Genomic DNA, 144179 nt, shown 5'->3' with positions numbered 1-144179 from the left:
GAGTGTCTCTCTTGGCAGTGGCGCTGGCCTCCTGAAATCATCACTCTTTTAGAAGAGTTTGCAGCCTTTGGGGCGTGTCTTGTCCCACAACGATATTCGTCATCTGTCTTAACCGCATTTCCTTTCTTTAACGCTGCGAGACCGGTACTTCCAAGTCACGAACGGCATGCGCGCTATAGGCGTGACATACAATTATCGGCAGGAAAGTAGCGATCGCAGCGCTTTCGAGAAAGGAAACGCAAGCAAGGCAGATGACGATTATTGTTGTGGGACAAATATACGCCTCAAAGGGTGCAACTGTTTTAAGAGTGATCGGTTCGCCGCACTAAAATATTGCTATCTCGGCTATTAACGAACCGATTTGAAAACATTCTTGCGGCAGAACGCCCCCTCGAGGGCACGTAAAAAACTTCCAACGTACAACCGAAATTTGCTATGTGGCCTGGTGAGGGGCTCTTTAAGATGGAGAGCTGTCATAGTTTTCCGAGGAATACGTCCGCTCTGCTTGTGCCCGATAAGAGCGAACGTAACTACAGTGGGCGGGGGTTGTGGTAGAGAAACCTCAATAATGGAGCTAAATATGGGAGAACACTTACGCGGTATAAAGTAATTGTCAACACACCCTTTGTTCTTGGAGCGAGACAAGCAGCTCAAGGAGCGCGCGATAAGCTTACGCGGCGAGCTCGTCCCTCACGGTCGCGTTTGGACGGGTCACCGCTGTGTGCAGCAGAAAGAAAGACTGCGCGCGCCACTTGAGCGAGTTGCGATTGCGATGGGAAACATGTACACACATGCGGAAGGGGGAAGGCGCCTTGCGGCGGAGTGGCCGCCTATCTTTCCATTTTTATCGACTCCCGGATGCTGGAAATCGCCACAACGTAAAGAGAGGTCCGTATGCGTTTGTAGTGATTTCCAGACACCGAGCGCTATCTTCATGAAGGACGCCAGTGGCAGGATTCGATCAGACTCGCGCTCGATGCTCGGGATCGCACAGGGGTTCGACGGCACGAAGTGGTTTCAGAAGGAGCTCCACTAGCTCGGGAAGCTGCACTCACCCGTCGATAGGAAGTCTTGGCCCCGGCCCTTCCGGCACTACGAACGACCATGCACTACAGGCAGTATGTAAGACCATTGGGGGGAGGGGGGGGGATGAATTTAGAAATGCAGTGTGATTTTGACAGGGCAAATTCAACACTGCAGCCGCATGCTTCAGTAGAACTTCATTATGATAGCCGCAGCGGAGGAGCCTGGACCAGGATCCAGAAGGCTGTTCGCGCGTTGCTGCCATAGTAGAATCAGAGCGCGAGGTGGATTTTTACCCAAGCAAGAGAGAGAGAGAGAGAGAGAAAAAAATGTAAAAGTTATAGCAGGCCCCGTCTACTGAATTTGCGGGACTGCAGAATTAAAGCTCCATTTAACGCAGCTATCTCTAGTTTCGAAATATTCCGTCTCCACAATGTACTACGAAATGCATTGGCGTTCGACTTAATTTCCCGAAAACGCCCTCGTAAAGCTTTGCGGGACAAAACCCGTTTATATGTGGGACAGTTTTACATTTCGTAGCACATTTCGAGGAAGGACATCCCAAAATGCATGCAAGTGTCAGGACCTCTGCTGCGGGGTTATATGACTTAATTACTGCCCCGTTTCACTACCACATCTACAACATATGCGCGCTAGAGTAATTATTTAAACGTTGATGAGCGAAGCTTCTTCGATTAGGCAAGTGAAGATTGCGATTTGTCGTTCATGTGGTGTCAAGTAATCCATCTTAAGAGATGAAATTAGAACGACTTATCGTTTATATAGAATAACAAAAGCTTCCGAGGCCATTTGGAAAGCTAATCAATAAAATTGTAAAGTTTTCTGAGGCCAGTTGAACAGTTAAGACGGGTTTAGCTCCTCTTGGCAGGTGCCCAGAAAACGCCCAAACGCGGTAACGTGTTTTTTTCCAAATGGGTGTTGTTTTTTACGACGTTAGTAGACACAAGGAGGCACAGTACACTGGCAGTCTTCGACTTGTTATCATCTTCCTGTAAATCAATCAATCAATCAATCACTCAATCAATCAATCAATCAACTAAACACGGCGGTTAAGACTCAATTTGAAATTGAAAGTACTATGCGGAATTTGTATTTCGCCAGATGACAACCCCTTTGTTGAACGACAATGGCGACGCATATATAGACTAAAGGTCTCCAGAAAAAAAGGAAGCATGCGGTAAAAAACTAATTGTAAAAAAAAGAAAAAAAAGTCTACATATGTTAGACCGAAAGTTACACATGCCGTACACGATTTTTTTGCGATGACGGCATCATTGGCTTTTGATAAACGAAGCCACTTTGAAGTCTAAAGAAGAAAGAGAGAGAGAAAGAAAATTCGTTGACATTAGAGTAATTGTACGCGGCAATGCACGTTTCGTTATGGCTTTCTTTTTTTTACACAAGAATGTGTTTCACAGTGGCTGAGGACCTTCCAACAAAATATAAGCTTGAGGGCAACAATGACACCCTCGGTTGTCTCTCCGTGCAGGATTTACCCAGCGCGTATGCGTATATACAGGGTGTTCAAAATTAAGTTTTATGGTTTTCTTAAAATTAGGCACTTGGATGCACGCGAAGACCACCTGTGCAAATACTTTATGTGGCCAGGGGGTCACGAAGTGGGATAATAATTATCGCTGTCAGCAGCCCAATTAACTAAAATTGAATAGTTAACATTTTGTTGACTGCAGCGAGCGAGTACGTTTGTATTGAAAAGTTAGCGGCAGTCATGTTTTCACACAGTATCATTTGGAAGAATTCTTCAAGCGCATGCAAGAGATTGAGGATCGGCGCGAAGCTCCTCCCTGATGTGACACGGTTGTTGCTTGCGGCGTTTCGTCTGACAACGGAGAGGAGGTATTGACAGAGATGATAACTGTCCCCCTTACCCTCTCGGCTGGCGAAATATAAAATCGAAGAACCCGGAACCGCTGTCGTAACACGCGACCGCGCAGCCTGTAATGATGGCGGCAGCTGCCGTGCCGAGATAATGGCCCGAGCGGAGAAGCCGAAGGGCAGTGCGCCTGCGTAATGATGACTAGACGAGCGGGCATGGTCCTTGCCTGGACTACGCAAATAAAGTGATTGCTGATTTCCAAGTACTGTAACTTCTATAGAAATCAAGGGCAACAGCTGCCCGGCACACCGCGCTGTCATACCTTGATTTCTACCAGCCGGGAGGGGAAGGGGAACAGTTATCATCTTTGCCTATGCCTCCGCCCCGTTGTCAACTAAGCACGGCATGCAACAGCCGCGTCACATCAGGGAGAAGCTTTGCGCCGATCCTCAATCTCTTGCATGCGTAATCGTGCGAACGACAAATAAAATTCGGAGAGGGATATCTCGGAGCACAGGCACGCTTGAAGAATTCTTCCAACTGATACTGTGCAGAAACACGACTGCCTCTACCTTTTCAATACAACTACATTCGCTCACTGCAGTCAACAAAACGTTAATTATTCAATTTTGGGTAATTGGGCTGCTGACAGCGATGATTATTATCACTTTTTGTGTCCCCCCTCCCCCCCCCGGCCACATAATTTGTTTGCACAGGTGGTCTTCGCGTGCCTCCAAGTGCCTAATTTTAAGAAAACCATAACGCTGAATTTTGAACACCCGGTATATACATATGCGTATGCGCGCCTGCGTATACAAATGCCCGGTTTCTTCCAGTCGAGCTGGACGCGTGAGAGTCCTGGCTCACGCCTGCTTCTCTTATCGTAGCTTGTAATCTCGCTTCGGATGTTTTCAACGGGCACGGACACAACCTGAGAGGGAAACACGAACCGAGGAGATATGAAGAGCCTAGTACCGGAAGGACGCGTTTCAGTGGCTGTAATGAACATGTATATTTATAGCCCTACGTAAATAATTTCTGAGATTCGATTACCGAATGACGTGCACGCGATACTAAGCTGGGTAACGATGGGTTCTATTTTGTTCAGCAAAGTGAGTTGAAGGCGTGGCTTGGATATACTTTGAAATGGTCGCATAATCGATTATGGTGTGCGCGTACATTTCAAGCAGACGCCGTAATCGACAGTGCTACCAAAGGGGATCAGTCCTGTGTTCAGTATTCAGAATATAATGGTAAAACTACTTATTACAGGAGCTCTACATGTGGTGTATAATGTGCAAAATAAATACAAATACTACTTTTTACATCATAACGGGCAAAAAAGTAGTATTTGTGCGATAGCACGTGAGAGTTGCTCGACAAAATGGCGCTTTGAGCCTTCAAGTCGCTTGTAGAGTACAACGCACTGGCAACCTGACGCTTCACGTTGGCGCATGTCTTACGTGTTCGCTCGTTAGGCCGTTTGAGCCATGCTGTGCTAAGTGAGCATGCACATCAAACAGCCGCATAAAACGGCTTCTTGACCGCGAATCACAACGAATGCGGCCGCGGTCGAACATGTTCAAACACGCTGCTTCCGATAATATTAAGCATAGTGATTTCGTTGAAGTTATGTCAGAGAAAAGTAAGTCCGAACTATAGAACTTTCAAATTCTTTAATGCTGTGTGTTTCGATTGTCAGTGTTGTTATTCTTGTGTCTTTATTTATTCGCTCTGAATGCAGGGTTTAGATTAACTGCAGCAGCGGTAACGATGATGATTAAGAAACTTTTTGGCATCCTCATGGTGAAAAAAAAAGAACATTAGACGCCACCAGTGTATACGCCATAGGTTCGACATTAGTTAGTTGGCATTCAAATTATGAAAAAAAAAACTATACACTTTCTCGTTTGGCCTCTTTTGGTGAAAATTGAATGCGGCTTGCAAGAGCAACTAAACAATGTTAGATACTTGGCAATTGCGCATGACGGCTACGTACGAGGTTGTGGCTGTAGTGCGTGAGCAAAGAATCCCCGAATTCGACTTCGGCGCGTATACGCGCTTAGGCATGTGCAAACCCGCACGAGGCCTACGAACTACATGCAGCACTCTAGCGGATTGTACGCAGAGAACAGGTGCCCCAGTATAATCAAGATGCCACGTTATGTTCCATTAGAGCCGCTTGCTTGGTAAATGAAATAGACAAAGTTTCATCCACTTCGAGAGAAGTGCGAAGCTACAAAGAAAACCTATACGAGTTTTACTCTCAGATGGATGCCAGTTTTTTTTTTTTTTCTGTCGCGAAATTTTCTCCACCTTGCTAGTTTCCACAGAACCGACTTGCTCGGCAAATCTGCCGAGTTTCCCCGCGCCCGCGTTCAGCTTGAGGTAGCGGAAGGCCTCTCTGCCGCGCGACCTTGCCATCCCGGTGTCGGTACGCCAGACGACTCCGCAGGCGGAAATGTTGGGCCTCCGCTCAGACTTCCGGATCGCCGCTCCTCTCTTGTTGCTCTTCGGCTGTGCCTGAGCGAGCTGGGAACGTTGTCTTTTTGTGCGCCAATTAAGAGGTGATTACTACAGTTGGACCCATTGTGCGCGCGTTCCACTTCTCTTTACCCGAAACGCTTCCATAAAGAAACACATTTAGATAAATAGACAAAGGGTGTAAGAAAGCCTGCTCCAGCCAAACTGTGACAGGCTAGGCCAATTCTGCTTCTGCCGTGTGTCTCGCGTGCTTTGTTGCTACCGCAGCGAAGGTGCAGGATGCGAGGTGCGCCTCCTCGAGATTCTTTGTCCGCCGAGCCATTGTGCCGGCACGGCGGCCATCGCTGTGAACGCGAAGCAGATTAGAGTCGCCGCGGCAGTGCGGTGAAAAGTGAGCAAGAACACAAGTGACGCGTCCTGCAAAACTCGCCCTCAAATGTTAATAAAGCTGGCGAGCAATGTCCCTCCAATGGTTAGGCGTTGCCTTTATTAGTGAAAGTCTGCGCGCTATAGGACCTAACCTTTTCTTCGAGGCTTTTCTTATTGATTGCAACTTGAGCAACATTTCAGGAACGTCCACGGGGGCGGAAAACGCTTCGGAAGTTCTCCGAAAAGGGTTCAGCACCAATCTTGTAGGCATTTTCCGCTAAGCTCTATACGCTCGCTACTCTGTTCCGTAAGGATTAGGTGAGGCCCGAGTACGCAACGATAATTGAAGGAAGAAACGAGAAAAGACTGGCGTCAAACGCGCTAAGTCAGCGCTCAAAGGCGTTCCGCTCTGTAGCCACGCAGGCGGGGCACCGAGCGGGCCGGTGGCGTTCATTGAATGAGGGAAACACGGTGCTGAGCGCCGAAGCGCCAAGTGGACGCCGAGGAGGAAGGGGTGCCCGCAAAATGAACAGGACAGCAGCAAATCCATATATCGGCCCTCGACCCAGCAGCGCTCGGCAGGCGTTCCATCTTGCGCGATATATATACGTGGAATGGAGGCGAGGCCAGTGCCGCCCCTGCAAATATATTGCACGGTGCATCGTCGACAGACCGAGCGGGGCCCCCCGACTCGAAGGAACTCGACGAGCGCGCGTGTGCGTGTGTGCGGAAATGCACTTAGCGCACGCGTAAAGTTTATGGGCGAGGCGTTTCTCCCTCCGACTCCAGGTCGGCTTTAGCCCCCCCCCCCCCCCCCCCCCCCGCACACACACACACTCTTGTTGGGATAATGGCATGCCCTTCGCCTGCTTCGCGGGGAGCGAAAAAGGGTCGGCGTTTTATGGCATCCGCGAAGCCTCCGCGACGAATGGTGAACGCACGCGGACCTAGCGACCCGCGCAGTAGCCTTCCACGCAGTCCGGCTCGTGTAATGACGGATGTTACGCGCACAACGAGCGTCGATTCGGCCCTTTTAACCGGCGCCCCCTGCGTCGTTCATTTGTCCCCCTGGCTTCGCGTGCGCTCGGCGGGGTTGGTTTCGAAACTTCGGCGGTGTGTCCAGAGGATAGCGGTGGTGCTCGACCGCTTAGTAGAAACGGGGAGGGTACCCACCGACCAACAGCCCGAGCAATTCTGACGTGGCACACGGCCTGTGCGGTCGCGCGGCCACTTACTCGAGCTGCTGCGAGCGGTCGCGTGGTCGGTTTTTGTTCGAGGTGACTAGACTAAATCACGTACCGTTTTTTTTTAATTTATCCATTGTCAGCTTGCACCTAATTGCCATAGATTGGCATTGCTCACCTTTCGCCGCACGGCCGCCACTACCGGTGAAGCAATCTGACATGTGCTTGCATGTTTCTGTGGTAGTTTCTCTATACAACAGGGACTACACAAACACCATAGACACCAACAGCGAGGCAGTTTCTATGTACTCCATGCAGCTGAGAGTTGTTAAATGATACGACGTTTGACCCCTGACCGAATCAGCCAAACATATATCTGCCTGACATGCTTTGGTTCGGCATCGCGATCAATATTTCAGTTTTGCCTGTAAATTTAGGTCAAATAAATTAGTGGCGAGAGAGAGAGAGAGAGCAAAAGAAAATAAAGAACTGCAACCAAGCTCTGCATGCCTCAGACGTGTCCGCGTCTCAGAGGCCGTTCGCATGTTTCTTTCTAAGCGTACACTCCCAGTGGCGGTAATAATCGGTAGCCGTGTCCTTCAGCAAACGTTTAATGTACGCTCTCTCGGCCAGCAGTGTCGGGGGCGTTACGCGTTAATGCGTCATATCTGCGTAACGTGCGCACGCAGTGGAAGAACTTTTATTGCGACGTCTTGGCTTGAGCAATGTTCGCTGCGGCGCGCGTTGGCCAATTTCTCTCCGGTGGTCTCGAGGGGAACGCAGGAAGAAAAGCCAATCTGTATGCGTGTACGCACCTGCTAATCGAATTCCAGTTCGTTGCGTAGGTAATTATGCCTGACCCACGAAGGGTCAATAGGCTTACGACTGACCAGTGGCTCCTTACCGGCTGCAATGGAATGTGTCGGACTGGCGCCGACGGCCGTGTCCCCAAATACAAGAAGTGTATGCAGTCAGGGGTGTGCGAATAATTGGAAACTTTCGAATAACAAATAGAATATTGTCCTCATCGATTCGATCTTCAAAGCAAATAGTCACTATTCGATTGTGTCCTCGAATGGAATAGTCACTATTAAAAAATTGAAGCAAATTTTTCGAATAGTTTTCGAATATTTTACGTCGTCGACTGCGCATGATTTAACATGAAATTGAAGAAAAACGTGCGATAGCTTGTATCCCAATCACAGTGGGCGTAAGAGTAGAGAGCACGCTGCGTTGCTCAGAAAGTCAGACTTTTCTGACTGTCTGAACACAATCGCTAGCAATGAAATGGTCTTTATACACGAAATTCTGCGGTATTTATAGTATGGTAGTATTTATAGATGTAGAGCCTGTGTCCTGTCGTCGGAATAAATATGAATTCTTTTCAATGCAACATACTTTTTTTGTTTTTTTGTTTGTTTTTTTTTTACAATAGTGGTACCATCTTCCGTGACCGTTCGAAATAGAAAAAGAAATGCGACTTTTTTTTCTCGCTATGCCATCACCGCAGGCGGCACGCATTTTTGAAACGTTCGCGAAGGTATGCACAGATATTGATTGGCCCTCAAGGCTGCCTTTCTAAACTCTATGTGATAATTAATGCGTGACGGTGCATTAATTGCCTGAGTTTGCAAATAAGTTAACTGTTCCTAAACCTGCATTGGTGCTTTTAATAAAGCTTGTTTTGTCATGTGCAGTACAATGACAGAAGCTTTCGAATGTTGTAAATACTAGAATATGAAAATGACTCGATATTAACGGTGAGAAGGATGTATATTATTCGCAAACTATTCGAAAAATATTTGATAGGTGATTCGATTCGCTTCTGACACTATTAGATTCGTATTCGATTCGATTCGCTTCTGGCGTCAGTGGGTTCGTATTGCGGTTCGGCCTCAGAAACTGCTATTCGCAAACCCCTATTGTATGCAGCATTAGTCAAAAGTGTGCAGAGTGCGCCAGGGGTTGACACCACGCGTGTATGCGTCCCGTAGAGAGTGGGGATCTATATACAGTGTATTCAGCCCGTCAAGGTTGTGGAAAGTTCGTTCCGGTGTTTGTACCGCGCACGAGACTCTACGAGCGCATCCTCCTGCGGTGCCAGTTCTTGTTTGCCTTCAGCGGTGTGAGCTTTGCCGCCGACTCCGAGACCGCGCTACTCTTGGCTGAAAACACGGTACGGGCTCGCGAAAAATCCCACGCTTCCCTGGTGACATTTCTAGAGACTGGGTGCAAAAATGGGCGCTGAACGCAGGTTGTGCAGCCAGCGGCGCAACATGTGGTCTGCGCCAATTTTGTTCGTTTGTCTGCTTTTGTATGTATGTATGTATGTATGTATGTATGTATGTATGTATGTATGTATGTATGTATGTATGTATGTATGTATGTATGTATGTATGTATGTATGTATGTATGTATGTATGTATGTATGTATGTATGTATGTATGTATGTATGTATGTATGTATGTATGTATGTATGTATGTATGTATGTATGTATGTATGTATGTATGTATGTATGTATGTATGTATGCGTATGTATGTATGTATGTATGTATGTACGTCTGTATGTATGTATGTATGTATGTATGTACGTACGTATGTACGTACGTACGTACGTCACTTCCTTATTAGTCTATAACCTTTGGGTTTATCCTTTAGTGCCGCAGTCCTTCATACAAACAACAACGTCAGGCGCTGTTTGCCCCTACGAAAGCGTCAAAAGTCAAAAGTGGTGTGCGTGAAGACGTGCGAAGCCGGAGCTGACGATAGCCTTCTTCGGTCTGCATAACCGGCGTGGCGGTAGACATGGTGCCTTCAGTTCAGCTTACACATACGAGTATATAGACACGATTTACCGCGCGTTCACTTAAAGCGCTTCGAAACAGCGAGAGGAGATCAGCTCGGGGGCTCCTAAGTACATAGGAGAGGAGAAATCTTTTTCTTCGGCAACCACCGCACTAAATTTCATGAATAGGTTTGTTGCATTTAAAAGAAAAACTTAAAATCTAGTGACTGTCGGTAGCGAATTTTTTATTTATGTCGTCAGTCTTCTAGTAATAATTGTTGAAAATCGCAAATTTTCAGAAAACGAAACTATCCAGTTTACAACTCTGTAACTAAGCAATCAAAAAATTATATCCCAATTGTATAAATTGCATCTAATAGTACATCTAAAGCAGTGAAAATGGGTAAATTATACACGGCTGTTAAGTGCACCACTATTATGTGAGTAGGACGTTCGCAAAATCCTTGTAATCATTGTAACATATTCCCGTAAGATAAGATATTCCCCGTAAGAGATAATATATTCACGTAAGATTAAGATATCATGTTTGTCTGCTTTGAATGTTCTAGCGGTTGCAGTTAACAAAACTTCGATGTCTGCTTTTGATGCAGAGAGACAAATTGGTAAACTTCAGGCTTCCCATTTTTTTTAACTTACATATGTTTTAAATCCTTGCAAAGAAATTCATGCCTTAAATGAAAATTTCGCTTTCAACATTCACTACAACTTATCTTTCTCTCTAAACTGCAACGAACATCATTAAAATTGGACCAGAGGTTATCTCAGCAAAGCATTTCTGCGTTTTAGATGTATTTGAAAAGGCGGCATCGGAGGTGGGCCCGAACTAAAGCTTCCTCCTAATGTTCAGGTTGTCGCACTCATGAAAAATGCTCCGGGAATGTTATGAAGGCTTCGCCACCTGATCCAGCAGCGGCTTTGGTTATGTGCGCTGTAGCCTGTATAAATATACACAGATGCAACGCCCATGTTGGAATCTATATGAAGCGAAGCTTAAGTAAAGCGGTTAGGCAAATATTTTACAGCTAACGGCAACGTGTACAATTTTGTTAAATGGCGCCGGACCCTACGAGCGCTCGTTGTAAAACCGCGAGTCAGCTGTCGGGTATGCCTAAAGTCCTTCGTTATACAGGAAAATTCGTTGGAGTTGCCTTAATTCGCTACACAGACCTTCACAATACACGTTAAAGATAGGAATTCGGCCGGGACAAAGGGAATCATTCGTTATACGGGCAATGTTGGTGTAGTGACGTTCGGTGTAGAGGCTTTCGACTGTGTGCACACTAACGATGTGGGAATATTAACGCTTTCCGGCAATTTCACTTCTTCAGTACACGCTTTAAGTCATTAGCAGCGCTAGCTCAGCTGGGTTTAGGAATTTTCGACCATCTGGCTCGGGCATAAGCGTCCTCGCGCGCAAAACTTTCTCTAAGGCGCCCCTGATGTCCGGCCTCTGTGCGGCGTGTCGAAAGTTTTCTATACATCACTTTTCCCGGCTGTCTGACTCGGCGCCCTCAGGTGCCGTCAACTCTGTCGGGGTCCGAGAGGGCCGGACCACTTCCGCATCGTTCGCTGGCCCGCGCGGCGACTTTCAGCCGAGCGCGCTGAATACGCTTCCGGGCCGATTCCGCCCACGCTCGAGCATTTTCTGAAAAGTCTGCCTACCCCCCCTTTCATGCGGCGCGCTCGAGAGGGCAAAGTGAAAAGCGCCGGCACGCTGCTCGCGAGATGAGGAAAAACGGGACGTGACTGAAAGGAGACCGAGAGGAACGAAGAGCGGCGCCTATTAGGCCGCACACTTTTGTGTGTCGCGTTTTTGTTTTCCCTCTTTCGGCCGGGGCATAACGCGGTCGTCACGGTGTGGCGGCGGGACGCGCGACAAGAGACGCGGCCTTTCATCAGGCGCCTGTCAACTCCAAGTGCTCGGTGGGCCGGCCACCCCAGCGCCAAAGGCGCCGGATCGCGCGGGCGCGCGCGTTCAGAACTGGGGCGCCGTCGGAGGCCAAGTCGCTGTCGCGCACGCAATAAACGCGCGCCGCGGGCTTCTCGCGAGACGCCTCCCTTCACCGGCGGGACGGGCCGTGTGGCAACGCGGGAGGTCGGCGCATTTGCATGCAGATCGAGCGAAATATATATGAATAGACACGTGTCCTCCCGCGTGGGAAGCCGCGGATGTCTTGCGCACCGCCATCGGAGGTGCGTGCGGGCGAGGGGAGGCAGAGGAACCGGCGGGAGGCCGCGCAATTACTGCCGCGATGGTCCCGGGGCTCAAGTGCGGGGGTGGAGGCGCGGTATGCAGCCCCCGGAGGGACGCCTGATCGATGGCGTCGGACAGGGGCGACGCGCGCGCAGGGTTGGGGCGGCGAGGGACCGCTTGACCCGCAGCCCCCTTCGCATCCCCCTCGACCGCCTCCCTTTCCCCGTTGGCGCGATCAATCACGAAGAATTGCTTCTGGTAAGTGGAGAGCCCCAGTTTTTAATGTCAAGGTCTTATTTATTTGGTGCGCCAACTTGCTCCGCCGCTTTTTGACGGCAGCAGTGACACGTCGTAGCGCGCCACCAAAGCGGCGGTCTTCCCGTCTCGATGCGGCCATCTGCGCCGCTGAACGGAAGAAAACGAGGAGATAAAGAGAGAAAATGTAATGAGAATAATCAGCTCGGAAGGAGAGGGGGGGGGGGGGGGGGAGGTTGACGAAAGGTCTGATGTGCTGCCGCTCCCGGTGGGGCACACGGCGTCATCGCGCCGTCGCCTTGGCCTTTGTCAGCGGGCTCCTCTTCGCTCTATATAGCCTTTCATTAACGTTGGCCCACGCCTGTTCCGGCTGTCGATAGTGTGCAGCGATGATTTCATTAACATCTCCGCCCTGCAGGCCAGTGAAAATGGAAGGCTGCCGCGCGACCAATGTCCTTCCCCCCCCCCCTTTTTTTTTGTTATTCACGGACACCTGTGCGCATATTCGACGCTCGCAGAAATTCGCGTTTCGTGGTTAACCGCGAGATTCCTCATTTTTGGCCAGAAAAACAGTATATATGCGGGATACCTTTAACTGTATCCTTGCACGCGTTCAGACAAACGGCAGAATTATAGTATACCGCTACCTGTGGATTCGTATAAAGATGATGACTGAAGAGCCTCTACCACTGAACCACATGTGAGAGCCGAGTTCGTTTGGGCAGCAGTGATGCCCTACAGGAAGGAAAATTAAAATGAAATAAGTTTTGGAGTTTTACGTGCCGCTTCGTCTTGCCGCAGTCAAGCAACCTGGAGCTGCTCTTATCCCTGAAGACCATCCAGATTTTCTTGGAGAAAATAAAAACTTGAATTTGAACTTGAAACTACGATCTGATTGTGAGGAACGCCGCAGTAAGTGGAAGGGTGGGGGTGGGGGGGTAATTTTGAACTCCTGGTGTTCTTTAACGCGCACCTAAATATATAAGTACACGACCGTTTTTGCATTTTGCCCCCATTGAAATGCGGCCGCTAGCCTATACGAATTGAGAAAATCGAGTTTGAGTCCGTAATGTAACGCTTATTTAGATCGTTCTCGTGGACAGGCTAAAATAGATGCAGCGATAAGGTCTGTTATAAAGACATTATAATAACAGGAGATGAAATCTATAAAATCGCGAGGTCGTGAGATAATGGGCATATTCCCAATTAATTGCTAAAAATTGGAGTCCCTAACGTGAGGCGTTCTTCTAACGCTCGGAGTGCAAAGTTTGATCGTTCTCATGGACAGGCTGTGAAAAGGCACGGAGAGATTTGGTGTGTAGAGAGTCACAGTGCTCACGACGAAATATATGCCCAATTTATCGTGCCATCACCGTCGCCGACGTGTTGTCTTCATTGTACAGTGCGGTAACTGTTTAAGGGAACACTGTAATGTGTGGCTCTCACTCTGTTGGTGCTACAATGCATGTGCATGCTGAAGCTACGTCGATGCACTGCACCAATGCGTAGAAAGGTGTCAGCGCCACCAAGCAGAAGTCATCTGCTGCAAAGCGGGGGGATTCTACACTCGCAAGAGGGGGAAAATTCATACGTGATTGACTTTCCCCTTTAATAGTGGACCGCACTTTACACAAGGGAGCTTTTATACGGGGACTGCGGTAGTCTTGGACATAGTTGTAGACGCTGGGGGTGTGGAGTAGGGGGAGTAAATGCTGCCACAGCCAATACTTTCTGAGCCGGAGATATCGCTGGAGTCTGCAGACTTTTATCCCTGAGAGAGAGAGAACAAAAGACAGAAATATCAGGTTTTTTTTTTTTTTTTGAGATTATCGGTCAATTATAAATGCGTCGAAACATTGCAACAACTGCACCGCACTTTACAGAGGTCGCGCCTGCCCGGGAAAATTATACCTAATGGACGCTGTACAAAGTAATGTGGTAGGGAAAAAATAACGAATAAGTGAAAATGGACTGTTAGAAAGCAGTGTTTAGAAGAACGGAACTATAGACACTTTTGCCTGGTTGTTAATATCTTCTGGTCCCAATAAGAAAAGTAAGAGAACATTTTCATGATAAATAAAAGCCCTCGAGATAAGCATCATCTGTTTATGCACGTAGGTCAGCCACACCAATAAATGAAAGGCCCTAAAACAAAAATGCAGCATTCCGATAAAGGTTCCCTGATATACGTATTTTCAGTGATATAAAATGAAAATAACAGGAAACCACGGTGAAGTAAGCGTGAATTTAATGATGCGTCGGTATCTGCATGCCGTTTAGTCTGCTTTTAGTGTGTGTATGTGTGTGCGTTTGTGTATGTGTGTGTTTTTTTCTTTCATTCTTTGGAATACAACCAACAATAAGGAGTAACAATAAGCTAGAAATGTAATAATATTTTATCTTTCTGTTCTTGCTGTTGCATATTTCTGTAAATAAATCTAGAAAACTCGAAAGGTAGGTCACGTTAACCTCGGTATTTCCGAGTTTACCGTTAATATGCAGCAACACTGCAGTAAAAAGAAAAAGAAAGGCCAAATGAAGGTAAAAGAGAGAGACAAACAAGATGAAAATAAAAAGGATAAGGCCGTTATACATTTAAATAAGTGTAGGAAGCACTCAAATGGAATATGATCAGTCGCCGCACGCACTAACGTCGGAAGTATGAGGTCCAGTATTTGGAAACCACCACTGCAAGAAAACACTCGGAGGAAGCCGAACAAACATTTCCCTGTTAACGACCAAACTCTGCACCGACTTACGCGTAGAAACCGAACACTAAAAAAAAAACACATACACAAAGATCTGTCACCGTTGTTAAAAATAACTCTATAATCCCACCTGAAAGAGGCACGCAAAGAGAAAAAAAAAAGAGCTTCTTTTAGGGCCACTTGCAATTTGCGGCAATTATTAAAGAACAGCGATTTAGATAGACACAACTAACTGAAAACAACCGCAACGCGTAGCTTGCACTCTCGCAGAAAAAAAGAAGCGAAAAAGAAATGCTCGACCTTTGCGGCAAACACGCGAAAGCAAAACGCTTCGCCCTCGGCACCGTCGCATGCCGGTGAGAGCGCTCCAAACGAGGGTCGCGCTGAGACGCAGCGCCGCGAACGACAGCGCCGGCGTGCGCCGTCTAACCTGAGGATACGCTTCAGCGAGGCAGAGCAGAGCTCGTGTTTTTCCGTCGCCTTGACTCTTGTTTATAGCAACAAACGAGACTGACCAACGCCCACCCGTGCTTGTTTGCAACCCCATCGCAGCGGGGATTCGGGTGCGGCCGTCGCGCCACTGAGCGCAGCAGCCTTGGTTGAAAGTGCGAAGCGAGAGTACGGGTCTCTGTGTCCCCCCCGCCCCGCACGCGTGAGATCGCATCTGGGCCGGCCGCTGCGAAGAAAACGTTGCAACGTTCCTCGTCTTCGTTTCTTTGTTAACGTAGGTAATGTTACAGAGAAGCTGTTCGTGCGGACCCCGTGCTGTCGTTGTCGGACTTCGCTAAAAAGGGGTTACGTGACCTAGCGGGAGAGGAAGCGCTCAACAGGGGGAAAAGGGCTGGAGTGACCCCTTTCCCCCTGTGAGAATGCTCTCTTATACGCAAATCTGATACGGTTGTCGCACGGCGCATTTTCGGGGATCGAGTCAGATAGGCATCGAATTTATGGACGATTGGTTCCACCCTGCCGCGAAAGAAACAAATGCTGTGCTGGCGGTTTGCGGCCAACGAACAGTGTCGAGCGATTGAAACGCGATACTAGGAGCGCGTGGCTGCCGGCACTTCTTGCGCCAGCAAGAAGTGCCGGCAGCCGCGTCAATCGTCGAACCATTACAACCAATCGTCGGAACGATTGGTGCGCCTTCCGACCAGTATACGGAGCTTTGGATTAGTGGTTCCGCACACTCCATCCCAGCTACAACTGTTGGAAGACCCCGAGTAGTGCGTACTCCTGAGGAAGAAGCTGCCTACCGCGAGCGTTAGCGAGAGTTGGCTCGTGAACGGGCTTCTCACTGTAGGGCCGACCCCGAGCTGCGCGCCAGGTATGCCGAGTTTAAACGGCAGCGCCGGGAGGCCGATCCCGAAGTGCGCGCCCGAGAGGCGGAAACCGACTTAGTCTCGGTTGTAACATTGTGTGTAACTAACACAGCTTCGCTGTTCGACCGTCTTCACGGACTCGAAGGGGCGGTGATTTTTTTTAACGAGTATTTTTAACAAGAAAGCTGCCGCGGTGGAGCAGTGGCTATGACATTCTACTGCTCTGAAAAAGGTCACGGGTTCGATTTCCGGTCGCGACGGCTTCACTGTGAGGGGCGTATTGAATATATATATATATATATATATATATATATATATATATATATATATATATATATATATATATATATATATATATATATATATATATATATATATATATATATATGTGTGTGTGTGTGTGTGTTTGTGTGTGTGTGTATGTGTTCGTGTATCGAGCTTCTAGTGCACGTCAAAGAAACCCATGTTATAATTATGCCTGAGCCACTGTGTTGCCATGGGACGCTAAGTTAAATAATTAGACCAAGCAATCCACGAAAAAAATTAAATTCTGGAATTTTAAGTGTCAAAACCACGATCTGATTTTGAGATGCGCCGTAGTGAGGTTCTCCGGATTCATTTTTGACCACTTGGGGATCTTTAACATGCCCCCACTGTATACGGGACAAGGGCGTTTTCGCGCTTTCGCGCCCATGTCAATCGATGAAAGAACAAGAAAAGCGGCCGCATCGCCTGTGCAGAAGATCATGTATTTAAGGACATTCTTGTATCGTTGTGACTCTGCGTGCCATCGACAGTATCTAGAGAATTCACGAACTTATCTCGAAAACAAACGTACGCGCAATAGTTAATGCAACTATCTATCGAGCGATCATTATTCAACTCATTTCAGCTCACTCAATATAGGTTAAAAAATATTTCATAAAGAGAAGAGAAGCCTGTACGTCTATATATGAATCGAAAAATTATAACGATTTTTTCAGAACCTTATTACGAGAAGTGTTACGGCTGGCTGTAGAATAAACTAGAACTTAAGTGATGTTCGTTTGGCCGGGGCAACAGAAAGCGATAGGGAGCGGTGATATGGAGATAGTATGGGACGAATGCAGCGATTACCGCCAAGTTCTCATGGTGGACCCGGGTCATGAGAAAGAAATCGGGGCTCAGGGGAATAAGAACCACTTTAAGAGCTTTTGTCAGAGGGAAATGATTAGCAGCTTTCCGATATCCCCCTGAAAGAAAGTACACATTATCGAGTAATACCTGTTGGGGGGCTGGTTGGTGCATGTTTCCAGAAGAGGGTTGTAGCGCCGAAAAAGACAACACATAGCAAGCGAGACGTCCCGTCTCGCTTGCTATGTGTTGTGTTTTTCGGCGCTACAACCCTCTTCTGTATACACATGATCGCTGTATTCTGTTCGTGTTCACCTATGAAATTCTGAAATGGAGCCAACGACTATAAAAGCAGCGATGGAATAAAAAGAACTTCATAGGACGTTATTAAGAATGACATCTTTCAAAAGGATAGACCGAATGCGAGTTGGTAATATTATGTGTGGAATCGTTAGGAAGAAACGAATTTGTACAGGTTATGTTGCATAGGGCAGGTAAGGAGGTAGCCCATAACCGTTGCATAATGTCTATTTTGTAACGATTACGGCATTTGAAGCTGACTACCCTTACGTGACAGCGGGACATTTGCTGTTACGTATCTTTCCAAATTGACCTGCTCATTTCACAGATGGCTGTGGCTCGTGCTACACTAAAGAAAAGCGGATACCTTAACTATTACCCTCAATGGCGAACTGAGAGCTGATAGGGGAAGCTTATAATATTAAAGCATGCTGCGATTGTAATACGGAAATTTAAAAAGAATAGGCCGTGCGAAGGCCACAACATACATATGAAGCATGCCAAAGTTAAATTGTTTGAGCCGGTGCGGTGGCTGCAGCGTTGGAAGTTACGAGCAAGCCCCCCACTTCCCACCCGCTGAGAGCAGAAAATTGCTCCCCCTGAAAACATCGAGCGGTTAAAGTTGCAGGCTTACGCGCTCAATGAGTCGGTGCTTTTCAGCGAAGTAGTAAACAGCAAACTTGCTACTGCAGAGCACGGGAGTTGCACCAGACAGAACGCAAGAAAGTTACGACACGCTTCGGCCGAACAGCCACATTGAAAGTGTACCGGGAAACCAGTAATAACGTCGTTCGCCAGTCAAGGACGCATTCCGGGACAAAGTCTAACCTTGAGTTTCTTATTTCTTTCTTTTATTTTTTTCTTCTCGAGAACCAGCTGGAACACGTCGTCGTGGCAGCTTTTAATTTCTTCGGTAACACGTACGTTACTTCGCTGTCGTATAGCGAAGCTTTTGAGCAAAGCGAATGGAGAGCTCGCAGCAGTGCATTTTTCTTTGGTAACACAACCCGTTCGTTTATTTTTTTTTTCCGAACACTACGCATTACCGAAGAACGGGGGTAGGCGGGTGGGGGGTCACCCTGTCAAATTTATAAGCCTTATCACAGCGCACGTCCGATTTGTGAGGCAGAAACAAAACGAGGCTCAGCGATCGCGTTGTACAACTCGCACCTTACGCTCAGCGGAGCAGCAGTGCCACGAACTTCTGTATATATAGATATATATTTAGGCATATCCCAATGGCCAGCGCTTTTCGGGTCACGCGCTGGCACCTGGAAAGAGTTGAGCCACGAGGCACCCGCATGTGCTGCCTCATTCGGAAACCGGAACTTCCTCGTCTTTGGTTTTGTGCTGTGAAAATACCTGATGGCGAACTAAGCCTGACTAATTTGATTGCTTTTCTTAGTATGCAAGAATGCGTTAATATTGATGGCCTTTTTCACAGACATACGCTTGTCTATACGACGAACGTATGAACGAAATCGCTGTGACGCAACTGGTATGCGCGTGCAGCTGCTGCATGCGTATACGTAGCAAGGGCCGAGCCTTCCGCTTGGAACTGTTTTTCGGGCTTGTTCCGCCGACTTTTTTATGAGTTTCTTGCCGAAATAATGTTCTCGGAAATTATGGATTTCTCATTACGATAAGAACACCTATCCCGCTCTGTTTCTCGCGCCTTTGATGCACATGCAGTATGGTATTGCGGGGAAAGACCGCGGGAATAACCACGCGCCATTCAATAGCCATTCTCTCCATAATTTTGTCCCCTTTCTGTGGCCGCTGAACAGTTCCATTGGAACAGTGCCGATACCCGTGTTCTTTACTCCTCTATTACCTTATTTATTTATTTTAAAGTAGGAGCTGCCGGCCAGCTTAACGCGTGTGGCCTCCGCGTTTATCGCAGCGCCTATAACGTAGCTTATAGAAGGTGCCGGTAAGCGTTGTCAACACCGTTAGCGCTTCTGCATCTTTGTGATGTCATTCGTCGAAGAGGCCTCTATGTAGCCCCAGAATACCCAGCAGTGGGAACGAATTACTGTGGAGTAGAAAAGGAAGTGAAACCAATCAAAGAGTTGCGCTCATATTTGTTGAGAATGTTGCGCGAGCCAACATGAATCTAGCATGAAACGGTAAATTGGCTTAGCTGCTGCAAAAGCTCTGCTGCGAAGCTAGTTTATAGTGTTGAGTAGCAATCGAGCAAGCGGCATGGCTCGTCTGGCAGGCGTTAAATCTGCTTCCTAATCATGTTCCTAATCTCGTGCTCCATAGGTTGTGTATACTATATATAGCTGGCTCGTGGTTTCGCAGAGTAGGCGCATCCTTGAGTATTCTTTTTGTGTTTTATGCAGACGTGATATTGAAGGAGGGATCGGCCCCTTTGGCTTGTGCATCGGCGACTCCTCACCGCATGGCAAACAAAATTAAATCTCAAAATGCACCGAAAAACACTGAGTGCATTCAGAGAGCATGGATACATGCGAAGATACAAAGTTCTGCACACGTATCTGGGAAGCCAGAAAAGGTAGCGCATGCATTCTCACAAGCATTTATAAACTCGTACAGAGAGAGAGAGAGAGAGAGAGAGAGAGAGAGAGAGAGAGAGCGCTAGGAAAGGCAGGGAGGCTAACCTGACTGAGTCCAGTTTGCGACCCTACACGTGGGGAGGGGAAAATCGTACAATTCCATAATTAAGTAAAATCACTCTGAAATTCTCCGAGAACAGGCACAGAAGTTCAGATTTACAGACGTGAACGAACGTAAGTGCGCATAATTATACTGTCACGCAGTAGTGACGGTGAAGAAAGCAGCAAAAGTTAGAATGACGAAACTAGCATGTTATTGGGTGAACTTGTGCCCTCAAAAACAGGCTACACTCAAACAACGGCGACAGCGGCGAACACAGACGGCGATCGTCGAAAAATCTGATCAGCCGATCAAGCGCGTCAGCTTTTATACATGAGCCATCGAAGGTTCCAGAGTAATCGCTGGTACCCGCGTGTCTTCTAGAAAGTTCTACACAATTCGCGTCGCACATGCAGTTAGATTACATAACCTTGGGAGACAACAGACAGCAGAAAGAACAATCGATAATATTCGAGAAACTTTCAATACATGCGGGCGGTTCCCGCGCTGAGCGATAAAATTTGTTGGACGGGGAGAAGCGGTCACCCGAAAAACATATACAAGTACACGTGTGAATATAACATGCCATGCAAGTACACAACAAAATAACTATAAGGTTCAGCATTTTAGGTTTTTTTATTTTCCCAAATTTTGGCGTAGCTTTTAGTTTTTATTACCCAACATTTCTTTCAGTGAATATATTTTACGAACATTCACTTATCTTTATTCGGTTGATAATTTTACGGGTCGAGCTTACCATATTCTCTTTTCTTTCTATTTCTTTTTGTGAACATCTAGATGAAGTTGACATGCTGAAGGAGGGGGGGGGGGGAGGGGATCTATGTTATTCTTGACAACTGTACGTTTTCTTTCATGTCGTCTAGAGAAAATTCTAATCCAACGTACTGTATGTAGACTTCAGATGATGTTCTTCAACAAAGTGGATGCATGCAATACACAGAAGGACAAAGTTTTGAGTGAAGCAGACCAGGAAAGGCACAACGTCATACGGCGATGAGACAGTACAGAAATTATAGTAAGGGCATTAGATATTGGGGCCCAAATAAAATGAGATTTGATTTCTAACAGTACGTAGGCACAGAGCTCCAATAACTAACGCAGAACAAATGACTTCCTTGACGACTCCGCGAGAAATGACGAAAAATTACGAGCCCGCCTTAGCTTTATGCGAACTTCCTCAGTTCAACAACCACAGCGACCGCAGGGCGAAGCCTGCAAGGGCGCGAGCTAGGGTTTCTTGAACCCTTCGGCGTATACTACACTACGCCTCCCCCCTCCCCCAAGAGCTCCCCGCTTCTAGTTTTCGTCGCAGTGAAGATTGCTTCGGAGGTAGCATGACGCCTGACTGTGACCTAGCAAAGTTCCTTGCATCGGAACTGTGCCTATCGCCGTATTAGCTCTCTGCTAGACTTGCTTTCATTGGCCATTTTCGGTTAAATACGAACAGCGAAAAAAAAAAAATCGTAGTACTTTTCTCAATTCTGTCTAACGGGAAACGCTAAACCCTACTACATATGAAGACTATGTACTACATATGTACATATGTACTACATATGAAGAATGTAGGCTTACTTGAAACCTCTATCATCAGTACCGTTATGACTTTTGTATTAGAGGTCACGAATATGCAATCTAAACCGAGGATGTTGGTATTTCATAGGGACATTTTTAAAGACGAGCACTTCTGTCTGCAACGCCGCTATCGACACTGTGCCAAGTATTTTTTTTTTCACGGTGGATGGTCGACGATTTAAAGGTATTAAATCTTCTCTCAGTGTTCGCCTTGTAGTTTCTTGCTTTGGGCGCTAGAGAAGAAAGTGGTGCGCATCTTCGTCTGTGTGGCGAAGGCATCGCGGACAAGCAACGAGTTTTATCCTACGCAAGAAGGGCCGCTTGTATTTTGTGCCATGTGATGTAGACGGTGCAGTAAAGTGCTAAATTTTTTGTTATTGCAATGATTTGGTAGAATCGGCAATTTTAATACATGGGTAAATGAAAAATAATCCGGAGCGCCTAGACTGCTGATCAAATTAGGTGCTTTTGCTGAGATGACAGTATACATCTGTCTCAACCGCAGGGGGATTTCACTGTATACGTAAAGGGGAAGTCATAAATGCCAACGCGTATGAGCTCGTGCTGTTTAGTTTCACTTTTTTTTTTTCATCGAAGCGATTATATACTGCAGTCGAAGTTGCCATCCTTTCGATGGCAAATCACATGTTTCATCACAGGTGTCTAGGTCGTCTTTCAGCATGACGCTCATTAAACAGTGATGCGTAAGTTGATAGAGCAATCATATATAATCCTTCCATCGTTTGTTAGGGCTTTAAAGGACAAAACAGCATTACAAATGGGGAGGGGGGCATGCGTTTCCAAAATCTAGTAATACAAACTTCGACCAAGACGAAGAGGCGAAAATTGCACAGAAAAGAAAACTATTCACGTAACTCTTAGGGGCAAAACATTCATTGCGCAAGCATGTATTGTTCAACAGCACTACCAAAGCTAGCGTGATCAAAGGTAGCGACAACTCTGTCAGGCAGCTGGTTCTATAGCCGTATGAACGTCAAAAGGGGCGACTTCGTATACAACACCGAGCACGCTGCGGGAAGAAAAAGTGTGCAGATTCCACGAAGTGCGGGAATCGACCTTATGCGAATCATTTTGCAGGCAGCTGGCCATGCAGCGTTGTTTGGGGTTCCACAAATCGTTACCAGATTCGCTGGTGTGTTCGTGTAAATATAGTATTTGTGTGTGTGACGCTGTGACGCGAGTGCAATGAACTATAATTAACACGAGCGTGCGCGTGTGTGACGACAGCAGCAAGACGACGACAACGACGGTAACGACAATCGCATTGTTTCTACGAACGATCACATTCATGTGAAAGAGCGCCATGGACGTGCGGAATGGGCAAGAAACGCGGAAAGTGAATGCTCGCTGACGGCAGCACATGGTATCACTTGGAGGACACAAACGGATGACTTGACGGTGAAACTGCACCAAAACCTGAAGCCCGTGTCCTTTTATAGCCATTCGGACAAGTGGCGTACTACTTTGCTCGCCTTGGACCAGCCGTGATGACGCTGCCACAGTGGAATTCGGTGCGCCAGGAAACAGCAGGCCTCGATGTTTGGTTAAGCGGCCTGGTAACGACGAGAAGGGCCGCGAAACTCAGGTACGAAGTTCAGGAGGAACGAGGAGGCGGCGCGTTGGGGCCCGGAAATCGGCGTGCGTGGGAAACTTGCTTCTCCATCGCTATTTGAACGGGTGCAACCACCACCCATTGCTGTGCTGCCGAAATGGCGGGATCTTCTTACGCGTGCCGTCTTGCTCGAGCGCCACTCGCACGTGAGAATCAGAGGCGAGAGTCGGCTTACGAAGCGGGAATGACGAAGCAACGACCACCGCGGCATCCCGAACACGAGCATGTAGGCATCGGGCCAAGTTAGTTGACAACTTGGTTCACTAGGCCGGCATAAGTTATTGTCATGGTAACAATCTCATGAAATGCATGTGAAGAATTTATCATTTTTTGTCATGAATGTCATGGCATTCATGGGAATCATGTGATAACATGACATACATACATGCATTCATGACATTTATGCTAATCAGGTCATGTTATGTCATTTATGTCACACATCCATGTTGTGAGACGCCTTCCCAGAATATATCCAGTTAAAGAAATGGATATCATGTCAATAATTCCATTGTCACGTCATCTCATTTATGACATTTATGCTATGCACTTGACATACAGCCTGTTAATGAAACTATCACGAAGTCATCACCGCAAGTCACTTAGGTCATTCATGAAACACGACATGGCATGCATGTCATTTATGTGCTCATTCATGCCGTGTCAGATATGTACATTTTTAACAAGTTATGTATCAGGATATCCATGACATGAATGAAATGACATGCATCACATGAATGACATAAATGACATGCGGTTATGACGTCGTGGTCGTTGCTTTAACTGGATAGATATCAAGATATGTGGGATGAGACATGCGTGCATGAGATGTTCATGCATGTTTTGTCCTTATTCATGTCGGCACGTGCATGACATGCCATGCAATTCATGGCACTAATGTCATGTCAGTCACATCCATATATATGAATATGACACAAGTGTCATCACATTAATGACATGCGTGTCATGACATGAGTGCCACGATTTGCATGACATGTCATGTACGTCACGACATGACAATAACGAGAACACATGCTCGAGCATGTCAAGCCATGTCATCTACTTGGAACGAATTATAAGTGCTGCACCAGTTTCGAGATATTAATTTGACTGAGTGCATTGGCTTTCCAGTTACTTTTGTGCTTCAGTGCATAAGACAACCTTTTCATGAAAAGGTAAGTGGAACAACAGTGCATTTTTAAAGCAAGTTTGATGGCGCATACCTCGAAACCGGTGCCATCCTACGGTATTTAGTCAGACCAGGCACGACCAAGCATCGTAGGTTTTATAATTGTATCTTGCACCATGTTTTTTTTTAACCTTCTTTAATCTCTGTCTCTTTTTTTTATACAGCTTGGCTAAAATTAACGGCGCACCCTATATACCCAGTTGAAGAAACGACCACGATGGCATCACGACGTAGGAAGCGAGATAGATAAAGAGATACACTTAAAGCGCCTGAATTTCGCAACGAATGCTTCGCATTAAACATTTGGCTTCCAAACACCCAAACGTAAGCGTTCCGTTTCCAATAAATGCAACAATAGCTGCCTTTCGTTGCCATCACCAGTGTATAGAGATACGTGTGACTGGTCCCCTGTACAAATATTTATTTATTTATTTATTTACTTATTTATTCACTTATGTATTTATTAAGTGACACGCCAAACGAGGAGAAATCGGAGATCCATGTAGCTTATACTTACCGCGATATGCAAATGAATTCTAAATATTGACAATCGCCAGCGATGGGGTGATTGTCAGTGCGACTTCACTCGCCCATTGAAACCACATCTTTATATCAGAGAGAGAGAGAGAGAGAGAGAGAAAGATAGATAGATAGATAGATAGATAGATAGATAGATAGATAGATAGATAGATAGATAGATAGATAGATAGATAGATAGATAGATAGATAGATAGATAGATAGATAGATAGATAGATAGATAGATAGATAGATAGATAGATAGATAGATAGATAGATAGATAGATAGATAGATAGATAGATAGATAGATAGATAGATAGATAGATAGATAGATAGATAGATAGATAGATAGATAGAGAAAGAGAGAGAGTGCGTTCATTGGGTGCTCGCTCCCTTTTGAGTTAGGAAAAAAAGGTCTTACGAACGCTCCTGCACACGACGTCGAGAGTAGATCCAATGATTATTCCTTACTTCTCCTCTTACGTTTCATTCAATTTATCCCCACCTCCCAGAACGGGGTAGCCAAGCGGAACGTCAATATTTTGGTTAAACTTCGCCTGTCTTTCCCTTTGTTCTGTTTCTCTCCCACAAGAAGAGTGGGCTAATGTAATGAGAATCGCTGAGAAGTCAAACGGATGAGCCCTGTTTAGGCAGGGTGATATTAAAAGTAGGCAAGACTAAACTCCGCAAAAGAAAAAAGAAATATCTGAAATCATAACGCTTCGCTGGGTGCATTCATCAGGTTTCGTTGATTACTGCTGCTCATAAGGACGACAGAGAGGTCGAAAGACAGGCAAGAACAAACGCTCGCCGAAATTGCGATCGCCCTGGGGCGACTCTTTCTTTTTTCGAAACGTTACTCGCGCGACACCCATGATGTAGCAGAATGTGTTGCGAAAGCTTGCGTTTGTATGTTTTCCGTTTCTGAAAGTCCCCTCGTGGCGATGCTCTCTCACGGGCTTCTCAGTTACCGTTCCCGAGCGTCCGCTTGTCGTTCGCTTCTTCGTTTTCTTCGCGTCAGCGGCCGAGGAAGCAGGTGGGTCTGCCGGGCTGAAATGCGAGCCCCCTTATCGGAGCCCGGCTCTGGTGGCTACCGAGCGCGCAAGGAGGGCAAACGCTGGATGGGAAAAAAGCAAGCTCCGAGGTTGAGCGCGCGGGAGGACGCGTTTCAGCCCGTCGACGGCCGCGAGAAACGTGATCGATGGAGAAAATCACACGCGCTCGGGCCAGCCACCGCTGTACGCGGCAGCCACGTGGGAACCGGATCGGCATTGTTTCTCTGTGGTCGCTAGGTGAGAGTTGCGCAGCGCATTCCTCGCGTGCGTCGCAGCGCACCGTGATACGAGGAAGGGGGGGGGGGGGGGGGAGGTCTCTGTTTTTTCTTTCTTTTCACTCTCGCATCTGCAATAGAACGGCCGTGCTGGAACGAGTCGGCGCGAAAGATGCGGAGTGTGGTATACTAGCGGGGCTTCTGTGCAGCCTTACCGGCCATTTGTTTTGATTATTTTGCGCTAGATTCAGCGACTGTCGCCCTTCGGTATGCACCATTGGTGTCCTTCAGTAACGTTTTGCGAGGGCGTTTCTCAATGCGTTTTGAAATCGCGGCCAGCCCGCGATTTTATACCGCCGCAGGTCCCGGACGGCGCACCGGGTGTGGCAGTCGCATAGCGATTAGAAACCAGCTGGAGCAGGCAGGTCCTCCTCTCTCTTTCGTTTGTGTCAGTTTCGTTTCGCGAGCCGGCTTGCTGCCGAAAAAAAAAGAAACGATATTTCAGTATTGCGTATTGCCGCCGTCTCGTGCGCATTTAATTAAGCAAGCAGTTGCTTTCGAGGACAAGCGAGGCGTGCATGTGTTAGTTTGCGTCTTCGTATGCCAGATGACATCTTACGCGGTGTTGTTTTGTCGCACACGCCCGCGTCCAATGTGCGATTCCAGTTTCACCACTGAGCTTGACTCGCGTTTACTTGTCCCCGTACGATGGCAGACTGGGCATACCGGAGACGCAACAAGCAGCCATCTCAATTTCGAGAGCTATAACTATGCCTTTTCTTTTCCTTTGTTCTCTCGTACGCCAATTCCCAGCCGCCGGCGCCTCGCGGCCTTCCCAGCTGCAAGCGACACAATACCGCCCCGTCGACGCGCAGCCGAACGCGCCAGGAATGAAGAGCGCGCGCGGGGTCGCAGCGGCGGGGGCTTCGAAGACAATCACGCGAGCGGCGGATCCAGAAATGGTGCTGCGAGGAAATAAGCGCAACGCGTAGAAAAAAGAACCGAAAAAATCGGGACTCGCTGGAACGAGACGAGTTGACAGCGGTGCGCCTGCGCCCCCTGCGCCGACAGAGTCAGCCAGGCCGCGCACTTCAGGGGTTGCAGCAGCAGCAGCAGCAGCCGGGGCGCCGCAGAGCGCCCGCGCGCGCACCGACGATGGAAGCTGTCCTGATTAGTTCTTTAATATCCGCGTGGACAGAGCGTCGCTCTCTATACCTGGCATAAGCCTGTCCCGGGCGCCCCTTTGTCGCGCGTTTAGCAAGGCGGGAAGCGCGCGGCTCTCAAACGGGGAAATGGAAGGGGGGGAGAGGACGTTATCTGCGACGCGGCGCCGTGGCAAGTGGCCACGAAAACGGCCCTCACGGCGGGCTTGATGAGCATCACGCCTCGTTCCGTTGTTTACCGCCGGCACGGCCGCTTCGCGCCCAGACGAGACCGACGGCCAAAGGGGGCGGCGTCGAGCCTCCTGTCAGTGGAGACCGACCGCGCGCGACGTGGCATTCGCCCAACCGTCGGGAAGACGTCGCGGTTTTCCACTGCGAGGAAATAACAGCGCTAAGTGGCGCGACCTTTCGCTTTTTTTCTTCACGGTCGCCGCAGCCGTGCGCTGTTCCGAAGGTTAGCCTGGGACGCGCCGCTGTTGGGGTCGTCGGGCGGCGATAATGACTGCTGCTGATGCGTATTTGCCTGTGCACCCGGGCTGTAATGAACCCCTGCGCTCGCTACAACTCCACCACGGCGCCGAGGAAGAATAGAAACGTGACCGCGGCTGGACAGCGTTGCCTAGCGATCAACGGCGCGCGCGAAACGCGTTTCTTGATTGGCCAACTGGGCAACCCAGTGGGCCCATCCAGCAACGCGATACGCAGCTCAGTCCGCCGTCGCCCTTGAGGGGACGCCTTCCGCCCTACGCAGGTCCAGACTACATGTGCGAAAATACAGACCCGTCGTTCTGCGCCGAGATCTTGACCATATTGTGCAGCTAGAAATGCTTCTGCTTTCGTGCAATCTATTCAGACGCCGACGCTCGAGACGCTCAGACGCTCGAGCAAACGTATGTTCATCAAAGACGACAAACTTTGCAACAGCTGGTTCTCAGCAGCGCAGCACTGGACATTCTCCCAGTTCTCTCCCATAATACATAAGCTTAGTTACTAAACTGTTCAGTCTGGTTGTGCCGACAAGGCGTGCGTTAGCCATAATCATGGCATCAAGCCCTACACACTTAATCTTTTATCGATCATTGCCGACGCGTTTCTTTAGCATAATGTATGACGAATTTATGCCGAGCCTCGGAAAAAATTTGTTGCGTCCAAATATGGCTTGGAAAGGAAGGAGGCCCGGGTGGGTGTCGTTAGATAAAACTGCTTCTTGTACTAAGCGGTACTACTTCGTGGTACTAAAAAAGATCACAGAAGCGTGTCACCTATGCTGGGTTCTTTTCAGCATTAATTCAACGATAGTGATCGACGGGCAACGGAATAAAACGGCACTCTGGAGCTCGGTCCCAAAATTAAGCTTTTCTGAAAAAAAGAATTAACATTTGCGTATCCAACTGATACAGCTTTTTTGTGTTATTTAATTCGTTGTTGTAATTGTCGTCGTCGTTGTTTTTCCATCGACATAGAAATTTCTTGACACTTATGCCACCCCATACGCGCGACCCGACTGGAGTATCCACAAACGCGCATCCCTCCATTCCGCCTTTCTGGAATGGTGTTGAAACTTTTTGAAAGTGGCACTATAGGGGCTGAGTTATGAAACGATAAGAATAGCGGAAACCGAATCGCCCCATTTAAAAACAAATTACAATACCGCATGAAGCCAACAGACATTGTCTTCTACGAAAGTGAGCAGGAGTCAGCAGGAGTGCTAATGTCTAAACTTGATTTTCGTGTCGCATCACGAGAATACGAGCTACTACTTTGCCGACTAACATCAGCGCTAGGTAGCAACACGAAAATTAACATCACTTCGTAGTACCACAAAAGATAGCAGAAGCATGTCACCTGTACTGGTTGGCGCTTAGTTTCTGCAGTGAGTTTCTGAAGTTAAAGCATATACCTAAAGTGTGCTCTTAATAGTAACGCTTGCGTAACTCCGGCCATTCCATCTATCCTAAGCCCTGTAAGGGCCTCACAAAGGCGGAGGAGCGCATTCTCTTTCGCCTTTACACCAAAACTATATACTGTGCTCGGCAGTCTTAAAATATTTTGACCCCGCTTGCACGGGGAAGTGCCCGCACTGTGAAGAAAAGTCATCAGAAACTTTCCACGGTGTGGGCATTTCAAAAACCCCCAAATCCAACTTCCCCATCCAACCCTTTCCGGGAGGGAGGCAGCCCTGCTCGGTTGCTCTGACCTGACGGCCCAGCGGGCCTTGGTCGAGTGGGCCCGGGCGGCGGCCGACGCAAATGGGCTCCCGTAAGGGGGAGCCCACCTAGTGCTTGTAAGGGGCAGCCCCGCACCCTTCCTGTACAAAACTTCTGTAAATAAATGTTTTTCAGACAGACAGAGAGCAACTTTATGATTAGGAGTAGTGTGATGTTTTTGAAGTTCATGCAGGCCAATTTCATCGAAGCAGCTCTTCGACCATGGCCACGGGGCCATTGACTAAACGCAGCGTCCCTCGAATGTACTCTTCCCTCAAAAAAGAGATAACAGCAAGCGCCTCAACGTACGGCTCTGAGCTCCACCGACACAGTTTCTCATGTAAACGTTTAATGTTTTGTGGTAGTTAACAATTAACACAGATTGATTGATTGATTGATTGATTGATTGATTGATTGATTGATTGATTGATTGATTGATTGATTGATTGATTGATTGATTGATTGATTGATTGATTGATTGATGAAGCTGAACATCTGCACCATGCGACAAAGCACGAACATTTGCAGATACTAACACTTTTCACGCAACCTCACCTCTTCACCTTCTACGAAACCTCATCCCAGAGTGTCCGTCGCCCTGAATTCACTATGGCGGATGCCCCAATACTAAAATATTCTATAGAAGTGCCCTCCTTCTCCATGATCTTCTCCCCACCAACACCCGTCTCACATTTCCATCCAATGCCGGGTGGCTGACCACGGTTTCATAACGTCAAGACCAGCAATAACCGAAGATTTCTATCGAAGCAGCTTTTCTAAATAGACCATAGGGCCATTGATTGAAGGCAGCTTCCTCCAGCATGTAGTCATCCCTCCAAAGACGGATAATTACAAAGCTCTTAACGTATGGCCCTGAGCGCAACCGACATGCGCCTTTTAGGTCACAAAAATAAAATGTTTTACTCTCTGTTTACGTGTTTCTCACTCAAGTGTAATTACCATTGCGGTAAATAAACAATGATTGATTACATGATTATTTAATTGTTTAACTTTCATTCCTAGCACTCCAAGGAACCAGAGAAAAAGATTTGCCGTCACCTCGGCAAAAACAAAAACAGAACAGAAATATTCGACTAGTTTTGTTAAAGAACGCTGCAGAAGGCGTTTGAAAATTTGCCTCTGCATCCCTTGTACCCTGACGATCTAAACCAGGATAACCATCGGAACTATCGATTTTACAATCATGGGAGCTACTGCAGTGACGCCTCCGTTCGATCTGCTGCAGCGCAGCGTGCGTGGCAAAAACCAAAAGATAAGGCTACATCTATTTTTTTTGTTGTTGTTTACCTGGATCATTGACCTTCTGCTTTGCCGCGAACTCGGGAGCGTCGGCTGTTAAGGTGCGGTGGCGAGTCATCGGAAATCATGCGCGGCGAGCCTTGGAAGGTGAGTGACTCGGTGTCGCACCGCGAGTGCGCGAGCAACTGGGCTGCGTTCTAACAGCAACGCGTGTTTACGGCAAGTCATTTAGCACATACGCATATGGTCCAATCATCGCGCTGATTGAAATGCATTTGAGTTGCCGACTCATACCGCTTGCGGCGCCCGATTTACACGTAGAAAAATTAAACGATGCGAAGAAGTCCGGGGGAGTTTAACGGCGGAGTCCGCGCCATCGCCTTGCTTGACCAAGCGTGGCGTATGCGGCGGGTCCTCGCAGGACACCATGGAGGTACACGCTTTGAGGCAAGGAAGTTTTTTTTGTTTGCCGACCGTCGGGGCGGGGACAGATACAACGCTATCGGCTACAGGTCAAGTGCCGTTGTCGCGCCGTCATTTCCACTGGAGCCCCGCGCGGACAGATCTATTGTTTTTAATTGCACAGCGTCGTTTATCGGCGCGCCCGGGAAGAGCCCGATAAGCGCCGATCGGTCCGCGCCCCGTGTGCGAGCGGGCATATCGGCTACAAAGAACGTGCGGCTCGCACTCATGTTGCAGCACGAAAGGACTCGAGGCTCAAGAGACAACCTCTCGTTCGGATATGCTAAGCGTGTTGTGTGATGCCAGTGACAAAGGCTGCGCGCTTTCGACCTCGGCTCCTCGCGTGGCCTCTCGGTGCAACCTGCAACGCGACGCCGACGATGAAGACGACTCGCCGGCAGCAAGAACACCGGCCGGTGCGGTCGTGACTCGGCGCCCGCGCTTCAGCGCAAGGTACTGCAGGTAATATGATAATTCCTAACGATAATAATTTGTAATACGATAATACGGTAATAATTCGCAAGGCCTGCTGATGTACACTTCGCATGGCGCAAGCAACTCCGTGAATTCCCCGGCATCGGGCTTACGATGGCTCAATGCCGGGACACGCACGGGAGCGCGTCGGCATAAAGTAAGTGCTGTCGAGGGGGGGTGCTTTCTATACTTCGGATAGCTTGGCACAGCATCATGGAAGGAAGCGAAGGTCGCGATATTGCGGCACAAGAGTTGTTGCGAGGACTACGTTATCACGACTATAGATAGAGCCGCAAGCATAGACCTAAATCGAGCGCTTGCAGACGCTCGCGTACGAGGAAACCAATTGTGGCGCGAAATATTGTAGCCTTTGGAAACGTTACATATATATAGATATATGTAGCGAACGTTTGATTTCGACATTTCGGCCTTCATCAAGACTGCGATTGGAAGCACTCAGAGCTGTTGTTATTGGTATTCATGACCCGGTATTGTACGCGTGTTTGTATTATGCTACACTTTATTTTCCCTTTCTCTTTTTTTCTCTACTTGAGTGAATGCGCGCGTGTTGCTTTTCATGACGCTATACGGTTTTTTTTTCGTTTTTTTCTTTAAATTTCTTTCACTCTTGCACAGATAATGTGTAAGTTGAACTCTGGGCTCTTGCAATTGCCTACTCTTGATGAAGGCCGTACACTGGCGGAAACGTCGAAATCAAAGTTTTGTTTTTGCTTTTCTACCTGCGCCTGCACTTTCAATTAATCAAGCACCGAATCCGAGGAACTACTTTCTTGACATATATACCACGAGATTTTTTTTTTTTAGGAGGTCCAAAATATTTTTCAAGATTGCCTGTCACAGATAGCAAAATTCGAACCCTTGATCTATATAACTCCATGAGGCGGCCACTACTTCAACGCGAATTCGAAATGCCTGATTAAATAATTAGCCTAATTACCACAAATAACTCTTTATTTAATGATTTTACGGCGCGTATTTGAATCTACGAATTATAGCCGGTAATTTTGCAAGGCGTATCCACTTGGAATGCATTGTCTTTGGCTGCACCAGTTTCGAGATATTAATTTTCAATGTGTCCGACCATTGGTGTTCCGGTTAGGCTTGTGCTTCAATGCATAAAACAGCGTTTCCTTAAAAGAAACAAGCGGAACGCCTATACATTTCGTCGGTAACCTTGAAGATTAATATCTTGAAACTGGTGCAGTCCAAGAGAATTCGTTCCAAGTGGATGCGGTTTGCATAGTCACTGGCTATAATTCGTGGATTTAAACACGTGCCGTAATATCATTAAGTAAAAAGTTAGTTGGTTCGCGTACCGCGCATTAGGTGCACATTAAAGAACTCCTGGTGGTCAAAATTAATGCGAAGTCCTCCGCTACGGCGTGCCTCATTATCAAACCGTGGTTTTTTTTGGAACCTAAAACGCCAGAATTTAACTTCTTCTTAGGAAGCCTCGTGCTTGTACGCACATAAAACGTGCACCGCCTCGTGTGTACGTATGTGTCGCGTTGCAACAACTTTTCCCCGACTGTTCCACAATAAACGTTTCCCCGCTTTTCTGGTATACATTCTGAGCAGAACACGTGTTGAATTTGTGCTTCATTGCTTGCGCTGATTGCTGCTGAGAACAAGCAGATGTAGTCACGGCTGCTGGATCACCAGCTCTTGTCGATTTGATGGCAAAGCGAGTCGAATATTGCCGATAATTCTCCGGCCAACGGCCCTGTCATGCAGAATGCGCAGTTTGTCGCGAGGGTACTGAGGGTGCGAGCAGCATTGCGCGTGTCCAATACACAAAGGAAGGCCACCCGAAAAACTCCGAGTGACCCTTAATACTGCTGCAGAACATTTCAGGCGCCCATCCTGAGCGATGCACGTACACTATGTAGTTGCTGTGTGCGCAAGCAGGACATGTGCCCCTTTCACCAACACTGACCAGCATGTCTATTGGTCGCGTGCGAATCCCAATTTGGGATCAGATAAATGCATATACATCTGGACACAGTCGTGGACGAGCCAGTTCAAATTCCTTCTCTACTTAAACACCGCAGTAGTCCCGTGGCTATATATGCTGTTGCGCTGCCGAGGTCGCGGATTCGATTCAGGCCGCAACGGTCGCATTTCGATTGGGGGGCGACGTGCGAAAAACGCATTTAGGCGCACGTTAGAGAACCCTAGGTGATGAAAATAAAACCGGAGTGCCCCACGAAGCCATGCCTCATTATCGTATCGTGGGTTCTGGCACGTAAAACCCCGTAATTAATTTTATCTTCGTCTCTGCTTAGGCCTGCAACGCTTAAAAGAAAGAGCGCGTGGAATGAAAGCGCGGAGATAAAAAAAGATTTGCTGAAGTTGCGCGGAACGCACATGCGTGGCCTATACAGCTCCGAGCTCTCGTGCACTTGGCAGCGAATGATGGTCGGTCGGCCTAGTCAGCAGTGTAGGGCAACATGCGCACGCGCCGCTATCGGTGCCCCATATTGTTTCCTTTCTTGCACACCGTAGCACTTTGATCAAACTGACGTGATGGGACCGCGGGGACGGCGCTCGCCGAGGGAACGGGAGCCCAAGAGCTGAGCTCCAAAATCGGACCCCTCGGTTTCCCTACTCTCGCGTTTATGCATATGTTGACTGTTCTTGATTTCCCGGTGTTGCTGTGGATGTATATAAAAAACAAAACTTGAAGGCAAGCGTATTCGAAGTCTTCTCCAATTTGTTTTATAATTCTGAAGCGATTGTGTTTCGAGATATTCAGTCAAATTTGGCCCTCATTACACTGTTTTCGCATTCCGAGGCGGAAGTCTTTGCACAAGGGGCAAACTCTCATATGTGGTATCTGGGTGCGGGGGGCACGGAGTATGCATGCCAGTCTCCTTTTAGTAAGAAGGAGCGCAGCTGTTATCAGCTCCACCCGTCATAATAGACTGGCGTGCTAAAGGGAATCGGCGACCTCACATGGCAGGGGGGAGAATATATATATATATATATATATATATATATATATATATATATATATATATATATATATAAGTTGTCGATCTGTTCACTATGTCGCGAAAACGCCAAACCACACAAAACGCCCCTGTAAGCAGCATTTGGGGAGCTGGCTGTACATTTTTATTAACATTCTTGAGAGGCATACAACTTTGAAGGCCCGGTATATGCCTTGTTTTTTTCTACCGAATAAACTGTCCCGCTTTGTGTGAACTCACAGGCTCTGATTTGGCACAGTCTCGATAACATACTGCAGTGGCTACTTTTCAAGCTCAACTCGTGGAAGTTCTGGAGCATCAACTTCATGCTGTGAGAAAAATGCACTATTTTTCTGACAGTGCATCATCATTGCACAAGAACAATAAAAATTGCCGAATTTATGACACCATGAAAGTTTACTTTCATGGTGTCATAAATTTGAAAGTTTACTTGCCACGAAAGTTTACCATGATAGTTTACTTGTCATGAAAGTTTTACTTGCCGAAAGTTTACTTGCCGAATGGAACTTTTTTGCAAGGTCTCATGGGAAGAGCGCTTGCACCGTGACGTGGTCGGCAGCCAGGCCCTGTCTTCAAACACCTCATACCAAGGACACATATTTACACCCCCATCAGCTTTCTACGTGGGCGGAAAGGAAGAGCAAAGTTATATACGTGCTACGAGAGCCCCCGTCCCTAGAAAGAAAGGCTGAAAAAGAAAAAAGAACTATCAGCAAGGTTCGAGTCTGAAACGTAGGCGCACCTTTGACCATTTCGTAACATCATCGCTGACGACCGACAACGCTGGGATCACCTTCTCCTGAGCCTCACGGACATTTCAAATGGCGAAGCCCGTACGTCGGCGCCGGCAGTGAAAACGGAAACCTCCCGAAAGCGCCAAAACTGGACACACAACCTGTAAGCTCTGAAGTAGCAGCTCCTAGTATCAATCGGCTGCCGATGATGCCCTTCCGATATGTGGTGCCAGCTAGCCACACTGTCTTAAAGCTGCCCACAATGCAAGAGCACAAAGCAGCATGTGGTCTGTTGCCCTGGAGAAGCGCCTTTTGCAGTGAAGCGGCCTTACGACCTGGCGCCTTAGGACGCGGCGGACTCTCAATATAAAGATTTTTTTTTCTCTCGCCTAAAACAAAAATTGCTCCGATTAAACTTTCAGAAATAAATTTCTGAAAATTTGATGAAAATTTAATCTTTACTTGGGCCTCATCGACAAGCTACATGCGCCTAAACAGGAGGCATTTCGCGCATTTTTCGATGTTAAGGCCTCTTCCGCTTCGAAAATGCTCGCCCATCCACTTCAATACTTTTTTACTCATTTATCGCTAGCTATACAACTAAATGACACAGTTGTATCGGTTTTGTAAAGGGTGCAAGAATTTTTTAAAATTCAATATTGGCCCAGAATCGCCGTATTTCAGCACCACAACGCACATTGGGAGACAATGTAGCGGTCTCAACTGGAATAAGAAAGTGTGATCGCTTTTCTAGCAACTATAGCAGATTTTCATGCGCTCCACTAGTATTTTAATTTTGCTGACATTTCCTTTCAACACAAGTTTTCGTCACTGTTGCAATATTCAAATCGCTGTAAGAGACAGAAAATTATTTCTTGCATAAATAACCTAGGAGGACAAATAGTGAAGTGAAGTAATTGACTAGGATTTTTTAGAACGTAATATAGAGGGTCGAGTGCAGTGTCTAGGACGTTTGGCGTAGAATGACCCTCATGACGTGCCATGAACAAAAAAGCGTTTCATGGTGAAGGTAAATTCAGGCGTCTAACTGAATATTTTCAACTTGACCACGAAACGCTTTGTTTTTTCTTTAATATAATTGATTATGGATACCAAAAAAAAACATACGTGCATGAAGTGTATACGCACGTAGCGGACAATCGAAACAGCGATGACCACGTCTGCAAGCAGAATACAAAATGCCACACATCGCGAACAATTAATAACGCAAACAGCAGTTCTCTAAAACTGAGGCAACAAATACACTTCTTGAAAAGAGGATACCAGTCCGGTGGAAAGTCATTTTGATCACATCCACCGTGGTAGCTTAGTGGCTATGACGTTGCACCGCTGAGCTCAGAAGTCACCGGCTCGATCTTGGTCGCGGCGGCCCTATTTTGATAAAGACGAAATGCAAAAAACACTCGTGCACTTAGATTGAGGTGCATGTTGAAGAACCCCATGTGTCTCAAATTAATCCTGAGTCCCCCCCCCCCCCCCCGACTAAGGCGTGCCTCATGAGATCATCGTTTCGGCTACGTTAAACCCCAGAATTTAATTTTAACTTTGGCTATAAAGGTCTTTCAATTGCAATATTATCTGAATGAAATGGGCGAAGAAGCCATTCGTACATCAGACCCGAATGCGGAACCAATTGCTTGACCACGAAGCGCGCGCGTATTTCGATGACCAAACTTCTCACCTGTCTCAACAGCGTTGCACGCTAAGTATGAAACGGAGTATACAGTTGGCACTGGCACGTGATAAGCAGGCATGCGCGCGATTCCGGCCTTGTGGTTAGAGCGCCGATCGAGCTGTTGTGCCGGGAGACCGAGGTTCGATCCCACCGTCGTATTCGTAATTATTTTAAAACGAAGCTTTCTTAGCCTTCTTCGCATCACTTTGCTGAGCGTGGTTGCCGCTGTCTTGCCGAGTAACACCGACACAGAAAAATTATGGCAGAACCCATCTCAAGATGAATGTCGACGGCAATGCGATTAGCATTCAAGGTAAGCAGCTACACACCCTGATGCTCAAGCAATGTTTCTTTAAAATATGTACAGGTCCTTTTGAGACTTCCTTCGCTCCGGCTACATGCGACATACACTGTCTCCGGCATCGGACCACTTCGCTGTGACATTCGCTTGCCAAGGCCGCCCATGAGCATGACAGAATCACGAGGATTGTATGAAGATGTCGCAGTGACGACGATGGAGTGTCAATAAAGAAATGACGTTGATGGAACGACAAAGCCGGCACGACGACGATGGCACGTGGACAATGGGATGACGACGTATTTTTGACGGAGATGACGTGTCGGCGACGTTATGACTACAACCGGATGATGAAACTGGAATGACAACAACACGAAAATGACGATGACATCACAACGGCGGCATAATCACTATTGAATGACGACAGCGTGATTACGATAGAATGACGAAGAAGGATAGACGTCGATGCAACGACAAAGCCGATATGACCGGTATGACGACGACAAATAATGGGAAGACGCTGCTGAAGTGATCAGGATGTTAGAACGACAGCGTGATACGAGCGGCATGACAGCAATCGTATTACAACGGCCGTGTGAGAATGATGGCATGGTGAGAGCTTGATGACGAAGTGAGAATGACGACGAGGGACCGACTGCGGTGGCCTAATGACGACAGTGTGACAACGAATGCCTGACGACGACGCAATGACGACGATGACATGAAAAAGACATGATGATGATTTATGGATTTTATTGGCGCAAGGGCCGGTTATGACTAAAGAGCACCAACGGTATTATGTCAATGAGATGACGACGATGGCGTGATGACGGCGGGATGACGTAATCGGAATGACGACGCTGGAACGCCCACGATGGTGTAGTGACCACGAGCACATATATACCTACGTATACTAGTCCAAGCTGGTAAAGAACTTAGCCCATTGGGTCGGGTGTAGAAGGCGTGAGGACTATGGCATTACGAGAGTCAGATGACGAAGCTGGAATGACTGCAATAGAACACCCACGACGGCAGTACGACCACAAGCACATGCCTAGTGGCCCAAGCTGGTAGACAACTTGGGCCGCTGGGTCGGCATAAGATTAGATAGATAGATAGATAGATAGATAGATAGATAGATAGATAGATAGATAGATAGATAGATAGATAGATAGATAGATAGATAGATAGATAGATAGATAGATAGATAGATAGATAGATAGATAGATAGATAGATAGATAGATAGATAGATAGATAGATAGATAGATAGATAGATAGATAGATAGATAGATAGATAGATAGATAGATAGATAGATAGATAGATAGATAGATAGATAGATAGATAGATAGATAGATAGATAGATAGATAGATAGATAGATAGATAGATAGATAGATAGATAGATAGATAGATAGATAGATAGATAGATAGATAGATAGATAGATAGATAGATAGATATGCTCAAAACGCCTGAAGAAAGCAAAGAATGCTAATTGCATGAAACAATTATGCAGATGCAAAGCGCACTTACGAATCTATACAAAAGCTTTCGTGAAGTGGCTTAATAATTGCTGTAAAAATGCAGATCAACGAGCTATTAGAATAATTGTGGAGCGGTTAATGAAATGCTATGCAACTGATCATCTGCCCACGTTTCTCAACATAGCAATTATGTTTCTGCTTCGCAAGATGCAGAGAGCCACACCCAGCGACCCACGCCCCTTCGCGTACTGTCTCCAGGATCGGCCCCAACTTTACTTGGCCAGAAACCGACCGAACAGCCACGTCACACGTACCATGGGAGAGGAGGCATAAAGCGTTGCCGGAAACTGTAGGGGTAGGACAGATGGTGCTTACGCATAAGCCTATGTGTTATGCGAGTGCTGTTCTGTGTATGAGCGATTCAGCAGCACAAGCATCAGCCATGCTCACCAAAGTCCGGGAAGGTTCACGAGGGAAGCTTCGCATTAAAACTGTTCATCTTCTGCACCGATGCGTGGACCATAATCGAACAAAGCTATTTCAAGCGAGTCCTGCTAACCAAGCTACGCGCACCAACATTAATTATTTTCATGCCCTTCTCATTAGGACCATCAGTTTTAATTCAAGGTAGAAAAATAGATTGCTCATAAAACAAAGGACTCGTCAATAAAGCAGAATTGCTAAATTTCCTTGCGTTTGGTTCCGCTCCTGCCTGTGCCTCCACGTAAAAGGTCGGCTTGGCTTTTTGTTGCCGTTTTTTCTAACAGGTATTTTATAATTTTTTCAACCCAAATGTAGGCGACTGTCTTGATATACAACTTATCAAATACCGAAGAACTCCGTTCACGTCCATCACGGTTCGCTTTCGCGCTTCTTCCATAATCTTCCTTCTTAAGTTGCGAACATTTCGTGAAAAATCCTCGCCAGAAGACACCATGTTTATTTTAGTTTGTATCTTCTTTTCAAACTAACCGTTCTGTTTCTTGCGTCCAAAAGCTTCAGCATCACCGGTCAGGCTATATTACTTACCGGCCTGTCTAGCCTGTGAATGCGCTCAGCGGCGACGTGGTCAGGTTTTAAAATGCCTTGAAAAATATCCTTGCTTACACTCTTTCCAGTGAATCACTGATTTCCACTTCAAGTTCCGGAAGCCCCGTAACTTATCAAATTCCACCGTGATATATGGTTTTCTAGTTCATCGGCTCTTCTCTCAGGCGTTTGGAGCATATCACCAATCAGGATAATCTGTTCTTGATGCGGCGTTAGCCTGTTTTCTAGTTAGACAGTGTCCAATTTTTTTCCCATGTGAGTTAACCGGGTTTCTTTAATATCTGTAACATCAGCTGCATTATCCTTGAGCTGCTTCAAAATTTGTGTCGTTTAGGGACACGAATTCAGTTCAATGCCCCCTGCCAGTAAGAACATGTTGAAGACAATATGGACCGAGATGCCGAACGTATTGCAGTCTAAATTTATTGCTGCAGAGCCCATCTAGCGATGATTGTCGATGTTAATTAGACTGACATTCAAGCAATTTAGTGACGCACCATATGGCTCAAGAAAACTTCATTTAGGCTGTGTAGCGGTCATTCTGGGAATGTTTCGGTTATAGGCGACATACACAGCCTCCGGGATCGGACCAATTTGCTATAATGCTCGCCCGCCAGGGTCGGTCATGACCATGACGGCATGACGACAATTGTATGACAATGACGCAGTGATGACAATGGAATCATGGGCGTCGATGGAACGACGAAGCTGGTGGGATGACGACGGCACAACGATAATAGGATAATGATTCTGAATTGATGACGGTGGTATAACGACGCCAGCGTGAAGACACCATAAGTACAATGGGATGCAGACGAGTGCATGACGACGATGGTAATGGTGGTATAATCCCGATTGAATGACGACAGCTTTATGACGACGGATTGACGAAGAAGTAATTTCGTCAATGGAACAACAAAGGCGGTATGACGACGACCATATGACGACGACAACATGACGAGAGGCGGATGACGAAGCTGGAATGATAACGATACAACGACTACGAAGGAATCATGACGGTGGTATGACAGCGAATGCATGACGGCGACTGTATGATGACTACGCAGTGAAGACGATGGCATGACACTGGCGACATAATCACGATTGTATGACACCATGATTACGATAAAATGACCAAGAAACAATGACGTCAATGGGATGACGTAGTTCGTTATGATGACGACGGCGCGACGACCATTGGATGGCGCTTCTCAAATGATGACGATCGATGGTGTGCTGACAGCGTGACGACGATGTCGTGATGACACTGGTATGAAGACGAGTGTATGGCAACGATGGCGTGACGACTGCTGCATGACGAGAGTCGGATGAGGAAGCTAGAGTGATGACGATGGAACAACCACGACGTCACCACAACCCCGACCTGATACTCATCAGCCCAAGTTCGTAGAAAACTTGGGTCGCTGGGTCGGCACTAGAGTCAAAATAGATAGATAGGCTCAAAGTACCTGAAGTAGGCATAGAACGCTAACCGCATTAATACCACCATTAAGTGCACTCCACCACTTCAGATCAAACAGTTATGCAACGCGGCAGCTGATAATGCAACTGCAGCCAAGAGAGGGATCATTCACTTGGTCCCGGGTCACGATGGTATCCGCGCAAACGAGAAGGCCCATGAGGCTACGCGAGCTCTACTTTTCTACCGCTTCGTCTTACAGTCGCCTGCACGTTCTGCATCCCTGCCGTCCAACTCGACCTGATTTTGAAGAGCCTGGTTAAGTACAGCGCACCCTTAAGAAGCAATGACAGAGGTACGTACGAGTAGTTGTACCTCCGAACTGCAACCCACTGCCTCCTAAACTTCCCCGCACTCAGAACATCCGATGCGTCGGATGTATTGGTGGCAGTCGCGTCTTATGTTATTCTCGAGCCAAGGAGGATGTATTGGCTGTCGCAGTCTCCTTTCAAAACCAGAACACAGACGACGCGAAACTGTGCACGGAAGCCTGCAAAAATCTTCACAACTTTCTTCGGCCTCCAAAAAACTTGTGGCAACATACGAAGTTCCGCAGATAGAGCCATGTTTCTTCACTCCTAGGGAACTGAATGTGCGCCTCCGAGTAACCTCGCTGCCGGAAACATGAACGTAAGACCTGCACAGTATACCTTCGCTGAAAGCTTCTGTCACAATTGTTGATCACCTCACAGTCAGTGCCTGTTATTTCGAAGCACAGGTCATCAAAATAGGCGACAGTTATTTCCAAAGATGTATCTATGATATGAATTCCTCAGTGCATTAAAAAAAACATGTGCGTGTTATCTCATCAACACCAAAGATACTCCCCCCTCTTGGATGTCATGTGCGTTTTTGATCAGTTATACAAGATTACTAACATGACGTTTCTGAAGGGATGGTTAAGTACAAGTTAAAAGAAAGGAAGACGACAGCACTGGCACAAAGAAAAAATTACTTTCTCAACGGAAAAGATAAAAATTTATGTTTTTGTGGCCACAACAGCGAAAACAACATAACTTTCGCTCATTTCCGCTTTGAAAGTTCGATGCTTGCATTTCACTGCGTTCATTTTATGTTGCGTTAGTCTTGCTGGGTATAGGTCACGTATTCTCTAACATAAGTCGGAATGGTGTATGCTGTGCGCATCGCATATATTCTAATAGTTGATTGAAATAAATATTTTCTTTCACTTTGTAATCATTTTATTTTTACACGAACGGCTTTATACAGTCCAAATATAGGTAAGGCTGCCACATGTGCAATGAACCGTTCAAAAATTAAGCGAGATAAGTGCCTCATTCTTGGCCGATCCCACGTAGTGGGCGTGAACCATTTTGGAGACAACAAGAACTGTGGAGCAGTTCCTAGTGGCTCGTCCAGCTGAAAAATCAGTACTAGACGAAGAATGCCCGAACGCCTAGAATCAACGGTAGGCATTCGGCAGACATCTGCCTGGTTGGTGACAACCACCTGGTAGTCAAAAGCCCGCGTTTCTGACAAAAAAGGCACAAGGCATTGTGTACAAGATTACATGCACCGAATTCCCTGCGTCGTATATTGGCGAGATTAAAAACTTCCATGAAAGAATTCAACAGAAGAATTACCTTCGCTATCCTAAACAGAGAACGCAGTACTGTGACAGAACACTACGGGTTTTTTGATCACCAGGTTAGCCATGACGGCACTGTCCTCTAGGACAGAGAAAACTACCGGCGGCGGCTCCTTTTGGAATCCTGGCACATCCAGAAGACACCGGGTAACATCAATCATTCGTCAGCAACACTTGCCGCCGTTAATTCTCAAGCTCTACAAAAAAGTGTCTCCGCGCCTGTCAAAGCTGCAAACGCATACAAGAACTGCTACGCCTTACGTCATCTCACCCCTGCAGGAGGCGCCGGTCGGGCTCCTAAACTTTGTTTTTTTTTTAAATCAATTTCAGTGGCAGCTTTCCTTCCCATTAATACCGAATGTGTATTGACGTTGCAGTGCGACTTTTCGTGTCAGAGAACTACCGGGACACTTTTAGCGCAGAACCTAGAACATAAAACACGCCTTATATTTACAATGATTTCGGCTAAAGCGCCAATGTGCATATCGCATGTCGGGCGCGCGAAGGTAGGCGTAATGGTCGGTTGGCGGGCCGTGACGTGGCCGACGTCATGTCACGTGACGCGCAGGCCTAAAAATGGCTTGAAGGAGGTGTTGCTATTGCACCGGTTGTAACAGCAACACCTGCTCCTCGCAGCGCACTTATCACTCCCTACACATCTCACATTAGATAAAAGAGGCATCTCATAGAAAATATAAATACATTTAATGTCCGGTGCTACCAGACGTCTGCGACAGTGTCGCCTTCTGTTCAGTGGGCCAGGGCCCAGTAATCTTTCCTCCTCCGGCGGCCCTGGTCTTGCCGCCGCTGCCGGAAGCCTGGTTCATCGGCGAAATCATAGCAGGCACCTCGTTTCTCTTCGTCAGCTCCAAAGGCTGCCCTGAGCGAGGATAGAATGAGTAGTTGTTTTTCCTGAGCGCGGCGGCCCTGGGTGGGCGGCTGCGCTTGCCAGGAAAGGTGGCAAGTGCACGTGGCTTGCAGGCATCTTGTTCTTTCGCGGAATCCTCGGATTCTGAACCCTGGGCCGGTATGGTCCTAAACCACCTCTGGTGACGCCCACGGCGGCGACAGTGAACTGCTTACTGCTTCCGGGCCCGGATCCTGGCCTGCCCCGCGGGAGTGGGGCCGGCGTCCATGGTGGTGCGGGAGCCCTCCGAGGGAAAGCTTGCTGACGATTTTCTCGGTGGCTCTGGGAGCGCGAGGACCTTCGATGCCACTCGAATGGTTTGGGCCGGCCAAACGGTGGCGGTGGAATGGGTGGCTCACCGGAAGTAGCCACGCGCCATGTGGAAGCTGCAGCAACGGCAGCGGCAGCTCCCTTGGTCACGGCAGGTATGTACCGGTCGAATGTGCACCCATTCCACTCGAACTGCAATGGCTTGTCCATTTTTGCCTGCGCGTTGGGCCCACCGCATGCTCCCGATGCCTCGAATGGCCCTCCTCTCTGGAAAGGCACGAAGTAGAGTGAACCCAGAGGGCGGTACCGCGGAGGCCACAGCGTACGCCTGAGGGTGGGCCGGGTGGCCCAGAGCGGCAGGATTCGTCCTCGTACCATCACGCGGCGTCGTTTGAGTGGTCCGCTGTACCTCATCCAGGCACCGGGGCAGTGACGGAGTGACACTCGGTGCGAAGGGCTCGGTTGTGTGGGCACAGCACCGTCTCCGGGTCGCTGTCGGTGTCTGAAATGGAACCTGGAGCTCAGCGTCGGCCACCCCATTTCGAACGGCTGGCTCGAGCGTGGGGATGCCATGCACGAGGTCCCGTGACCGATCCCCACGAGAGCGTTCTTCGTCTTCTTCCGTCTCCACCCGCGATGTCGCTTCGGACTCTCGTCTAGAGCAGCTCACGGAAGCAGTTCGCGCACTATGAAGTCGCACAGTTTTTAGAGCTGTATGCCGACCTCATAGTACCTGTTTTGGTAAATTACTTTTTACTTGCTTTGCAATGCAGTACACCGCTGCCCATATCATTATCGCCAAGCAAGAACCGAGTAGTCTGCGTCATTTGCGACAGCGCAATAGTGTCGTTACGTTTTGCCGCCGCTGAAAGCATAAGATTAGACAAACTAATGTTATTCACTGAATAGCACATTACCTCACGTAATGTTGCAGTTTAGAAATGCCGCTAAGATGCAGTATTTGTTTTCGAACGGAGTGGAACAACGGCGATTAATGCGAGACCGCAACGATATAGCACGACGTTTAATGATATCCATAATCGGTGTGCGTTGACAGGCTATTCAAATTTAGATCACTTTTGTTGATGAAATTCTAAAGAAATGTGTTCTTGTGGTAGGGTTTTCACTAGCTTTAATTATGACATGCATATATGCCTAATAATAACGCACCTTTCGTCGGTGCTCAGAAGAAAATGCGCATAAAACAGTAATAGGTGTCTCACAGTATGCAAGTTCTCAAAAATGACTTTACGGATACTGTGCATCGTTTTCATTTTTTCATCTACAGCGATAGCAATTATATAGACATTCGAGGCGCATCCGTGCCGCCGCCGCCGTGCTGTCACGATATCGACCGCGCATGTGCGGCCCACACGTGGAGGGTTAGTGCGAGAGATGCGCAGTGCGTTTGGCTGCAAAAACGATGGAGCTACAGTGGTCGCACCCTGCCGGGGCAGCGTTCTCGCTGACAATCCGCGCGTTTGCCAAATGTGTAAGCCATGCTTGGCGTGATCTAAGTGACGCCAAGCGTGAACGTGCCCGAGGCGCTCATTGCGTTTGCTTCGGCGCGTTCGCGACAAGCGTCATTTAGATCAAGTTAAGCATAAGCTTCAAGTTTAGGCGCATTTCTGAATACGGGGGTAAGATACAAACGCCGACGGTTTTCTTTTGCTCTGATCTCGTGCACCACCGAGGCACTGCATTCTGGGGTTCTAAGTGCCAAAACCACGATTTTATTGCAAGGCACGCCGTATAGCGGGGGACTCCTGGTTAATTTTGACCACCAGGGTATCCTTAACGTGCCCTCATTGCACGGTACACGGGCGACCGTTGAGGTACCTTAATCGAGGTGCGACGGCCGCAAGGCCGGTGGCGGCGCTTCTATCGACGACGCCTAATATTGACGACGTCTAATGTTAAGACGCCTAATATAGCGGCGCTGTTTATGCGCTGCTGCAGCAGCTGCTTTGCGTGCTGTGTAGCGCCAACCTGTCGCCTCCGCGTGCTAATTCTTAGAACACCGCCTGATGAGCTTAAGCGCAACGCGAAACATCGCTATTGATGTCGTTGTTTCGCACTTCGAGCAAAACTGCCTTGATCTTTTTCTCTTGTTTTTTTATGCACACAATGGCTTACGCAACAATACGCTAATAGCTGTTCAATTTATGTTTACATGTAAAAGGGGGCAATAATAAATTCCAAGCTCTGTGAGAGCATCTTTAAATGAAATGTATATCTGTGTACTTTAGTATTAGCCCAGAATAGCGTAGCCAAGCCACCCGCATATTTTACAAATTATTGTTCGGGTTAGCTTCTCAGACAACAGACAGTTCAGAAACTCTTCAGGACCACTCATGATGTACCGAGAACTGAGTTAACTGGCCCGACAATGATGACGTAGGTGCCAAGTGGGCAAGGAGGGGGGGGGGGTCATTGAATTGAATTTGTGTCTTAGTTTGTTCGATATCTGATTTCTATTTATTGTTGCCCTTCGTCGTACACATTGGGAATTAATATGGCGAAACTGGTGTGTCACAAAAATCTTACACTTCGCTCGCCGATCCCGGCTGCCAGGCGCAAGCCGACGGAGCACAGGGGGTCCGCTTTACGCTTCGCCCCGGCCTACAAGCGAGAGGTCTTTATACAACATTTATTTATTCAGGGTTGGTCAGCCCGAGCAAGACGCCCGTGTATCGGTGCGTCGGCAATCACGAAGCAACTCGTTGAAGGGGGATTAACAAGCATTTAATCATACACAAAACTGATCACGGACAATAAGGGAACAAAGAACTCAAACTAGGTACGAAAAGAATTGGCGAGAAGCACACAAAATTGGAAACACGACCAGAACACACAATAATCAGGCAGGGTTACAACAACAGTAAACAAATGAGTTTAGAGGCAAACGAGTCATTTATAGTTAACAGAAAAGAAGAAGAGGACAAGCCGGCGGACAGACCATATCGTAGCGCAGCGAAGAACGGGGACGGCTCGTGTGGCAGTCGTTGCGGCGATGCATCGAAGGCGGCGGGCCCGGTGCGATGAAACGCGCGCCTCGCCGTCAGGAATTCGGCCCCGCCCGCCGCAAGGACTCACACAACCTTCTTCACTGCCTGTCTCCAACCGACTGTGCTCCTTCCCACCGAACTGCTAACGAGCTGGCGGCGGGAAGGCGCTGGTGAAAAGAAGTTCTGTGCCCAGCGGTTATTTACAGGCGTTTTTTCTCTCGGCGCCACCGAAGACAGCATGCGCACTGTCGATTTATGGCCCGGCCGTCTCCGCGATCCCGACCAGCGGAAGCAACCGAACAGTGGACACAGGGCGCACAACCTTCTTCACCGTGCGCTCTGCCTGCTCCTCTCTGGTAATAGTACACCGCGGCCAAGCCCCGACTCCGTCGAAGGGGACAACGAAGCCGCCGCCGAAGAGCAGCCGCTTGCGCCGCTCACAAAGGCGACCGTCTCCAGATGCCCCTCGACCCTGGGCAGTCCTCTCCGCCCTCTCTCGCGGCCTCTTCCCGTAGACTCGGAACGGGATGCCCGAAAAACACACTCTAAAGAAATATATATATAACATGGTTGGCGCCGGTCTGTGACACTGCTCCCCGCTCAAGAATATTACAGCGTAATATTTTACTAGCCACAGGCCAGCGACAAATCACACACAATAACAACAGGAAACCTGTGAGCGTCGAACGTCAGAGCAAGAATGTACTCTCAAAACTAGTGTAGAATCTACGGACGCACAGGCGGATATGCACACTTCACATTTGCGTAGTCCAAAAAAGATAGTCCAATCCCAATGGCATGAGGATCTGGACCTGCAGTCTCATGGGCACTGTCAGTTCTCTGGCACTGTCTGCTGACGCGCACCCACTGCACTCGCGAAGTCCACAGTATTGTCCATACTAAGAAGCACATGATAACGCACGGCACAAAGACAGCAACCACATCGTATTATATCATAGCTACACAAAGCCAAACCTAATGGCTCCATACAGAACACACGGACGAACATAATAAAAAATACTGCATGAGATCCTCAGTGGCATGAATACATAGAAGCACTGACGTTGAGAAAAACAAACATCATTATACAGTGATAACAACACGCCTCCGCGAATTAGTCTATCCGACTCCTATAGTCTGCTCCTTGATTAGGTCTTCCCGGCTTACGTTGTCTGAATTCTCCGACACCCGAAATCTCCTTAACGGTCTTTTCTCACGAGCTTGCGATCTCGTCACTACGGCGTATGCCTGGTCACCATACGGGTCTGCGACAGCCGAGCGCCCGTTTCCAGCAGTTTCGCACCCCTGCTCAGCGCTAATACCCCTTGAGGGTTGTACTTCTTTCGAGGAGGGCACAGTCGCGGCCATCGTCTCCAATCTCCAGTCGAGATCCGGATCGGCGGCATTTCTAACTCCTTCAACGTTGCCGAGTACCAGGTCATAAAGGGGATCCTTCATACACTTCGCCCGAAGGCGGCCCTTGAAATAAGGTGTGTCCACGCTGATCCAAGCCTCTGGAAGCAGGAGAACCGACCGATCGAGAAGGTACACAGGAGAGTTGGATCCTGTAAGATCACCATCTTTGACCAGACTCCTCCTTACTATCACTGTGTTGCACCCTGTGTCTCTAAGCACCCGAACCCTTTGGTTACCAACCACCCCGGTGACTACTGGAAGTTTCTCATTGACATTTACGGGCTCATCTGTCAGGCCCGCGCCAACGACCGGGACCTTTTCCCCATTCTTCAGCTCAACGTATCCATTCTCAATGCACAACGACGCTGATTCTTCTGCCATGCCTTTTGGCTTGTTTGGACCCTTCTGCCAACACTTCCAACTAGTGTGGCCGCTTTTGCCACAATTGAAACATTTCAGAGGTTGGTTGTTGCCCTCCGCTCTGCCCACGCTACAGTTTTCGGCTCGATGTCCGGTACGAGAGCAAAGGAAGCATTTCTGCACTTCCTGATCCCTCGCCTTGACAGCTGACTGGCCCCTGTCTTTCCTTTCAGCTCTTTGTTCCGCATCTATTGTAGCTGACGGCTCTATCTTCGCAGCTGGACGTCTTGCGAAATTCGCCCATCCATGCGCGTCTACGTAATGCTCCGCTCTTTCTATCATTTCGTGAAGAGTAGCATCCCTTTTCTCTTTTAGGAAGAGTTCTAGTGGTGCCGCGCAGCTTGAAAGAAACTGGTCCTTCACCATCAGCTCGAACAGATCATTGTATTCCTTCTTGGTGTTGGACAGCTCGACCCACCACCCAAGGAAATTCGTGAGCCGAGTAACAAACTGGGAGCACGTTTCCCCGTTCATAGGGGATGCACCCTTAAACTTTTCTCTAAACCCTTCCTCGGTCATTCTAAAACGTAGCATCAATGCTTGCTTTAACTTTTCATAATCCGTGCAATCTGGCGCGGACATCCTACTGAAAACACTCAGTGCCTCACCGCTCAAACACAGGCTCAATGCAGTGGACCACTGGTCTCGTGGCCAACCTTGACCTCGAGCCACGCGCTCAAAACGCATCAAATACGCGTCGAGGTCATCACGTTGCTCATTGAACACAGGCATAACTTTGTGCGGGTTCACTTTGTTTCTCGGCATAGCCCCCCTCTCTTCCGACCCGGACCTAGAGTCCGTTTCCGAGGAACTGCCGAGTTGCTGCCTCAGCAACAACACCTCCTTTTCTTTTTCAAGCAGAGCCATTCTCAAGGTGGACTCTTCTCTTTCCCTCTCGAGCTTTGATTTGGACTCCTCCTCTCTCATAGTCTTTTCGCGTTCAGCTTCTTCCCTCCGCCAAGTGCGTTCTGCATTGCGCTCTTCTCGACGTCTAGCTCTCTCTTGCTCTATCCAAGAAAACAATTCTTTACCTTCGAAGCCGAAGCTCCGTCCCTGATCAACGAGTTTATCAAACTCTGCCTCTGCCATCGTGCTCAACGAAACAGTGGGCTTCTTGCCACTAGCACGACCCCTCAAAAGAGTTCCTTCGGATCCTCAGCACCGACACGCGGCTGACCAAGTCCTGTCGCGGACGCCAATTATTGTCACAAAAATCTTACACTTCGCTCGCCGATCCCGGCTGCCAGGCGCAAGCCGACGGAGCACAGGGGGTCCGCTTTACGCTTCGCCCCGGCCTACAAGCGAGAGGTCTTTATACAACATTTATTTATTCAGGGTTGGTCAGCCCGAGCAAGACGCCCGTGTATCGGTGCGTCGGCAATCACGAAGCAACTCGTTGAAGGGGGATTAACAAGCATTTAATCATACACAAAACTGATCACGGACAATAAGGGAACAAAGAACTCAAACTAGGTACCAACAGAATTGGCGAGAAGCACACAAAATTGGAAACACGACCAGAACACACAATAATCAGGCAGGGTTACAACAACAGTAAACAAATGAGTTTAGAGGCAAACGAGTCATTTATAGTTAACAGAAAAGAAGAAGAGGACAAGCCGGCGGACAGACCATATCGTAGCGCAGCGAAGAACGGGGACGGCTCGTGTGGCAGTCGTTGCGGCGATGGCTCGAAGGCGGCGGGCCCGGTGCGATGAAACGCGCGCCTCGCCGTCAGGAATTCGGCCCCGCACGCCGCAAGGACTCACACAACCTTCTTCACTGCCTGTCTCCAACCGACTGTGCTCCTTCCCACCGAACTGCTAACGAGCTGGCGAAGGGAAGACGCTGGTGAAAGGCAGTGCTGTGCCCATCGGTTATTTACGGGCGTTTTTTCTCGGCGCCACCGAAGACAGCATGCGCACTGTCGATTTATGGCCCCGGCCGTCTCCGCGATCCCGACCAGCGGAAGCGACCAAACAGTGGACACAGGGCGCACAACTCTCTTCACCGTGCGCTCTGCCTGCTCCACTCTGGTAATAGTACACCGCGGCCAAGCCCCGACTCCGTCGAAGGGGACAGCGAAGCCGCCTCCGAAGAACAGCCGCTTGCGCGGCTCACAAAGCCGACCGTCTCCAGATGCCCCTCGACCCCGGGCAGTCCTCTCCGCCCTCTCTCGCGGCCTCCTCCCGTAGCCTCTGAACGGGATGCCCGAAAAACACACTCTAAAGAAATATATATATAACATGGTTGGCGCCGGTCTGTGACATGGTGTCATCCGTAAAATTTGTTCCAAGTGGATACGTCTTACGACTCACCGCCTACAATTCGCAAATTGCAATACGTGCCATAATATAATTAATTAGAACTTAACTAACCTTTTTAGTTAATTATACACACTTCCAGCGTCTTCGCGCCGAAATTTTGCCAATCAACACATTCTATGCTGACCGCATTACCTCCTTTCACCAAGAGTCAGTGACAACAGCTTTGTCGAGGTAGATTGAATGATTGAAGCTGTTTGGATTAAAATTAAAATGTCAAATGGTATATTACCGATTTCGCCTTACATCTTCTCATTCCGTGGCTGCATTGTTCCAAAATTTAACCCGTTAGTATTTCAAAAATATCCTACAAAACTGCAGCCAAAGAGACTGATTCAAGACACTTCGTAGAAAAAGCGATAAATGTGATTCTTCACGGGGAAGTGAAATATAACTCCGCCGCATACGTCTTGTACCCCATGGCAAATGCGCTGTAAATGAATGAACCCGACTGTTTTCATGCCCGGCGTCTTCATCGAGTGGCAATGCAGCAATAAAAAAAATGCTGATGTCAGGCGGTTGGGTAGCTCGTCGGTGTCGCTGTTTCGAATTGCTATGAAAGGAAACTTGTAGCGCAAACAGACAGAGAGACAAAAATGACTCTGTTGGAAGTCAGCAAGCGGCTTGCCTGTGTACGTACCTTCTACTTTTTATTTATTTATTTATTTATTCCTCAAATGCCCCTGGAGAGGGGTTTTACGTGAGGGGTGGCTGCTTCAAAGGAAAATGCGTTCGATGGCAGTCCTGAATGCAGTCACACTGGAGTGGTCCGCTGCTTCTTCAGGCAGATCATTCCAGTCTCTCGCTGTACGTGGAAAAAACGAATGAAGATGGGATGATGTGCGCGCATGCGGGGGGTACACTGACTTTGAATGATTAGTCCGGGATGAATGGCGGTGAGCTGGCGATATGACGCTGTTACCAATCGGGGCATGATAAAACTTGTGGTATAGAATGAGCCTGGACATTTGACGTCTCGCTTGTAGTCTAGGAAGATTCGCATTCGATTTTAGTGCTGTGACACTTGTATATGAAGAATAGTCATGGAAGATGAATCGGGCTGCGCGGTTTTGGACAGATTCAAGCATGTTAGAAAGATTAGCATGATGAGGGTCCCAAATTGAGCATGCGTATTCAAGTTTGGGCCTTACCACAGATTTGTAGGCAAGAGTTTTTACTGGAGGAGGGGCGAATTTCAGATGTCGCCGGAGGAAGCCTAAGGTGCAGTTAGCCTCGTTAGTTATTTTAGCAATGTGAGAGGACCATGAAAGATCTTGAGTTAAGATAAGCCCCAAGTATTTATAATAGGTCACAGATGATATTATTGAATTACCTAAGAGATATGAGGGTGCTACATAAGAGTGCCGACGAACGAAAGAGATTAATGACGTTTTATTTACATTTAATGACATTAACCATGTCTTACACCATTTTTCAACCGTTTGTAAGTCACGCTGCAGGGCAGGGATATCTGAGCTATTGTTAATGGGTCGGTAAATAACACAGTCGTCCGCAAATAGGCGTATGTTAGAAGATATGTCATTAGGAAGGTCATTAATGTAGATTAAGAAGAGGAGGGGGCCAAGAACAGAACCTTGAGGAACCCCAGAAAGTACAGGAGACAGAGAGGATGAAAAGTTATTTGCAAAAACGAACTGTTGTCGGCCGGTCAGAAAGCTGCGCAACCAATTATAAATTAAGGGATTGAGATTCAGGACTCAAAGTTTCAAGAAAAGACGGTTGTGGGGTACCTTATCAAAAGCTTTCTCGAAGTCTAAGAACAATGAGTCTACGGGTACATTAAGGTCTAATTGGAAACTGATGTCATTTATAGAGAGCGCAAGTTGAGTATCGCAAGATAAATTCTTAAGAAATCCGTGCTGACTATGATGAAAAATGTTGTTAGAAATTAGAAATCTCATGATGTGGGAAAAGATTACATGCTCCATCAGTTTGGAACAAACGCTGGTAATGGGAATAGGCCGGTAGTCAAAACATGACGTTGAAGAAGCTTTTTTGGGGACTGGAATGATCTTACCAGTCCTGCGGCACAACTCCAGACGAGAGTGACTGTTGAAAAATGTGTGATAAGATGACACTAGTGACATCTTTTGTATTCTTAAGCACTTTCGCGTTAATTCCGTCAATGCCAGCCGATGAAGTTAGCTTCAAAGATTCTATTAGTATGACTTATTAGACTTATTATTATTAGACTTAGACTTACGATTATGATTAGACTTACGCTGCGCAGTGAGTTCTATCGTGAACCACCAATAAAAAAAAAGGAAGCGTTGCTTTTCCTTTTCCCCGTCGTTAAAGTGTCCCTGTACCTGTTAATAACATAGTAGTTACGAATGTTACCATCCTTACTTTGCGGTTAGCTGCAGCTTCCGATCCCAATAAAGGGGGAAAAAAGAAGCTACAGGTCCCGACCAGACTATGGACGCAAATTCGCAGCGCTTTTGGGGGCAGCCATCTTTTGCCGGGGACTGCAGTACAGTGTCCCTTATATTCTAGTACACTGTATAGCTGCGGGCACTGCCAGAAATAACGAAGGAACGAGAGCAATAACGCCCAGCCTGTTCGTATCGCATGCTTGTTACTTGCAGCGCTCGCTCTTCAGGGCTTTGTCGTCAGCTGCCACGTTGTCAAAGCTGGCCACGCGCGCGCCGCGCAGACAGCTGCTGACTGAGGTCGAGAATGAGAGAGAGAGAGAGAGAAAAAACTTTTATTTTACGCCAGCATCCGGCGCTCAACCCTGGTCGGTCAGCTACCAGTCCTCACCCAACATGTCTCTGACGTGCTGGATAAGCACCGGCAGGAGAATGTTAGTTGCATGGGGTGGTGGAGTGAGCCAGTCCGTCCATGACCGTGGCTTGATGTTAGTGGGAATGTTGGAGAGGGCTGACTGCAGTTTGGGTTGACTGTGAGGGCAATGCCATAGACAATGCTCTAGGGACGGATATTCCATGCAGTTCGGGCATTTCGGGGGCCCAGGTAGGCCTTGAATATAGTGACGGAAAAGTGGAGTCACTATTGAGTTTGAAGTCTTCGGAGAATAGAGCTGTCTTCTCGCGAGAGGTTAGCAGGGGGAGTAATAAAGGCGACGGCATTGGCGCGAAGTTGCTTTAAAAGTGATGTGCGATCCTTGTGCAAAGTCTTTCTGTGTTCCCTTGGGTTAAATTCAGATGGCCATAGGCACGGGGGACCCGGAAAACTAACTACGCGGGTGAGCTCATGAGCTTGGGAGTTCCCTCCCCCTCATGCTTTGGTGCCCAGGTATCCACTGCAAGGTAACACAGAGCAAAGGGTGTGCATCCAAGTGACATTGAAGTAGGCTGTGTATATACTCAGGTAGCAAGTTGTCGCGAAACATGCGGCATGCATCTTGGCTATGTTGTGGTATGGGTAGGACCATGAATCTGGGTAGTGAGTCCTATGGTGGTGAATACAATGGTGGAAAAGGGGGTAGGGCACCTGTCTGGTATCCTTGATGTTCGAGCAGTTTGCGCCCTTGTGGGGATGTTTGAAGCTTTTAAATTTGCGCTTGTCTGCAAATTGTAATGCGTTCATCAAGCGTGTTGAAAAGCCCACGGGCGGCCACAAGGTCGTTTGCGGCAAATCGGGGTACTGCTAAAGCTAATCTCGTATATTTGCGGAGCACCGTTTCTAATTTGGAGTGCTGGGTTTTGGTGAGAGATTGATATGGAAGTTGGTAGAGCACACGGGAGTAGACAAGCGCTTCAATAATCCTGCGAAGTTCTTGCTCCTTTAGTCCTCTGTGTTTACGTGTTACTCTAGATAGCATGTGGTATATCTGGTTTAGTTGTCGGATTGTTTTTTCCAACCATACTTCAGCTCTACCGTCATCCTGAAGGATGAAGCCCAGTATTTTGATGCTAGATCGGCGCGGTATTTGAGTGTGTTGGAGACTGATCCTTTGGCGTTGCTCTTCCGCGCGGAGGCCTATTTGATTAGTTACTACTACGTACTCAGATTTTGTTGGAGAACACTTAAGCCCAATACCTTTAACGTATTCGTGAATGGTATCTACGCCTGACTGGATGGTGTGCTCCTGTTCTCCTAGGGACCCCTTGGAACACCATATAGTAATATCGTTTGCATAAATATTGTGTTTGAGTAGTGCGATGGAAGAGAGCCGGGCAGGCAGATCGAGCAAAGCAATATTAAAGAGAGTGGGTGATAGGATTGAGCCTTGAGGGACTCCTATACTAAGAGGGTATGGCGCTGAAAGCTCTCCATTGATTTGAGTTTGTATAGAGCGACCGGTAAGAAAATCTTCAATATAATTGTAGAGGCGGGCGCCGGTTCGTAAGGTCAAGAGGTTCTTGAGGATAGCGGAGTGTTTCACGTGGTCGAATGCCTTGTGTATATCTACACCTGCGATTACTCTGGTTTGTACGAGACTGTGATTTTGATACACATCTTCTGAGATACGAAGCATGGTATCCTGAGTGCTAACATGTGATCTAAAGCCTGTCATTGTGTAAGGAAAAGCGCTGCTGTTTTCTAAGTGCCAGTTGAGACGGTTTGCCGGGTTTCGAGATTGGTATTATTATTGCCGTTTTCCATTCCTCTGGAAGGATTCCGGATTCGCAAATATTGTTGATGTGTTCTAAAAGTTGCTCTAACTGAGAAGAGGGTAAGTTACGAAGTGTACTATATGTAATTCCATCTTTGCCAGGCGTTGTGTTTCGTTTCAGTGAAGAGAGAGCCGTATGTAGCTCAGCTAATGTAAACAGGCTGTTTATGCCTGTTGTACTCCCTTCGAGTGATTCAGTTGGGTAATCCGGAAGTTGTCCTGCATTTTGGTCCAAGGGATAGAACGTCTGACGAATTTCATCAGATGTTCTGAGAGTAGAATAGGAATAAACCGGCAGCAACATTTCTTTTTTTTTTTGCGGCCACGCGGTCGCATTCCGATGGGAGCGAAAATGCAAGAACGCTCGTGTGTACGTTATGCTTAGGTGCGCGTTAAAGAAACACAGGCGGTTAAAATTAATCAGGGGGCCCCCCAGTACGGCGTTTCTAATAACTCACTGTGCAGTTTTTAATGCATTTAGTGAAACGTCGCAATTTATTTATTTTTTATTATTGTCTATTTGTGAGTTTAGTACGTTCTCAGGAACGCAGTCACTCGGTGCAGTCTTTGGGTGGCTCACGTACCGTGCTTAGCTAAGTACGGGAAGGGTGTTTGGCAGGCCGGACTGGCCGCGTTGCCACGCGTCAATGCCGGAAAAAAAAAAGTTGGGGTGACGCTTTCGCGGGTAATAACCTTAGTTGAACGTTTATTGACATGTTAAGGCAAAGCGAGAGCCAGACAAGTAATAGCGAGAGACCCATCAAGCAAGCAGAATTCCACTCATATAAGGTGACACGAGCGATTTTCTCTCGCCGTCTCTTCTCCTTCTCCCCCGCGGCCACGTCGTCTCGTGAGCTGCATTCTCTTCTTTCCCGATGGAGCCGTCGTCACCTGACCTGTTCGGCGAATCACGAGTTTGATACAGGCGCCACCCTCTCCCTGAGAGCGGCCTGGTGCAAAACGATGCACCACGCAAGCTTTCGCACGGCGCGCTGTTCTTTGTTTACCCATCTCTCCTCCTGTGTCGACGGTTTCTCCCACGGCGGTGACGGCTCCCAGCGTCGCCCTGGCCGTGGAATTTGGGAGAGTGTAAGATGTCGGCACCTCTTCCGACACACAATGGTCCTTGTCGTATACGGCGACGCCAGGATGTCCTCCTTCCAATATAGACAAACAAGGGAACTCCGTCACGAGGGCCCCTGTTCCACACGCATCACATGGTCTGCGCAACTGGGGCGTAGCGCGCACATCACTCCAGTGTCTGTCGCTTTCACCAGTGGGTTGATTGTGGCCAAATATTTCGAAGGATTATTACGAGAGAAATAAGTAATGTGTAGTCGGAAATAAGGCGCTTGACAATCAATCAACCAATCAATCAATCAATCAACCAATCAATTAATTAACCAATTAATTAATCAATCAATCAATCAATAAAATTAATTAGCATTCATTGCAGCATCTGCACATAACGAACGCGAGGACAAGAACAAAAAGCGCCTAAGTAGCAACTATCGGCTGCCGTTATTCCTTCAGGATATCATTGAAATATGCTCGGAAATGTGGAGAAGAGGAGTTTGGTGGACGAACCAATGCACACACAACGGCGAACCTGCGGCGGTTCCTTACAAGCTCGATCGCTCCCGCACGTTGCGATATTCTTAAACGCGCGCATGGCGAGCACGGGTTTTTCACGTGGAAATTGTCCTACAGAGGTGGCTGGACATGACAGGCGCTCTATAGGTCTCGTTGACGCCGAATTAACGCGCCGAACGGAGGCCGCGTCATTCGGTGATTGCGCGCGTCTCCGGTGGCTGCCGTGATTGATGAAGCGGAGCAACCACCGGCCGCCGCGGTGGCAGCTGCGGCGCAGTTCAGTATCGGCGCCTATAATGAAACGACCGGAATGGGACACCGCGGCCCTGGTGAAAGAAGAGCGCCACGCGACCGCGCGTTCCATTATCGGCTCGCACAGGCTTTTGCGATGGCCGACGGGGAGAGAAGAAACGCGGGCCCCGCCGACAGCTACTTCGCAGCGCGACAATCCCGAACCTGCGCGCGAGCAGCGGTCCGAGACAGACCCACCACGACGCTCGCCGGCGGCGGAATCGTTAGCGAGCGCGCGAGCGACAGAGGGATGACGGGGGGAGGACGGCACTGATTTGACAAATTTGAATGGCAAATTAGAGCGGTGTCGCCTGTGAGCTCTGCCGCCGCCGTCGTTAAGGTCTCCCTCGCATGCACACACTCGACGTCTGCGGCCACGCGGTCGTATATGCACTCCTTGGTCCGCTCAGTTGGAGCCACATTTCATCGCGGCGCATGACGGCCGCAGCGATTATTGCTGCGTTTCGCGCTTCTCTATATACGGTCGTTTTGCGTGATTGAGTTTGTGAGAGCGTTAGCTCAAAGTGAATCTGGCTTTAATGAGACAGCGCGAGACAGACACGCGATTTTTCCGCATGCAGGGTGGCGTCGGCGCTATAACGCTATAACGCTGCGGCTAACTGACAACTGATGTTTCTTGGTGTGTACAAGTTCTTCACCGCATCCAGTAGCAGCTGCGCAGCATGATGTGCAGCGGTGGCAACGCCGAGCTGTTTCGAGATAATAAATTGGTCGATAGCGCTTTTCCTTACTTATGGGGCTGTCGTCGGCTTTTTGCCGCGGAAGCGGTCTTTGGATAGGTCTCCCCCAGTCTTCCGTTCCAACAAAATTACACTTCATCGCCCGGCATGGCTGCGCCGAGCCTACTCGCTTGAAGCCGTAAACGGGTAGCTCCGAAGGGGGGCAGATGGGGCCAGTTGGTATTCCGTTATGCAGCGTGGGTGTCTATGCAACACATGGTGCTGACAACACGACGACGAGAGACAGGGACGAGCGCTAACTTCCAACTAAGGTTCATTGTGAAAATGGAGTGTTTTGCACAGGTTACCAGAAAGTACACTGTAAAATAATTTACACCCTTAGAAGTGAATAAGGGTGTAAATCTGTCTATATATAACTCACACTCTTGCACCGAGAGAGGGTACAAGGGTACAAGTCAGGCACCATTTACACCGTTCTTTACACTCCTAAAAACGTTTCCACCCTTTGGGGCGTATCTAGCTTGTCCAACAACAATCGTCATCTGTCTTGCACGCATTTCCTTTCTTTACCGCTGGGAGCCCGGTACTTCCAGGTCAGGAACGGCACGCGCGTTATCAGCATGACGTAGCATTCCCGACAGGAAAGTAGCGGGCGCGGCGTTTTCAAGAAAAGAAACGCAAGCAACGCAGATGACGATTATCGTTGTGGGACAAGTATACACGTCAAAGGACGCAACTGTTTAAACAGTGCACTTTTAATGGCGTAAATTATGTTACACTGAGTACAGCAAGAAGGCCAGAGAAGAAAAATAGCACTTAAGGCAACAAAATCTAAATAAAATCGTGTGATAGAGCTATATATATATATATATATATATATATATATATATATATATATATATATATATATATATATATATATATATATATATATATATATATATATATATATATATATCGCTATCGTGAAACGCGCATACTAGAACCTTCTGAGAAACTCGGTTCCTTTTCCCATAGGGACACGGACGGCTTACTTACGCAGACACACTCGGGCCCGTTTCATTTGTACCGCCTCAATCATAATGCGAGTGTGGTCGTCCTTGTGGTTAAGGCTATAAATTACAATGACATAAAGAGAGAGCAAGACAGAGAGCACAGATACAATACCAGCCGGTCGCTATATCACCACAAGCGCAGGATCACGTGCACAAACACCAATTCAGGCTAGAGCCGTTTAGGCATGCAGGCCTGTTGTCATAAAAATAATCTGTAGCAGTGCCTTCGTCGCCCTCAGCTGCGAGTGCGTATGATTAAAAATGAAAAACAATTCTGGGGTCTTACGCACCAAAACAACGATCTGACTATGAGGCACGCCGTAGTGGGGGACTCGGCTTTAATTTTGATGACCTGTGGTTCATTACCGTTCACCCAACGCATGGTATATATACGCGCGTTTTTGCAGTTCGCAAATACTAGTCAGAAGCTGGGTAACTCATTGGGGATACAATGGCAACAGTAACATAAACATCATAAACAACGTTCTACAATAATATGCGTTCTGAATACAAAGAAAGTGCTGCATCAGCTGCAGCAGAGAAGAATCATGCTAAGAGACAGCGGCGCACAGACAAGTAGTAGCCAGTAATGTCATGATACTACTAAGCTCATCTAGTATGACCTTTTATTAAAGAATTAAGACACCTAGGAAATTATCGTATACGGGGATATACTGGTGAAAGTTCTGGCTCAGTTGGGAAATGACGTTTCGCACACATGCTATGAATAGGAGGTACATTAAATTTGTAGTGGGTAATGTTTTTTTTTTTTTGTCATAACGGGATGAACAAGGATGTGACTTGTTTACGTGAAAAGGGTTAGTAAATATTATTTACCGACTAACAGTTATAGCAGTTTTTTAACAACTTCAAACGCAAGAGATTGAAGAGTAATATTTGCATGCTGTAAAACAATGGTCTACTCAGCTGACGCATGGAATGCGTTGTTATTTTTATGCCTGTTTTGTAATATACGAATGCAAGCAATACGATTGATCCAATGAAATAAATAGGATCGATTTTATCAGTGGGCTTGGATACCACTAACTGCATGCTGAAACTTTTGCGCACTTTTCTTTTAATGTAAATGTTAAGAAAAGAAAATCAAATTATTACACCTAAATTTAAATATACTTCGTTTTCATATTTTGTTCCCTAGGTTTGAGTTAAAGTTTCCTTTCTTGTTGTTGTTGCGTTTGTTCAGTTCACTAAATTCAGCTCCTCCTATTCTTTGAATTCTATAGCGCATACCTTGTATTGCAATATTCTCAGGGTCCAGTGGCCGTCAAAGGCAGGTTGAGTATTTCGACATGCAGAATATATGATCGGATATGTAACAATAGCATTGTAACATTTAAATGCTGAACTCGGGCCGTCTTGAAAGATAATGGGTGTTGGGGGAGCTGGTAGCGCTTTGCGCTGGTTTAGGCGCACAAGAATAGAATAAGAATGCGTCTCTGCAACAGACGGTATCGGAAGTCTTCATGCGGGCTATCGAGACATGCTGGCTCGTATAATGGCTTTGAAAGAGACCCAGATTATTGAAATCAAGATTTGATTTTATAATCATAGAGGCTAGTTGCGCAGGAACGGATGATGCGATAATAGGCTTCAAATAGATTTAGTGGGGCCGCTTCATATGAGATGTCCAAGACGTCATTTTCACGACGGAAATTCGGTATGAATAGTATTTTATAAGCGCAGTATTTCATATCCACTGCATTATAAATGAAGTGCATTAAAAAGAAGCCGACACGCTTTGAAGCAGATGTCCTATTGCCAAGTTCGCAGCACAACACTATTGCGCATGCGCCAGTAAATGTGATTCCCCCGAATTGCGAAATTCTTACCCTGGGTTACGTGACAAAGCGAACTTCCGTTAATATCATACCCGATATCTACGAATCGGTTATGTGTAAGGAAAACTGTAGTTGTATTCAGAACCACATCGTCGGCGAGTGCAAGATTCAACGTAAACAAACCTCGCGCATAAGTTTCGACGTTCGCTCGTGACGCTTCAACACAAGCCGCGGGTTTTGCAGCACTTGCCACGAGCTCCTTTCGCGAGCTACAGTGCAATGACCCCTCGCAAACACGCGCCCGCGGTCCGACTCGGCAGCCCGGGGCCAAACGCCAGCTGCCTTCTTGGAAGCGAACGCAGTGAGCCGGCTGCCAAAGCTTTAGTCCAGACCCTCCCTATTCAATTCATGCGGAGCAGTTATTGAGCGCACTAAGCATTAGATTAGCTGACTAGCTTTGCGTATTGCTGAGTGTGGCCAACGTGTCCAGGTTTTAATAAAGAGAGTCTCTGCTTTTCTCTGTCACTACAGGCAACCGCGTAAATAATTCGAATTAAATTTGTGACTTTAAAAAAAAGTCAAATTCAACTGACTATTTCAGGTAGGTTCGTGCTTCATAGAGCCTTTCATTTTCAAAACTAAGGTTGCTTAAGCAAAGCGAATAAGCGTGATGATTTATAATCTATTGGAAAATGTTACTTCTGTTACATAAGCTATGCGAAAATACAAGCGATTTTTGCATGTGCGTAGCAAAAAGGACAACAGACTTCAGCGATTCATATTGGTTTTCCACTTATTTACTGAGCAAGCAGCATTCTCCCAGAACCGCTATCTTATTTTCGCTTGCTTGTTTTTCCTCGAATAATTGCATTCGGTCACTACGTCTAACTGAACGTGAGAACTGGGCATGAACCCAGTGGTTATAGGGTGGTTTGTTAAGGGGCGACGGATGCAGTCGTATAAAAATTTGGTAATTTAAGTCAAGATTTTGAAAATAAATATACATTTATTATGAAATTTAAAAGGTAATTACAATTTTGTGTTAGTACAGAAAGATTAGTGTGAACTTGATAGAAAGTTCTGACATTTTCTTCTTTGTGACATACGTAACGGCCTTACTGTACGACATAGTAATGCATGTTGTGGAATTATAACTACACACATGAACATACTGTAGCACTCTGATTCCCCCTGTTTAAGCAGGCTGGATTGATTTTGTTAAAATGCAGAATTTTATGAAACTGCTTATTCGCAGCTGTTTCGAAAAAGGCTTACACTAATCCTTTTTTTTTTCTTTTTAGGCGTTTCAGCATTTTATTATTTGACTATATTTGATCCAAATAATCTTGGTGCATCATGTTTATTTTCGTTTCTTTTGTGTGCTATCAAAGTCAGTTGAGTTAGCGTTGTCTCTGAGTGACAAGTTTGGAGAGCTCGTGTAAAGTTGAGTAGAACTTGTTGCTGGGTGAGTTGGTTGGGATCTAGTGAATACATTGTTGCGCCAAAAAAAGGAAAAATAAAGAATTGGGAGGGAGAGTGCGAAACGACAATTTTTGACAATTTTTCTTCAGCGCTCAATCTGTCGTTTCGTACTCTCCCTCCCAAGTCTTTATTTTTCCTTTTTTGGAGCAACAATGTATTAATTAGCTCGTGTAAAACAGCCAAATTTTATTCATCCATCGTTCGGTAGGACAACGTCCAAGTACCTACCTTCCCGTCGTCGCTGAAGCGTGGCACTTGAGATGACCTTCAAATTTTAAATCGTGTTATACCATTTTTAAAATTCAATTGTTGCGTAAATCAATGTTTAGGCCGCCAATCAGGATCGGGGCAGTTGCTGTGATAAAGGCGTCTTGCTTTTCAGGCTCGATGAGCGGTCTTGAAGGACCCCCCCCCCCCCCCCTCCTTGAGAATTAATCAACTCTGAGGCCCGAAACTTCTACTACACTTCTACCAAACTTCTACTTCTTCTAAACTTCTTCTAAACTTCTTCTAAACTTCTACTAACTGATGTCACGAGCGGAATGCCGCCGTATCATGTCATTATACTTGTACATTTGCAGTGCCGCTATACAGGGTGTCCCACATAACTTAAGCCAAGAATTTAAAAATGGAAGGTGCGTCGGAAGCGAATTGAACTGAACACATACTGTTCGCAGTAGCCAATAGTAATTCAGACAATTTTCCTTTTTCCCCGTAACTCACTAATTATTTAAGCTTAATTACCCAACTTTTTTAATTATTGGCTGAGGACCCCACGTATGATACGCTGATTTGTAGAGCACCTTCAGAAACCACCGATCAAGTTGTTCCCTGTACGATACGTCTCTGCGTAACATACTTGGGGTCCTCAGCGAATAATTAAAAAGTTGGGTAATTAAACTTAATTAATTCGTGAGTTATGGGGGAAACAAAAAAATGCCCGAGTTACTATATAGGCTATTGCGAATAGTATGCGTTCGGTTCAATTCGCTTCCGACGTGCCTTTCATTTTTAAATTCTTGGCTCAAGCTATGTGGGACACCCTGTATATAGGGTACTTGGCGGTTGGGAATCCTGCGGGTGAGCTTGTGTGTCAGCTACGTCGCTTGTCGCCATAAAACCGTGTGGATGATTTCGACGTAGTTTTCAACAAACAATCTCATTTTTGACGCATCCTCGATTGCGGGTATGTGCCACGTTCGAGGCTTATCACCATCATTGTCATGTAGCCTCCGTTGCGTCATCGACGATGTTTTAATGAGTACATGACAAGGAATTATTGCATGTACACACACCGCCATCTTATCGAGAACGATTCGTATGCGATGTATACATGTTACCATCCTCGTGCACAATAGTTTGACTCGCCCTGGCCTCCGAAATACATGCGCAGACGCCACTGTTCTCAGAGTCTGTGCATGTGGAGCAGAAGGCCTTGTTTGAACTAAATTCCCAGCACTGTTGTTGCGCTATAGCTTAGTGGTTAGCGCGTTCGGTTCCCAAAAATGCGCGAAGTTTTCTTTTCTCTTCACACTCCTGCGATGGCGAAGCTTGGGATGACGAGGTGGCCTAACGACGACAAAAAATCGTCGTTGTGTCGTCGATGACGACGATGGTCATCGTCAGCGTAACGGTATAGACGGACGGACGAGGAAACCCCAATTTCGAGCGCTTAACTGCTGTCGCAGTAATACTGCTATGTCATGCAGCACGTCTGCCATTGTGGCAGTGGGTCATCACGTGCTTGAGACAACATTGCTGCAGTGTTCCTGTATACACGGGGATCATTTTTAAGTTTTATGAAATAAAATAAAAGATAGCCTGTTGCAAATAGAATAATTCTCGTCCTTGAGCTGGAGTGTTCGAAGAGGTGGACATTACTAGCATGAGAAACAGAAACACTTCGTGAACTAATTAAAAATACTAATTGTCTTCTAAATAATTAACTTAAGGTACATATTGCAATTTACAAATTGTAGCCGGTGAGTTCGCGAGGCCTATCCACTTGAAGTGAATTTCCAGGATCACACCAGTTTCGAGATATTATTTCACAAAGTGTGGAACGAAATACATGGGCGCTCCAGTTACTTTTGTGCTTCAATGCACAAAAGTGCGTTTTGTTAAACAAGTGGAACTACAGTGCATTCCTACAGCGAGTTTGGCGAGAACTGGCGTCATTCTGGAAATTCATTCTATGTGGAAACTCACTGGAAACTCACTGGTTGCAATTCGTAAATTGCAATACGTGCCATAAAGTAATTATTTCGAAATATAGTTAGTGGAATTTTCGTTAATCAGTTGAATATGTGTTTCGATTTCTCGTGCAAGTAATGTTCGCCTCCCGGAATAATCCAGCTCAAAAAGGACTGGGATTACGGCATGTGCAACAGGCTTGTTTAACAAATTCCACGAAAGTTTAAAAAAAAACAATTACCGCCCGTATATAGTGTGCTCCTGCAACGAGGGCATTCTAGAATGCAGGAACGCTGTGGCCGGCCACCCTGTGTCGCGCTCCACCTTCAACGGAAACGCCCGTCGTCGCACCGCGCTGCTTGTCTTCGCTGCTGCTGCGCACCTCGCGATACGCTGATACTCTTTCTCCTCGCGCCCGAGCGCATCTCCGCTCCACGTGGTCGAGTCGCGCTGCGCCTTCTGTTTTCCTATTCGCCGTTGTAGAGTTGCTGACACATACACCCACGCGCTTCCGCTGAGCGACCGCTGCCTACGTGACCGGAACCGCGTCTGTCTCCTTAGAAAGTGCTCGTGGTGGTGCGATTCGCAGCTCGCCGAGACGCTGGACATTAGCAGAACCCGTGCCTGCTTAGAATAAAACCGGGAATAGGATCCGCAAGCATTTTCACTATAACGTTCTACGGGCGATTGATTTTATTATTATCATCATCGTCATGGTCATTATCATTATTGTTGTTGTTGTTGTTGTTGTTCGTAGTAGCAGTAGTAGTGCGCCAGCACCAAGACCCTCGAGGTTGTTCCTGGGTACATTAATACACAATTTAATTGATTGATTGATTGATTGATTGATTGATTGATTGATTGATTGATTGATTGATTGATTGATTGATTGATTGATTGATTGATTGATTGATTGATTGATTGATTTCTCGTTCAGCCACAAGGTATGGTGCGGCCAGACGCTGTGCATATGTGCTGGACATCTTTACCAAATTACCAGATGAAATATTTAACGCGACTTTGAAAAGCACCCTGAAAGATTTATTAAAGAACCGATGGTGAAATTAACTTCCAGAACATTCTTGCATCGTAATATTTACTTCTTCAATTTCCCTTGTTTTAAGTAGAATAACCACATGCTTTCTTGTTCTTTTCCATTTTTTGCCATTCATTTTTTTTCTTTGTTCTACATGTCTCATCAATTTATGTACTTTTTTCACCATGTGTATCATACTAATAGGCTCGGTCCTACAAGCCAACTGATGCTTAGACCGGTCTGTTTGTGTTGTTTTGCATTTTTGGTGGCAATAAACATTATTATTATTATTATTATTATTATTATTATTATTATTATTATTATTATTATTATTATTATTATTATTATTATTATTATTATCGTCATTTCAAACGAACGTTAGATTAAAGGGTCATGCCTTCAATCTCTTATGTATAAGTCGATGCTCAATGCACCGACAAATTTCATTTATTTGACAGACGCTCTAGTTGACAAGCGGGTGTGTCACAGGAAACACTCGATGCGTTTCTGAAGCAGTGCACTTCTGGGCCCGTATTCAGAAAAAGCTCTTGCGCTGAAACCGTTCGCAAGATCAAGTCCCAGCCAATCATCATGCTGGAGATATCATTAGAGGACGCGATCGGCCAATAGCAAGCAGTACTTACGAACGAAAAGCTTTGCGTATGGGGCCTGTGAAGTTTAAACCTGAAAAAGAAATTGACAACAAACGCTAATGTAGCGATGGAAGAAGAGCACAGCAAACCCCTAAACAATACCGATGCAGTAGTCGCGATGAATGCACTGAATTGAATAGCAGTCAACCATTATGACGTTCTTGCAGAGCACAAAGTCGTTCGTTCGGAACTTGCTGCAGCGGCTTCGTTCGGCAGCACGGGAGCGAAGCGAAAACAAATTATGCGGATTCCACGCACTGTGGGAGTTGGCGGACGTTAGTTAATCCGCTGGTTTAATGTAGATGCAATTAATCGCTAAATATGTTGACGTATTGTGATGTTTCATTCGAGGAGAAGCGGTGCCAAAAAAAAAAGCTCACCGGCAATTACGATACTCACTCACTAATGCGAATTTCGAGCGTAGCTGTTTAGGTGTTTTGAATTCGCGATATTAGGTACGGTAAAAATTTATTCTGGTCCTTCGGAACGCTCGTCAGCACGTCGCAGGCCTCTCCCACGCTGAACGACAGGGTGCTCTCGACGGCGGCGCTGAGTCTCTGCTCGGGCGGCTGGTTTAGCAGCTGCGGCAGACGAAGCACTGCCATCGGTTGCGTCGCTCATTGTTCGGAAACAACTGGCTGACCCTAACGACAGAAAGCTGAGCTAGTTGGTAAGGATTCATTATGCAAAAAAGAAGTGAGGCGTGAAGACAGGACACAAGAGTAGGGAAGTGGACAACACGAACGCCGACTATCAACTGAAGGGAGCACTGAGGCGAAAAAAGAAAGAAGACACAAAACTCATCTGCGCAAGCTCAGGAATGGTAACACCACGTGTCAGTCGGGTACACGTGCCGGTCTACGTGAGAGATAACTGTTAAGGCACTTAATCTCTTCCTTAGGTAAAGTAATCGAAGGCTGACTCACGCACGCACTTCCACCGTTATTCATATGCCATGCCTCGACCATAAGACGCGTATCTTCATTCTTATGCCTGTACAATATCGCGCATTCATCTAACTCTGGCGTGCAGTTACAATCTCGGCAATGTAGCGAAAGATTAAAAGGCGATCCACCGGTTAAAGACCTTTTATATTCCATTATAGCCTCTGATTGATACACCGTCCCGTTTGCCCTACGTAGAACTGGCCACAGCTAAGGGGAATTTTATAAACCACATCCATACGACAGTCAGTAAAACTTGTTCTTATTGTGCTTCACTGGACAAATATCTGTTCGTTTTTTGCCTTTTACCCGCTCCTTTTTATTCTGTACGGCAGCGCATATCTTACTTAGCTTATTGGGAGCAGTGAAAGCAACATTAACATCATATCTACTTGCAACTGTTTTAAGCCTGTGCGACACTAAATGAATATACGGAATGGCCACTACTCTTTTTTTGCTATTACTGCTTTCTGTAATCACGTCCGTCCCTCTCGAAACCGACTTCTTAAGGCGCTCAACCACAGTGGCCACCGTTACACTAGGATAACCTGCTTCTAATAGGCGCAGGACCTGCGCTCTAAAACTGGCGCTCATTTTGTGCATGCAGGATCTGGTGAGGGAAGACTTAAGGCCCGACATGGCAATTCCGTTTTTTTACTAATTTAGAATGCTTGGATTGAAAGTTTAGCAACGGCTTCGAAGATCTTGGGGAGTACTGCCAACAAACATGATTTTGTTCGAAGATCAAGGAAATGTCAAGAAACTGAATTACACGTCGCTGAGGAAAATCCTTGGTAAACTTTAATCCTCCCCCATAAAGTTTAAATTGCTCACTTACTGAGGTAGCAGCGGAATCAAATTCTTCCCTATTTCAGAAAATCAGGTAATGATCAACGTAACGAAATATCTTGATAACGCTATCACCTAATGCTTTCTTTAAGCAGTTGTCAACCTTACCCAGGTAAATGTTGCTAAAATAGGGGCAACCTTTGAGCCTACCGCAAAACCGCAAAACGTCACCTTCAAAAGCAAGTTCCTTGACTTTCAAAAGGTGATCCCTTCTTAGGGATACAGACGAAGGTGGTGTCATGTATTTCTCTCGACTAATGCCCGGTATGGGAATGATATATGCTATAAAAGAATTTCAAGCGCAGGTTTCTTCTGCGAGTCTTTAGGTTCGACCATTGAAAAGCATGCTTAGCCTCTGTCATGCTGAATTTTCTGTCATAGTTTCCAAGGAAAAGTCTGGCAGCCCTGTTTTGTATTTCTTTCAAGTTTGTTAATTCCGAGGTGTAAGGGTCCCAACATACACCTGCATATTCGAGCGTTGATCGTACATGTGTGAAATACAATTGTTGTTTCAGACCTCTGGGTAGGGGACTGAAATTCCGCCTAAAAAAACTGAGCACCGACGTCGCTTTATTCATTAAATAATTTATGTGCCTAGTCCATCGCAAGTCCGAGGTGAAAAAAAAATACACTTAAGTAACTAAACTAGCCTCATGGATTCGATATGTGTGCGCTTGGTAGGAGCGCTTCCTTGTAAAGGTGACGTGCATACATTTGCTCACATTTAGCGACATTTTTCAACGTGCACACCATGTTGCCACAATGTCTAAATCATTCTACAAAGCTACGTAGACGCTATGATCGTTAATGACTCTGTATAAGATACAGCCATCAGCAAACATTCGAAACGATGATGTGATGTTATCCGTAATGTCATTAATGTACAGTAGGAATAGGAGTGGCCCCAGTACTGAACCCTGGGATATCCCGGAAGTGACTGGGGCGTTTACTGAAGAAAAACCGTTCAGAACAACAGACTGCTGCCGGAAAGAGAGGTATTCAGCAATCTGTTTGAGCACATTTTCATCCAGATTGTAAGCTCTAAGTTTTGATATAAGTAACCCGTGCGCAACAACATCAAACGCCTTGAGAAAATCAAAGAAAACACAGTGAACGACAAGCAGCCTGTCATTAGCAAGGGCCAAATCATGTGTGAATTCTACCAGCTGTGTAGCACATAAAAATCCGCGACGAAATCCTTGCTGTCTGTCATTTAGAAGATTATGCTTTTCAAGATGCGACATTAGAGAAGAATCAATTACATGCGCCATTTTATTGCACGGGATACTTGTTAGCGGCACCGGTCTGTAGTTCTAAACGTCGTTGCGTGGCTCACACTTATGTACAGGCACTGCATGTGCCAACTTCCAGTCATGGGGTAAAGCAGCATGGTTTGAAGAATGTTGAAATAACTGCGAGAAAGCTACAAACTGAATACCCCTGAACAGTGCTTGAGAATTGCAGCCGGAATATCATCAGAACCGCTGGGTTGGCTCTCTTCTATATCATTTAGCAATCGATACACCCGTTATCGAAAAGGACACCGCCGGCATGCGATCTACTTGAATCGGATGCAAAACTTCAATATCTTGTGTATTTGTAGGGGAAAACACAGACGAAAAGTAATGAGCAAAACAATCTATACTTTGGATTCATCTAGGTCAATAATGCTTCCATTGTATAGTAAGGCAGGGATGGTGCCATCATCTCTGCCATTTCGGCGGACATACTTCTAGCACTAACTATAACTAAATCGCTAACTATAACATAATTTAATGTGAGATTAAAAAAAGTGCGCCATTTTTTTAGGGGGGGGGGGGTAGGCTAGATTACCATTAATCTATGTACGTCACATAAATTGGCGGGTTGGAGGCTTCACATGCCACTGGCGCGTAAGCCGCTGCAGTAGGTCGAAGATGCATTGCGTGGGCCTTGTCGAAAGGTTTAGACAAGGCGGTAATAGGGGAGAGAAGGTGAGAAGGACAAAGGGCGCTGCGCGTTCTGATAGAAGCGACAACATGGAACCAAGCCCGTTATCCTTTATTTAATGGGAAAAAGCGCAGAATGAAAAAGGGCTTATTCAACGTGCGTCCAGCTTTCGGCGAGACACGGTCGTTGTGTGGCTCACGACCAACGAACTGCAGGTTGAACGGCGCGTGCGTCAGCGGTTTGCGACCACCACCTCCGCTTTTCGTGACGTGCTGATATGCCTTGTAAACAAAACTTGCACCAAGTAGCCGCGCTATAGTTGGGCCGTATATCGAAATGGCCACCTCAAAAGAGGGTTTAGCTGGCGATTTCGCGCGCATTCAAGGATATCTGCCACAACACTCCACTGTGTACTATGGACATCTGCCACAATACTATGTAACGCTTTTCTGGTGTCATGCACATGACGACATTGCTTGTGTCGAAGCAATAGAGAATGAATTCAGTTGACTTATTGATTCCTTGAACGAAGTGAATGATCGTCACTTCCTCACATTCGACGATCGTTTGCACTTCCCAATCGAAACGCTGGTAAATGTGCTTTAGTATTGCGCTGAACTATGCGCACACCGTTTGTAACGTATAAACCAGCACCGCTACGCAAGTGCTTCCTCTACAAGTCCCTCCACACTAACGTGGTCGCTGTTCTTCGTGCTTTCCCTGTCCGACTCCTCAGCTGTTTGAGAGATCGAGCCTTCGTGACGTCTACTCGGCGAGACACCGACGCAAAACCCGGAGGAAGAAGCAAAGGAGCTCGGGTCACATGTCTGCACCTGAGCTGCAGTAAAATCCATTAGCATTACCACGATCGGTCCGTCAACCCACGTGTTTGATTGCACTGCCTCCAGGATCGGCCGGCGTTACAAACCACAGTTAAACCCTTACAGAGCCCGCATATCTTGCACTTGGTGCCAGGATCGACCCATCAAGTCAGCGCCTTCGATAACGCAGCCTCCCTGATCGGCCCAATTTTTATTGAACCCCAGCCGGGATCGGACCAATTTACTCGGCGAGAAACCAGGCAGTCAGTAAGGGCGTGCCTAATCCCGAGGGAATTTAGGGCTTAGATAATTTCGGTTGAAAAACGCCTTTGTGCTGAGGTCCCGGTGCACGTTATCGAAGAGCCTCAGGGGATAAAGACTTTTGGAGCTCATTTTACGGAGTGGCCGCAAAAGAAAAGAAAGATTAAACCCATTAGATACGTTTGCAAGTAGAGGGTAAGGAAACGGAACGTCATCAATAATTTGCGCGCCCTTGCTGATACCGCTCTGGCCAAAGCCGACATATATGCATCCGTCAAAGAGAAACAAGAAGTAGAACACATCGGTGTGGCCTGGCGCACACCATACGAAAGAAGAAGGAAATTAATACCAAGAGGAAGTATTCGGCTATAGCGAAACGTGGGAAGGAAAGGAGCGAAACGAGGCGAAGGGGAACGTGCGCCGTATAAGCGGATTGGCTCGTCCAACAGGAGCGACGGATGCTCAGGCAGCGTCCGGTCGTGACCGCTTCGGCGTCGGTATGGGCTAGCGTTTCGCGTGGTCAGGATGTCTGCTCTCTGACGCCTACGCCTTGAGAGAAATGCAGATGCTCATATGGCGACTGACGTTTGCTTGCTGTCCACGTGATGATCGACATTCGTTGAACGTGCGGCGAAGAATGGTCCCGCGCGGGGCATCGATTACGTAGCGAAGAAAGGGCCGACTGTGTTGGGTAATCGTACAATATATTGTTGCAGAAGAAATCACCCAAAATTACTAAACTACTGCTTCGTAATCAACCTGAAGACGATCATGAAGCCAAGCATTAGACGGCTGTTGTCCCAATACTCACGATCTGAATCGCCGCCGCTCAAGTCTGAGTCATCTGTTATGCTGCAGGCCGTGTGTTGTCCAAGCAGCTGGAGAAAAGAATCTGAAGGAAAGATGAAATACGTGCATGAAACGTCCACTATACACTTTTTAATTGAAGTGAAGGCCGAGTATAGAAGTTCCGGCCAACGTTGTATTGTTTCGGTCGACCTTTCACGGAACCAATGACGAAAATTAAGAGTCATACTTTTTTTTTACTAGTGACAAAATTATCTTCAATAACGTTTGGCGCACAGAAACTGCACAGACACGCCAGGCAAGTGAATTGCAAGCGGCAGTAACTACGGGTTCTATGCCTGCGCATAAAGGAATATAGTGGATCTCGCTGGGAACTTATCAAAGAAAAATAAACAATCGCTTCGATATTTGTTTGTAAAATGCCAAGTCTGATAGGAATACGCGGGCTAGTTTGGTTGCGATTTTGTCTATATTGGTCTTTACATGGCGGCGGCTAATTCGATGCTACACCCTTTGTATACACATGTCACATGATTTCGCCCCCCGCTGAGGAGGTGTCACTCCTGAGAACATCACTAAAGCACGCCTCTTCGCTTAAACCTCGTTGTTGGAACCTCAGTGCTGACACCCGTTATTGCAGTCGCACCGCTGGCACGAGTTGCTGCAAATGGGTCGCAAGCCCCAAGGGTAGCGTTGGCCTGGCGGCCTGGGGCACCACTGGAAGCATCCGAAGGTCCTGGCAAAGCATGAGTCGACTGCTAACAGAACAACTTGTTTATTCTGGCATCGCAAAGAGCGGCCGGTCAGGTCGACCGAAGTGGAGAGACGGGAGAGCACGCTAATCAACAGAAGAAATTGGAGCCTCTCCCCTGGCGTCCGGGGGCAGCTGCTCTTATACTCTCGGCGTCGCGGGCAAGAAGGAAGGTCACGGGATGAGACCACGTGACGGCGAGGCACGGACGAGCTGAGAGACATGTTGAGACGAGTGTAGTGACGCATCAGCCGGGCCGGCGCCGGTCAGACCTCCTCGCTTCACACTTGGGGAGCTCCTCTCCCCGGCTGCTGCGCTTTGACAAGCGTGGGCACACACACACACACGCACACACGAAGACACGCGGCACTGAAACATGCCGGGACGCGCTTGGCGGGGATGCGTTGCGGCCGCTCCGAACGGGCCAAAATGAACGCCGCTTTGAACGAAGCCCCGGCGTCCGTTGCATCCGCGCCGGCTATACCGCGCGTCGTAGGCGAAACGTAACATCGTTCAAGGTAAGTGGTGCGAACGACGGGACGTGCAGTCGCTACCGCTCTGATTCGAGTCGCGATCCGCCCGGCCTGGATGCCACATGGTGTCACACGGTGTCACACGGCGTCGAGGCCGGGAAAACCACGAAGCTTCGCTGTGCTTTGGCAGTAACCATTTAAACACGGCTTATGACTCATTTGGCGGAGTCTTCGTCAGCGACACTCAGGTGCAGAGGGCAGCTAGGGCAAACTAAATTTTCCTTAATGCGTCAGCCATAGGAGTGTCAAAGTAGAAAACAGTATGCTCATATATTACGAGGCAGGACGTCTGTCGAGTGAGCGCCTGAACAACACTTTGCAATGTGGTGAACGCCTGTTAAATAATGGATCTGGAATCTCAATGACGTGTGACGTAATGCTATCGCATCTCTCTCTCATTTTCCGCTAGATGGCGACTGTGGTTGCCTTTAAAAGTGGTTATCAATACTTGAAGAACGGCTTTTAACAGGTGTAGCAGTGTGTATGCCATGCGTTGTTGTAACGCCTCTCTGTTTGCTTCGCTATGCGATATGCTCCGCTTCTGACAGCTTCTCTACCGTTTCTCGCTTTTGAGAATAAATGTTCCCGGTGGCTGGGGGCACTATCATTCGACAGACGACTCTTGTATGGCAATGAACCCAAAGGGCAGCTTGAACACCACGCACAAAGGTTGAGAAGCTGGATTCATGTATTTTACTTTGGGAGTATGCTTAGAACGCGAAGCGCGCCATTCATTCTTCCGAACAACAACACGTAGCGTGACTCACTCCGCGAACAATCGCGCAGCGCTAGACGCTGACAGGGCGCGTTGTGACAGCAGGGGCATCGTGGGACGCGTACGGCTGCAGTGCCAGTGAGCGGCGTCTCTTTTTGCTTTGTCTTTTGTGTTTCCGCTAGAGAGCCGTACGGGTCGCCGAGTGGACGCTCACATTATGCAGCGAGCGCACGAGAGTCGCTACGTGCGGACGAGCGTGCGGAAGAGCGCGCACCTCGCGCTTGGTTTCAGTTTGCCGAAAGCTTCCGCCATTGCGTATGAGTGACAGAAGGCAAGCAAAGCGCAGGAAAGCGCGAAAAACGAAAGAAACGGAAAGTAAACAGACAGGCTGGGTGAACGGCGAAGCGGCGCGCAAAAGCCGGGAGCTTCCCTGTAAAACGATAGCGCTCACAGGACGCCTGCGCTTCTAAGCAATGGCAGCGCAGATATGCTAATGGACCGCTTTTGATGCACCTCTTTCTTTCTCTGTCTCACCCTCCCCCCCCCCTTTTTTTTTTGAGTGGAGGCTAACTAGACGTTGACAAAGGTTTGGCGGCGACACTGGTGCAGCTAGATGTCGAGGCGTCATCAGCAAAAACAGTTCCGGGTGAGCACTTTCCAGACCAGCGAATAGGCTTGTTTCAAAGCAGCTAAAGTATTATAAGCTTGACCAGGAGGATCAGCGGTTGCGGTAAACATGAGCCATGGTGACGTCATAGCAGCAATGATGGGGAGCTTCTGCACCTATATCACTGATCAAAACAAAACCCTCTTATTTTGTCAGTTGCCGACCTCACAACCCGTTCTCCTTTTTCGATCTCCAAAGACTGGAGCGAAGAGGAGGAGGCGGCGGAATGTCTCGTACTCGCCACTGCTATACAGTGTGCTCACGCGACAGTAGCGCCTTACTAGCGTGTCTGTGAAGCTCGCCGCTAAAGGCAAACACGAGACCGATTTCGGTCTGCCGACTTTCGTCGACAGCGTTTTTTCTTTCGTGTAGGCGCCTCTGTCCCAATGTATCGACGCCGACAATTTGCCGATGGTCGGCGGACAGCTCGGCGTCGGGATAGTGTGACAGAGGCGCCGACACGAAGGAAAAAACGCTGTTGACGAAAGTCGGCCGACGGAAATCGGTCTCGTGTTGGCCTATAGTGTGAATGAGCCTTTAGTGACCTCGCACATACTGGTGTTTCCATTCCATAAGCGCTAAATGTGATCGTCGTTAGAGGTCATGCTTTGTCATGGGCATATGCAATGAGAATAGAATGTTTTATTAAAAGTGTGTACCATTGCCAAGCAGCGAAACAGTGACTCTGCCCCCTGTATTTCAGAAGAAAGACACAGTGAAAAAAGCAACCTCTCTAGGCTTCCTGCATCTATACTTTGATCTCCTCACATATGACCGTGAAGAGTGTGCACACTTCGGACGATATTTCTATGTCTGCTCGTTAGTTTCTATTTCCTGTTATGTAGCTTTTAGTATTTGGAGAACGTACTATTTGCACGCTGTAAATTTGAGCTGAAATTCAGGAGTCGTTGTTAAAAAGAAAAGTTCTGTTTGTAAGAACTGATGCTAGCCAATCGTAATGTCTGACATATTATTAGCGAAGGCGACCGACTAATGGCTAACAGCCCGTACACGACCTGAAGTCTTGCGAATCCGGTGTCCTATCTTCCGTGGCTTGCCAAAAAGTGTGGAAACAGTTTGACCAATTCTATAGAGGGATGGCAATAAACACCCTCAAATGCTAAAGTTACTCGCGCAAGCTCTTGCACGTGTTTGCGATGTGGACCTGCAACTATTGGGCGTGTTGTCAGGTAGCGCACGTCGTGCACAGCTGAAACGGACCTTTTGAAAAGTGCACGTTGCAGTTTGTGAATCATTTATCACCTGAGACTGTTCAGTGGCCGCAACCTGCTACGGGACACCGATTTTAAGAGAGCACTGACAATACCAATAGCCGAGTTTTGAATTTTCACGTGAGCATACATTTAATTAGTTGGCACCCTACATATACGTCACACTCAGTGTGCGCCCATCTGACTTTCCCGATCATTTATATTTAATGCGATTAGCATTTTTGGAGAACTTATCCAGTTTGCGGTATGCATGCATGTTCACGTCTAATTTCTTTCACGCCTAACCTCTTTCACGCCAGCTTGGGTCACTGCTCTTCAATTAGCCTTTCTGACGCCAACTTGGGTCACTGGGTATTTGCTGCTCTTCAGTGAGCCTCTTTGTCGCCAGTTTGGATCACTGGGCATGTGCTGCTCTTCAATGAGCCTTTTTGACGCCAGCTTGGATCACTGAGTATGTGGCACTGGGTATGCGCTGCTTTTCAATGAGCCTCTTCGGCGCCAACTTGGCTCACTATATAGGTATGTAGCTCTGGGTATATACTGCTCTTCAATGAACCTCTGACACCAGCTTGGGCCACTGGGTACGCGGCACTGGATATGTGCTGCTTTTCATTTAGCCTCGTTGACGCTAACTTGGGTCACTGGATATCTGGCACTGGGTATGGGCCGATTTTATCATGGTATAAAATATATCACTAATTACGCACCCATAATAACATTGATTGCTGATCATATTAATCTCGCCAAGGATCTCAGAAGGAAGGATGCGCTGCCAAGTTTTTTTATTTCCTAACAAGTTTTGTCTGGACTTGACTCGCTGTACTTATTCCGCTCAGCGTACATTTGCGAGTGGTCGTGCTTTGTAGTTTACTCAATTTTCACTCATATCAACATTAAAAGACAATATATTTCAATGCCCCCGCCGTTATCTTGTATTACTTCATTCCTACATTCATAATTCTCTCTCCTTCTGCATGTCACAGTAGTTCGCGCAATTCCTAGCCTTGAGCGCTTGCAAAAGTTAACGAAAAGATTCAATGACAATTACACCATTTCAGTCTAATTCCGTTCCTCTTCTTTTTTTTACCTATTTAATTTTGTACCTGCGTACGCTTTGTTCAGGCATAGGTTATCATATATCACGCTTTGTTTCGAGAATAATTAGTTACGCATCCATGGTTTAACTCCCAATGTCTTCATAAATTCTATGATTGTGTAGTTTTGAGAACGTTACAACTCGGAATCCTGTGTGCAGACCTGAATTCTTAATTAATATCTGTATACTTTCTCACGGTTTTTTTTCAACCATACTGCTCTTTTGTTTCATTCCTGAATTTACATTTCATGACTGTTCTCGGCATGAAATGTCGTTTACGTTTCACGACGGACTGACTAACCGACCGACTACCATTGCAGTTCACCAAGAGGAAGCTTAAGTTACCCCAAGCACTCGCTATTCAAATGCATGTTAATAGAACAAATACTGTCATTTGACCACAGTCGAACGAATTTAGGTGAAGTTCGCTGAAGTTGAAAAACAGGTTATTTAGAGAAATCTTAATGCAGATTTCTTATTTATACGTTCATATTCAAAGAGCCGAAAATTGTAAAATGCAAAAAAAAATTAATCAGTGCATTTATAACTCTGTAGCTGCCGCTGTTAGAACTTCTGGGAGCAAGAAGTTTACTTGTTAAAGAAATTAGTTTCGCGCACAAACTATATAAAATATAATATATAGCATTAGCCTTGTTGAGACACTCCAGTAGTTGAAGTTTGGGGATGGCGATTGTTTGTGAGTTACAGATTCGTAAACTCGACGCTTCGGTTGCTGCATTTTTACTTTACCAAATGTTAAGTAAATTCGATAAACATTTAAAGCCCCATATAAGAAATTCTGCTCTCAAAAGTATCTAGAGCTCAAGCGCTCTTTCTGTTTATTTAATGCTGCATACAAATTGCCTAATAAGAACATTTCTGCGTTTCTGGCATAAGGTTTGAATAGAAAAATCGCAATTAGCCCCGAGCTGACGCACTGAGGTGGAGTATGTAACTAAAAACTTTGTATTGTACTTAGGAAAGAAACTTGGAATAAGGGCAGCCGAGTAGGCGGGATCGCTTTGTTACCTATGTGAATCGTGGAATGACATGTGAGCGGAATGAGAGAGATTAAAAAGAAACAGATAATTTATCGATTTCCATGCTTTGTTCGCATCGCCTTTCTGTACACAATCGGATATTACGAAAATGAAGGGCGTGGCAATGAGTCGGTGCATGCGTGTATGCAAATAGATGAAAACAAACGATACAAAAAGAAGAGCACAGTGGCGATAGGAGCAGATGGAATGGCATTTCAGCATCACATGAGGTGCTCTTGTAATTTTGTTTTTCTTCTAGATCGCTGGGATAACTGCTGGGAAAAAGGTGTGCTCCCGGCAGAATGGAAGCACGCAAAAGTCATTATGATCCCAAAACACAACAAGCCACTACAAATCGGCAACCTACGGCCCATCTCCCTTACTTCCTGCGCTGGAAAGCTTCTCGAACGCATGGTTCACGATCGCCTCACCACATACCTCGATGACTCAGGACTCATGCCCGACACAATGTTTGGCTTCCGACAGCTCCTCTCAGCCCAAGATATACTACTACAGCTCAAGGAAAACCTCTTGGACCACCTAGAACGCCACAGAAGTTCTCTATTTTAACAATAGATGTAAAAGGAGCCTTCGATAATGTGAAGCATGAAGCAATCCTCCCAAATCTCCAAGATACAAACTGCGGAATCCGGACCTACCAATACGTACACGACTTTCTCAAAGATCGCACGGTTACGGTGGGTATCGGCAACATCCGAAGCGACAAGTTCGAAATGCCCAACAAAGGAACTCCACAAGGGTCAGTCATTTCACCTTTGCTGTTCAATCTCGCAATGATTAAGCTCCCACAACAACTCGATGGCATCGAAGATTTAAGCCATGCAATATACGCCGAGATATAACGTTATGGGCAAAAGCGTCCACAACCGACCAACAGCAAACTACCCTCCAAGAGGCAATCGATCAGATAGAACAGTACCTCTCAAAATGCGGTCTCCAGTGCGCCCCCGAAAAATCAGAGCTACTTATACTCAAGGCAAGGACCCGGGGAGGACCACCAGCCTACGTCGCTCCAGATCCCAACGTCAGACTCAATGAAATCGATATCCCTCAAGTTGGCTCCCTCCGCGTCCTTGGCTTCACAGTACATAAATACGGTTCTGGGGCAGCTACACTTCCGAAGCTTCAGAAGACCCTAACACAAGTACCCATCTCATTCGGTGTATAACCACCCAAAAAAGAGGACTTAAAGAGCAAGAAACCGTCCAATTAATCCAAGCACTCCTTATAAGCCGGATCAAATATGGCACCCCGTATCTACTCCTCAAGAAAGCTGAATTGAAAAACTCAGCATCATCATCAGAAAAGCAATCAAGAGCGCAGGAGGACTCCCCAGTACGACCTCAACCAAGACACTCCTCAAACTTGGCCTCCATAACACCTGGGAAGAAATGAGCGAAGCTCACAGAGCCAGCCATCTGGAACACCTTAAGCTGACTCAAACAGGCAGAGCAGTACTTCGCAAGCTTTCATACAGCGAAAACTTCATAGCAGACTCAGACACGAGAGCCCGATTGCCGCCACTTCGTGACTCTATCTCAGTCGCTCCAATACCTCGCAACATGCATGCAACATACCACAAAGACAGAAGACAAGCAAGAGTTAGAGCGCTTAGCAAGAAATACTCAAAGAACCCCAATACGAGATATACAGATGTGGCAAAATACCCAGGTAGAAGAGCATACGCAATTACCGTGACCAACAACCAAGGGAAGGAGCTAATCGCTGCCATCATACTGGCCAGAAATTCAGAAACGGCGGAGGAAGTGGCCATCGTCCTCGGCATCGCCAGATGCGAAGACACAGCTTTCATCTTGAGCGACTCGCAAACGGCATGTAGGAACTTAAGGAAAAGCCGAATTTCTGCCGCAGCAGTGAAGATTCTAAAAGAAATAACAAGACGCCAAGAACTACCCGAAACCTACGTCGCATGGACCCCAGGCCACGAACACCTGGTAGGAAACGAAGCAGCACATGCTGTCGCCCGAGAGCGTACCAGCTGGGATTTCCTGCCGCACGGTCTCCGGAAAGCGACGAGAGTGGAGGACATTCCCATCAACTACGCCGTAATATTGCAACATTACCGACTGGAAAGAAGACAATATCCTCTACCTCAGCCAACATTAAGCAAGGAAGACACCACCGCCCTCCGTAGACTACAAACGAATACGTATGTACATGGAATTATCATGCACCGAATGCACCCCACCAAATTCTCATACCTATGCCGGTATTGTGACGTACCAGACACGCTCCTACACATGGTTTTGGTGTGCCCACACCGCGAGAAAAACAGTCAAGATTATTCCTCAGAACCGCTACAAGGGATCGAAGAAACGTGGGAGGCAATGTTAACGGCACAGAGCCTGGAAGATCAGCGAACTCTGGTGAATGAATGAATGAATGAATGAATGAATGAATGAATGAATGAATGAATGAATGAATGAATGAATGAATGAATGAATGAATGAATGAATGTTAAAATTGCGTATGAATAATTATGCAATTTGTGTATTTCAGCAAGACGACAAAATTTTTGCGGTAGATATTTGCAAGTGATGCGGTAATTTTCTCTTCCGTCTTTGGATCAAATATTATTGCCCTTTTCGCGTGACAGCGAATACGCGCAAGTTGCGTACTGTTGTGTATACAAATTTCCTAATTAGAACATTACTGCGTTTCTTGCATTTTATATATATATATATATATATATATATATATATATATATATATATATATATATATATATATACATATATATATATATACACACGCACACTTTGCCGCTAGTAACCTGAGCTTCAGGAGACTAATCAACAAAGAAACTGTTATTTAAGTTTTTTAGCGGGGCCTTACGGGCAGTTGTTTAAATGTCCAACTTGATGGTAGTCGCAATTTACTGCACACTCCTGTTTTAAATATTTTTGAAAGTCGCACCTAATTTGAGATATTTACCATCGAATTTCAACAGTAAACCCAGGCAACATCGAAACCGAGCGCCGTGGGACCGCAGAAAAGGTCGCAGTTTCGCCCGAAAGGCGAAGCATCGATTACGATAGCAAATTAGTGATCAGCTATACGAAGTAAGGATAGTAGTTTTATCGGTCGTATAAACTCGTAAGCATAGGCGTATATACTAACTAAATTAACAAGCATGATGTCACGCGCGCACAAGCCAACATGAACATATCTCACACGATGACCGCGCAAACTCGATGTCAAAGCGCTGTAGTGAGGAAACGCGACAGCAGCAGCAAGCGAATTGACCTTCGTGCGGTCGCTCGAATCAACCCGGAATAAGCTGCGAAAACACAGCGGGGCGCGGACTCTGTACCCGTCGCAAATGACTTTCAAATACGCGCACCCCCTTCCCTACCCTCGCGCACGCAACAGCTTTCCACGGTTGCGTGCGCGTGATTGAGCCGTGATTGCCGGCTAGTCGTCGCGAGGTTTCACTCGCACATACACCGTACGCCACGCGGCGACGATTTTATTGCCCTTGGACTTTATACGGAACTTCACGGTGACGGCGACGACCACGCCGACGTCAACGCCGGCGCCAACGGCAGAAATGCGCCTGGAGTGTCCATATAATTGACATTGCAATAAAAGGTGGTCCCGCTATCATATCAGCCCGAAACTCCCCGTGACGACAAACGCGAGGAAGTTTAAAACCGAAAGTCTAGGCCAGTCGCGGCAGCTACTGATACGGTGCGCTTATTTATCCCCGAACCAACTCCGCACACCACACAGCGTAGAACCCTATCGTCTCCTCAGGCGCGTCTTTTCCCCCTCCCCACTCGGTACTCCCGCGGACTCATGGCGTTCTACTCTTTGGTCCAACTCTTTGCTTTCTCCAACCTGCCCACCCCCTTTCTCCGTGCTTTCGCAGATTAACCTCCACCTGTTTGCCCTTCTTGTGGAGATTACCCTAACACCCAACACATTCTTTGGCACTGTCCCCCACCTGTTTCTCCCCACTCTACTTCCTTGTCCCTCCCACCCATCTACCGCATCGGCTACGTTCCTGACACAAGCCACCAGGTACAAGAGTAGTTGGTGAAATTCATCAACGCTGAGTGTCATCAACGCGGCTGAGTGTCCGGTCAGGATATGCTGTGGCATGCTATCATTCAAACTTCACCCCACACTTCTTTACGGGGCGGTGCCGTCTGAAGCGCAGCGGGACGCGCTCAGTCTCGATATTAGAGAGCTTTAGCAGAGCGCTGACGGTCCCCATCGCTCAGACCAGCGTATCATAACAATTTGCACACAGCCGCTCAGCAGAACGCTACCGGAAACACCGATGCGCATGCGCAAAACGAACATAGCGGCAGCGGAACGCCAAGCGCTGCCTACATTCCGCTAGGAACTCGATTTAGCGGAGCGTCAGGGTGTGTCTAGTTGCTTTCGTAATCGTTTTACAGCCAAGCTGAGAACACGTCACTGGCGTATCTGTGAAACGCGCATGTAAGATAAGCGAAATCAATACAGTCTATGCAGCCACCGGTGCGCGCGAAATGCGTGCGGAGCGGAGCGTAAGCAAACGCTCTGCTAAAGCTGTCTATTGCCTCGATTGAGCTTTGGAATTTGATTATGAAAATCTCGAATTTGGTGCGATATTCAAGATTTTTAAAACGTGGGTGTGCATGAAAATGTCACTGGCTCCAAATTTGTCGTTTAGATAACGGCCCCCAAGGCACTAATACAGAAGTTATTTGTTGAATTTGTGTTATTAGTCTTCTGAAGCTCATGCTATTACTGGCAAAGTATGTCCGCCTCGCAAGAACTCGCCTGCAAAAACGCCACGTTCGTTGCGCTTATTGCCTTTTTTTTAAATAAGAACTCCTGTACGGTCTTTAATAGAAACACCCTGTATACTACAGCGTATTTTACGCTGCCAGCTGATTGCATGCTCATACAATGACCATGACAGCGTGCTTATCGGATGTAGACGGATAATAGGAAGAACAATGACTAAATGGGGACGTTCTCGAATGTTGAGCAATGCTATACGAGAGCTGCCGGAATTGGGAGAGATCGACCCCGTCGCCAGGAACGACTGCTGATCAGCAGTCGCGGGAGGCCATCTCTGGGATCCTTTTTGGGTTCTACGACGGTGAGTTTGGCGAGTGAGTGCCACCGCGTGGGCAGCTCCGGTCGTTCGCCTGATTGAGTCGCCCTCTTTTGTTGACGTTAATTAAGGTACGAAACCAGCGGGATAAAAGCAAATACAAAGGCAGTCGTGAATAAGGCTACAAAACAAACGCTGGTCCTGTTTGTCCTTTCGCTTTTTTTCCCTTTGTCATTGTAATTTTTACGCTGGTATCGTATCTTCGTTAGCGTGGCTTACCAACAGGCCCAGGAACGCACTCTACTAAACATTTACTGGTGCTTGGCCTCCACTTATAGGCGTCAGCATTTACCCGTGTGTTGTCCGTGGGCCATAAGTCGGCTTGACCTGGAAGGATTACGTAGTGTAGTGGCATGTCTGCACCAAGCTCACTTCCGCTCACGCTTTAATGCAGCGACAGCCTAGCAAAAACGTTAATCTGCGTAGACATGATCGCGCAAGATTTAATTCGAGCTCGAGCCATACTTGCCAGACCGTTTCGTCTCTCTATACGAAAGAGACATCCAGAGTGGCGAAAGCTATTTTCATCACTCTCCTGCATGGTCGCTCTTTGAAAAGCAACCGCCTACATCTCTATTTCACCAAAAAAATTATGATAAATTTCTACGGTATATTTAGTACGTGCGAGGCACTTTTTCCTACTGTTGTCAAGTCTACAGACACACTTGAACGTCTAACTTCTTTAAATGTAACCAGCAGCCTGATTCAGGGGCAATCAGTTCGAACATAGGTTATCTGCAGCGCCGCCTGTTTTGTGATGATGGTGAAGCTCGCTTTGCTACCGGGTAGGTAATCATTGCTAGCATGATTTCATTGGTCCTCTCGACCTCTCCCTTCTACTACCGCAGTTACGTATTATGGTACAGGAGAATATACATACACAACAATAACGGGACGGGTAGGGGGGGGGGGGAGGCATGTCGTAAGGCCTGTTGTGTCTAGCCATATAGAGTCATTGTCAAATGTTTCTGGGTCACGACGCCCATAACTGTGCCTCTTTGTCAGGCGGAATACTGGAGACCTCTGCGGAAATTTGGCCCCACAAGATTTTCAGATATTAAGAGTTACAGCGCTCCTCACTCTCCTGTTATTCGCAACCTCGCAGTTCTTTGGGTATACTGACGACAAATCTTATGCGTGGAGCGGCTTCGAAACTTTCAACGATGGCTGTACATTATGTTATGCTATGTTATGACCTGACAGTTCATTATCTACGAAATGAAAAAGGAAAATAATAACTGGGAAGCGTCTGACACTTATAACGCAAGTTTCCTGCACTGGTACGACTGTAACCTTTTCGAAAGAGAGGTTAATGCTGACAGCACCACCCTCTGTGCCGTATTGATCATCAAAGACTTACATGTTTGACTATATAAACAGCGACAGCCGAACTTTCAGCGGCCGTTAAATAAGGAACACGGAAAGGCAGCCCTTTGTTCAGAGATGCGCAATGTTACATGCCCCAAGTCTGATCCATGTACTGGAGCCGTTGTCAATCGTAGTGGAATGCATATACCCCGCATGGCGATTAAGAAAATATGGTGACATGACACAAACTATAGCGTGCCTGAGCGCATCCCCAATCGAAGTCCTCCCATACGACCGGAGATAGCGCTGCCCTTTCACCGCTCACAGCAGCCATAAGGAGTGTGCGTCATGGGTTACTGTCTATATGGGCGCAAAAAAAAAATATAAAGAAATAAAACGACGCGAGCGATAAATGAGTGTCGCGAACTCCAACCTTCCGAGACAGCAACAAAGACAAAAAAAGGTAAGAAGAGAATTGTAACCTTTTTTCACCTAAAGTGTGAAGCACTGGCTACGACGACAAAGGGCAACGCAGGGTATCCGCGCCGCTTGTGGTTGTAGCTCTTTCTTTTCCAATCTTTTGACTTCGTGCCTCGTGAGGCGCTGTTGAAACGGTGCGTGATACCAGCATTCGGTGGCATTCTTCTTTAGATATTTCACCACTGCGGTCTGCGGTGTTCTTTTCCTTCCTCTTTCGTCCAGAGAAAAAAAATTCTTTCCATTTCGCTCGATGAAAACGCCACCGGTAAGATTTTTTTATATAATTATTATTACTTTAGCAAAGGGGTCCTTAGCTTTAACCATCGCTTCACTTTACGAGGCACTGTTGCAACTTTCGTTATAATACATACAAAGACCCTGTATTCGAAGCGCAAGCAACCCGGAAACGCAACGAACCGAGGCAGGAGCCAGATTGAAATTTCTTTCTTTCTTGGCGGCTGATATCGCTTCGCTCAACGCCGTACGTCAGTCTTGAGTCAGGGGCAGCTTATATCAGCTTTCGGTGTAAAATTAGATAGCTCAGTGTCGTTTGTTTCATACGCAAATCCAGCCGTATGTGACATGTTAACCAAAAGCTGAGCGTCTAGAAAGCTACTGAAACGCACGAGGCATCGACGTCCTGTTTTAGCGTTGAGGCTTACGGCGCAATAATTTCGTGAGTGTGGATAGTGTGACAGCCAGACTTTTAAGAAATCATTTTTTTCTCCTTTTTTTCCCCTCTGACGACAGCACATGCGAGTACGCGCCATGCCACCAGGACCAAGCACGTCAGAAAGTAATTACTATAACGCTAATCAAGCAGAGCCGTGCGTAACACGCGCTTTGGCAGTTGACTTAGACACTGTAATTAGTGCCGCCACGAAAATATACAGGCTGATGCAAATTGTACTGAAACCTTCTAAAAGGATTTCTTAAATGGAGAGTTACATCATGGTACACTGAATGACATTACCACGACATTGATAGTATCATCTCTCTATCCGGTCTACTGACGTCTCCGCGAACACTGCGGGCTTTGAGAAGAGGCCACCTGGGCATCATCTAGGGACCTAGTTTAAAATTAACACACACGAAAGGGACTGTTATCGCGACAACATGATGTCGGACCCCAGTCGAACGGCTCGCAGTGTTGAAGTTTTATCCACTAGACCCCACCTTTTCCTTCTTTATCCCACGGCGTCGGAATGCGAGCATTTCTAGGTAAAACAAAGTGCTGATCTACTCAAGACTGGGAAAAGTGTGTACAAGCTTTCGACGACACTATCAAGTCACGCGGCCCCTCTTGAGCTGCATATGATGGCGGTAGTGTGTTGTAACTACAGGCAGGTTTACCCTGGAGATCAAGGCCGGCTATTGCTCTGCCTGTGAGCGTCTCTTTCACTGTCACTGAGGCATTCACGATCTGTCGGACAGTTCAGTGTCTCTTCAAAAATGTGAGAAGAAGGCGTGAAGCTTCCTTGTGGGCTATAGCAGATCCTTCTGAAAACACATGTTCAAGGCACGTATGTGGGAGGCTACTTGAATTAGGAAGGAACAGCGCCAACTAAGACGACCACGAGAGGGAGAACGACACAGGACAAGCGCCAACATAAAAAAGGGCCCTGTGTTTTCAAAACATGGTTCAGAACAACATTCATTTGGGCTAGATGGTGCATACTTGAATTGGGAAGGAACAGCGCCAACTAAGACGACCACGAGAGGGAGAACGACACAGGACAAGCGCCAACATAAAAAAGGGCTCTGTGTTTTCGAAACGTGGTTTCGAAACCTAGTTTCGAGTCTGTCTTCTGGCCACAAACTGTGCACTGCGCCGAAAAAGACTCGGGCTCAATGGCGTGAAGCTTAGGTGAGTTATTTAACGACATAGTTTGTAGCCGACGGAGGTGACGCTCTCCCGAATCCTTAAGACCCTTAGAGGGCCCCGGGGATGTCTGCCTCTCAAGGCGCAAATGCTGTAATATCTCAGTATTTTTTCAACCCAGCAAGGGAGGACGTTAAAGGATCCCGGGGCAGAAACCCGGGCCGAAGCGTGTGCACGCTCGTTTCCCTCAACCCTCTGGTTACCTGGCACCCATATCAGCTGCTTCCGTGCAGCTCGAGTCTTAGATTGACTCAGAAGGTTGCAGGCCCGCGGCGTGATTCTAACACGCATACAATTTCTATAAGCCGCCTGCGAATCTGTAACAATGTATTCCGTTGCGGAGTGCGTCGTGGCTAGGGCTATCGACATTTCCTCCATAGCCAAGGTTTCTCCGTTACGAACTGAAAGCCCGTCTACAACCTGCATTTGGTTCACCACTGAAATTGACGATATCCCCTTTACAGGAGCCGCAGCGTAGACGAAGAATGCTCCTGTCGGCTCTTGAATAGCACTTGTTCATCATCTTGCTCCTCGCCACTCTTCTCGCTTGATGATGCTCCGGCCGCATATTTTTAGGAAGCGGAAGCGTGAGGAACTCCTTCCTCCGCTTCCGTTAAACATCTTGCCACCCGGCCACTTGTGGAAAGCAGATCTTCAAGTTCTCCAAGACCCTGCGGCCTACCTTGTTTGTAGCCAATCGCATTTCCTGCTTAGAACTACAGAAATTTGAGTTAGTTGGTAAGGATTCACTATGCAAAAAAGAGGTGAGGCGTGCAGACAGGACACAAGAGTAGAGAAGTGGGAGTTTCACATCCTGCGGCGTTCGTTTTGTCCACTTCTCTACCCTTGTGTCATGTCTGCACGCCTCACCTCTTTTTCGCATTTTCTGGCTTGTAAGATGGGCGCTGATCAATTAATCAGCCGTATTGTGTGCTTCCAGTTGTAGCAGACGATCCGTAAGGTGCTCTCACGGGTATACCGAGCGCCTTCTTATAAGCCGTTCGAATGTAAACGTCCAGGTGAGTTAGATCGATATTCCATATCCGAAGGTACGGGGCTGCATACACTATTCTACAGAGGATAAATGCCTGTATTAGCCTAAGGGTGTCTTTTTCCTGCATACCCCTCTTTTAGCATGTGATCCGAGATATCATACGAATGATTTGCTCGCGCAAAATTTGGAGCTTAGTAATCGCGGCTGCGTTCACGCCGTTGTTAATAAGCAGCCCCAAGACCCGTAGCGTCTCCACCTCTGGCATAAGTGTGTCGTGGGCCGAGATTTCCAATGGTGCAGTATGCCCCTTCCTGCGCAAGTAGAGGAGCTCCGACTTGTTGGGGGAACAGCGCAGTCCACATTCTGATGCATACTTTTTAACTATGGTGGCAACCTCCCTCCATCTGTCCCAAGCTGCCCTCCGTTGCCCATATAGTTAAACTGTCCGCGTAAAGGGCGTGAAGAATGCCCGTCACGGCGCCAAGTTGTTCTGGCAAGTGCATGAGGGCAACCTTGAAGAGCAGTGGAGATAGGGCCGCTCCCTGAGGCGTACCCCTGGAGCCCATGGTTGTCGGCTGGGACTTCCTGTCACCAATCTTGATGTGGGCTTGGCTATCTTGCAATAAGTCCGTGATGATACGCTTTCCCCCATGAGTACCCTGTAGATTTTCCGGAACCTTCTTTTGGATCTTATTCCTTCTTTCAACCTCGCTCAAACTGTCGGATTACCAATTCGTGGTAGTAACACCCTTGATATTGTCCTTGTGTCAGATCCTGTGCTAATTCAGTCATTGTCATCCACCGACGGTCTTAGCGATCATATGTTAGTGTTGTTCAACCTCGCTGTTTCAATTTCCTCGCGCCAACGTTCAGTAGAGTACATTCGCGACTACAGCAGAACAGATTTTTCCAAAATTAATGAGGAAACGGTCGAATTTTTTCAACACTTTGAACAATCAGCTTCTAATAGGTCTATTGATGAAAACTGGACTTCCTATAAAGAAGAAATTCTCTCTCTAATAGAATCATATGTACCCCTCCTTTGCATTCGCGGTAGGCCGGGAAACCGAGGTTTACAAATTCATTAAGAAAATTATGTAACAAGAAAAAGCGGCTGTCCAGGGAAGCCAAGAGCTCCAATTCAGCACTAAAATGGGAAAAGTACTTGGAGTGTCTGCATAATTATACGAAGTTGCTGAGGAGCACGAAACTACACTGCTACAACAGGGACTTACTTGACATCCTCATAAATAACCCAAAAAAGTTTTGGACCCTGTTAACTCCCAACCGTAGTGGCTCGCATAACATCTCTTTATTGTATCAGGATGGTTCTGCCGTCCCGAAGGAGCTTCGTTCTGACGTTTTGAATGCGTACTTCACGTCCGTTTTCACCCAGGAACCAGCTGCTAATATTCCTATACCACTCAGCCCAAATTTCGCACAAATGCCACCAGTTAGTATCTCGGCAGAAGGAATTTGTAAAAATAATTGATAATTTAAGTATATCCAGTGCCCCTGGGCCTGACAACATATCTTCTAAAATCCTTAAAGGCAAAAAAGTAATATGCAGTGGCGCACTACAAATAATTTTCACGCAGTCTATTCCCAGTGGCCAAATTCCGTCACATTGGAAGGTAAGCAGAGTGGTACCGGTTGTTAAGGCAGGAAGCCGCTCCGATCCGTCAAATTATCGTCTTATCTCGTTAACATGCATTGCATACGAACTTATTGAGCATATAATTTACTCCTACGTGGCAAAGCACCTGGATAATAATTCCCCCCTTTTCTGCTCAAACCAACACGCATTTCGGTCTGGCTTCTCGTGCGAATCTCAACTTTTTGAATTCACGACTGACCGGCGCTTAAACCTAGACTCATTCTTTCAAACTGACGTCATTTACCTTGATTTTTCTAAGGCTTTTGACCGTGTTCCCCACCAGCGCCTCATGACTAAACTTTCCTGCCTTTCACTGGACCCGTTGATACTTTCATGGATTCACTGCTTTTTAACTAATCGATCGCAGTACAGCGTCCTCGAAAGTCAACCTTCTACCTCTACTAACGTTATCTACGGAGTCCCTCAGGGCTCCCTGTTCTTGGCCCGCTTCTGTTCCTAATCTTTATCAATGACCTTCCTGCTGAAATTTCATCATCCATTCGTCTGTTTGCGGATGATTGCGTTCTCTACCGCCGTATCTCTGCTATTAACGATGAATTATTGTTGCAGGATGATTTAACCTTAATCCAAAATTGGTGTTCCACCTGGCTCGTGCAGTTAAATGTATCAAAATGTAAGTCTATGCACGTGTCTCGTAAAAGATCTAACCTACACTTCTGATACACGCTAAACACTACCGTGCTATCGCAAGTAGAATCTTATAGGTATGTAGGCATAAAAATAACAAGTAATTTAAGCTGGTCAAAGCACATCACGTCGCTTTCTGCAAGCGTTTCCAAAGCACTAGGTTTCATCAGACGATCACTCACGTTTGCTTCGCCCACGGTTAGACTAATCACATACGAAACTTTCATCCGTACCAAACTTGAATACGCATCCCCTATCTGGAACCCCCATCAAGAGTACTTAATCTAGGCGTTAGAGGCAATACAAAATCGAGATGCTCGTTTTATAATATCCAAATATGATTCTGTGTTGAGCGTTACTAACATCAAAGCTTCGATTGGTCTAAGCCCCCTGGCATCCCGTCGTAAGATAGCAAGTCTCTGCCTTTTTCATAAGCTATATTATCATTTTCCTCATTTTCGTGGCAGCGCAATTCTGCCGCCCATGAGATCATCACGACGTCTATTTAGTTGTCACAGTGTTCAACGCATTCATGGTTCAACTAACGCTTTCAATAAATCATTTCTGCCGACTGCCATATCGGATAGGAATGTACTTCTTGATGGTATCGTCAGTGAAACAAATTCTGTAAAATTTGAACAGTTATTATTACACCAGTGTTGTCCACAGACACAGTAGTAAGCCCTTTTATCGGCTTTCTCATTTTCATGTGTTTACTGTGTTTACCAGTTCTTGCAATCTGTATTAATGTGTTTTATCTTTGTGACCCGTGGTTACCATCTCTCTCTCTTTCTGACACCCAGCCACTACTTCTGGTGCATCCCCATTGTGTCCACGTACTTCGTGGCTCAAGTTGTCAATTGGGGCACATATTCAATGGCGCATCGCTAGTGCCACTGAATGCTCTGGTCCCGCTTGTCTATTCGGGTACATATCAATTCTGGGGCATTGACCAAGAAAGGGAACATACCCAGTGACCCAAGTTCTCATGCAATAGCACTTAGCTGCACACCAAAGTGGGGTTAGTACTCTAAGAATGCTAAGTGCATTAAAGATAAATACACTATGTGCTCTTCTTCAGCCCACAACGCACGGAAACAAATTGATAAAGGTACATCTGAAGCATAGGTTTAAGACACAATACAGGCACATATATTTTGATTTATAAAGTGGACTTGTCATCGCAAAGTGAAGTCATCTGGTTCCATTCCTTTGGCACCTGATCTGTTGCTCCAATTCAAAAACGATTTGTTATCTCGTCTATCTATTAATTCATCAATGTATTGTTCCTTTGTTGTTCTCGTTGTCGTTGTTGTTGTTGCCGCCTCAACACATGGCTCGTACCCACGATGGAGATCGGCCACCCTGGAGGAGTTAAAAAATACATCCGATAAAGAACAAAAAGCAATAAAAAAGGAGACCTTGCCCAATTTAACAAGCATAACAATGTTTTTTATAAAGGATTACGTAACAAAAAACTTAAAGTGTTTTTATAAAGGATTACGTAACAAAAAACTTAAAGTGCACCATGTTCGGCCACCGCTACCAATATAACCAACGTACCACGCACTTAAGAGAAGCTGTAATATGCAGAACAACAAATCCACACTCAGTTCAGTTATAATATACCTGTTATTGGTAACTAATAAACACGGACCAAATGACAATAAGTGTGGTGTTGAAAATCCTGGATTAATAGTTATAAGTACGAGGAACACCCTGCGGAGGGAGGAGGAGCGGTGGCAGGAAATAAGTTATATATTGCTTCTGGTTCGTTACACAAAGAACAGGGGTTAACTATACAGAAACTAGATCCATGAAGGTAAATATTTAGACACGGAAATCAACAGCAGTAGTTTGATAACGTCACCTCGCATTGTCTTGAGAGACATTTTCTCGCGTTCCACTGGAATTGTAGGCGCTGGAAATCATCAGCCGAGAAATGAGATGCTGATTCCTCGCACTGTCAAATAAAAGCCGTTTAAATGTAGCTCGTGCAGTAAAATAAAATTTGGAAGAACATTTCAAAGCCGACCACTGAGTGAAGGCAATGCGAGAGAGTCTGCAGAGTCCTTTAAGGAAGATTCCATTGTGTCCAGTAACAGACACAAAGCAAACTTCAGACGAACTGCATGATTGTAAAAAAGAAAAAAGAAAAAAAACAATCAGAAGAGGCGACCGCTTAGTAGTACCGTAGAGGTTAGATTTGCAGAGACCAAAATAACATCTGTAATAACTATTCCTTTAGATTTCTAATCGCACAACTTTCTGATGGCCGATATAATTACCAGAAAGCTCTGCGAGAAAGATTGGAGTGTAATCAGGAAGACGGAAAGTGAAAGACCAGCTGAGTGGAAAAGATGCCAACCACTGCCATCTCTAAACTCTTAGCTGCGTCCGTGAAAATAACAGAGTGGCAAGAAAATAAAACAAAGTGATCTTCAAAGAGACCTTCAAAAACACGCGCAGGTGGAAATATTGTGTTTTTGGAAAAAAAAACATGATGACATGTCAATTCAACCTTTACTGAATTTGAACATGGACAAATTAATCACGGCTTGCTGACCTGCCCAACAGTGCTTCTTCCTCTTTGTCTAGACTGGAATATTATAGCTCCCCGCGTTTGTTGCAGGTGCCGCCCATGCTTGCCGTCCTTCCATCTATTAATTGTACAACTATATTTTCTAGGTTCTTCGCTAGCGTCTCAGTCGTTAGCTATAGCAGAGACGCCGCAAAAAAAAACACACTAAATAACGCTGCCAGCGAAGATAACGACGACGGTGAAGTCATGGCGTCGGCGCCCACAATATATCCCGAAGATCTTTAGGAACCCCTTCTCGAAAGGGCGCCGGGCTCAATGGCGGTGCGCTCAGCTGTGCATGTGCCGCGAGAACAGCGCTGAACTGTGTTTGGGTACGCAGGCGATGCCACGGCAGCCGAGCCAGCCGGCGCGCCCGGAAGCCCAGGAGACGCGCCCGTGGGCGACAGCGCTGGGATGAGCAGGCTCCGATGGTGGCGGCCAGCGCTCTGCTGATGGTGCTATGCGCGGCGGTGGCGGCCGCGGTGGCCGCCACCGTGGACGGCGTGCTCGTGATGGGACGCGACGGTCGCTGGCACAGCGACGAGCCGGTGTCCGTGGGTCAGCAGACTTGGCTGCTCCTGCTTGGCTCGGATCTGGACAGCGAGCGCGTGAGTTTCACGCCTCGCGACGCCGAGCGCGGAAGCAGCTGCGGCCATGCGTCCGCGCTGCAGCCGTCCTCCACGGACAAGAACGGCTCCACCACGGTTGTGCTGCCGTGGCGGGGCCGCTGGTTTCTCTGCCTGCGAAATGGCGAGGACTGGGTGCACCAGGGACCTGCTGTCAGCTTGACTGCGTAAGTGGGCCGCAGGCGGGCGACTGACGGCGTTGATTCAAGCGCGGCTTCGCAGCACAGGTGACCCGGACGTGGCCGTGGTTTCGGGCGTGCGCGGTGGCGTCGAGACGGTGTCCACCAGCAAGGCCGGCTTCATGGTGCTACCCGTGGGCGAGGAGGTGCCGCTCCTGCTGCTGGGCTCCAACTTTTCGGAGCGCACGCGCGTCACGCTCACCACTGAGAAAGCGGCCCGCGGAGTGTTGTGCCACGAGCAGGTGCTCGTCGACACTTGGGAGCTGCGGCCGCTGCACGGAGGCCTCGCCGCGCGCGTCACCCTCAAGCTTCCCCATCCGGGCGAGTACCAACTGTGCGTGTCGCTTTCCGGCCGCTGGGTGCACCAAGGCAACGACCCGCTCGTCACGCTCGAAGGCGAAACACCGCTGGTGCCTGTCTGGGCCAACCTCTTGCTCATCGGCACGCTGCTTGTCTGGTCCGGCCTCTTCAGCGGGCTCACGCTGGGTCTCATGGCGCTCGACAAAACCGAACTCAAAGTCATCGAGTCATGCGGCACTCCCGAGGAACGAGACTACGCGCGCAAAATACTACCGCTACGGCGTCGCGGAAATTACCTGCTCTGCACCCTGGTGCTCGGCAACGTGTGCGTCAACAGCAGTTTCACCATCCTGCTGGACGAGATGCTGAGCTCCGGCCCCGTGGCAGTGCTACTGTCCACCTTAGGCATTGTTTTGCTGGGAGAAATCATCCCGCAGGCCATTTGCTCCAGATACGGACTTGCCATTGGTGCGCGTACAATACTGATAACCAAATTGTTTATGATAATCACGTTTCCTCTCTCGTGGCCAATCTCCAAGCTGCTGGACTGTGTGCTCGGAGAGGAGATCGGTAATGTATTCGACCGCGAGAAACTTACCGAATATCTTCGAATCACCAAGGACTACGCGCAACTCGAGAATGAAGAGCTTAACATCATCTTCGGTGCTCTGGAACTGACAAAGAAAACAGCAGCTGACATCATGACGCGCATCGAGGATGTGTACATGCTTCCGTATGATGCTGTGCTCGACTTCGAGACCATGAGTGAAATCGTCAAGCGCGGCTACACACGCATCCCCGTCTACGAAGGCACCAAGCAGAACATTGTGTCGCTCCTGAACACCAAGGACCTGACGTTCGTGGACCCCGACGACGCCATCCCGCTGGCTACTGTGTGCAGCTTCTACAAGCACCCGCTCAGCTTCGTGTTCCAGGACGAGACACTCGACTCGCTTCTGCGCGAGTTCAAGAAGGGTCACTCGCACATGGCATTCGTGCGACAAGTGGTGCAGACTGAAAACCGCGACCCCTCTTACAACGTGACGGGCCTGGTGACACTCGAGGACGTCATCGAGGAGATCATCCAGTCAGAGATTATCGACGAAACCGATGTCCTCAGTGAGTTATACATCCTTCGTAGTTCTGGCGCGGTCAGAGGGAAAGCAAACGCAACGCAGAAAAACTGCCACATTGCAGCGACGCAGCCGAAATTAGATCGTGCACAACAGCGTACATGAGGTGGCAGATGAGCGACACCTCTCCCTGGTTTTGCAAGGCCACGTGTCAGTGAGTTTAGTTTATGGCACCGTGTTCCTTCACATTTGTTTCCCGTATCCTTGTAGAAATCCGTGACGATATCGTATCTTGAGGGCACTATTTTGCAAGCTGTTTCTCTCGTAGTCGGAAATCATGGCTCAAGTTCAAGAAACTCAAGGTCACAAGTTTCTAGATTACATCATATGGCTACTTTGTACAGATGACTTTTCCTAGAGCCTCATTCACGAATTATTGGTATGTCTTGGAGCCCCGTATAATAGTCAGAGCCGGTAGTCATTAAAAAAAAAGCAACCTTACGCCAATATTTTTGGTTAGAGAAAATGCAAACCAATCCTAATGCTGCACATAATAACGAAGGCGGCCAGTTAGTAGAAAAGAGCACTTCCGAGCGAAAAAATTCACTAATTCGATCCCGCTTTTGTTCGCCTTAGTCATCATAAGGGCCTATATATTCACACTGCGGTACGTGCTTCAAACAGCAGGTCAGCGCTTTCGCAACAGTTCGTCGTCTGCATATCGCTAAACATCCTGTCCCATCGAACAGCAGTGTTGACAAAAATATTCCAAATGACAACGAGCCACAGTGTTTGCCAACACGTGCGGCCGTGTTTTTCACTTACCCAGATTCCATTGCACACCCTGCGATATATGATGCTTCAGCAGGATTTCTTCCTGTATGCTTTTTTTTTCCTAGGGAGACGGGAAGATGACACTCTTGTGCCGCGTGCCATAGTGTCGTTTTTTTTTTCATCCGTTCTGTTGCTCACGGCTCATACTGTGAAATTCCAAACACCAATCGCTTCGCAATCGACGACAGCAAGCTGTGGCAATGATGTGAGCATTAGCGAGTGTCCTAAAAAATACCAACATTTTGGTATCTTGTAGAATATCAATGACAGCCCTTTTAGTACGGTGTACACATTTGTATACTCAACTTGTTGCAGTTCTGTCCGGGGGGGGGGGGGGGGTGCAAGTAAAAAAGAAGCCACAGACATTGAGCTTCAGGTAAACTGAAATGTGATAGGGCCGCTGAGAGTATGTTACTTGTGTGTTTCCGGACAATGTTGGCTAAATTTTTGCCAAATGGGCAGATTCCAAGACCTGTTGAGAAAGCATTTTCTCTCAAATGCAACAACCTTCCCTCAAACTAGCTCAGAGGTTACCTAATGAAACGATTTATGCTTTACACATACCTATCCAGTTGACGCGCCTGAGCTTTAGTGACTTAGTGACGTCCGTGTGCGAAAAGTACTAGAACAGCATCATTCTCGCTCGTAACGAGGCCGCAAATATAGTATTAAATTCGACCTGGCAAATTCACTCACACGGCCTCTTCCGTCCGTGTTTAGTTGTTTTTTTCTCTTGTTTTGCACCAAGTTTTAGTTACATGTTCTATCCTAATTCTAATCAACTCGCCCAGTATCTGTTTTGCTTAATCATTAGTGAAGATATCGCGCAAAGTATGTAATTATGGGTGTTCGCGGTGACATGCAGCTAACTATCGCGACTTCCTTGCAGCCGACAACCGACGCAAGCAACGGCGCAAGGACGCTCAGCTGCTGCAGGACTTCACCGACTTCCTCAAGATTGGTAGCGGCCAGCAAGGCAAGAATGTGGTCTCGGCCCAGCTGGCCTTCGCCACCTACCAGTTCCTGAGCACGGCTGTGCGCGCCTTCACAGCCGAGTATGTGACGCCCGCCGTGCTGCGCCGACTCATGGCGCAGAACATCTTTTTCGCGATCAAGCCTTCTTCTGGGAAGAACATCTTCGATGCGGGCAAGCCGTGCGACTTCTTCACCGTCGTCCTCGAGGGACGCGTGCGTGTCACGGTCGGCAGGGAGAGCCTGGTGTTCGAGGCGGGGCCCTTCTCTTACTTTGGGCTGCCCGCGCTCACCGTCGAGAAGGGCGCTTTCGTGCCGGACTACACCGTCGCGCCACTCTCGTACGTGGTCTACATGAAGGTCAGCCACAGTGTGTACGTGGCCGCCCTGCGCGCGTCACGCCTGGGAAAAACGGACGACCCGAACGACGGGGCCATGCAAGAGTCCAACGTCCCAACCGAGGACCAGAAGCAGACGACAGCCAACTCGACAGACGTCAAGCCAACGACGCCGGCGGTCGCGTGGTCCGAGCCGGCCAACGCATGAGCCGCGCCCCTTTATTAAATTTCTGCTTTCAGCGCTGCTCTTTGTGCTCCGGGGAGTCGTCCTCGTTGGCGTAGCTCCTGTAGCGGACATCCGAAGAGCCGCTTCGCAGCAGCAGCGACTGATTCTCCTGGCGGCCCGGAGGGTTCTTTAGCAGGAACATCACCGGCGAGTACGCGAAGCACACTGTGGCCGTGAGGTAGAGCAGCCTGCAAGGGAGAGGGCGGCAGGAATAAGGATCACCTTCTGCTCGGCAAAATGCGTGACGTAACAATGCTCAACTTACGCTTGAAATCCCAAGGTTTTGACGACGCTGCTGCTGATGATAGGCCCTGCAAAGCAAGAGGAGCAAGAACTGAGAGCCACGCCCGGGAGCCTCCACAATAATGCGCCGCTCTTCGTGTACGATACTATCGGCGATTGTCATGTTCATCGCCACAGAGCAGTTGAGTTTCTTTTGAGAGGACTTCAGAGCTTTGGCACACGTCAAAGGCAGAACCACTTGTGCTCTGTAAACTACGTTGTCCTGAGTCTGCAGCACGGATCACTCAAAGGGAACCCTACGTCGTTATAATCCAGGACATCAAGGATAATCATTTCGTTTCAAGGAAGCGTGTTCAGCAGAAACGCCATTGCAGATAGCTATAGCTGTACAAAGCAGAGCTGCTAGGCGTTGTCACATTTGAAAGTATTCGAGAGATAAGTTTCGTGAGCTCTAAAGTGCAGTAACAAGTTGTATTGTTCAAGAGCAAGGAACTTTTGTTTAGCGGTCACCATGGCACAGTTCTTGAAACGTCTAATTGAGGCCGCGTAACGCGTTGGATTCCCCATGCCACAGCTCCTCAGACTGAATTAAAGAAACGTCATTGTTCCACCTATGACATCCGCTGTTACGCCATAACACGATCGATAAAAATATCCCACTATGAGCACATGGGAATACTCTAATGCTTGCAAAAATATCTGCAAGAAGTTGGGCTGCGCTAACAGCGCCGCCATGATTAATATGCCCTAAGGGACGTCAACGCGCACTTGGGCTAACAAGAACGCGTGAGCGGGAAACATTTTCGTGCAATAGCTCCACTACACTATAGTGTAGTGGAGCTATTGCATATATGCTTACAATGGCACTGCAAGGACACTAACTTGCTCCTTATACTTGCATTCCAATAATGCATTCCAATAACGACCACCAACTAGCCCGCTTATCCCTGTTAAATATGCTCCTCATACCTTTGCGCCTCTGGGTTGCGCCTAACTGTTCCCAAGTAGAGAAAAATGAAGCTGGAATGCAGGTTTATTTTCGCCTGGTGCGTCATCTATAGATGTTTGGATTACACAGTTTCTCCGTATTGAATTTACCTTTCCGACGTTTCATCCTTTGTTCGATTTCTATGTTGCCATTTATCTGGCAGCTTTATGGATGCGGATATCTGCCAATTTTGTATGATGCGCGATAACATTAAAGCGAAATTTTGTCACAGCACGTCCACTGTCGTGTTAAAGGCGACAGTACATTCCCTGTTTCTTGCAAAAGAAATCGCTTGCAACTTCGACGGTGAGTAGCAAAAGAACCTTTATTGCATGTTCGCTCTACCATTTAGCGCCGACAGCTTTTTGACTGCTCTGACCATCTATGACTGTCCCGTCCAGGAGCCACCGCAACGTACATACATGGTTAATGCACATAACGTTAAAGAAATACAACATATAATTTGTTTGAAAAAAAAACTTCCCCGCAGACTTTTCTATGAAGTCGCAAAATACCAGCGACTATTTGGTTCTCTTAACTACTGCAAGCAGCAGCTATGAGGCCTCTATTCCTCAATACGTTTAGAGACTTCCGTTTGAACTTGAAAAGATCACCCCGTCCGACCCGGTACTCCTGGAAAACGTTGAAACGCAGTGCGACCTCAAAAACACCTGGAAACTTCAGAATTGCAACGCCACGAGGCTCCGTGAAGACTAAATAATCGCGCTGCCTGATCTCAAGGCTGTCTATACGCCTTTCATGTTCTAATTTTAGTTCGGTGGAATGAATTCGAGTTTTCCTGTTCATTACAGTGTTAGCGCAGCGTGTTTCGTTTGTCTGGTAGCACGTGGTAATATTGCCCTGCACCAAAAGCATGCCCCTCCAGGTTGTGAGACGCCGCTCTGTTGCAACAGCGGAATATCGCAATTTTGGAGACCATGCAAAAGCCGATGCACACATTGTCACATTGATGTAAGTTGTGCAGCGCCTAAGGGTGATGACAGAGCTATATTAAAGTGTGGACGGCTCATCGGCTTACAAGTGGTAATGAGGTTTAGGAAACTGGAAATGTCGACAGGGCCAGCTACAGAGGAATGTGCCTCCGCATGATTACACTTTGCAAAAGATGCCCGATACTTGTTTATGCAGAAGATGGCCGATTCAGGTTCTTGTCCGAATCTGACAAGAAATGTGCAGTTCCTATAAGAGTGAAGAAGATAAGCAAGATGTTTTATGCCGTATACGTGAACGTTATCGCGATCGTCAAGCAGTGATAAGTGAAAAAAAAACTGCGTTCTAGAAATCATTGCGGATAATTATCAAAGTCGGCAATAACGTTCCTGAATTTTATTTATTTATTTGAATTACCCTCAAGGCCAAGGGGTATTGCAGAGGGGAGTAGGATGAACAGTTTAAAAAGGTTACAAGAATGCAGTATGTTACAATTACAAATGCAGTGTGTTACGATTCTGCTGCATTGTTGTGGTATTAAACAGTTGAAGAAGAAAGTGCCATTGTAATGCTGCTGAATTCCAAAAAAGATATGGCTGATTTTGACAACCATAGGCAGTGATTTCTACGGGGGGTTTTTTTTTCATCCTTTCGATGCTACGCGCATTTGGTTTCCACTGCTCGGAATGAGCAGTTCGTCCACTGCTAGGTAGAGCTCCGCCGAGGTGGCCCTTACTGAGTTCACCTCTCGTGGTGCATTTTTATGGGTGCCCATTTGTTCACGAATCCGCAAATCACGCCAACAGCACGTGAAGCACCACGCGAAAGCCTGTCGAGCGAAGCGATATGCAGCGCACGTGCAGCAGTGTTGCAGGCACGGCGTCTCGATCAACACACAAACACTGTGCATGGTATAGTGCGCGAAATGAGTCTGTCAATTTGTCGATGCCTAATGCGAGTATCTGTTTTCTTGTGCTAAGGGGCCATTCTGTGGTGCTTAGAACGGTCTTCTGAAAAACTTATTATGATCGGCTATCTTAGATATCTTTATTCTACGTTACGTAGTGGCCTGGCGTGCCGGGCCTGAGTGAAAGCGAGCGCGATACACGAACGAATACGACCGGCCCATTTCTCAGTTCGTCATTGATGTTAGCAACAAAGTTCAGCGATAAGCTGAGTGCGCATTCGCTCCACGCGCGCCACAAGTGACCGAAACGCTCTCGTTTGGCTGGTGCCATAATGACCCTTGCCAAGACACGAAACACTTAACACTCCTGCCAGAGGTCCTGTAACGTAAAACTATTGCAATAGGTTTCTATACCACTCTCCTAACATCAAATTTACGTAACCACCGACGCAAACAACGGGCGGTGATCCGCAGTGTTGCCTGAATAGCCCAATCAAACGCTCCCCTCGTTGATAGGAGCTCACTTTTGTTTGCTTCAAAACGATTAACGTTGCCTACCTCGAGCGGTATTATCTAATTGGCTGACAAGAGGCGAGGAGCACGCTCAAGTGGAGAGAGTGTCGATGGGGCGGAGCCAGCGCACTGAAAATAATCTGATGAAGAGGGAGGTGCCGGCGTCTGCGATTGGTCCGCTTTCCCTTACTTGGCTTGAGGTGGCTGGTCGAAAATCGCGGCAGCGTGCAACGGACAGTTCATAAATGCCGCTAAAACGGATCCTCAGCAAAGAAGAGTTGGCAAAGCGATGTCGTATGCGTGCCGAAAGGGCTCGATCACATTATACGGTCACGCAAAAAGTTTTGTTATACGCAAATGAATCCATGTTCTCCGGCGTGTTCGCGTAGCCAGTGCCTGAGCGATCGGCGGCAGCCAAAGTCTGTTCCTTTCCGAACGGGGCAATCTCCGGTTATTAAAAAAAAACACTTTTCTTCGGCATATTAATGCATTTTTAACGCGTACACGTCACTTTGACGCAGTGAGTGCTCGCGGTTTTGTGACATCGAGTGACAGGTAGGTGAAGTGGCTGCAACCTGAAACATTTTGACCAAAAGGCATCGAATCGGAAATAATTATTTTTCTTTTGTCCGGTCGAATCATGCATAATCACCGCGTTGACGTCATGTCAGATTCGGAGCTATCGCGTTTTTCGTGACGTCGCGTGACAGACGCAAGTGGGGGTGGTCCAAAAAATTGATTATTTTCTATCTCTGAGCGAAATTTCGGTGAATTCTTTTTCTCTAAGATGGCAGCGACATCCGTGATGCACCGCAAAGGCGCAAGACCCCTAGACGCTGATGCCATCATCCGTACCTGAGGCCTTGTGGCATAACCCATTTAATTTATAAGCATTCTGAAAACCCAATATAAGAAACACTTTCCGAATACGGCCACACTGAAATTAATTCTATAATGATACATCATCATCATCAGCCTGGTTACGCCCACTGCAGGGCAAAGACCTCTCCCATACTTCTCCAACTACCCCGGTCATGTACTGATTGTGGCCATGTAGTCCCTGCAAACTTCTTAATCTCATCCGCCCACCTAACTTTCTGCCGCCCCCTGCTACGCTTCCCTTCCCTTGGAATCCAGTCCGTAACCCTTAATGACCATCGGTTATCTTCCCTCCTCATTACATGTCCTGCCCATGCCCATTTCTTTTTCTTGATTTCAACTAAGATGTCATTAACTCGCGTTTGTTCCCTCACCCAATCTGCTCTTTTCTTATCCCTTAACGTTACACCCATCATTCTTCTTTACATAGCTCGTTGCGTCGTCCTCAATTTAAGTAGAACCCTTTTCGTAAGCCTCCATGTTTCTGTCGCGCAGGTGAGTACTGGTAATACACAGCTATTATACACTTTTCTCTTGAGGGATAATGGCAACCTGCTGTTCATGATATGAGAATGCCTGCCAAACGCACCCCAGCCCATTCTTAATCTTCTGATTCTTTCCGTCTCATGATCCGGATCCGCCGTCACTTCCTGCCCTTAGTAGACCACTTCCAGTGCCTCGCTACCTATTGTAAATTGCTGTTCTCTTCCGAGACTGTTAAACATTACTTCAGTTTTCTGCAGATTAATTTTTAGACCAACTCTTCTGCTTTGCCTCTCCAGGTCAGTGAGCATGTATTGCAATTGTTCCCCAGAGTTACTAGGCAAGGCAATATCATCAGCGAATCGCAAGTTACTAAGGTATTCTCCATTAACTTTTATCCCCAATTCTTCTCAATCCAGGGAATAGTGATACCATAATAACTAAATTAATGGCCAAGCCTTCGCTTGGGACGATGAGAGAAATGGCAAAGTGCTTACCCCCCCCCCCCCCTCCCGAATAACAAGAAGGAAGACATACGAGAAGCCGGCCTTTCGCTCGCTGAAACGCAAAGCCAAGGAAATAACTGTAACGAATGTAAATGCTAGGAGTACCTCAAACAAAATCGAAGCTCTCGAAAATATTTTGCTTGACTATGAACCTGATACTGTGGAAATTACTGAAACGTGACTCAAACCGGATGTCTACGATCACGAAATCGCGCCACCATAGCACTCCGCTATCCGCAAGGATTTTCTGGCACGAGGGTGTGGTGTTGCTCTGCTGATATGAAATTGTGTTTCGTTCATCGTTTTGCCACATGGTGTAGAAGCAGAGACTGTGCTTCGCAAACTTGCATGTGATTCAGGGACTGTGTTCATCGGGTGTGTTTATCGGAGCCCGTCAACAAGTCATGAAAGCATATCCGCCATTCAAGAGTTCATACAACAGCACGTGCGAAATTTGAGAATATCGCTAATGGGTGATTTCAACCTTGCTGACATAGAGTGAAATACCATGCATCACTCATCATCAGCTAAAGGTTCTCTATAAGATATCATGCTATAGCGTTTGACCTTCAACAAATCGTAACTGAACCTACACGTACACAGTAAAGAACATTATGGACCTTATACTTCTCAGTCAACACGTCCCGATAAGTGCTATCAAATCAGATATTATTCAAGTCATCTCAGACAACGATATACCAATATGGAGGAGGTCGCCAAGACTTGCGTAACAGCTGTTAAACCTCGACGGTTTATTTAGCAGGTCGCGCGCTGAAGAAGATGACGCTGGCCATGATGATTAATACATACAGATGAAGAAGATGAAGGAGTAATGTAATGCTCGCAATATGTACTTTGCCATTTGGATGCACAATGGCGAATCACAGCGGAGTGCCTGTAATGATCAACTTTTACAGGGCGGGTGACAGCAGTGTGCTAACGCCCTTACGCCACGAGTTTCATAGCTTTTCATAGCTAGCATCTGACGCATCCGATGATATAAGCATTCTTTGAATTAGGTTCAAATCTACTGTATTTTTTTTTGTATTGATAACTATATTCCAAAAAAAATATAAACAGCGAAGGTCAAATCCATGGCTCACGCGAAAGGTTATTCACTCGAAGCGCCGAGTTAATCGACTTCGTAAAACGGCAAAGAATAATCTAAGCCAGTTGATAACTTCAAAAGTCCTATACGATACAGCAGACTTGAGAAATAAAACCAAGGCGGCAAAAGATTATTATTATTATAACGTAACTCTTTCCGAATTTCTTTACAAATAATCCCCATAGGTTTTGGAAGCACTTCAGTAGAAACGTAGTAGAGCCACAAGTATCTGCAGAAGAAAACCAAATGAAGGCTGATTCATTTAACGATTTTTTTCAGTCAGTATTTACCGTAGCAAATGAGAGTATGCCCTCGGTTGATGCTTGCATTACTGTTAGCATCGATGACCTAAACACTACAGATGCTGGTATCTTGAGCCTGCTGTCGAACATTGGTTCTAAAAAATACCTAGTGGCCCTGATGGCATTCCAAACGACTTTCTTAAAAGGTACGCAGGATGGTGCATGCAGATATCTCGGCCTAGTTTTCAGGAAACCTTTCCAATTAGCTAAATTACCGTGAGACTGGACAATAGCCAAAATGTTACCAATACAGAAGTACAGAGATAAAGGTATGGTATCAAATTATAGGCCTATATCTCTGATATCGCGAAAACTCCTAGTACATGTTATTTTGAGACCCATTACAGTTTTCCTTGAACGCGAAAACTTTTTTCTTCTAACCGTATGCCTATGTCTTATCAGCTATGTTGCATAATTGACAAGTAGTACGTGACCCTGCGCTTGGCCTGAATAACCGTAGCCAAACAGATGTGGTTCTACTAAATCTATCGAAAGCATTTGATAGTGTAAATCACAATAAGTTAATTGCGAAAGTAGAAGACGTTTTGGGGGCGTTTTAGGGCCCATCACCTGTTGGATTAAATATTTTTCTTAAAGCGGAAACAATTTACATTCTTCGAACATCCGACATCAAAAACTTTTTTGTATCATCAGGAATACCACAATGATAAGTCCTTGGGCCGTTGTTATTCCTAATCTTTATTAATGACATTGTAGCGAACATCGATTCTAAAATGAAGCTTTTTGCCGATGGTTGTGCTATTTACGGAGAAACTAACAATCATGCAGACCATCTTTCTTTGAGTGCATCCCTTAACACAATATTTGAATGGTGTGAGCAGCGGCAGCTGTCGCTTAACGTAAATCAGTCCGCCGTAATCACCATTACCAGAAAAAAAGAGCCCTCACACTTTGCTTACGCTTACGCAATCAATAGCACAGCCCTAGCCACAGCAAATGAGCATAAATATCTAGGTGTCACGCTTTCTGCTGACCTTAAATGGAACTCGCACATTGAAAACATTACCGCAGCAGCAGTACGTCAATTATTTTTCCTTTAAAGCATGCCAAAAGCTAGCGCCTACTCCTCTTAAGTTGCTCGCCTACAAGACTTTCACAAGAACGATCCTGGAATATGCAAATGTGGTTTGGTTCCCACACATAGTGACTAGCTTAGCAAAACTAGAAGGGGTTCAAAGAAAAGTCATAAATTTTTTTCATAATAAGTACACGCGCTCTGACTCACCCACTCATTTTCAGCTGCGTCTAGTCTTAAGACGCAAGCAGATAGAGCGAAAGAAGCACGCCTTAGGTTTTGGCCGAGCTTCATAACAAATTTAAAATAGACGCGTCGAAATACATCTTTTCTAAATCTCGAACTACACCTTAAAACCAACCATATAAACTAACTTAATATTCCTACAACAATGAAACCTTTAAAGACTTTCTTTTTTTCCGCTGGCTATACGAGAATGGAATCAACTGCACCCATCTATCACAAACACCAAATTATTTTCTAAATTCACTAGCACAATTGAAGGTACTAAAGAATTAGAGTTTTTCTAACCACATGATGCCCCCGCCCCCCCCCCCTTCCCCCAGAATCATTGTTGGTTGCCTCCCCGGGGAAGCGTTATTGTTTTCTTTTTTTTTACACTGTTCTTTCCTCCATTTCTACCGCTTTATAATACTTTATGCAATGTGAAATCGCTGTGTTTAGCATCTGAATGCACTTGAATCTCTGCGAAATACACTATAGTGCACTATACACAAATGTAGGAAAAATACATTGTCTATATCTATGTAACCCCCCTTTATGTTTTTATTAATGCAATTCCTTCCTTTCTTCTACATTCATTATATCTGTATTAATTGCGTATTTGCCTATTTGTAGCCATTTACTATTTTAGTACTATTGACTTCTTGTATTGCACTCCTGCTATGCTCTCGGTTGATAGCAGCAGTATTCAAAATAAATAAACAAAATAAAAGCCTTATGACAAAACCTGTAAAGGCTTAAACCCCATGAGAGTGATTTCGTGCGCGACGGCGACGAGCGACGGCGACGAGCGACGGCTTCGAGCGACAAAACGGGCCGGGCCGTCTCTTGAACAGATCGCTCGCACTTGTTGCTCGATTGCTCGGTTCTAGAAATCTGGAACTCGTCGCTCGTCGCCCGGCAGTGCTATGAGCGACTAGTCAATAGCGCGAAGCCGGAACTGGATGTACAGTCAACCGCAAAAATTTACGGGACGCAGGACCGGCGAAGCAGCCTAATTCGCGCGAAGAATAGTCACACAGCCTCGAATTAAATGTTCCAGCATGTAGCAGCCTTCGCCACCTGCACAGCGATTCATTACATACGAAGTGTGATGTCTTAACAGTGCAGGAATTCACATTTGAAGCGGAAACCGCATCCGGTAAACTTTTGCTGTTGACTGTACATGACTCAAGTACTACCGGTTGTCGCACGGAAGGAGCAAACGATTGGATTTTTATACGTGCAAGGATAAGAACCTACTGCAAGACCCTCAGAAATATTTTATTCTGCTTTTTACAGAAAAATACATCAACTTAAATCGATAAAGCACGCGCCACGCTAGTGTCGGCGCGTATACTGCTACCCTCATACGGCAATACCGCGGAAACGTCGCTAAAAATCGTCGCTCGCATGGCATACGACGTGTAGGCGACGAGCGAACGCGACAGCCATCTCCATCGCATCACTTGTCGCTTTCGCACGCAAGGTCGCTTGCACGGGGTTCATACTCAAGCGCCTTCATCGCACCGAAAGTTCAAAGGCTCATGCACCGCAGAGCTACCAGGTGGCACTCAACGATGTTTCAGCATACATGCATGAACACGTGCAAGCACATACGTAAACACACGCACGCATACGCACTAAGAGGGAGACATTCAAATATGCACGTACGTAGACGTAGATTACCGGCCGCCTCAGGCCCCATGTTCGTGGTACACTTTACATTTTCAGTGTGCAACGATTACCGTATTTATTTTTGCTTTACAGCGGAGCTACATATGTATCTCCTCCCATAGATTTTTCGGTGTCCGTGCCTCAGAACTGCCGAGCCCTCTCTGAGGAGGCAAAACGAACCAGTAAGGCATGTGCTAACACCTGGCGTAGCAAGAGGAAAGCTAATAAGCCACACAATGCCATAGAATTTCATACAATAATTACTAAAGGGCGCTAGTGTCTACGGGAGCTGCAATCGGGGCGGTTCAGCCAGTAAAGGAATTGTTGGAAGTACATGGATTTCCCTGAACTTCGTCCTTCTGGCTTCAAACGGCTTTGCGACTTTGTAAGTTCGTCATTTTCAACTAAGTACTGTGTAATAAATAAATAAGTAAATAAATAAACGTTATTAAAGCTGTCCGACGGCACGATTCGAACACAGGACTTCCAGTACAGAATCCCGACATTGAAACCGTTACGCCACGGACGCGTGAATCGCCAAGAGGCACAGAACGCCCTTACGAATTTCACGCAGGAAAGTCGGCTCGTTGAGATGAAGTCTAGAAGCGTACGGTGAGGGGCGTGTGGTTCTTTCTCTGTCTTGTCCTTTTTTTCGTGCAGTTTTCTTTGTTCTGATAATCGTTGAGATGCTTCGCGCATTTCGATTCGGCCACCCCAACCGGCTGAACCACTCCAATTAGCAATCGTGTGTATTCGCTGAGAATGTGTCTGCGGTTACGAGTATGCCCATCAGTGTATACCATAGCGACCACAAAACCACCGTGACCGGCGTTACTAAGTGGCAACGAGAGATGCAGTGGAGTATTTACCGCACGTTTTCATACCACGACATTTGCGGTTCCACTGGTCAACCACCTGTGCAGGGCGGAATGTCTCTGAACTTTTTTTATGCCGGACGGGAAGTCTATACGTTGCGAAAGGTTGCGTCTGCATGATCCTTTTACACCCTGTTACTAAGCGTGATCGTCTGCGCTTCGCTGTCACACTTTTTAAGCACAGTCAACGCTTTATTTCACGCTTGGAGCACGTGACAAGCCTTAGTTCTTACGCACACGTTTAATAAATTCTTCATAACAAAGTCTGGACAATGCCAATATCCATTGCTGTAAAGCAAGGAGTGACCTCAACGTGTTTGTGGCGCGCATACTGAGGTGCGAGAAACGCGGATGAAGCTCCCGTGCCTTGGCGTCGATAAAACTCGGCAACAGCGTTAGTGCAGACATTGCGCGGTGTCGACGTTGAGTCCAGCGCGCTCGTCTCGTGCACATGTCACCGGCAGCAAAATGAACCCGCACGATTACAACACGCATCAACAAAAATAATCTAAATAATGAAAGCTCCCTGAACGAGAGAAATTTCGTCCGATCCACCGTCAGAGAAAAACCTTTCCTTTATTTTTTTTTTTTCGAGCGCTCCAGCATTGTGGCATGAACGCTCACGGCACAGCAAGGCTGATTCGAGGTGGCAAAGTGCGGTCGCACTTTAGTAGCAGCCAACGCATACTTCATTGTCGGCGACCCAAAAGAAGCAAGAGTGTCGGGTAAGGTTATCAAAGTGCTCACCTCCACCCGCGAGAGTATTAATTTTGTCTCCCGTATGCAGGACCTGAGTGTCTAACAGACAATGCTGCCAACCTAAAGAAACAACAGCCAGTAGCATGCACTGTCGCGAAAAAATACGCCTCATGAAATGATGGCAAGGAATAAATTCCTGCCAAGCAGACGCGGTAATGTTGGGTTGTTTGTGGAGAAGAAAAAAAAAAGAATAGCGAAGCAATAGGCTACGATAACTTGCGTATCCACAACTATCAGAGCGTGGAAGTTGTTGCGTTGAGGCCGCGACAACAGCGATTCGCACGAGCTGACACTTGCGAGGGAGTTTACGTTTCGCGGCCACGCGCGTATTTGTTTAAGTTTTACTAATTTAATTTGTAATGCAAAAAGACGAAGCCCGCGATTCGACTGAAACGTGGGCACGCAGGTTTAACTGGCGAACCAGTTGTCATCGATAACCACTCGCGCACGGGCCTCCAGCCGTACTTGCTGCAGGCTCGAATATCGAACCTTTTTCTGTCCTTCTGGCCTTCTTAATCCTGCGAATAAATAATCTTGCGCGAAATATTTAAATACGCTAAAATCTCGGGGGATAAGAGCCCCCTACCGAATTAAGACCCGTGGCCTATTGGAGTTGTAGAAGGGAGAGCGAAAGAAGGGAAGGGAAAGATGGAGGGGAGAGATTAACCGATTCGCGGGTCGGTGCCGCGGAACGTGGATAATTGGAGATCCCTGGAAGAAGGCGTTTGTCCCGCAGTAGACTTGATTAGGTTAATGACGAAGGGGACGACGACAATTATGATCATTATGAAGACAGCGGTGACTTGAGAGTCATGGAAGTACACTCCCTTTAGGGTTTTTTTTTTTTTACTGATATAAAAGCAACACAAGGAGATTTACAGTTGCTCAGCTATTTCTTTTCATTTAAATATGCAAGAAAAAGTCTGAGTAGCAGTAATAAAAATAATAATAAAGTAACAGCAACGCGAGAAGCGCTGACGGAACGACCCGAAGTGTTAATCAACGTAAGTCCGCAGAACGATATGAGGATGCGTAATATGCGATTATCAACACGAAATCAGTAGTGTATGGTACACACAGAAAAAACGCTACCAGAGAGGGCATCACGGCGTTACACTCAGTGCTGACGTTTTCTTGAAAGAGCTCAGGCAACAAGAGTGGTAGCGAATCCCACAGCCATTGACACGTAGATTAGGGCGAAAGTCTCTCGCCGTTTTGTCTCCCGTTGTTTGTAACTGTATTGACATATTATTTATTCACTAACAAGAGCAACCCTGCCGCAGAAGTTCCTTCTTACGCCGACAGTTGCGATTGCCGTTTATCGACTATCATTTCCCGTTTTTCAGGTGCAGCGCAGGAGGTGAGGGCGACAGTCTCTTGCCGTTTTGCAGCCAAAAGCAGCGGACGGAGGCAGGGCTGCAGATTCGTGCATGGTCGTGCCTTCAGCTCCGCATGTTGGCGACGTGACTACGCATGACAGCAACAAGGCTCAATTATTTCACTGCTTTTTACCTCTCTCCCTTCTCTTCCTCGTCTATGTTGCGCTTCATCTTTCCTCAAGTATAATGAACGAGCAAGACCAACAAGTATTATTGATTCCCCCTATATTATCGAGAAGCGTAGGGCAATCATTGCAAGATCGTCGCAGTTGAATTCCGACATGCTGCTCTCACACTACTGCAAACCTTCGGTTTCGGAAAACATTTATTGTGCCTCTGTCATCGATTTCAGTCGGAAAGACAAACATTATCTATCGCATTGCGACGACTGGGCGATCGGCCATTGTCTGTGCAAGTGCTACATGAAGACCGTCCCCATCGCTCGTCGGCCCACAAAGCTGTGAAAGCACTGTTGTCTTTCTTGAAGGCGACTGGCCTATGTGAACCCCGTTGACTCTCTCAGGCCTTCCGCGTGCGTGCGCGAGCTCACCGCGGCTTTCCTCCCACCCACCCACCCCTCTCTCTCTCTATGTCGTCTTCCTACTCCCTCTTTCCCGTCCCCCAGAGTACGGTAGTCAACCAGACGCATTTCTGCTTAATATTCCTGCCTTCTCTCTTTCTTTTCTCCTCGGAGAAGGGCTACATGCGCGAAATTCGAAGATTGCAACGTGTCTGAGGCCAAAAGTAATAGGCACGTGACTGATACAGAAACTATACGAGGCACTTGTGGCGCGTTTGCAAGTTCTGCTAGTTTCCACGGTCATTATTGTTGTTGTTGTTGTTGTTGTTGTTGTTGTTGTTGTTTTCAGCTTTCGTTTACTTTTCCTGTGCTGCGTTCTGAGTAGCTGAGGGCTTTCCAACCCAATGAAGTTGAATAACCAACAGCCTTCACACCGTAACGGGAAGAAAATGCCGTGACTTGAACCTACAGCGTGTACAGATGATAGCGTGTGTATGCGAACTCAGAAGGGGTTGCGAATATGTCTGCGCGTGCATAAAAAACCCCTTCAAAGTTAGCTTCTCTACAGTAAGAGACCTTGTAGGGAGAAGCCCGTCTCTGTGATTATTTTTTGTACCAAATGGAATTGTTAAAATTTGGAATTCGCGGCAGTATTTCGTAGTACGTGTGGCCAGCTACCACGATAATGGTAAGCGTCGTTATAGACAAAAAAATATAAAGATAGGCGTATTAACCAGCATCGAACTTGAACCCTTTCAATGCAAAGGCTAGAGCACAACCAACGTACTGCAGCGTCAGGACATCGGTAATGTATACATACCTACATGCGCTAAGAGTACTTAACGCCTCGCAACGCAGCATGTTATGTGTGCACTGCAAGCCGGACGCTGATGGCGACTACATTGTCCGGTATCCGGAGTGATGTTTTGTCAAATGGGACGAATGAAAAGATATCCCAGATGGAGTGAAAGTAAGTGAGGCGAGTCTGAACGCTGTCGGTAGTAACTAATCTCAGGCGCATTGAAAGCAATCCAAGAGGTTGTCAGAAGTGAGGCAACGACAGTCCGGCTGTTACGGTTGGGTTCAGGGAGCAGGCTTGAAGGTGAAAATCAGAGACGTCTCCGAAGGGAGCAAGGAAAGATCGGAGATAGACACGGCACACAAACATATATTGAAATGCCAAAAGGAGAAATTACAACTACATAATGCATTGGGCTATAGGAAAAATATAGCGAAGCGTCCTTACAATGTGTTCTTAGTGGCACAGCGCGCTCCCGGTTGCACGTCGTCCCACGAAGCTGACGTGGCTGCGTCGCTCGAAGGATTGTGCGAGGAGAGACCGCAGGCGGGCTCTCGCAAACTATTGTGCGTCCGCGGAGCGACGGCAGCGGAAGACGCGTCACTTCCAAAGTCTACCCTCGGGCTCGACCGGGTCCCTCCGGCGGTTGTTCACCTCCCGAACGTTGAAGCAGGCCAACGCGTCTCCCCTGCTCCTCTTCTCAGCTCAGGCTGCCTTTGCCGACGTGGCTTCTAGTGCTCCCTTTACCGCTGCACGTGCAACACTGGACACCTCGTGCTTCGACGGTATAGTGCTTGTTCCTTGCCCACGCGTAATTTGCTCCCGCTAACTCCTTGGTTACAGTCTTGGCGTTGACGCAACGTGCGAAAGCCAATCGCATTGCACCGGCGGTAGCCCGGCTACTTCGTTCTTGCCGCCTGTCTTACCGCCTGTTGTTTGTAACTATATTGACAGATTATTTATTCACCAGCAGGAGCAACTCTGTCGCAGAAATTACTTCTTACGTCGGCAGTTGCGATTGCCGTACGGAAGTACGGAAGTTCGCATCTCTGGAATCCCATTACATACATGTCTGTTGACGGCTAAAGCGCTCGATTTCCCAGCGGCGGGCATAGGCAGCTTTCTAATCCCACGACCTCCTCATCCGGTTACGTACTGTCACTGTGCTGGCTCGGCCCCATCGAAACTCTCTCCATCAGCCAATTAGATAAGAAAAACTGCTCAATGTAGGAAGTGCTGTTCGCTTTGAAAGCAAAAGAAAGTGACATCCTACAACCGAGAAGCGCGTTTGATTGTGTGTGTGTGTGTTTTTTTTTTTTTTCTAACAGCGCTGCGGGTTACCGCCCGATGCTTGCGTCGGTGTCTAAGTAAATTTGACCTCAGGAGATTGGAATAAGAACAGATTAGAACAGTCTTACGTTACAGGGCCCTTGCTTTTGTGAATTCTGCTGAAAACAGGCCCTGACAGCTTAAATGGCACTTTAACGTGCAACGACGCAGCTAAGAACGTAAAACTCAGAAGGCAATAACGTAAAGTACATATTATTTCAATATAATCGTTCCTAATGCCTTAACCTTGAATTATATATGTGAACGGTCGTTAATTTCTGCCACTGTTACTACACTTCTTTTGGAGGAGTCTCAGCGTTAACATACCCAAGAGCACTAAACCGAAGACATGTGCTACTTCTGCGACTCCAAGCTGTAAGCTCGGAGTGACAAGAACATGCCCCTCCTCTTAATTAGTATAGACTGCCGGGAAATGAAGCGCTACTGACATCTTTCTTGCGCGAGCCGACAACAGCTCCATTTTTGGTTAAACTGCTGTTCCACAAATGGCTTATTTTTTTGTGGGCATTGTTCCTCGTGTTCGGGTCTGTGGCATATTTCTTTAGAGTGACCGCGTTGCCACGACCAGTGGCTGCGGGGGGGGGGGGGGGGGTAGGCTTGGATTTATCTCCAGGGGATAATCCGGATAAGTCCAAGTGAAGCGCTAAGCTCACGCAGAAGGCGCAGTGGCGTCTTCATTTGGTAGAGCATACGTGCAACTTACCTTTGGACCCGTTAAACGACAAATGTGGTGCTTCGCGGGTGAGAACAACGCTTGGCGCTCACTCATAAATAGATGGCGTTGAAACGTAGTGGATCACCCACGGCGTCGTCTGACACGCTATCTATGATACAGAGGCAGCCGAGAAAGAAATGCTGTCGCAGCTGTTCACGCTAACTCGCAGAAGGTGCGTCATTGAGCAAGTGCGCTGTGACACGTCATATACCTCAAAGCGCTCACAACAGTTTATGACGCAACCTGAGTAGCCCCATACATGTCACTGACGGCCTCTGCAAACGGCGTAATGCGAATGCTTATTTGCACAGTCTTGAACAGGTTTCATTTTTCCATACTGTTCGGAGAGCCCAAAATGGGAAGCGATTACTGTTGCTTAATTGAGGTAATATGCAAAGCATTGACCCTACCATTACACATCGCCACATGAACAATTGATTAACGTACAATGACCATAGCCACTCATAAAACAACACAAAACAAGTCAATCACATCACCGACGATATATGTAGAAATAGCGCAGGCAGTGCAATCGCTTGTCCGTTGTTAGTTTTGGTCATTCTTAATTTTTTGCCCACTTGCAGAGTAAATACAAATCGCGAAAGTGCCACAAATTATAACGTTGTTGTAGCTCTCGAAGCAAATAACTTCCGTTTCGAAGCGTAGAAATATGGAAGCACACTTCAACTAAAAAGCATGACTTGGAAGATTGTCACTTGGAAACGTCTCAGCTTAGATTTCAGCAAATGCAGCAAGTGGTATAAGTAGCACAAATATCTTTCGCAGACAACGCAACTCGCGTATACCCGGGTGTCCCACTTAACTTGGACAAAGATTTTTTTTTTCTTTGAAAAACCCAAGAGCTCTAGAGAAATGGTGCCGAATGCATAATAGCCGTAGTCGTGTATACTTACAGCCAGTATCTTTTTGATCAAGAAGTATTAATTAAATAATTGCTTTAATTATCCTACTTTTTAATTATTGGCTGAAACACAAACGTATCAATTACAAAGTTGTAGGGCACCTTCAATAATCTCCGAATCAAGCATTTATTTCGCGCTGAAGTGTGTCTGGTTGTTTTTTGCAATAAAAAACAAAACCCACGAAATATGAAATACATGCGCGCTTGCACGCCGTGCTCAAGCGCCTCCAAGCAACCTTTGAAAGATATACGGCTGCATTCGTTTATCGCCGCGCCGTATGCAAGGCTTATCATTGCGTCGGCGGCGTGCTCTCATGATTCCGCGGCCGTCACATAGCGTGAAGCCCTGCATCGAGCTGCCGCCGCTAGTAAAGCCGTGTATCCGTGGCTATTCGCTTGGAAGCGCTTGAGTAGCAGCGCGCGAGCGCGTATCTATTTCGTATTTTGGATTTTTCGCCTACTTTTGTTTTTTCTCGAAAAAACCAGCGAGGGAAAGCTGAGCACGAAACAAATGCTTGATTCGGAGGTTATTTGAGGTGCCCTACAACTTCGGAATTAATATGTTTGCGATTCAAGCAATAATTGAAAAGTTCACTATTAAAAGCAATTAATTAATACTTCGTGATGAAAAAGAATGGCTGAAAGTGCGCATGACTACGGTTACTATGCCGGCTGTACGATTTCTCTAGAGCTATTGGCTTTTTTTTTTTTTAATCTTGGTCCAAGTTAACTGGGACACCCGGTATATGCAGGAAAGCGCCACTCTCGCGGCATGTGACAAGATGCTTCGACAGTGCATAATGCCCAAGTCCACTTCTTACAGCACGTGTTAAAGAGAGGCATGCACGCACGCAAAACCTGGCTCCATTTCTTCATTTTGCCAGACAGCGAAACAAAAAAAACACTAGGCGCCGAGTGGTTGAATTTTCGTAAAGCGGCCAATGCTGCCGGGACGCTTGAGAAGGCTCATGCTCGAGGATGCGTGCGTAGAAAGAGCTCATAGCGAGAGCGACCTGATGCGCAGCCGAATCGCGCTGCTCGCGGAAAGGCTCGTCAGCCGGCGAATAACACGACCTGGAACCTCTCTCATTTCTGCCGACATACGCGTCCCTGAAGACGTGAATAAGCGCCTTATCGCGCGAGAGCCTCTCCGCGCGCGTGTTAGAGCGTCCTGCTGTCGACGGAGTTTCCGGTGTTTCAGTTTATTTCGCCACTTTATGTTCCTGTTTCGCTGTGATCACACGCGCATGCGCAAAACGTAAAAGCAAAACAAGAAAAGCGCCGCACTTTGTCGCAAGGGTTTCGAACGAAACAGACGCTGAAGGTGCTTAAAGCACTAACGCCTTTAAACACCGACTGGCCAGAAGAAGGTTATATATAACGTGCGTGCCTGGTAAGCTAATTCAACCTGCCATGCAGGCACGTGCCTGTTGTAGAACGCGTATACGAGGCGTGGAGAAGAAGCGCACGCAGCGCGTGATATATAGCCAAATTGAGCTCGCGTATACTGGACGCGACTGCGAGAAAGTTGGCTCGAAAAACAGGAAAATATAACAACACTCAAGGTCAGGAAATGTACGGCACTAGTTCCCTTCAAGAACTTTAATGCTGCCGGAACGATTTGCAAGCACGGGCAAGTTACAGACTGAGCTCAGCATAGTTTAGTAACGTCTGCTGCCGGGCTAGTTGATTCATGGCTTTTGAAAACGGTTTTAGGCGCCTGTCTGTTGTCTTTTATTCTGTCGTCCGCGTCCTACTTTTCGCGCCTAAAACCGTTTCTAATGAGCCCAGCATCTTCAAAGCAAAACGCAGAGCTGCTCAATTTGCCTATCTGATTGTCGCTTCAGGCTTTCAATGCTGTTCATTCAGTTTGCCTGAACTTGTTCTTTCAACTGTACTCTGAAAAAAAAAAACGCACTAGCAGTGAAAGTGGCAAGCGGTACAGGAGAAGCGTTCATGCTGATCCTGCTCCGACAGTTTAATTCAACTGCAGAGCTTGCAGTGGGGATATACTATATGCCAAAGTTTGTCTAGCATTTTCAGCTATTTGGGTTTACAATTCCTCAGGAACAACAACAAAGAAACTTTCTTAGTCCGCAGTAACCAATAGCTGATGCTCGACGAAAAAACGCGACACACCAGATAACTTATCTGACTTACATTGCTGAGGTACTGTCCTTGCAATCACATCAACGCACTCAATCGCACATCTTGGTCGAAAGTCTTCAGTGACCCAACGTGAAATGTATCTAGACAAGCTGACTTTTCCGGAGGTGACAAATCAGGTTAACATGCAAACTTTGGTCCCTTGCGCAGAGTGTTTTCGATGTTTCCTGGGAGTTGTTCATTGCCGATTACCAACACTTTTCCTTGGTGCCGTGTAGTCTTATCCTTCTTCGGTAACGAGAGACGAGCATGGGCCCTGTTGTGCCATTACCACAAGCCCGGATTCCGAATCTGCAAGATGCGGAATCTATCCTGCGAGCGCCATAATTCTCCCTTCACAAGTCAAGATGCTGCGCCGTCGTGCGGGAGAAGCCTCGGCGAGCAGCGTGTTTGGACGTGTCCGCGTGTGCCAGACAGCCCGGCGCCGCACCTCCCTTTGCCTGGAGGTCACCGCGCGCGCGAACTTTGAACCGGGTGGCCAGCGCGGATGCTGGTTGGACCCCTCGGACGACCGTCGTGTGCTGACTTTGTATTGGGCCGTTTGAGTGACAATGGTCCTCGGGGATTATAAAAGCAGCGACACGCCGCCTGAAAAACAGGATCTTCCGACCCACGGGGAGAGAGTGTCGCTCCCGACTGGGGTGAGATGTGTCACGCGTTTTCGCCGGACGTCGTCGTGCGAGAACAGTCGCGTTTGTTGTGAGCACTCGGCCCCAGTGCCGACCCGTTCATGTCCTGTATGATAACCTGTATATAATGTATAAAGTCCCTTTTGTTATTCTCATCGACGCCAGGCTCGGAGTCTTCGCTACCAACGCTCTGTCACGAAACGGGTGACGAGCGCTACGGGACCACAAAGCCGTAATCGTGGTGCAGCGGTACAAGTTCGTAACACTGGTGGCACCGGTTGGAAGTTCGTAACACTGGATGGCAGCTACGGGATTGACCGGCATCAGCTACCTCGGCGCGGTGAGTGCCTGAAGTTTACCTCAAACACCAGACTTTCTCTGACACAGGTTATAGTAGCTTAGGGAAGGATTTGGTGTCGCATTGTGATAACCTTGTGTGTTTCAAGCCTAGTAAGAGTGTTTTGAAAACCAGGGGATGCTGAGGGGGTAAAACGGGGCAGTGTGTGAAATACTTGCATATGTCTTACTAGTAGTGTTATAGTAGCGTACGGCAGGTATATTCAAAAAGGGTAAACAGCAGGAGGACAGTGTGAACGATGGAGAAGTACAAGGTGAAGGAACTTCTCGAAATTTGTGAGGAGTTGGGCATTGAGTTGGGCTCAACCAAAAGAAAGAATGCGATCCTTGAGGTCATGAGGACTAGGGACGTAACGGCTGAGGAAGCCGCAGAGGCCTGGGCGGATATCAATGAACGTCGGGAAAGGGAGGAGAAGGAACGTTGCGAGCAGGAAAGGAAGGAAAATGAACGACGGGAAAGGGAGGAAAGGAGAGAACAGGAACGTCGCGAAGAGGAAAAGGAGGAAAGGAGAGAACAGCAACGTCGCGAGGAGGAAAAGGAGGAAAGGAGAGAGATTCGTGAGCACGAGCTTAAAATGAAAGAGTTGGAGACCCGAAATAGCTCGCCAGCGCCTAGTCTCACTTCTAATGTTCCCAGAATACGCGATCAACTTCCACCCTTTGTCGTCGGAGAGGATATGGCCAAATACCTCGTGAAATTTGAGCACGTCTGCGAACGGAATAGCATTGAGCGATCCCTTTGGGCACAGAATCTGTTAGCCTTGCTTCCTGGGGAGGCATCAGACGTAATAACTTGCTTATCGAAAGAGGCGTTTGAGAGCTACAGTGATGTGAAGGAAGCGCTACTGCGGAAGTACAAATTGTCGCCCGAAGCTTTCCGGCAGAGGTTCCGGTATGCAAAAAAGGGCAAGGAGTCGAATGTTGACTTCGCGTTTCGTCTAAAAGCCGACTTGGTGGAATGGCTGAAGGGCGAAGAGGTTTACGACGACCGCGACAAAATTGTCGAATGCATCGCGTTGGAGCAGTTCTACCGTTGCATTGATGAGGATGTCCGGCTCTGGCTGCAAGATAGGCTAAAGGAGGTTAAGCTAAACAAGGCAGCAGAGTTAGCGGAAGAGTATTACACCCGCCGCAGCTTGCACAGAAAGGCAGTGCGCATAGAAAAAGCAGATAGAAGAGATGGGTTTTACGGGAAGCCCGACGAACGGAAGGAAATCACGCGTCGCGAGTTTCGGGACGACGAGTCCCTTCCCAAAGAAACTGTAAGGGATGGACAGAATGCATCTCAGAATGATGACGATGGTCCGAAACAGCGAAACGAAATGACGCGTTCTTTTGAAAAACGGAAACCGTTAACCTGCTACAATTGCAAAAAGCAAGGGCACATCGCTGCAAGCTGCCCAGAGAGAATTGCTTTTGCAACGATACAGGAAACTCACAAGAACATACGTCTATTGGAGCCCTATGTGCAGGAAATTAAGGTAAACGGCAAGAAGTGCCGAGCACTGCGGGACTCTGCAGCAACTATGGACGTTGTTCACCCGTCTTTCGTCTCCTCGAGTGATTTTACGGGAGAGTGCGTTAGGATACGGCAAGTGGCCGAGAAGGAGAGTGTCTGTTTACCGATCGCAACGGTTATCATTGAAGGAGAGTTTGGAAAACTTAACACCGAAGCCGCTGTGTCAGCCGCCACCCCGAAGCAATTTTCCTACCTCTTCTCAAATAGCTCGGAGCAGCTGCTGAGGGATCAGGGCAAATCATTCTTTGCCGACGTGGCGTACATGGCCCCCACGCGATCCAAAGCGCGCCCGCTGTCGAGGGAACTTGACTTAGCGTCGGTGAGCGAAAGGCGGTGCGGCACACGGACTGATCAAGGTAACTTGAGTGGCGAGCAGTCACGGGAGAGGCAGAGCTCGGAGGCTGGCCTAGACGAGCGGGTCCTGGAGGTGAGTGGGAGTGACGCGTGCAGTGCTAGCCGCGATATAGACGCGACGCCGCAATTAGGCGACGCGGGCTCCACACTCGCTCCGGTTTCCGCCAGCTGGCAGGAGCAGGCTGCAGTTGAAAGGGAAACTCGGATTCGCGAGAAACAGGAAGATTGTTCACTAGCCGATCTGAGGAAGAGCGTCAAACGGGGAGTGAAAAAAAGGGAGGTTTCATTTGGCAAGGAATCTGGCTTATTGTACCGCCGCTACACGGATAAGCAGGGTCGCAAATATAAGCAGCTTCGGATTCCGCGAAAATATCGCCGGGAAAAATGAATGACCTCATTTGCTTCCTCAGAAGTATGTTTTCGGTCCAAGTGATTTCAAAGGGACCATTCTATTTGTAATTATTATTGCTGATTAATAATTGTTTCTATTTTGTTGAGTTGTTGATTTGAAAACTGATTGTTTGAGCCTTGTGTGCTAGATCGTACACCTGCCTCTTGTTGCAGCGGGAGCAAAAAGAGGGATAGCAATTTAGTTAGGTTGATTTGAATTATGGCCTTGTCTGGTGTTTGACGGGAGACAGAGGGCACTTGTTCGTGTTGGGTGTTGCCTTTTGCCGGTCAGTTTTGCAAGCTGCAGAACGACCAAGCGGGACCAGTGGCGAGAAGCAAGGTCTTAGGAACGACCCGAGCGGAGCTGGTCAAGGTGCCTTGGCGACGACGCGGTGAGCAGAGCTCCTGTCCTGGCGAGTCGGACCTGGGTACGTAAAGTTACCTGGCGTCCCGACACTGGACGTGAACTTGGACGAGCCTGACGAACGTGCGCGCCTGGCATCCGAGCCACGTGGAGGCAGCTCGTCTTCCCGGCGCCTTATCTGAGGGCGGGGATGCTGTTGTGCCATTACCACAAGCCCGGATTCCGAATCTGCAAGATGCGGAATCTATCCTGCGAGCGCCATAATTCTCCCTTCACAAGTCAAGATGCTGCGCCGTCGTGCGGGAGAAGCCTCGGCGAGCAGCGTGTTTGGACGTGTCCGCGTGTGCCAGACAGCCCGGCGCCGCACCTCCCTTTGCCTGGAGGTCACCGCGCGCGCGAACTTTGAACCGGGTGGCCAGCGCGGACGCTGGTTGGACCCCTCGGACGACCGTCGTGTGCTGACTTTGTATTGGGCCGTTTGAGTGACAATGGTCCTCGGGGATTATAAAAGCAGCGACACGCCGCCTGAAAAACAGGATCTTCCGACCCACGGGGAGAGAGTGTCGCTCCCGACTGGGGTGAGATGTGTCACGCGTTTTCGCCGGACGTCGTCGTGCGAGAACAGTCGCGTTTGTTGTGAGCACTCGGCCCCAGTGCCGACCCGTTCATGTCCTGTATGATAACCTGTATATAATGTATAAAGTCCCTTTTGTTATTCTCATCGACGCCAGGCTCGGAGTCTTCGCTACCAACGCTCTGTCACGAAACGGGTGACGAGCGCTACGGGACCACAAAGCCGTAATCGTGGTGCAGCGGTACAAGTTCGTAACACTGGTGGCACCGGTTGGGTGTCGTAACACTGGTGGCACCGGTTGGAAGTTCGTAACAGCCCAAAGGAATGCCGTGGTTTGCTCTGCAATCCTAATCCATTCTCGAAAACGTATTCGTTGGCCTTCCACAGATGGGGCTCTCCCGCACAAAACTAGTAGCTTGTCCCTGAAGAAACGGACTTGTCGCCAGAATTCCGAGTTCAGTATGCGGGCCATCCTTCGGGAGTGTCCTGTCGAAGGCTTCATGCTTCCAAAAATTGCTTGAACATCCGGAGGGCATCTGCCTATTTTACTGTACCATGCCACTATTCTGGCTTTGCAAACAGTTAGTGCAATCAAAGAAGTAACATTGGCTTCACGTTTTTTTTTTTTCGTCGAGCATCAGCTAAGGTTGGTTACTGCGGAAAAAGAAGGTTTCTTTGTTGTTGTGCCTGAGGAATTGTGCACCCAAAGAGCTAAAAGTGCTTTTGACAAAAATTTTGCTTAAAAAAAGGCCAACATTGTCTAGCAGCCCGAAAGCTACCCTCTCTGCCATACGTGCGCAAGCGAAGTCCAGAGCAATAATAATCAGCCCACAGCTTCCTGAAATCCACCAAAAATGATTATAACTGAAACCATATTATCTAATCATTGTTCTCACTATGCTTCTTTTTTTCCGGCTTTATTCTCCCAGAATCTCGGCAACGGACATAAAGCAGGAGAAGCATAATGCTTTGGAAATAAGCATACGGTACGGATGTGAGAAGTAATATCCGGCACAGACGCATAGTTTAGCAAATGATCCCGTGCAGAGAATTTGATCTGTGGTCCTAATTCTTGTCACAGCATTATGACCCCTCGTTATTACAACCTTGCAACGCTCCTGGGCGGATTCATGGTCGCTTTCAGAGGTAGCGGGGAAAAGGGGTTCTCGCTGCACCCTCATTAAAACGGCCTTGCAACGCTCCTAGGCGGATTCATGGTAGCATTCAGGGGTAAGCGGGGGAGGGGATTAGGGATTTTCGCTGCACCCTCATTAATACAGCCTTGCAACGCCCCTGGGTGGATTCATGGTAGCCTTCAGGGGTAAGGGGGGAAAGTGGTTAGGGGTTCTCGCTGCACCCTCATTAATACGGCCCTGCAACGCTCCTACGCGGATTCATGGTAGCCTTCAGAGATAAAGGGGGAAAGGGGTTCTCGCTGCACCCTCATTAATACGGCCTTGCAACGCCCCTGGGTGGATTCATGGTAGCCTTCAGAGGTAGCGGGGGAAAGGGGTTCTCGCTGCACCCTCATTAATACGGCCTTGCAACGCCCCTGGGTGGATTCATGGTAGCCTTCAGAGGTAGCGGGGGAAAGGGGTTCTCGCTGCACCCTCATTAATACGGCCTTGCAACGCCCCTGGGTGGATTCATGGTAGCCTTCAGGGGTAAGGGGGGAAAGTGGTTAGGGGTTCTCGCTGCACCCTCATTAATACGGCCCTGCAACGCTCCTACGCGGATTCATGGTAGCCTTCAGAGATAAAGGGGGAAAGGGGTTCTCGCTGCACCCTCATTAATACGGCCTTGCAACGCCCCTGGGTGGATTCATGGTAGCCTTCAGAGGTAGCGGGGGAAAGGGGTTCTCGCTGCACCCTCATTAATACGGCCTTGCAACGCTCCTACGCGGATTCATGGTAGCCTTCAGAGATAAAGGGGGAAAGGGGTTCTCGCTGCACCCTCATTAATACGGCCTTGCAACGCCCCTGGGTGGATTCATGGTAGCCTTCAGAGGTAGCGGGGGAAAGGGGTTCTCGCTGCACCCTCATTAATACGGCCCTGCAACGCTCCTACGCGGATTCATGGTAGCCTTCAGAGATAAAGAGGGAAAGGGGTTCTCGCTGCACCCTCATTAATACGGCCTTGCAACGCCCCTGGGTGGATTCATGGTAGCCTTCAGAGGTAGCGGGGGAAAGGGGTTCTCGCTGCACCCTCATTAATACGGCCTTGCAACGCCCCTGGGTGGATTCATGGTAGCCTTCAGGGGTAAGGGGGGAAAGTGGTTAGGGGTTCTCGCTGCACCCTCATTAATACGGCCCTGCAACGCTCCTACGCGGATTCATGGTAGCCTTCAGAGATAAAGGGGGAAAGGGGTTCTCGCTGCACCCTCATTAATACGGCCTTGCAACGCCCCTGGGTGGATTCATGGTAGCCTTCAGAGGTAGCGGGGGAAAGGGGTTCTCGCTGCACCCTCATTAATACGGCCTTGCAACGCTCCTACGCGGATTCATGGTAGCCTTCAGAGATAAAGGGGGAAAGGGGTTCTCGCTGCACCCTCATTAATACGGCCTTGCAACGCCCCTGGGTGGATTCATGGTAGCCTTCAGAGGTAGCGGGGGAAAGGGGTTCTCGCTGCACCCTCATTAATACGGCCCTGCAACGCTCCTACGCGGATTCATGGTAGCCTTCAGAGATAAAGAGGGAAAGGGGTTCTCGCTGCACCCTCATTAATACGGCCTTGCAACGCCCCTGGGTGGATTCATGGTAGCCTTCAGAGGTAGCGGGGGAAAGGGGTTCTCGCTGCACCCTCATTAATACGGCCCTGCAACGCTCCTACGCGGATTCATGGTAGCCTTCAGAGATAAAGGGGGAAAGGGGTTCTCGCTGCACCCTCATTAATACGGCCTTGCAACGCCCCTGGGTGGATTCATGGTAGCCTTCAGAGGTAGCGGGGGAAAGGGGTTCTCACTGCACCCTCATTAATACGGCCCTGCAACGCTCCTACGCGGATTCATGGTAGCCTTCAGAGATAAAGGGGGAAAGGGGTTCTCGCTGCACCCTCATTAATACGGCCTTGCAACGCCCCTGGGTGGATTCATGGTAGCCTTCAGAGGTAGCGGGGGAAAGGGGTTCTCGCTGCACCCTCATTAATACGGCCTTGCAACGCCCCTGGGTGGATTCATGGTAGCCTTCAGAGGTAGCGGGGGAAAGGGGTTCTCGCTGCACCCTCATTAATACGGCCTTGCAACGACGCCCCTGGGTGGATTCATGGTAGCCTTCAGGGGTAAGGGGGGAAAGTGGTTAGGGGTTCTCGCTGCACCCTCATTAATACGGCCCTGCAACGCTCCTACGCGGATTCATGGTAGCCTTCAGAGATAAAGGGGGAAAGGGGTTCTCGCTGCACCCTCATTAATACGGCCTTGCAACGCCCCTGGGTGGATTCATGGTAGCCTTCAGAGGTAGCGGGGGAAAGGGGTTCTCGCTGCACCCTCATTAATACGGCCTTGCAACGCCCCTGGGTGGATTCATGGTAGCCTTCAGAGGTAGCGGGGGAAAGGGTTTCTCGCTGCACCCTCATTAATACGGCCTTGCAACGCCCCTGGGTGGATTCATGGTAGCCTTCAGGGGTAAGGGGGGAAAGTGGTTAGGGGTTCTCGCTGCACCCTCATTAATACGGCCCTGCAACGCTCCTACGCGGATTCATGGTAGCCTTCAGAGATAAAGGGGGAAAGGGGTTCTCGCTGCACCCTCATTAATACGGCCTTGCAACGCCCCTGGGTGGATTCATGGTAGCCTTCAGAGGTAGCGGGGGAAAGGGGTTCTCGCTGCACCCTCAATTATACGGCCTTGCAACGCCCCTGGGTGGATTCATGGTAGCCTTCAGAGGTAGCGGGGGAAAGGGGTTCTCGCTGCACCCTCATTAATACGGCCTTGCAACGCCCCTGGGTGGATTCATGGTAGCCTTCAGGGGTAAGGGGGGAAAGTGGTTAGGGGTTCTCGCTGCACCCTCATTAATACGGCCCTGCAACGCTCCTACGCGGAATCATGGTAGCCTTCAGAGATAAAGGGGGAAAGGGGTTCTCGCTGCACCCTCATTAATACGGCCTTGCAACGCCCCTGGGTGGATTCATGGTAGCCTTCAGAGGTAGCGGGGGAAAGGGGTTCTCGCTGCACCCTCATTAATACGGCCTTGCAACGCCCCTGGGTGGATTCATGGTAGCCTTCAGAGGTAGCGGGGGAAAGGGGTTCTCGCTGCACCCTCATTAATACGGCCTTGCAACGCCCCTGGGTGGATTCATGGTAGCCTTCAGGGGTAAGGGGGGAAAGTGGTTAGGGGTTCTCGCTGCACCCTCATTAATACGGCCCTGCAACGCTCCTACGCGGATTCATGGTAGCCTTCAGAGATAAAGGGGGAAAGGGGTTCTCGCTGCACCCTCATTAATACGGCCTTGCAACGCTCCTAGGCGGATTCATGGTAGCATTCAGGGGTAAGCGGGGGAGGGGATTAGGGATTTTCGCTGCACCCTCATTAATACGGCCTTGCAACGCCCCTGGGTGGATTCATGGTAGCCTTCAGGGGTAAGGGGGGCAAGTGGTTAGGGGTTCTCGCTGCACCCTCATTAATACGGCCCTGCAACGCCCCTGGGTGGATTCATGGTAGCCTTCAGAGGTAGCGGGGGAAAGGGGTTCTCGCTGCACCCTCATTAATACGGCCTTGCAACGCCCCTGGGTGGATTCATGGTAGCCTTCAGAGGTAGCGGGGGAAAGGGGTTCTCGCTGCACCCTCATTAATACGGCCTTGCAACGCCCCTGGGTGGATTCATGGTAGCCTTCAGAGGTAGCGGGGGAAAGGGGTTCTCGCTGCACCCTCATTAATACGGCCTTGCAACGCCCCTGGGTGGATTCATGGTAGCCTTCAGGGGTAAGGGGGGAAAGTGGTTAGGGGTTCTCGCTGCACCCTCATTAATACGGCCCTGCAACGCTCCTACGCGGATTCATGGTAGCCTTCAGAGATAAAGGGGGAAAGGGGTTCTCGCTGCACCCTCATTAATACGGCCTTGCAACGCCCCTGGGTGGATTCATGGTAGCCTTCAGAGGTAGCGGGGGAAAGGGGTTCTCGCTGCACCCTCATTAATACGGCCTTGCAACGCCCCTGGGTGGATTCATGGTAGCCTTCAGAGGTAGCGGGGGAAAGGGATTTTCGCTGCACCCTCATTAATACGGCCTTACAACGCCCCTGGGTGGATTCATGGTAGCCTTCAGGGGTAAGGGGGGAAAGTGGTTAGGGGTTCTCGCTGCACCCTCATTAATACGGCCCTGCAACGCTCCTACGCGGATTCATGGTAGCCTTCAGAGATAAAGGGGGAAAGGGGTTCTCGCTGCACCCTCATTAATACGGCCTTGCAACGCCCCTGGGTGGATTCATGGTAGCCTTCAGAGGTAGCGGGGGAAAGGGGTTCTCGCTGCACCCTCATTAATACGGCCTTGCAACGCCCCTGGGTGGATTCATGGTAGCCTTCAGAGGTAGCGGGGGAAAGGGGTTCTCGCTGCACCCTCATTAATACGGCCTTGCAACGTCCCTGGGTGGATTCATGGTAGCCTTCAGGGGTAAGGGGGGAAAGTGGTTAGGGGTTCTCGCTGCACCCTCATTAATACGGCCCTGCAACGCTCCTACGCGGATTCATGGTAGCCTTCAGAGATAAAGGGGGAAAGGGGTTCTCGCTGCACCCTCATTAAAACGGCCTTGCAACGCCCCTGGGTGGATTCATGGTAGCCTTCAGAGGTAGCGGGGGAAAGGGGTTCTCGCTGCACCCTCATTAATACGGCCTTGCAACGCCCCTGGGTGGATTCATGGTAGCCTTCAGGGGTAAGGGGGGAAAGTGGTTAGGGGTTCTGGCTGCACCCTCATTAATACGGCCCTGCAACGCCCCTGGGTGGATTCATGGTAGCCTTCAGAGGTAGCGGGGGAAAGGGGTTCTCGCTGCACCCTCATTAATACGGCCTTGCAACGCCCCTGGGTGGATTCATGGTAGCCTTCAGAGGTAGCGGGGGAAAGGGATTTTCGCTGCACCCTCATTAATACGGCCTTGCAACGCCCCTGGGTGGATTCATGGTAGCCTTCAGGGGTAAGGGGGGAAAGTGGTTAGGGGTTCTCGCTGCACCCTCATTAATACGGCCCTGCAACGCTCCTACGCGGATTCATGGTAGCCTTCAGAGATAAAGGGGGAAAGGGGTTCTCGCTGCACCCTCATTAATACGGCCTTGCAACGCCCCTGGGTGGATTCATGGTAGCCTTCAGAGGTAGCGGGGGAAAGGGGTTCTCGCTGCACCCTCATTAATACGGCCTTGCAACGCCCCTGGGTGGATTCATGGTAGCCTTCAGAGGTAGCGGGGGAAAGGGGTTCTCGCTGCACCCTCATTAATACGGCCTTGCAACGCCCCTGGGTGGATTCATGGTAGCCTTCAGGGGTAAGGGGGGAAAGTGGTTAGGGGTTCTCGCTGCACCCTCATTAATACGGCCCTGCAACGCTCCTACGCGGATTCATGGTAGCCTTCAGAGGTAGCGGGGGAAAGGGGTTCTCGCTGCACCCTCATTAATACGGCCTTGCAACGCCCCTGGGTGGATTCATGGTAGCCTTCAGGGGTAAGGGGGGAAAGTGGTTAGGGGTTCTCGCTGCACCCTCATTAATACGGCCCTGCAACGCTCCTACGCGGATTCATGGTAGCCTTCAGAGATAAAGGGGGAAAGGGGTTCTCGCTGCACCCTCATTAATACGGCCTTGCAACGCCCCTGGGTGGATTCATGGTAGCCTTCAGAGGTGGCGGGGGAAAGGGGTTCTCGCTGCACCCTCATTAATACGGCCTTGCAACGCTCCTAGGTGGATTCATAGTAGTCTTCAGAGGTGGTTGGGGGTTCCCACTGTACGCTCCCTACTTTCTGGCCCTGAGCCGTGCTCCCTCCAGGGCTGCAGAAGATAGCGCTAACCTTTCCTTTTTAACACGGAACCACTTCTCTCTCTCAGTACTGTCAACACTAATGCTGGTTATGTCTCAAGTTATGTTATGTCTCAAGTGGTTATGTTAGTTAGTTATGTCTCAAGAGTGGTGGGGAGGCGCCCCCCTCCCTGAATGCGCCAGTGATATCAAGGCATCAGGTGCTCTTTTTAAACCTCCGTCGCCGGTTCAGGTATGAACTTGTAGTGCTCTCTCGCTCAAGAAAATCTGCGACTAGTGGTTGTCATCTCCAAGAACGTAGCAGTCCTGACTATGGCGCAAAACGTGATGGTGAAACGTTAAGAAGTACTCAAGCAAAAAAAAATGACGCACAGAGATTCTGCAAGGCCCTTTTAATAAGTATGCGTTACCGTTGTCAAAAGCATGTCACCACTATAAGGAATATTTGTGTTCCGGAAACGAGACTCGCAAGTGTAAATTGCTATCGCCAAAGACCGGACTTGGGCAGTGTCGCTCGCGGCTTGGTCTGTTTGCAATATACGTCGTGTACAACGATTGGACGCCACTCCTAGTAAATCAGTTATTCATTTCCACTTCATCAGGCGATGAATGGCGCACTAACGTCGCTGCCTTTTAAGCCACCTTCCCTGGTAATTGCCTTACTAGGAGGACAACGCCTCGATAGGCCACACTCAGTCGACTCTCTGTACTAATCAACGTGCCCCCACAGGGCCAGAGTTCTCAAAGGCTTCGGCCCTCTAAATCCTGCCTCTTTACCGACGTAAGCCTTCCTCGATCGCTCAGTCGACACAAAGGTTTGGTCGACGCCGCGCACAGCACTTGTCAGACGGACTTAAGAATTCGTGGCTGCGTGATCTGGCTGCCGACAAACATGTTTGTGCCGTGCAACCACCATCTGCCGCAACTTTCAAACTGGTTCCACTTTCAGACTGGCTCCACTTCATGCAGAAACGACCGCGCTGTGTAAATTATTCACTTTATGCTAGGTTCCAGATAAGAAATCCACAATCCAGCGAAAGCGAAACGTAATAATAATTATATTTGGGGTTTTACGTGCCAAAACCACTTTCTGATTATGAGGCACGCCGTAGTGGAGGACTCCGGAAATTTTGACCACCTGGGGTTCTTTAACGTGCACCTAAATCTAAGCACACTGGTGTTTTCGCACTTCGCCCCCATCGAAATGCGGCCGCCGTGGCCGGGATTCGATCCCGCGACCTCGTGCTCAGCAGCCCAACACCATAGCCACTGAGCAACCACGGCGGGTGAAAAGCGAAACGTAAAGCCATGCGTAGTAACTGACTATCATGCAGCAATGAGTGACAGCTCTTCCTGTTGTTTCTATCTTTTTCTTTGATATCTAATGCGAATAATTGTTTGCATTTTTCAGCTAACTTTGCGGCTGTGATTCGTGGTCTGTTTGGACTCGTCTGGTGCCTCTTGATTGTAGAAGAAAGTGTTTCCGGTGGTTTAAATTTGAACCAGGCTCCTTCAGCACTACAACTGGGCGTCCTACCACTCTACTATAGTCAAGTCCCAAATGCTGTCATTAGGACGCGAGGTTACCGCGGGCAGTTCACTGTCTTGTGTTCGCAAAGATTACGGCCGTAATCTTTGCGAACACAAAAGAGAAAGGCAGCCCGGGCTGCCTTTCTCAAATAGTATGTTGAAACGTCCAAAAATGAGAAGATGGTTAGAGACGCACGAGTTTGCCGCGCTTTTATAAAAGCAAGCATTTTAAGAGAACCGATTTCCTTAAGAGTGTATGAAGAAAATAATGCGACGGGTGATAGTACGATGTTTTATGCGAAAAGCTGAGGCCTTCTTACATCTTTGAATACCGTGAAATCGGCCGTGACCCTGTACTCTACAGCCTTCCGCAATTTCCCAAGACGCAATATTATGCTTAGAACAATCCGGTCCCACTCTTCGTAATATTGTAAACACGCGTTCTGTTGCTCTGCCCATGCGCCATAGTCGGATCGGGGTTTTGGCACGTAAAACTTCTCAATTTAATGTTTTGAACATTTGCACTTCTGACGTTTACACACAAAGGTACTTGTCATTCTCGATTAGGTGGGAATGTGGGAGGGGGGAACACTTTTTTTTTTCGTTGAAGAAATCTTATACACGGAAATCCTCTGCTTGCCCAAACATGAAATTCAGCCTTGTGTCCAGAAGCTGAATGTTCGGTTCAAAATAGCATTAGAAGCACCTCAGGGGAAAAGTCCAGGGGCCGTATATTAACACAGCTTTTTGTTTGCATAAGTGATCTTTGTCATTCCTTCGCTAATAATATGTGTGGCATCAGGATTGGCTGGAATTTGCCCTCACAAACAATTCTACCTAGAAAGCTTACTGTGAATACGAGCGCATAAAACTTGTTTCGTTACGGTGCTTTAAAAATGCATGGGAATGCGATAGCAGGTCAAGTCTTGTAGCGAACAAGGCCGGTACAAGGTAACGATTCCCTTCGTTCTGTTTTCATCCTTACTTATACCATTCTAAATTCAGTCGATGCTGCTAATAGCGTAGGCGGAACGCCGCCCAGACCACTGACGAAGCGCGAAAAGGAAAAAAAATTGAACGTAATAGTTACACTAGTCTGGTCCATTGTTCTCTTTTACGAGAGACGTCGACGAAATAGCGTCTTTTTGTAGATTCTGCTCTCAAAAATACTCGACGCAGGTACGTTCGTCTTTCTTTGTGCCTTTCTGCTTGAGCGCACCGATGCTTTTTGCTTCTGCACGCGAATGAGCAAAAAAAAAAAGCAAAGTTCCACTGTCTAGGGAAATCGCCGAACTGTTTTTCAGGTTTGTACGACGCACATAGACGTACGCACAAAGAGAAACTGATCAAAGGAAATTCGAGCGAGCATATAGACTGCTAGTATAGCAACGTATATATACGCGAGAAGCAAGGTTGAAGGTTTCTATCTGCTCGTTTGCCGCGAGTCGGCCGTACGTGAGTGGAAAGGGACGAGCTCACTCCTTGTTAGAGTTTTCTCAAGAGACAATTGAAGCTCCGCCGAGAACGAGTGACTACGCACGTGGGTTTCCACGGGCAATGTCACGTCCGTGCAATCGCTCTGGCGATCACTGCGTGGTGCCTTGCAGCTTTGTTTCCCTTCGCGGCTATCTATACAAGTACGTCACTTAATGTTCTCCTGTCGTTTTTTCGCTGCCTGCTACGTTGAATAGCGTCACATATGTAGAGGTTGTCCAGAATTGGCGCGTCTGTGTAGTGGAAAAGCATCATATCCATTGGGTGAAATCGTGGGAAAGATAGCTGCTCAGACTGTTTGAACCTGTTGGATCGTGTTGTAAATATGTTGCAAATTTGGTGGAAGTCTGTTGGGTGCGTTATCGGTATACGACGGGTCGTACGACGGATTTAATTGCTCATACGCGCACACAGCGCGCTGCCTGGTGTGTGCGCTCTTTTTTTTTCCAACTTTGAAACAGGTTTCTCGCTTACCAATGCCTTTTTTTTATGTTTGGTTAAAATTGTTTCGTACGACGTAGCAGCGGCTACAGTGAAGAGAATAAAATACTCTATAGCGGACCCATTGAACGACCTGTTTTGTGTTGTAACTTCATATCAGTACATTCCGCTCCATATCTTCGGATATATCTGATGAAAGGGAATAAAATGCGGGCATCAATATAACTGAGCTTGACGTTAGTGACAGCTTACCTTTATATATGATCACTTGCAGCGGCTGATTGCAGCCACTCGCCTCGACTTTGTTCCCACGAATTTGCACCTTCCTTTATAAGACATTCGACACATAACTAAATGACGTCACATAAGCGCATATAGTTATGCTGGTCGCTGGCGACAGCCAGCTTCAACGTAAATCATATAAGGACGGGCACACACTTACAATAAATTATATAACAATATGGTGTTATATATTGCCAGCTGTCAGGAACGCTTTAGGACCCGTATTCACAAACTTACGCTATAATCGTTTGTAAAATAAAATGCCGGCCAATCCTGATGCTGGTCATATTTGTAGCGAAGGAAATCGGCCAGCGGCAAAGAACACTTACGCACGAAAAGCTTTGTAAATTCCGCCTCAGGTGCATCCGTTCGTCAGACAATTTTCACTACCTCAGAAATTGGTTGTCAAAACCCATGTGACACCGCAACTGAAGTACTCGAAGAAAAAGTGTCGCCGCAGGTGCGTGTAAAGCGCCATGTCTATACAAAGTCATCACAGATGCGACGCTCTTAGGACTGAACGTCTTTTCAATGTCTTTTCAAACAGGTAAATTATGTTTCATGGAGCGCTCGCGAAGATTATACATGTAAATCTTTGAATTAAAGGTCACTCGCATTGGGTTCTTCTTACCTAATTTCCTGCAGTCAGTCTTCATTATATGGTACAATAAGTTCACAGAGACCTCGATTCATCATCGGGCAGCCCAATATATCCATATTTCATTTGCTCGATAAGTGCTTTTATGTAGCACGTGTAAAGCAACAAAAAAAAATGGATCAGTAATTCTTCATGGTGGCCTGCAATTTCCTGATCGACATTTTTGACCTGATTATAATATTTCAGAAGTTATTTGATTAATAATAACTAATTATGTAATTAGGCGAAATGCGACAAATAGTCCGCGTTGCTCCAAGCGACGGCAAACAACATCACCTTGGTTCTGTACAGTTACGTGGCACCAGCACACTTTCTTTCTTTAATTTTGTCATAAGTTAGGCAAGACTGCATAGTCAGTGCTTTGTCAATTGCAAAGCTTGGACCACGCAACGCTCTCGCGGTAAGAAGGGCTTCCGGTGAGTACTTCTACTGGCGTTAGGCTGACGCACAACAATGCCTGCTTGCTATAATGAAGACACGAAGCGAATGCCACACGCAGCAGACACGCGCTGCAGTGATTACGAGACCAATCGGTGTGTCACGTTGATCCATTTCTACACCGTCCTTCACTGTGGCTCGAATGCGACGACGAAACCGCTGAAGTCACAGTGTGAGGCCGCCGACGAAGGAAGCTTCGGCCTTTATCCTTCATCGCCCTCAAATGGCTTCGGGCGAAGAGATCCGCCGACACTGGGGGCGAAGTCCCCAGCCCGCATCATTGCATTTATGCCGGTATAGGAACTGTCCGCGGAAATTGTGGGAATAAAAGCCAACTGCAACGCGAAGAACAACAAGGTGTACAAACGAAGCGTCACTAATTATCTTTCATGGCAAAAGCATGTTGACTATGTAGCTATTAACGCTAATTGCATGCTAGGATACTTACATAAAGTTATTTTTCCCCGTTGCGTCTACCGCCTTTAAAGCTGGCACTATATGAAGCAATTCTTTTCGGAAGGTTAAAATATGCCTCTGCTATGGGCATCCCGTTCAAGCATCACCAATCCTTGCCTTAGGATATATGCTAAATCGCGCTTGCCACTTTATTACATCTAATTATTATAGACGATGAGCAAAACGTGAACAAGGTAAAAGCAGGAGCCAACGTTTTGACAAGTGGACTTGTCTTTTTCAAGGCGACGTATGCTTTCTATTGCCGCACCCTCCCGCCTTACACCCTCTCCCCTTTAGAAGAACCCCACCTATATATACTGTCGCGAGGAAAGCATACGTCGCCTTGAAGAAGACAAGTCCACTTGTCGAAACGTTGGCTCCTGCTTCTACCTTGTTCACGTTTTGCTCATCGTCTTGAATTTCCATCTCCCGCATTCCCCGTGTTTTCCCTGGATATCTAATTATTATTGTCACGCAAGCGTTACACTTATCAAACAGGACCAGTATTCGCAAAAAAAAAAAAGCTCTTACGCTAGCATTGTTAGTAGGAGCAAATTGTGTCCAATCATGACGCTCGATATATTATTTAAGAATTCTGGCGTCTTACGTGCTAAAACCACTATCAGACTATGAGGCGCACCGCACCCCGGAATAATTCGGACCCCCTGGGGTTCTTTGACCTGCACCTAAGTACACGGGTGTTTTCGCCCCCATCGAAATACGGTCGCGTGGCCAGGATTCGATCCCACCACCTCGAGCTTAGCAGCCCAACACCACAGCCACTAAGCAACCACGGCGCGCGCTCGATATATTATTAGCGAAGGCGACTGGCCAATGGCAAAGAACACTTACGAACGAAGCGCTTTGTCAATTTGTGCCCTAGGCTCGTCTTCACAAAAATTTGTTATGCTAGGATTGTTCATCAGAGGAAAGACAAAGAACACTTACGAACGAAAAGGTGGCTGACTTGGGTGTCTGATATTTCATTGTGTCGCAAGTGCAGAAGCCTCTGACTTTTTTCACAAGATTTACAATCACAACCCGATACCAAAACAGAAACTTATTTGCATATTCCACCTATAATTCATCCCGAAATGATCACATGCACAAATTTGCTGTGCCATTCCGTAAAAGAAATATTTGCCGATATGACATGGCTGTTCCTTTTCACTCGATTCTATGCCTTTCACATCACCCGCCGTGGTTGCTCAGTGGCTATGGTGTTGGGCTGCTGAGCACGAGGGATCGAATCCCGGCCACGGCGGCCGCATTTCGATGGGAGCGAAAACACCCGTGTATCTAGATTTAGGTGCATATTAAAGATCCCCCCGGTGGTCGGAATTTCCGGAGTCCTCCACTACGGCGTGCCTCATAATCAGAAAGTGGTTTTGACACGTAAAACCCCATAATTCGTTCCTTTCATATCATCCACCATTTCGAGGTGCCGTCTCCGGTGATAACGTGTTTCGTCGGTCCACTGGCGAAGCGCGATAAGAAACCCCATTGGAATATAATCGCTATACGTTATCCCAGTCGCAACCTTTTTTTTTTCTTTGCAAGTACATCGAACGGAACCACGTTCCTGGATCCATCGCTGTCATTACGGATACATCAAACTTTAAGACCACCATTTTACCACCCACCTAATTAATTATGGGGTTTTACGCGCCAAAACCACTTTCTAATTATGAGGCACGTCGTAGTGGGGGTCTCCGGAAATTTTGACCACCTGGGGTTCTCTAACGTGCACCTAAATCTAAGTACACGGGTGTTTTCGCATTTCGCCCCCATCGAAATGCGGCCGCCGTGGCCGGGATTCTATCCCGCGACCTCGTGCTCAGCAGTCTAACACCATAGCCACTGAGCAACCACGGCGGGTTACCAGCCACCTGTTAACTCTATGTCCTATTTTACTACTATGCCATATCTTTATTTACATGTTACCACTCTTTCCTGTATAATATATACGTGCCTTGAAAACGTGCTAAATGAATAGATAAATTAATTAATTATTTAATTAATAAATAAATGTTGCAGTTATGCTCGAAAGGCAAAGAATTGCGATAGCAACTTATTGGACAGCAATTCCTAGTTAGTAGTTTTATCAGGTGCATAAATTGCTGTAAACATGCCCTTACAAATAAATTAACAAGCACGCTCTCACACGCGCGCAGATAAACACGAACACATCTCAGTCGATGACAGCGGACACTCGTCTCAGAATGCTGGCGTGATGAAAAGCGGCAGCAGCCGTGAGCGAATTCCCTTTCGGGCAGCCTCTCACTTCAATAGACAGTTTTAGAATAGCGTTTGTCGCCTTACGTGCAATAAACGTAAGCACCTCTGCGGGATGTTACGGTGCGTGTCCTTTCAAGCCTTTTAGTTTACCTTACGGAAACACAGATGTAACGAAAACGTTATAAAACAGGGCGCCGTCTGGCGCCTCGTGCCAAACGTATCCAAGCCAAGATGATCCATTAGCAACGATCCTGCTTACAGTGTTCTAGAAGACTGTAATCCTGCTGTTGCTATGTAGACCCGTCTCGTTAGGCGTACGGGCGCCAGAATCGCCGAACGATTTCATAAAATGGACGCGCTATGCGCTCATACCTAACCTTTCAGGTGAGTTTAGAGAAAGCGAAAGGTCATTACAATATTTACTGGCGATCAACACGAGGGAGAGCGTAGCCATCACGAGAATTCACGCTGAAGCGGGAGCCATGGGTGCCGCCATGCTCGACAACGCTATTTCTTAGCGTCCGTAAACATTACGGACGTTAAACTCGCCAAATAACGTACGTTATCATAGCGCACGTAAACCGCAGAAACCCAATAGCGTTCAAAGCATGCGCAATGAGGACGACGCTATTTCTTTACGTACGTAATGCTTTTACGTTCGGTTGCAAATGCTATACTAAAACTTTCTAATGCGAACTAGGCGCTCGATCCAGAACACAGCGCACACGAAGCCACCAGATATCTCGGGTTGCCTAGGCTTTGAACCCGACGCAGATTAACTCCAAGATAGGGCGCGGGCGGCCGCGTTCAGCCCCCGCAGCAGGAATAGAAGAGGAAAAGCGGGCACTAACCTAGGATACACAAGCGCACGCACATCTACCTGCCTCGTAGTGAAAAGTTTTCTGCTGACACCTATGCAGAAGACATTGGCTGCTTCGCGACTTTGCACCATGCATAGGCAGGCAAAGCTTTGAGGCGAAGCCTGCCTGAAGTGAGAGCAAAAGCATCAACTCGGCAGAACCAAGAAACGCAAACTGACGATCTTCAATATAACTTTTAATCCTTCTATTCTATTCGTATCAGCCTTAATTTAACAGCCATGGTTGAAGAATTTAACAGGAAGCCTTTCAGTCACCACACTTTGTTCGCTTGAATGGTTGCGCAAAATCGGCGAACATTTTTCAGTGTGTTGAGACATAATTCCGAATACAACGACGTACTTTTGATACGAAAGCGCGCAAATTAACTTGAACGCGTAATACTTTAAAATCTCTTACGTACATTGAAGGCGTAAGGGCGAGCGGCGCCCATGACGCGTTCTGCATTGGAAACAGAAACCAGCACGTCGGAAAAGACCCATCAAATGACCCATATCCACAACTATGAAAACGTTTTCCCATTATCCGTGCGTCCGGGTGTCAGCCACTCGTGATAGCGATTGGTCTGATAGCGAGACGACCGGTCTTGCGATGGCCACTCGCGGACAGTGCTTACGTTAAAATAAAGTTGCGCATATCAGTCAATAAGGGCGGAAGAATGTGTTCAATTGATCTTATGAAGCTAATCGAAATGAAGCAGGAATTCTGGCAGAAAACAGGCGGCAAATTAGTACGCTGCACAGTTCCAATGAAATGCAAGGAAAAAAAATGAAAACATTGTTTTTCGCGTTATCTTGTCCGCAGAACTGTGGCCTCGTTGCCACATACTCCTGTGAACTTTAGGGTATTCCTATCACAGAGTTCTGTACAAAGCTAAATCTGCATATCAGAAAAAAAAAAAGTTGCAGTTTCCCCCGAAAGGCGAAGCATCGATTGCGATAGCAAATTAGTAGACAGCTATACGAAGTAAGCATAGTAGTTTTATAGGCAGCATAAACTTGCAAATATTCGCTTTCTAACTAAATTGACAAGCACGGTGTCACGCGAGCACAGGCAAACGTGAACGCATATCACAATCGATGACCGCGGACATTCGCTTTCAAAACAGTGGCGCGAGGAAGCGCGGCAGCAGCAGCAAGCGAAGTGACCTTCGTGCTGCCTATTGCTTCAACGCAAACTGAACGGCGAGAACAGAGCGCACACGAAGCTGTGAGCCGTCGGCGCACCTATAGGTGCGCCTCATCACTTTCAAGATAGGGTCATACGCAGTTTCCATCGGAGTAGTACCCCCTTTCTCTCCCCCCCCCCCCAATGCCTGGCGCGCGATCGAATACGGCGCGCTTCCTACCCGCTTTCCTCTCTTGCGCGCGCGAGACTGAGCCACCATCGTCGGCTCCCCTTAGCACGCTTTCACTCGCAGATACAGCGTACGGCGCGCGGCGACGAATTTAACGGCCTCGGACGGAGCATCATGGCGACGGCGACAGCAAAAATGCGCCTGCAGAGTTCATACAACTGCTATCGCAATAAAGGGTCGACACGTTTAGTACAGCAACAGCAGCGGAATCCCACAGCAGCCACGGCCATCTCCCTGAGAACGTCTTTGCGACACACACAACGTAGTCCTCGTCCGATACAATAGCGCATGTTGCGATCTCCGAAATGCAGAGATGCCACGACTCTCGGAGTCTGCGCGGAATGCAAAATCCCACACAATTAAATTGCCAAACGCCAAGAATGCGCCACGGCGAAGCTCCTGCTTGATGCGTTACTGGGTTAGAATGCCAGCGGCGGCAGCGGCTACTTATGTCCATATTCGTCCTACGGCGAGAATGAAGCTGTTGATAAAGGTTGGCCTGACGACGACTACGACGGGGACGTCGTCGGCGTAACGGAAATGACCGACGAACGGACGGGCACTGTTTCGAGCTTCCAACTGCTGTCGCAGCAACAACTTGATAGGAAATAACTTGTGACACGCACAGCACGTAAAATCAATAACATGCCAGGGAAGAAATTCTCATGATGCTGGCGTTTAATATGCAGCTTACATTTGTAAAGCTTCCCAATGTGGCAGAAAGAATTTTAGCCCGAAATGGAGGATTTACTCGAAGATAAGTGCTCCATAGAAAGTCATGCAAGTAAGTCACCACATACATGCTGCAAATATAGCTTGTGGTTTAGTGAACGAATATTCCTAAAGTTGCAAAGCCAGTAAAAAAAAAATTTAAAATGGGGGATGAGAATTTGAGGTATCCATATGCTCAGAAATATTCTCGATGACATACGCTTTTTTCGCTTGAAATGTAATCATCGTGATATACCATAGCTGCTTCTCGATGCCCTTCTAGATGGAGCATCCTAAGCGTCAGCTGATTGTATGCAGCCCATGACCTGCTTTTCAAGAGCGGATGCGGATTGCCTTCTTTTCATTTTTATACGAAAAGTGACAGAAAGATATTGAGGCAACGGGGAAAATCGCCACAGACGACCGCAAAAATTTGAACGTAAGCCCCTGTCATTTACGCTACCACCCAAAATTCAGCGCAGCACTGTCAGTCTTCTCAGGTTTACGCTGGGAGTGGCACTTACAATTTTACACATTGGAACATACGCTTTATGCGACTAACAGAGTTTCCAGACTTTGAGCGACATGCCATGTGCCGTCTCGACAATCAATCATTATCTGATATTGAACGCCATTTTAAGCCCTTCGCGGGATTAAATCCATTTTTCAGGCTACTTGACTTCTTTCAGAGCACAGGTTTGGACTCGCTAGTCGTGTGCCTTCTCCTCTTCCCTCAGCTCCTCTGCGCCAGCGCAGAGCAGCGGGCCGGGGCAATGCACCGCCCCCAGATTACCTTTAACCTCAATAAGCTTCATCTCCCTCTCTGTTGTGCGCAATCAGTGCAAACAGAAGCTATTGGCACACGTTTGCCATAAACGTTCTTTCTCTGCGGCAAGAGTCGCACCTACACGTGGCAGCTCAATATCACTTTCTATATGCATTTCCGGAAGCTTGAGTTAAAGGGAGCTCTAATGGGATGAACGTAGTCATAATATGTCCGGAGAATGAATGATAAGGTATTCCTGTAACCCAATAGCAGCGATGCACTCAGTCGACTCGCGGTGCCGTCAAGAGCATCGCCGGTGTGTCGTGCCAGAACGAAAGCTTTGAGGGCGGCTCGGGTGCGCTCTGGCCTATTTTAAATGGTTTCCCACAGAGAAAGTAAACATAGATACGTCTGCTGCTTCGTTTCTTTTTTGTTTTACAGCGACAGGAAGGAACGAAAAAGAAGAAAACAGGATGGGGCAGGCGGGTGGCAGGGAGGAGGTTTGGGGGCGCGCTCCACCCACTGAGTAGATGGAGCGCACCCGTACCGAATATAGGAAATAATTGCGCCGACTGGTGCCACTCACCGAGAACGAATCCGATGCAGAATGCAGTGTCTCCAATGGCGTACACGCTGCCGTATACAGACGCATGCCGAATGTCCACGAGATACCCCAACATAGGCATCATTGAAGAATCGACCATGCCGATGGCAAAACCGATTCCAGCATTGGGGACAATTAGGTGGTTCACGTTTTTCGCCATAGGTATCTGCAAGCAGCGCGGTGCGTATGAGAAAATGGGGTCGCCATGCCGGCGTGCGCTCGTACTTACGCAAACGAGACAGATGCCAATGATGAAGAGGCCCATCATGGAGGATAGCCATCGCCCCAACTTGTGGCCCATTGGGCCGAAGAGGTTTGTGCCGACCAGATAAGAGATGCTGGCCGGCAGGAAGACGGCGCCTTGCTGCCATCGGGGCGCCTGCATGGTGTCCATCAGCCAGAGCGGCAACGACGGCTCCAGCACTGCGATGCCTAGGTTCGCGAACGTGATGGCTCCCGCCGCAGCCAATATGTACGGGTCCTGGGCGAGTGCCTTCAGGGAGGCACCCTGTTCGATGTCCCGCCGCATCCTTGGCTGCAACACCACCAGCTGCAATACTGAGAGAAGCGAGTGAGCAGAAGATCCGGCGCCGTACAGGAGAACCTGCTAGTCACAAGTTTTAGGGTCGAAGGGCGCTCCCTCTAGAACGGCTATAATCCCACGCCGCTCTTTGGTAGCTCAACCATCAGGAGCGACACTAATTGAGCACAATTGTAAGCATCGTGATTACGTGTCATCGCAGCTGCCTGGGATTGTGGCAATTCAAGGGACAGATATGAAAGAAGCCCTCGGGCAACTCACGGCCGTCCAGTAGCGCTATGGCTGCGAGCACGAGGAAGGGGGCGCTCTTGCTGACGAACTCATACATGACGCCTCCGAAAGGCGGTCCAATCATCACACCAAGGGCGAGGCCGCCCATGGCTATGGCCATGGCGTTGCCCCGCTCCCTGTCGTCTGGATACTTCTCGGCCAGCATACCCATGCCGGCCACGCTGGTGCACGCTGAGCCCACGCCTTGCAGCGTACGCGCCAGGAACAGGGTGGCGTAATTTGTTCCAGCCGCGAACACTGCGCGAACAGGCACGCCGGTATTCAGGCAGAGGGGCGGCGCTTGTGTGCAGGCTACTCACCGAGTGTTGACACAAACATGATGAGAAATCCAGCGAACATGGGCAGTGAGTAGCCGACGCGATTAGTTAGCGGTCCGACGACTGGGTTGACGAGCGCCTGGACGACTGGCTTTGAGGCGAACATAATGCCCACCTCGACATTCTCGTTATTCAGCATGTCGTGGCGCGTCTTCATCGCCTGCGGGCTGAGCGTGCTGGACGTGGGTTGCGGCTCGGGTTCGGTGGGCGCGGGCGGCACCAGTGTGCGGCCGGGCACTTCCCAGTCGTTGCTGTCCGTGGCTGGTGGTGGGTGCAGCAGAAGCGCAGGTCCGCCATCGGCGCCGCTGTCGTTCTTGTTCGCGGGCAGGTTCAGTTCATAGAGGAAGTTGGGGATGATGGGCACTGTGGGGAGTGAATCGATCGGTGGGGCTGAATCGATAGGGCGTGCCCCCCCCCCCTCCCCACTCACCGACCGTGGTGAGCAGCATGTTGTCCAGCAGCAGGGCCACGGCCACGATGAGCAGCACCAGGCGCCTCGAGTCCCGCCAGCTGCGAACCACGTCCAGCAGGTGCATGGCCGATCGATCAGCTGCGGGCCCACCGAGCTCGCAACAGGTGCGCCGCAACAGGTGCCCGCGCTCACGCCGGCCTGCCCCACGGGACGCTGTCGCCGAGCTGACTGAGCCCCGCGGGGGGCCCACGGCCCCGGGCCCTCCGCCGCCGAGGGCGACATCTGCCGGCGGCGACCCCCCTCCAATCGAACGCCGCCGCCGCCGGCCCCCTCATCCCCGCACTGCGCCCTGGGCCCCGGCTGCACCCCCTCAAGCCCGGGGCGCCCAACAAACTCATCATGTTCTGTACACGGCGTCAGACTTAGCATGCCCAGTCAGCCGACCCGCTACGTCATCCATTCGCTTGCCTACGGAACCAGCTCATGCAATGACAGACCGCGGCGGAGCCAGGCAGCAAGTCGCAGTCTCATTCGCTACTCGGGCCCAGAGGTTGGGCCAATCGATTAGAGGTTCTAGTCACGGAGAGCTTTCCCGCAACATGCAGAGCGGGGGGTCTTTGTTTGCAGGCGCGAATGACATCGCAAACTGCAACACGCGGCCTTTAGCTAGAATCGAAACGCCCTTTCTCAAAGGAGCCTTTTTTTTTTTGTGCGCCTAATGTCGAGCAGGCAATTTCACGATCAAGAAAAAACGTGCAACAGCGACTCCACGTGACAACACAGCGCTTTCTATTTCTCATCAGACAGAAAAGTGAACCGCGGCTTGAGTTCTCACAAATTTTAATCGCATTTTTGTTTGGCGTGACACATATTCTGTGCGCAAATCTGCGCATGCGCCTTTGCGCACAAACAACCAAGGTGCGTTTTTTTCTTCTTTGTTTCTTGGTTCTTTTTTTTTTAGCGCTGTGTCATGTCTGTCTATGGGAGCTCGCGCACGCTACGACAAACCACTAGCACAACTCGTAATTCCCGCTGATTTCGTTTATCTTTTTACTTTGCTTTGTACATTACGCGCTGGTGTAAACAACCCGAACGGATAGCAAAATAGAACGTGTCAATGCGTTGCCTGCAATTAACCTTGCAAGTATAAGCTTGGAAGTGTACTGCTTAAATTGTATATACATGCAAAATGTTAGGGAGACAAGGAAGGTGACATTTCTTTTTTTTTTTAGGGGGGGGGGTGATATTATTTGGTATACTACTTTGGGATAGTAAACTCTTCAGTGGCCAAACTGCTCATTTTTATCGCAGTTCATGAAAAACAACAACCGAGTTCACGCTGAAGGCATGGACGTTGATTCCTATCATTAAAGAACAAAGCAATAAAGCAAACTCAAGACGTATTATAGACACTCGCGCTGTCGTTACTGCATCAAGTCTAAATTGCAGTCCGCGGAACGACGTTGCCGCCACTCGACACAAATGTCTGCAGCAGCGCGGTGCTCACGCTTTCGGTCGCTGGCCTCGTGGCCTGTGCTCAAACTCTCAATCATCTGAATCGTCTGAATCATCTGAATTGTCTGAATCATCTGAATCGTTAAGAAAACCGGCCGACTCATCGCCAATAAGTGCAACATAGTTTGGGAGCAATGACGACGCCTTCGCTACGCTCACGAAAGTTAGTTTTTCGTTACGGTTTTTAAGCAAGCGAAAACAACAGGAAATGCATGTTGGCGACCGATGAACCGTTCCTCTTTTTTTTTTCTTTTTTTCGCGTGCACAACTTGTTTCCACGGGACAGAGACGTCTGCGAGGACGCTTTCGATCGCAAGCAGGTGGAATGGATGCCTTTTTTCGTGCGATGGCTGCTGCGGTGACTGCACAGAAAGAGAGGAAATAAACAGGCGGGCGCAGTAACTGTCCCCAGCAGCGGTCTCGCGGGGTCGAGGTCGTCTGTCAGGCGTGCCTTCGCCGCAAACGGCGGGGAAACAGAGAAGCGAATGGAGGCGACTCAGGAAGACAGGAAAGGCACTTCGCATGCAGAGCAACAAGTTTCCCACCGTCCAGCGTCCTCGGGTGGCAAAACGCTGCACGCTTATTATCTCGTCGCGAAGATTAAACGAAAATGACGGGAGTGCGCAAATATACAAAATTTCGCATAACGGTTGCCATACTCGTGTTCCGAATAAGAAGTGTCAGACTTGAGAGTTCCGTATTCGATTTCGTTTTTCCAAGTATTCACTTATGACCCAGTAGAAAGGCTTACCGATTATCGGAGCCTGCTCGCGCCGCAAAAGATTCATGTATTACCCGTCC

The 144179-nt window shown here is 47.8% G+C and overlaps 2 protein-coding genes across 5 annotated transcripts; one reads left to right on the top strand and one right to left on the bottom strand.

Annotated features, from left to right (window-relative positions):
* The first annotated feature begins 31425 nt into the window (after positions 1-31425).
* LOC135907927 (unextended protein-like) lies at positions 31426-98874 on the top strand. 4 transcript variants are annotated; one of them, XM_065439716.1, is made up of 4 exons: positions 31426-31981; positions 93807-94259; positions 94315-95690; positions 97368-98874. In XM_065439716.1, exons 1-4 carry the CDS (start codon positions 31809-31811, stop codon positions 97994-97996), a joined length of 2631 nt encoding a protein of 876 aa, XP_065295788.1. In that variant the 5' UTR covers positions 31426-31808; the 3' UTR covers positions 97997-98874. The 4 variants fall into 4 exon arrangements, with proteins under 4 accessions (XP_065295788.1, XP_065295787.1, XP_065295789.1 ...); XM_065439715.1 differs by having other exon boundaries at positions 31426-31990; XM_065439717.1 differs by lacking the exon at positions 31426-31981 and adding an exon at positions 93594-93748.
* On the bottom strand, positions 97947-142103 carry Vmat (Vesicular monoamine transporter). Its single transcript, XM_065439719.1, has 7 exons — positions 141882-142103; positions 141434-141814; positions 141105-141371; positions 140532-140860; positions 140285-140468; positions 98280-98325; positions 97947-98202 (listed from the first exon to the last, which is right to left on the bottom strand). Exons 1-7 carry the CDS (start codon positions 141985-141987, stop codon positions 98025-98027), a joined length of 1491 nt encoding a protein of 496 aa, XP_065295791.1. The 5' UTR covers positions 141988-142103; the 3' UTR covers positions 97947-98024.
* Positions 142104-144179: the final 2076 nt, after the last annotated feature.

This window comes from Dermacentor albipictus, chromosome 1 (assembly GCF_038994185.2).
Source record: "Dermacentor albipictus isolate Rhodes 1998 colony chromosome 1, USDA_Dalb.pri_finalv2, whole genome shotgun sequence".
Lineage (NCBI taxonomy): Eukaryota > Metazoa > Arthropoda > Arachnida > Ixodida > Ixodidae > Dermacentor > Dermacentor albipictus.
The sequence above is the reverse complement of the archived record's forward strand: the minus strand, read 5'-3'. Positions and strand labels throughout refer to the sequence as shown.

Coding starts and splice junctions, on each gene's coding strand:
- Vmat (XM_065439719.1), bottom strand. CDS start 141,987: ATGCACCTGCTGGACGTGGTTCGCAGCTGGCGGGACTCGAGGCGCCTG. Junction 140,469..140,531: donor TTGGCATCTGTCTCGTTTGC/GTAAGTACGAGC, acceptor CGCTGCTTGCAG/ATACCTATGGCGAAAAACGT. Junction 98,203..98,279: donor AAAACCTTGGGATTTCAAGC/GTAAGTTGAGCA, acceptor TCTCCCTTGCAG/GCTGCTCTACCTCACGGCCA.
- LOC135907927 (XM_065439715.1), top strand. CDS start 31,809: ATGCTAAGCGTGTTGTGTGATGCCAGTGACAAAGGCTGCGCGCTTTCG. Junction 94,260..94,314: donor CCTGCTGTCAGCTTGACTGC/GTAAGTGGGCCG, acceptor GCGGCTTCGCAG/CACAGGTGACCCGGACGTGG. Junction 95,691..97,367: donor CGACGAAACCGATGTCCTCA/GTGAGTTATACA, acceptor ACTTCCTTGCAG/CCGACAACCGACGCAAGCAA.